Source organism: Malaclemys terrapin, chromosome 4, assembly GCF_027887155.1.
Source record: "Malaclemys terrapin pileata isolate rMalTer1 chromosome 4, rMalTer1.hap1, whole genome shotgun sequence".
Taxonomy (NCBI): Eukaryota; Metazoa; Chordata; order Testudines; family Emydidae; genus Malaclemys; species Malaclemys terrapin.
Genome location: NC_071508.1, coordinates 8,213,730 through 8,325,186, shown reverse-complemented (window position 1 = coordinate 8,325,186; position 111,457 = coordinate 8,213,730). Strand labels below are relative to the sequence as shown.

Sequence of the window (111,457 nt, the reverse complement as noted above, 5' to 3'; positions counted from 1 at the left end):
AAAACCTCACTTCTTCAGATGCATGGAGTGAAAATTACAGATGCAGGCATTATATGACACATGAAGAGAAGGGAGTTACCTCACAAGTGGAGAAGGAGTGTTGACAGGGCCAATTCGATCAGGGTGGGTGTAGTCCACTCCCAATAATAGATGAGGAGGTGTCAATTCCAGGAGAGGCACCTCCTGGCTAAATGCTTACCTATAAAATGATGAGCTCCTCAGTAGTCAAGTTAGCACCAAACAGGTCTTAGAGCAAAAATGTTGTTCATATTCAGGTAGCAGAGAATTATCCTAATTTGGTCTCTGAATGTAAATAGATCCACAAATATCAAGGAAAATAAAAATCTTTGGATGAAACCTTGGCCCCATAGAAGTTAATTGCAAAACTCCCATTGACTTCACTGGGACCAGGATTTCACTCGTGTCTAGAAATTATTATTATTGGGTTTTTTTTGTTTGTATTATCATAGCACCTAGGATCATTAGTCATGAACTAGGACTCCATTGTGCCAGGCAGTGTGCAAACACAGAACAAAAAGATGGTCCCTGCTCCAAATAGTTTATAATCTAAGTATAAGATAAGAAATAGATGGAGAAAAGCAAACAAACAGGTGAGTACATGGTCAACATGATAGACGGTGGTCTCAGCACATCAGCAACCTAATTGTTGTCAGGGTTGTTTTTTTTTGCTTGTTTGGGGTTTTTTTTGTATTGCCTAAAAAAGGTGTTTAAGGAAGGCTTGAAAAGATAATTCAATAGTTTTGTGGATGTTTATGGGGAGTTCCTCCCCAACTGAGGAGCAGAATGGGAGAAAGCATAGAGGTGCTTGTTTGAAAATTTAACAAGTGGGTTATGGAGGCTGATATCATAGGTTGATCAGAGGCGGGAACCAACATCTCAATAGTGGATGAGAGATAAGTACATAAGAATCGCCATACTGGGTCACACCAATGGTCCATTTTAGCTCAGTCTTCTGTCTTCTGACAGTGGCCAGTGCCAGATGCTTCAGAGAGAATGAACAAGGCAGAGCAGTTTATTGAGTGATCCATCCCCTGTTGTCCAGTCCTAGCTTCTAGCAACTAAAGGTTTAGGGACACCCAGAGCATGGGGCTGAATTCCTGAACATCTTGGTTAATAACCATTGATGGACCTATCCCCCATGAATTTATCTAATTCTTTTTTGAACCCAGCTGTACTTTTGGCCTTCATAGCATCCCTTGGTAACAAGTTCCTCAGATTGACTCTGCATTGTGTGAAGAAGTACTTCCTTATGTTTGTTTTAAAAACAGTTGCCTGGTTCTTGTGTTGACCCTTGATTCTTGTGTTATGTGAAGAGGTAAATAACACTTCCTTATTCACTTTCTGCACACCATTCATGATTTTATAGACTTCTATCATATCCCCCCTTAATCATCTCTTTTACAAGCTGAACAGTCCCAGTCTTTTGAATCTCTTCTCAGATGGAAGCTGTTCCATATCCCTAATCATTTTTGTTGCCCTTCTTTGTACTTTTTCCAATTCTAATATATCTTCTTTGAGATGGGATGACCAGAACTGCATGCAGTATTTAAGGTATGGGTGTACCATGGATTGATAAAGTGGCATTATGATATTTTCTGTCTTACTATCTATCCCTTTCCTAATGACTCCTAACATTGTTAGCTTTTTTGACTGCTGCTGCTGCACATCAAGCAAATGGCTTCAGAAAACTATCCACAATGACTCCAAGATGTCTTTCTTGAGTGGTAACAGCTAGTTTAGAACCCATCATTTTTGTATGTATAGTTGGGATTATGTTTTCCAATGTGCATTTCTTTGCATTTATCAACACTGAATTTCATCTGCCATTTTGTTGCCCATGCACCCAGGTTTATGAGATCCCTTTGTAATTCTTTGCAGTCAGCTTTGGACTTCACTCTCTTGAGTAATTTTGTATCATCTGCAAACTTTGCCACTTCCCTTGTAGGGTGGTAATAGGCTGTGAAGTGTAGACAAGTAGCCTTTCTTTGATGCTTTAGAGAAGGAGGAGCCAATGGAGGCATGCAAAGAGAGAGTTGACATGGTGAAAGTGAAGGGTTAGGAAAATGATCTTTGTAGAAGCATTCTGAATGCATATGAGCAGGGCAAGGCTAGAGAGAAGGCTCTTGCAGTAATTGTGATGTAAGTTGATGAGAGCCGATTCAAGAGTTTTAGCTGTGAGGATGAATAGGAAAGGCTGTGTCTTAGGGCTTGTCTACACTGGCAATTTACAGCGCTCCACCTGTCTCGCTCAGGTCTCGTGGAGGTGGTTTTTTTAGAGCGCTGGGAGAGCTCTCTCCCAGTGCTGCGCCGCGACTGCACTTTAGTGTTACCAGTGTAGACTAGCTCTTAGAAATGTTATGCAGAAAGAATCTGCAAGTTTTAGACATAGCCTTGTTTTGAGGACCTAGAGCCAGGTTTGAATCAAATACAACACATGGGTTATGGGTCTGAGTGGCAGGCAAGATACTACTGATGTCTTCAGTTAATCAAAACTCCCATTGACTTCACTGGGATCATCATTTCACTCTGTGTCTAGAAATTAGGCTGCAAACTTTGGTCCTGATATATTGCCTATTGAGCAATGACGCTTATGTCATTATAACTGTTCCAGTGCATAAAGCTAAAGCAGATAAACATTTAACAGAAGAGGATTTAAAAGATGTACAGTATCTTCAGAATGTTGTGACTGGAAGGTAGGGAGTGTCCCAGTTTCTGAGTAGTTCATTTGCAGATGGGTTTTTTTTTTTTACAGGAACGTAGTGACTTGACACACAGAATATTGTGTTCTATTCTAATTTTTTTCAGTATGTATATTTTTAACAGATATATTAGAAGGCAATGCACAGACCCTCTTATAACACAGACAGCAGCTATTTCCTAGAGACTAATCTCTCTAAATACTGTAAAACTCTCTATTTTAACCTTTGCCAAATACATTAATTAATTATTTTTGTAGAGCCATGTATGTGGGCTGTGACTCAAAATGAACTATTCCCCTGCAATCAGTTAGTTTGTTGACAGTCAAAACCACCTATGGATATGGGTATTAGTATTGATACATCTGTAGTTGCTTTGCAACAAAAAATTAATTCCTCCCCCCCTTAAATATAAAATGTGAAATCCTGGCCCCATTAATTTTGCCATTGACTTTAATGCGGCCCAGATTTCACCCAGCGCTCCAAGTATCTGCTATTAATTACCATTTCATTTCAAAACAGACAATTGATAGTTTGGAGTGCTGCCATTTTTGATCTATTCAACAACAGAGGTACCTACATTCAGAGACCATTCTAAAATGTGAACCTTAATTACTCACTGAGCTTGCTAGGGAACTAAGAATAATGGTTGGCCTGTCTCTTTTATGACCCAGTTATAAATCCATGCATTTAATAATTTTGCAGCAGTAAGATTTAAAATCCATGTTTAACCTTTACTAATCATTTTATCAGGTTTCAGAGTAGCAGCCGTGTTAGTCTGTATCCGCAAAAAGAACAGGAGTACTTGTGGCACCTTAGAGACTAACATATTTATTAGAGCATAAGCTTTCGTGGGCTACAGCCCACTTCTTCGGATGCATAGAATGGAACATATATTGAGGAGATATATATACACACATACAGAGAGCATGAACAGGTGGGAGTTGTCTTACCAACTCTGAGAGGCCAATTAAGTAAGTGAAAAAAAACTTTTGAAGTGATAATCAAGCTAGCCCAGTACAGACAGTTTGATAAGAAGTGTGAGATAGATTCAATGTTTGTAATGGCTCAGCCATTCCCAGTCCTTATTCAATCCTAAATTGATTGTATCTAGTTTGCATATCAATTCCAGCTCAGCAGTCTCTCGTTGGAGTCTGGTTTTGAAGTTTTTCTGTTGTAAGATAGCCACCCGCAGGTCTGTCATTGAATGACCAGACAGGTTAAAGTGTTCTCCCACTGGTTTTTGAGTATTATGATTCCTGATGTCAGATTTGTGTCCATTAATTCTTTTGCGTAGAGACTGTCCGGTTTGGCCAATGTACATGGCAGAGGGGCATTGCTGGCACATGATGGCATATATCACATTGGTAGATGTGCAGGTGAATGAGCCCCTGATGGTATGGCTGATGTGATTAGGTCCTATGATGATGTCACTTGAATAGATATGTGGACAGAGTTGGCATCGGGCTTTGTTACAAGGATAGGTTCCTGGGTCAGTATTTTTGTTCAGTGATGTGTGGTTGCTGGTGAGTATTTGCTTTAGGTTGGGGAGTTGTCTGTAAGCGAGGACAGGTCTGTCTCCCAAGATCTGTGAGAGTAAGGGATCATCTTATCCTGAAAGATGCTCTATACTACTATCATTATTACTACATTATAAGTGTTATGGTGGTGACTGAAATCTATCAAAGGTTGGGGAAAGTCCTTTATAATTTTCCCCAGATAAAATTTCAAGTCTGAACTTCCCAGGTCTGGCGCCAAATGGTAAGTATTCAGCTTGAAGCTCATCATCGTCCAGTACAGTCATATTGGGGTTATAAACCCTTGGTGCATCATATAGTCCTCCTGATATCATCAGTGTGTCATCTGGAGTAGTGTATATGTCATCTGTAAAATATTGAAAACATTATTAAACATTATTAAAGTACTATGGGGAGAAATGTAGCATAGTCAAGCAAATCACAAGGTCTAAAATCTTCACTGGCAAAGATGTTGTCACGTTGTACTACTGTTTTGTGTATCTGTGGATTGACTGTATATGTTAAAGTAAAAATGGAAATATAAACAAGCATCATTGTTCCAGGCACTAATCCAAATCGCATAGGAGGCAAATGAAAAATGGCAAATGAAAAATTAGCGAATCTACTACTTTATAATCTATGTTTTGGTTTGTACATTCTTCAAGTAGTAAAGTGGTAGAAATTATCTGTTTCTAACAAATTGTGAAGCTGATCAGAGTATTAATAAAATAACCTTAAATAAAAGAATAGAAGTACCAGAAAACACTGAAAGAATGCCAGGTTGTTTTGGGTGAGTGGCATTGAAAAAGAGGGGGTATGATAAATGTAGAAGTACTTTGACAAATCTTCACATGTTTTAACAGGGAATATTTTCTCAGTCAAGACCTGAGTGAGAGACCACCAGATGTGTCATTTTAACACAGAATTTTATTAAATCCTTAATTGTCAGCCAGTTGCTCTTTCAATAGTCCATGAAAGATGTTATAGTAAGTACAAAAAATATTACTATTATTACATGGGAATATGGGTTTATTTGTATCCATTTAGTCAGGAAAATAGAATATTTTTAGAAGTTATAATTTATAATATTGAAGCATTTAACTATTGAAGCATTGATGCATTTACCTGTGCATTTTTATTTAAGTTTTTAGACTAAATTCTGCTTGGTTATCCCAGATCCATGTTATGTGTCCAGTCCCATTCAAATCAAGAAAATTGTGTTATTCTACCATTATCTGCAAGAAGTATAAGCTGCACAAGCATATCTCTAGCTGTCATTTTCTCAATGCTTGTATGTATTAGCTATACAAAGAACTATTTGGATGATTCTCTGTCAACTGCTTTTTAATTCAAATTTATATTAGTGATTCTGTTGACATCAATTTATTAGGCATATTTGTGATTCACCTCCTTTAACTCAGCTAATTTATACCTGAAGTACATACACATTATACATTTGTTATACTACATTTTATTTTGTGAACTTAATCCACCTAACCAGGTCTCGGGAGGATATAGCCTTTCAGCACCTGATCTCTAAAGCATCTCACCAACTAGAGATAGGCACAGTTTGAAAACTATAACCTCATTGTACCTGCAGATACTAAATAATTACTTGTTTTCAGTAAGTGACCCTAATTACCAATGAAAAATTCTGATAAAATGAATTATCAAATTTATTATCCAAAAATAAGTTGCTGGTGTTGAAAGTGTAGTCTCATTTGCATTTGTCACCACTGCTATAGTCAGTAGAAGACAAAACAATGATACAAAACAAGGACTAGAGATAAAAAGAGCACTGAGAGGGAAATCTTTCTTAATTGTTCTGGGGACTTTCTCACTAATGTGTCCCTATTGTAAGCTAAACAAATAAATATATTGGAAGATTTCCAGATTTATTTGTAGGATAGTGTGCCCGTACAAAGGATTCTTTGGCTTGTTACAATGTCATCAGCAGCTCTGAAGATTCTTTCGAATTATACACTGTGGCAAGATTAACAAGCAGATTTTTGCCAAAACAGTCACTGGCTGTCTTTTCAGTTACCACTTCATTTAAAGTTATGGAACTATAAAACTTCCATTAATGAAATATGCTCCAGTGGATGTAAGCCAAGATTCTGGAACAAAAAGCCCCTCGTACCCATATACTTTCTTGCTTTCATAAATGGCAAATATTATTTGCTGCTGTTCCTACTGCTGTGGAAGCACTGGTGCTAATGTTGACACTGGGTGAGGTGTGCATGAGGTCGAAGCAATTGGAGCCCCTTGCGCCTGATGGTACACCCACGGGGTCCAAAACGACCAGTGAGATGGGCCATGAGAATGGTCCTCTGCCATCTCCTGCCAATGGCCCAAGTCCTGTTCCTCGGCTTGCCCCTGAGGGGGGTATGCCGATCTCGAGAGGTCCTCCGAGGAGTGGGACTCCGATCTCGATGGCCACGGCGGTGCCGAGAGCGTCGAGATGATTCCGATTGGCTGCGGTGCCGCACGGTGCCGGTCCGGAGATGATCTATCTCTACACGGTGCCGGCGATCGGTGCCGGGACCGCGACCGGTGCCGATGACCTCGTCGGTGCCGGGAGTCGGATCTGGACCTCGACGAGGACCTGGAGTATGCCCGGTGCCGGGAGCGGCCTCTCGACGTCGAGCGTCGACCGTAGCGGTGCCGAGAACTACGTCTCGACGTTGATCGGTGCCGACGATCATAGCGGTGCCGAGACGTAGAGCGGTGCCGCGAAGAAGATCTTGGCCGCGAGTACGACCGGTGCCGAGGCGATATTCGGTGCCGGGACTGCGAGCGGCGTGGGGACCTGCTTCGGGACCTGGATCGGTGCTGAGGTTCCAGCCCTTGCGATGGAGGGCGCATCAAGGCAGGTTTCCCCCTCGACTGGACCGGGCGAGTCAACGGTGCAGTCGGTGCCGGTGGTTGAGGCGGTGCCGGCTCCGTGAGAGCTATTAAGTCTCTCGCCGCCGCGAAGGTCTCTGGAGTCGACGGGAGGCACTGTATCACCGCCGGTCTCGGTGGAGACGCTATCTGCACCGGACTCAACGGCCTCGGCGCCGGAGTCGACGGTGCTGGAGGCACCTGTTTCCGGTGCTCCACCGGCGGACGCGGCTCTACCCCCGGCACTGGGGGAGCCGGCGTCTTCGGCACGGATGTCCCCGTCTTATGGGCTTTTTTATGCCCCGGGGATAATGACCGGCGCCGAGGCACTGCTTGCGGTGCCGACGAGGTCCGGTGCCGGGGAGGCTTGTCTGACGCCACTCGCGTGGTCGTCATAGCCGGTGCCGCCGGGGCACTGCGCACCGAGGTGCTAGGTGCCGGGGCCTGACTTGTAGATGGAGCGTCCGGACTAAGTGCCGCCTCCATCAGGAGTTGCCGGAGCCGAAAGTCCCGCTCCTTCTTGGTCCTTGGTCTGAAGGCCTTACAGATCTTGCACTTGTCTGTTTGATGGGACTCTCCCAGGCACTTCAGACAGGAGTCGTGCGGGTCGCTCGTGGGCATAGGCTTAGCGCAGGAGGCGCACTGCTTGAAGCCGGGAGCGTTGGGCATGAGCCCGGCCCCGCGGCCGGGGGAGAAAGGGGGAGACGACCCCCTTAATCCCCTGAACTACTTAGAACAACTAGAACAACTTTTAAACTATTTAACTATTTAACTATAAACACTAGAACTATAACTATAACTGTGATACAACAAACTAAGCTAGGGAGAGTGGAGAACAGCTAAGCAGCGCTCCACAGTTCCAACGACCGTCAGGGGCGGTAAGAAGGAACTGAGGGGGCGCCGGGTCGGCTGGGGTATATATTCAGCGCCATGAAGGCGCCACTCTAGGGGGCTCTACAGCCGACCCGCCGGTGTTGCTAGGGTAGAAAATCTTCCGACGATCGTGCACGCGGCGCGCACACACCTAATGGAATGGATATGAGCAACACATCTCGAAGAACAACAGTTACAACGGTGAGTAACCGTCTTTTTTACCTTGGGGTAACTAATAGGGTGACCAGACATCCCAATTTTATCGGGACTGTCCCGATATTTCCTTGTTTGTCCCGCGTCCCGACCAATGTTAGGTCAGGACACTGGACAAACAAGCAAATACTCCGGAGCCCAGAAGTGCTTGCACCCCCCCGCCCGACTCTGCCCCCCTCTTTCCCCCATTGGTTCCCTCCCCGAATCCCCGCTTCTTCTCCAGGCTCGCCATTCCTCCTCCCTCCAGCGCTTGTGGAGGGAGGCCTGGGAGACGCTGGGGAAGCGCGGGGCCAGGGTGAGTGAGAGTCTGGCCTGGCCCCAAGCGCAGGCAGGACTCAGTCGGGCGGTAGGGAGAGTAGGGGGGCGGCCTGCGGGACCCGAGCGGGACGGGGGGTCTGGGGCCTGCTGCCCCCACTCCGGGGCTGCCCGCGGGACTGCACCAGCTGGGCAGCCAGCTCAGATGCGACTGGCCAGGGGCTGGGCACGCGCAGCGTGCGTGCTGCTGGGTCCCCGCAGCAGGCCCAGGCTCGGGGGGTTCGGGCCTGGGCACCAGAGCCGCAGCCGCCAAGCTTAGCCATTGGCTGCTTCCTCCCCCCACGGCAGTGGGAGCTGCAGCAGCGGCTGCTCCTGAGTCCCGCTGCCCAGGGGGGGAGAACAGCCGCCGCCTGGCCCCGTGGGCCGCCCCCCTACTCTCCCTAACGCCCTACTGAGTCCTGCCTGCACTCGGGGCAAGACCGGACTCTCACTCACCCCAGCCCCGCGCTTCCCCTGTGTCTCCCGGGCCTCCCTCTGGCACTTGTGGAGGAAGGGGGGTGTGTGTTTGTTTGTTTTTTTGCCCTGCTCCCTCCTGCCACGCCCGCCCCCCCCCCCCCCACGTCCCGATATTTGACTTGGGTGATCTGGTCACCCTAGTAACTAAAGCTATCTTGATATAAACACAGTAAAAATGGGGCACTTTGGTTTTACTGCAAGGTAAACTAGGTGAGGTCAATGCCAGATTGGGGTATAATGCTAACCTCTCTAGTTTATCTTGCAGTAAAACTAAAGTGCTCATTTTTTATTGTTTCTCTAGTCTGAATTTGACTAGCTGTTTTAAGCATCTAAAGATGCAGATACTTGCCTAATGGTGTTTTTTTTTTAAAGCGCCTAGGCAGGTTAGATGTGTAAATACCTTTGAAAATCTGGCCCTACGTGTTTAAGGATTTTTCATTGTTGCTGTTTCATTTAACATAATTAATTTCATTTAAACATAATACACACACACAAATAAATATTAAGTATAATAATATACATTCTGGGTGAAATTCCAGTTTCAAAACCCACCTGCCTAATTGTCCACAACAGTTGTAATTGGAAAAGATGGTAAGTTCTCACTTCCTGCCCAAAAGTCACATCTTCAGCAGGTGTAAATTGGTGTATTTCCACTGAAATAATTGGAATGATACTGCTTTACAACCACTGAAGATCTGGCACTTAGACCATTGTGTAGCATTACTTTACCCAGTGGTTCTCAACCCATGGCCCACAGGCTGCTTGCAGCCCAGTCAGCACACAGCTGCAGCCCGTGTGACACCCTCAGGGCTATACAGGTAGTATATATATCAGGGGTCAACAGCCTTTCAGCAGTGGTGTGCCGAGTCTTCATTTATTCACTCTAATTTAAGGTTTCGCATGCCAGTAATACATTTTAACGTTTTTAGAAGGTCTCTTTCTATAAGTCTATAATATATAATTAAACTATTGTTGTATGTAAAGTAAATAAGGGTTTTTAAAATGTTTAAGAAGCTTCATTTAAAATGAAATTAAAATGCAGAGCCTGCCGGACCGGTGGCCGGGACCCAGGCAGTGTGAGTGCCACTGAAAATCAGCTCACGTGCCACCTTTGGCATGCATGCCATAGGTTGCCTACCCCCGATATATATTGTGTGGATGCAGTCCACATAAGACATAGAGAGCTGCAAATGTGGCCCACAGTGGTAAATAGGTTGAGAACCACTGCTTTACACTGTTAAAAAGTTACCACCTTCTTCCTCAGGGGTTGCTGCATTTCATTACTGGGGGAAGTGGTTGTCTTGAATAAACAATTTGTAATGTGCACATGTAGAATGCATGTTTGTTATATGATACAGCTTATTAAAAATATGCCAACCTGTTTCAGAAGAGGTGTCATATAGTGGGTGATGGGAATACTGAGCTCTTCTCTTCCTGTACTTATCAAGACTGCATATGACAATTGCTAGAACAGCAAATGTGAGGATGCTGCTGAAAATAATGATCAGAATGGCTTCTGAATTCGTTAGATGAATTCCTCCTGTTTCAATAAAATAATGTAGAAAGTTGTTCTTATTTCACAGCTACAAAAACAACAAATCTCAATCTTTAGGTTTCAATATGGCAATACAGAAGGTTTTCATGTGCTAAGTATTAAAGAGACAGATTCAAATTCTAACCTCTCCCTTAAAAAACCTCCCTAAAATAGACTTGAATTGCCTTAACCTCCAAGTTGCCATGGGACAACCCAACAGCAACACACCCAAGATGCTATGTTTATTCAAATGAGTCTTGTAGTAAAGTCTGGTTATTTTATTATTATTATGGTGAATTTTCAAAGTAAATGTTTCAGTTTGGGTTTGACCCTTCCAGGTTTACTGTAAATATATAAAAGCAAATCAAAGATATAGCACATGGTCAAAATTTATAAAATCAGGGTATCTAAAGTTAGTCAACTAAATCCATACTTAGGTGCCTAAATTAAATTGACCGGATTTTCACAGCGGCTGAGGACCTGCGGCTTGCATTGAAGGCAATAGGAATTGTGGGTGGTGAGCCCTCTAAAAATCAGGTCATTTTGACGAAAGGGCCTAAATAAGGATATAGTTATCTAAGGTTAAACCACCACACTTTAAAATGTTGGCTTACGTGATTATTTGTCTTTGTTATGTTGCTAGCATAGATCCCCAATACCTGTTCCATCAACCTGTGTCTACTTTTCAGGAGGCATGGGTGGCCCTCTTTCTCATACTCCTTGACACCTTGGCTCAGTATGTCTCTTCGTTTCTGTCCTTTCCTGTCTCTGTTTTCCACCTTCTCATCTTGAATTTTTTCTTTTCTGTGTAATTTTCAATCTTTGGTTTTCCACTAAATTTTTTTTCCCCGTCCCCTCCCAGGAAGACTCCTTCTCCTCAAGTCCTCCACTCAACAGAAGTCACATACTTTTGGGTGTCCAATGGCAGCTCTTGCAGCTGAGCTGAGTTCATGGGAACAGAGAAGAGAAACTTGAGCTGATGGTCTGTTCCCAGGACCTGAGGCCCTGAACACGTAAGCTGGGAGGGAATGGTGGTGCCCGGAAAGCAGCTAACGCTGGATACTTGTTGACACATTCGTTGTGTGTACATGATGAACCCCAATGCCTGATGCAATTGCTTCTTTCCAACAACTGGGTGCACACAGTGAACTAGTCTGACACCACAGGTTAGGAAATGCTGCCATAGAATCTAATGACACCTACCTGAAGCGTGTGTTATAGAAACTGAATCCAAAGCTTTGCTAGTATTTAGTTGTGTGGCTGTAGAAGACTGAGCTGTTGGTTTCAATGTGATTGCAGACGTTCTGGGATTAGAATCTTTATCAGTTGCTCGATTAAAGGTTGAAACTGTAGGTGATGTCACAACAGTGTTGAATCTAATAGTAATATCTGAAGGGCTGCTAGTGTCTGTGTTGAGGGGATGTAGAGTGCTTCGTGCAAAATGTGACAAAGTTGTTAAAGCTAATGAACTAGTTATCTTTGCTGTCATGGCAATTGTATTCCCACTGGAACTTATATTCTGCACTGTGGTTGTATTAACTGCTTCTTTATCTGAAATGGTGGTCATTACAGTACTTCTAGATATGGTTGTATTTCCAGATTCATTGGATGCTGCTTCTGTTTGCATGTCTTCATTCACGGGGGGAGTCTGATCTGAAGCCTGAACAGAAAACATCACTACTGTATGACAAATCAAAAGGAGCTTGACACACACACGTTGTGTTCCATCCATTATGGCTTCTCACTCTTCCTGCTCAGCTGAAGATTTACCCTTCTCTGTGCAAATATACAAACAAACAAAGCCATGAAGATAAGCAAAATAGATTAACTTAGTATCAGTGGGCTAGTTCCTGCAGGAATTTTGGGTGATGGCTGTGACAGTAGCTGGGCTTTATTACTTGGGATTTGAGGGCTTGCTTGTCTACGCAGGGACACTCAGGAAAGTAAAGATGAATTAAGTTAGTAAAGTTAAAATTAATTAAGGTGTGAAGTTAAAGCAAATATTCTGCAATATTCACTTAAAATTAACTTGTTTCTGCAAATTTTCTTGTCAGTAATATTCACTGTTACCACTGAACTTATTTTCTAGATTTGCAGAAAACAAGGGTGGGCGGGGTGGGGTGAGGGAGAAGGGAGGGGAGGGTTGAAGGAAGACAAAGTTGAAGGAAATTTTGTTACAAGTGTGAACGAATATTAATGCAAAATTGTTTGCAATACTCAGCTAGTTTCTGTGTTTACCATGGGTTCCTGTTAAAATATTTAACTGTCAATCACTGTAGTTTCTATTATTATCACCTACAAGCCTTTTTTTAAGCATGGAAAATTGGAACATTACCTATTATTGCAAAATTATTAGCTTGCTTTTATTGCTTTAGCCCAGAATGCCAGTATTTTGGGATTTAGATATCAGGGTTTTTTTTGTTTGTTTATTTGTTAAACAATAGAATAAACTAGAGTTGATCTAGTACCTACACAACACTACACACTGTAAGTCAAACCAGCAAGTTGTCTTAATAACTGCAAAGAAACCCCAAATTTACAAACTCCAAGTGAAATATCAAACACTTTTGGAACTTAAAACTAAAGTGCAAACCAAGCATGTCCAAGTACTTCCGGGAGACTCGTAGCTGTGAGCCGACATTAATGACGCAGTTACATTCCACACACTTTGTATTCTCTGCCTTAGTGTTCAAAATAAGTGGAATTTTTAATTGCCATATGTAAATATCAAATCAGAACAAATTTTATCAAAATAATACTTTCGGAACTCACCTAGCCTATGAAACACGGTGGCACTTGTACCTGCAGGTAGTTCTGAGTAACAGATACACTGTCTTAGCATGTTCCTGTTTATTCAGACTCTGGAATACACTCCGTGGAGGGCAGGGTGAAACACTGAGGTGTCTCTATGGTAACCAATGGAGTTGCAGTGGAGTTTCGAGATTAGTCAGGGATAACTGCACTAGGGTTGGGTTCACCTGTCTATGAATCTATCCAGGTCACATTACAGGGAGGTGTGTGTGTCACGCTAGCAGTTACCAATAACTTAATTTCACAATAGTTTTAAAAAGCAGCTTTTGCAGACCTAGAGACAATTTTAGACTCTTGTAAAGAATATATGTAGCAATCCCTTCAAATGTTTTCCCTCAGAAGTGGTGTAGGTGTTTAAATCTTCTTGCTAATAGCAATACCATTCTCTGATCAGAAGCAGTGAGTTTTAGAAAACCTATCCGACATGCATGATAATTACAATAAAGGACAAATTAAACCCAGAACAAAGATAATACTCAATGCAACTTCTAAATACAAAAGGACTAAAAAAAATTAAGGTACAGGAAATAAATGAAAGTAATAAAACAAGACCCAGGAAAAATGAAGCTCCATTATCACTAAACTCCAGGGGCTCTTTCCTTCTTGTGGGTGTCGGTATTATACCCAATTCTTGACTGCCCATTTCTTCAGCTAAAGCAGATTTCTCGGCTTTCTCTTTGTCTCTAATTGCCTGTGTTTTTGGAGTCGCATTTCTTGGAGATCAACAGTAAAAATTCAGAATTGGGGAAGGATGTGAATTTGATGATCTGCAATGTCTTTTCCATCTATGTTACTCCGAAGAAGGTGCAGAGATGAAAATCCAGATTCTCATTTACACTAAGATCACTTTATATCATTGATAGCACAAAGGGGCTTTAAGATGGGAATAAATTATAGTTAGTATAAAAGAAAATGAGTCTCAGAATCTTTAGGTGAGCTGGTGCTTGTAGGTTGGAAGTAAAAAGCAAATCTGACTGCATGTTCTCTTATTTAATGTGACACATTGGGGTACATGGAAAGATAATAGGCTAAGTTCTGCTCTCACTGATCCTGAAGCCAAAGGAACAACTCTGGGTTTAGGACAGTGTCAGTGGTAGTAGGTTTTTGCCCAGTGTGAGTGTCCTGTTTTCAAGGCCAGGTTTCTTCTCTTTATCCATCTCATATGCTAGCTCTCTGGGAGAAACACAAGTTTATCACAGAGCATGAAGCCTTTTGGGGGGCAGGTTTCATCCATATATCTACCTTGGATTCGGACACTAAATCAGCCCTTTTCATTCTGAAAAACCCTCCTGCAAAAAGGCCACTGCTCTTGGCTCATTCTCTCAGAGTAGCGCTATTTATATCTTGGATGCGAAAGAAAAGGAAAAATGAACTTACCAGTAGAATCCCCTTCCTGATTTAAGAGAACATCCCTTACCTGTGCTAGAATAAAGTACTAAATATCCTCAAGCCTATTAACTGACTGAACATAATAATTGTTTTGGCAACACTCACAGGTAGGTAAATCATTAACATGCCATTGTGCGTTCATAGTACAAGTGGGAAAGAGGACCTTTCGTTTTCCCAGGTAGTTCAGGTCAAACTGCGGCACCTGAAAAGCAGTGGGTAAAAAAATCATATTTGGATAGATAAAGGGCTGACATACAGCTCTACCCCGATATAACGTGACTCAATATAACACGAATTCGGATATAACCCGGCAAAGCAGTGCTCGGGGGAGGGGAGGGGCTGCGCACTCCGGTTGATCAAAGCAAGTTCGATATAATGCGGTTTCACCTATAACACGGTAAGATTTTTTGGCTCCCAAGGACAGCGTTATATCGAGGTAGAGATGTACTACAAAATGACTGTCAAATTTTCACTGTCACCATGTCACTTGACAACTTACATATCAGATTGTAATTAAAAGTTGTGAACAGCAGTCCAGTTGAAATAAACACATGAAATCCAGAATGGCCAAAGCAGAAAATATTTTGCCATGTTTGTTAACAACTACATTTAGCAAGGCAGGTTGAAGATAAGTTTGGAAAGTTACTTAATTTATAATAAAACCCAATTTGAATAAAAGTTGGTATTTTTATTTTACAGAGACAGTAATATAAGTTTCCTACCATTGTATTAATTTTTAGACAGAGTTTTTCAAATAAATGTTGGTATTTGCATTTCAGTTCAGAATAGTTTATGGGGCATAGATAACCTAAAAATGGAGCATACCTAAATTGTCACAGAGGGAAATGCATAGAGTGCTTCCAAAGCTCTAAGACACCCACTTTCCATTGTCCAACAGCTTGTTTTTTAGTTTGTTAAAAGGCAACAAAATTAAAGGGAAATTTGTTTACACATTGTGCTACTAATTTGTAGAACTTAATGCCACAATATGTCATTGAAACCAAGATCTTAGCAGCATAAAAAAGGATTAGACATTTATATGGCTACAGAGCACATCCACAGTTGCATTACATGGGTTAAGAACAACCATACCGGGTCAGACCAATGGTCCATCTAGCCCAGTATCCTGTCTTCTTACAGTGGCCAATGCCAGGTACTTCAAAGGGAATGAATAGAACAGGTAATCGTCAAGTGATCCATCCTGTATCGCACATTCCCAGCTTCTGGCAAACAGAAGTTAGGGACACTTCAGAGCATGATTTTGCATCCTCGCCCATCTTGGCTAATGGCCATTGATGGACTTAACCTCCATGACGTTCTTTTTTGAACCCTGTTCTAGTCTTGGCCTTCACAACATCCTCTGGCAAAGAGTTCCACAGGTTGACTGTGCATTAGATATACTTCCTTTTGACTTACTAATGTGGATTAGGAAGAAACTTCACGTATGGGCAGGTTTCTCCCTAATTACCTGCTAAGTGGTTTCTTGCACATTCCTCTGTAACATTTGGCGTTGGTCACTGTCAGAGATGGGACTGGACTATATGGACCCCAGTCTGATCCAGTCTGGAAAATCTTGTGTTTTCTAATCCATTGAAACATGTAATTGCCCTTTTTTAACCGATATTATTCTATTCCCTTTGTAAGGAATCAGCATAAATAATAAGGCTGAGTAGTGTGAGTATGAGATACTGACTAGACAGAGAGTGTGTGCAGACAGAGAGTTGGAAATTAATGGAAGTATCACTCAGGGACATCACAGATTAACAATTCTACAATAAAGAAATGTTGTAATCTTAGGAGTCAAGAAGCCTCTCTGAGGGGAATTTTGCTCTTTTTCACATTGTGATGTGATGTATGCCCCCCCACAGTTAGTGAAATGGTTAACGTGGGTCTGCAAGGCTAATCAATCCATGTTGTTGCAACTGAAGGGTGAGCCAGACCCAATTACAGATGAGTCCCAACTTCAGAATGAGTTAGGTGGTTAATATAAAGAGAGGAAGCACAGACTAGAAGGAGGCTTCAGGGATAAATTCTGCAGTGTTTCTTTGCAAGATTCCCAGTTGTATCTCAAGGCAAGACAGCAGATAGAAGGGTAAGAGGCAATCCTGGCTTCCAATACCTGTATCTGCCTCTGATTTCTAGTTCTGAAGGAGAGATGAACATTCATTGGTACTTCCAGCTTGTCCTTCAGAAAGGGGTGTAGTGTCCTCTCCTTCCCAAATACATGTGCACACAAAATACCCAAAGATAGGACACATTCCACTGAAGTTCAATGGCTTTTATGAAAAGAGGGGGTCAAACTGCAAGTACCTTGAGATTGGTGCATAAGAGCAATAGAACTTCACAAGCTCAGCCTTCTCTCTGGACAGATTAATGTGCAGCAAGAATGTTTTATTGATAGCAGATCTAAATACATACTAAAATTACAGTTGTGATCAGTGATGAAAAGTTGGGTAGACAAGGCTAAAACCTCAGTTCCAGTCATTCTGGCTGCACACTGTGCTGTTCTGTATAAACAACAATATTTTCAATATCTAAATGGAGATAGTTATCATATGCTATGCAACGAAGAGAGAGTATTAGTGTTGAAATCCTTGGTTGGTAAGGAAATACTGCAGCTAATCCTGGAAGCGGAGGAGCAGAACTGTGATCTGTGAATCTTTGATTACAAAAGATTAGAGCTAGAAGGAAACATTAGAAGAGATTACTCTGAGAGCCTGCGATGGACAAATGGACTTTGAAAATTCATCAGCCACAAACATTTTAAATGTGAAAGCTAATGTGTCTGTCTCTTTGCTAGGATCTTATTTCCCTTTGTCACTGGAGCTCTGCATTGGGATGGTACTGGCAACGATTCCCCCACCATAACTGTGATCCTGTTCCTGACATTTTTCTTCTGCTCAACCACCTAAACTATCCCAATACTTTGGGATCTAGCTGCCTTGTTGCTAAATGTTGGCTTTGTCTCCAATTCCAGTATTATCTGCAAACATGGATATTTTTTAAATTCCAAAACCCAGAATTTTACCTATAATAGTAAGAACAGATTTCTGTCATTGCTTCCTCTTGTTAAGCTAGCTTTCCATCTGCCTCCTTCCTCCCACTTGATATTCTCTTTCCCGACTCTATCTTGACATTAGGCATTGGTCTCCGTTGTAGATCCTTGTCAAATGATTCAGTGAATGCCAATGTATGTATAGAATGTCTCTGGCCTACCAGAATCTCACTGACAATCCTGCATACGAAACCAAATCTTTTTATCCCTTATTTGGTTCCTTCCATTGTGATCACCCATAACATTTCTTGTGTAGCAGCAGCACAGAGGCTTTCACTTCATGAAAGTGTAGATTACTGATGTCAGAGAACTAATTGTTTTGGTTAGCAGAAAGGCTAGAGATAAATAATTCACAGTGTGACTGACTGTCACTGAATGCAGCTGAGAGCTCGAGGGCTGCAGTGGCACATTGAGAATCTGTATAACTGAGCAGGCACCAGGTCAACAGTGGGTCAGCAGGCAAAATGGATCTACAGGAGTCTTAAGAGTAAACTCTGGACTTTATTGGACTATTCAGGGAGATGCTTGCAAAAGCAGCCTTGTGAACTTACGGAAATGCTCTTAGACCAGCAGGAATCAGAGAGGCAGTCAGCCAGGGACCTAGCTGCAGTGAGAGGAGCCCCAAGTTTAGAGAGAGGCCCAGGGTGAAAGGGAACTACACAGTCCAGTGCACAAGGGAAGGCTGCACACCATCAGTTTAATGGCTCGTGTAAGTCACTGGAGAAAACAGCAGACTTATATCCTGTCTGATGAGGCCTCAGGTACTTCAATGGTACAGGCAGAGAATTGAGCCCAATGGTAGCAAGGGTGAAAAAGTCACTAGTCGGGACATTGAGTTGCAATGAACAAATGTACCACAGAAATACCACCAGGCACAGTGATGAATTATGCTCCACTGCTCTTCATACACCATGGCCGGCTCTGTGCAATGGCGTCCTGTAGCACTGAATTTATTCATGGAGTTCAAGGTCATCTAGTTTGTCCTGTATAACACAGGGCAAAGAATTTCACCAAATTATCCCTGTATGGAGACCAATAACGTGTTTGGCATCCATTCTTGATACAAAGACATCAAGAGATGAAGAATCCATCACTTTCCTTGGTAGTTTGTTCCAATGGTTAATCATTCTCCCCTTTAAAAATGTATGCCTATTTTTAATTTGAATTGTTCTGGCTTTAGCTTTGAGCCATCAAATCACCTCCATACTCCTACTCATTGCTCCCATTTCTACATCCAAGGGTCACGTTAGACTTTTTTGCCACAGTGTCAAACTGACAGCTTAGGTTGCATTGTTTGCCCACTGTCTCCTTTTCAGAGTCATTGCTTTCCAGGAACAGTCCCCCATTCTGTAGGAGACATTTGCTCCTAGATTTCTGACCTTGCATCTGGCTATATTAAAACACATTTGTTTGCAAGGGACCAACTTTCCAAATGATCCAGATCATGCTGTATGACTGCCCTGTCTTCATCGTTATTTGCCATTCCACCAATTTTTGTGTAATCTGCAAATTTTATCAGTAATGGTTCTTTTTACTTTTACTTCCAAATCATTGATGAAACTGTTGAAAGCAGTAGCCTTAGAACAAATCCATTTGTAACCTCTCTAGAAACACCCTCCATTTGATGGCGATACTCAACTGATAACTGTTGTTAGTGTTGCTAGTGCTGCTGTTCTTGGAGCATCTGTGTATTCTGCACTAGCGTAGACTGTTGATTCAGCACACCTCAATGTTACTCCTAAAGAACGCCTGTAGGCTCGGTTCAATGGCGAAGGCTCAGCAAAGGTTTATTGTCAACAAAGCACGGTATCAGAGCCCCACATACCAAGCTGCAGGTTCACTAATGCATTTTCTGCACTTTATTACTTCCAATTTAAACTGATTGCTACTTGATTTCCCTTTTTCCATTTGTTTATATATTTCTAATTGCTGCCTTTATTTCCCCTCTTAACCAGGATGGGCTTTTAACCCAAGTTTTCCTCTTTTGTGATTGTAGAATTGTGGCTCTTTTGGGCATGTAATGAACTCTTCTTAAGCAACTACCAATTTTCATTCATATTTTTGTGTCTAAAGGTTTTCTCCCAGTCAGTTTCACTCATAATATTCTTCAGCTTTGGAAAATTATCCCTTTTGAAGTACTTAGCATATACCGTTTTGGTTGGGTCTGTCCTCTGTTTGCTCATACTAAATGTAAACAGCATGTAATATGGTGAGGGCACATTCATTTCTTATCCTTAAGGGTTCCTTATGTCAGGACCAGCAGATACAAGCACAACCCCAACAGCCTGGGGTCCTATATGTAAAGGACATTGAGATCTGTGGGTAAAAGGCACTAGTTGCTCCCCAACTGCACCCTTTGCAGGTATGCTGTGAAGGTGACAGGTGTCAGATGCCAGTGTTTTGACTTGTGCAGGACTGGAAGAGGGACTCTAGATAGGACAGGTGTCTATGAAGTTTTTGCATCTCACTGGATTTTATCTCCGCCTTACCACATTTTGGAGGAAATACGTTTTCTCTTGCATTGACCTTTTCTATCCTTTCTGGATCTCAGTAGAAACTCCAGTGTCCTTGTGCATGCTTATAAATATTAGATTTTCTCAGGCAGGAACTTATTCCCTGAGACTAAAGTTTTATGCACATACACTCACATGTATAAAATATATGTACCCACACAAACAGTATATCTAGTTACATTTTAATTATATCAGGATAAGAAAGAGTTAAATAGTAATAGGAGTAAAATATTATAATTTTACTGCTGAGGCAGCATGGACAGATGTTACTGAGAGTACAATTAATACTACACTCATACCCTTAAGCCAGAAAGAGTCATACCTAATTCCTGGCAGGTTATATAAAGAAACCCATTATTAGAGACCCCTGGGAAATGAAGGGGGAGGAGTAAAAAGTGTTTTTTCTGACACTATGGTATAACTGAAGGACTACCCCAGGACAAAGAGACATGTGCTGCAGTCTGAAGTCATGGCAGTGAGGTAACCTAATGTGCCAGTGAGTGGAGTAGCGTGGCACTAGTCTGGGCTAACTGGATCCCTCCTGCCCAACTCACCATGTGCTCACCAAAGTCAAGTTAATCTTAATTGTATTGTATTTCTCATGTCCATGTAAATGGAGAACTGGGCTGTTGCTATGTGATATGTTATGGATCAGATTCATGAAAACTTAACGGCTGCTAGTGGTTACTGAGGATGTGTCTGGGATGCTAACAGTGGAGTAAGAACCAGCAAAGCTCTAAGGACAAACTAAATGAGATGGGAAGGCAGGTTGGCTACTGACGAAGCAGGAGAGCGCAACATCCCTACTAGAAGTGAGAATGCACACGTCTCATCGAGGCCAAGTCACGTGCAGCCACGCAACCCCCTTAGCCACCCAGACTGCTTCCCCAGGATCTGTCCAGTCTCCACTGGGACCTGAGCACTCCCATTTCTAGACATTCTTCAGACATAGTTATTCTGTATGGTGCTTCTAGCTATGCTGCATAGAGCTGTTTATAGAGACTTGATTCCCATTGGATATGACTCACTTCTGAGTCATTTATTGCCATCAATCTTTTGCAAAATAGGTTCAATGCCCAAATAATGTCTGTATCTACTTGTGTGGGTAGATTAAAACTCCTCCTCCCATGTGAAATGGTGGAGTGATGGAGGGAATTTTTTCAAATTAACTACAGTTTGAATCTTACTAATTTTGGACTAGATTCACAAAAGGACTTAGGCATCTAACTGCCATTTTAGGCAACTATATTCCAGAATGAAGCCCTACTGGGATTCACAAACCCCATGATCTGCCACTGAAGCCAGTAAATGTCAAAACTTGCTTGGCACCTAAATTTTTGCAGTAAGCATTCTCTATGTGCCTACATTTCTGCATGTGCACTGCAGCCCCACCCCAGGCCTCTGGATACCTCAGCCCCAGAATGATTCATGAGCTGGGGGAATATAGGCATTCCTCTGCCAAAGTTGCCTGTGGGGATTGATCCATTAAGTGTGGTCATAGCTCATCTACTAAGTTGGACCTCTATAGGGGAGCTTACGTAAAATGGCTGGGTGGCAGAGAGGGACCTCCCTTCTAACTTTCAGCTTGCTGATTAGAGTACTCAACTGAGATGTTGTGAGATGCCCCCCGCCCCCCAGTTCAAGTGCCCTCTCTACCTGAGAGGGAGAAGAGATTTAAACAGGGTTGTACTACCATTCAGGTGAGTGCCTACACACAAGGCAAGGGGATATTCTGATGTGCGTCTCCATCAGTCTCTGCTGTTGAAGCTGTTCCATTGTGAATAAATAATTTTAAAAAGTCATTGGAACAGAGAGACTAGATCCTGGGTCTCCCAAGTAGAGCTCTAACCATCAGGATAGAGAGTCATTCTCATGCTTGAGATCTTTCTTGCTCTGGCCAAGTGACTCATTATTTATTTATAGTAGAACAGGTTCAACAGGACAGACTGAAGGAGCCCCCCATATCAGAATATCCCATATATAGCAGGTGAGTGGGACACTCAACTGAGAGATGGCAGATCCTTTCTCACCTCAGGTGGAGATAGGGCTTGAGCTGAAAATCTTTCATATCCCAGGTGAATACCCTAACCACTTGCTAAAAGTTATGAAGGAAGGTCTCCTTGCAAAAATGTTGTAGTCACCTAACCACAAGAGAGAATTTGCAGCTGAAAATCCCAAGCAAAGCAAGGTGCTGAACTTCCTGAGTGGAGCAGAGCTTAGGACACCTCCCTCTTCTTGGAATCCCCCATTGGCTAATTGAGATGGGGAACTGTTTAGCATGCTAGCTTTTGCGAATCCCATTCTGGGATGCCTGTCTCTCCCCATTCATTGTACAGGGAGCCCCAGTGCCTGACTTAGACTTCATTAATCCCAGTGATTTTTTAGGCACCTGAAAGTTAGATGTGGTGAGGCTGAGTGGCACCATGCCTAAGTTGCTTCGTGAATCTAGCCCTTTCTGTGCATGCTACTGCCTTTCTTTGTTATGTCTGTCTGGTTTCTGGTCACACTGCAGCCAGTGGGAGCCAGAATTAAGTCCTTCTCCAAAATAAACAATTAGGGAAAAATAACCATCTGTAATTCCTATAGCAGCCCTCAGTTCTAAGCATCCAGGCTGGCTATATGTCCATGGTAGTCTTTTTGTTGTGATATTATTGTCCTGTGTAGTCACTAAACTCATCAATAAAAATCTTTTTTAAAGCAACATTTGGTTTAAAAGGCTGAGAGGAAAATGAGTGTTAAAGTAATTAGATTTCCAGTCCCAGTTTCCATGTGAGGATATAATTGGAACATTTGTTCCAATTACATTTGCTTTATAGTTCAGTATGAATTTTCAATAGATAGGTTTGAGATAAGAAAGCAGCAATTCAAATGCAATTATATAAACAGTACGCTCAGCCTGGTATTAGCTTGGAGAGTATAAAGCACGGTGAGAGCTTGTGCTAGGTTACAGCCTCTCCAACTCCACAATGCAGACTCAGGCTCCTGTATTGAGGAAAGATTCAGCTGCCAACAGGTTGGTCTTTGCAGGTTCAGCATTGTTGCCGCTACTGGGTGTTGTAAACTGGACAACATAATGGCTTTGGCTGGAGAAACTATACGCTGAGAGAATTCAGAGGGTGATGTCCATAAATTTGTAGACACTGTCAGTTCAACTTTGTACTTTGGAGGCTGTTGAGCAGACCTTGGAGCTAATAAGAGCTTCATTCTAGGGATCCCTCAGCATGTATGGGAAAGGTCAGCAGCTCTGGTAGATGGTTGATTGAGTTGAACTCTTTACTGATCTGTCATTTGTTGTCATTTACAAGAAAGTTACTTAATTACTGGCAGTGTGCATATCTCACCAGTTCCAGTCAGTGGGCCTCTAATTAAAACAGCCAATTGGAGTGTCAGAAATGTGATGATGTAGTCTGTCTACACAGCCATTTCTTTTCATTCTTTCACCATTTTATAGGACTCGCTTTCTTTAAAGCCAATGGGATTATTTTAGGTTTTGTGTTTGAACTCTAGAGCTCATTGTTTCTTTCATGGGTCACATTTCTTAGATCCTTTAGTAGGGAGGGTTGGGGAAACTTCCTGCTATTTTATTGTATTAGCATTTTAGGACTCATTAACAGAAAGCTCCATGTAATGGGATTTAATAGGAAGAAGTGAACATGAGATTTGCCTCATTGTTCCATGTTTTGGCACCCTGCCTCTGGCATCAGTCAGTACTATTTCAAATAAAGGACTGAGGGTAGTGGAACTTTGTCAGGTTCTTGTTAGATATAATTTCATTGTCTTTCCCTTTTGTGAATAATATAACTGGTTCCCCAGTGGCTTTTCAGAACATGGCAGAAGGTCACATCTAATGCTTTCTCCTTTGATATTTTGTCTTTTCATCTAGCATGAGTCCCATCTTTCTGATGTCCCTTCTCTTTGGCCTGACTTTTGGGCAGGCAATGTCTTTTTGTGTGCCCACTGAGTATATCATCCACGTGGAGAAGAGAGAATGTGCCTACTGCCTGGCCATCAACACAACCATCTGTGCTGGATTCTGCATGACACGGGTACCAGGCGCTATTCTGTTCTAGGCGGGTGCTTCTATGGTGCCCACTTCTGTGGTATGAACATCTGAGGTCACTCATTACTTCCTCTAGAAAATCAGCGGGACAAACCATTCATCTCTTACGTTATTTACAATAGATAGAAAATCACACACTTGCCACATTTGGCAAATCATTCAGACACAGAGGCGATGGGGGGAGGGAGGAGAAGCATTCTGATGGATCTGGTGCCTATAGCAAAAATGTTGTAGTAGAAGATTGGCGGCTGCTGCTCTCGTTGCAATGGCTTCTTCTCCTATGAATTTGGGGGTTAGGATGGAAAAGAGGTTCTTCTCCCACTTAATGAGGGACAGAATTTTTTTTAAATTACTAAGCGAATTGTTTCAGTAACTTCTGCCTCATCATGTGTGCAGCTGGTAAGTCAATGCACTGATCACAGTGATGGCAGTACAGTGTGGGGAGAGAGGTGTCTCTTACATAGGCAGGTCTCATGCTACCCTTAGAGCCAGCACCTAAAATTCCACCCTTAAACCACTAGGCAGTCAGTGCAGGTCACGGAGCTCTGGTGTCACTTGTGGGTTTACCTCTGAGCCAGGCAGCAGGTGCAGCATAATGTGGAAATCTTCATAGAGATGTGGAGACTATTCACATGCAGATTTTCAGTGAGGGATCTCAGTAGAACTACACTAGAAATGCAGCCATTAGTCTGCAGGGAAAGATAACTGCCTTCTGAACACAATCAGAATGACTCAGGGAGGTCTTGAGTCACTGGGTCACTTGTGTATCCTTCAGTAAAACAGAATAACATCTCTCTTTTTTTTTTGTAGGACAGCAATGGTAAGAAGTTGCTCCTCAAAAGCGCCCTGTCCCAGGATGTGTGCACGTATAAAGACCTGGTGTACAGAACAGTGGTACTCCCTGGCTGCCCACGACACATCGTCCCCTATTACTCTTACCCAGTGGCGACGAACTGCAAGTGTGGTAAATGTAACACTGATTACAGTGACTGCATTCATGAGACAGTCAGGACAGACTATTGCACTAAACCACAGAAGTCCTATAATGTGTGAGCTTATTACTGAATGAGGTAGAAATGTACCTTCTGCCCCACAGTTAGCTAGTGGTTATCTATAACTGAATCATGAATAAAATTGTATTTCACAACAGATCTGCAAGTTGGTCTGTAGCATTTTTTAATCTAAAGGAATCCTAGCAAATTTACTGTTGTATCACCTTGATAGGACAAAGCAACTGCAACACTGGAGGGCACTGGTGGAAGTGAAGGGAGGCAAAAAGGATAACAATAATTGGTGTGCAGGGAGGAGTTAGGCATTGCTAGGGGGATGCGCCCTGGCCTATTGGATGATGTTCTAAGATGTGGCGATGCTGCTGTGTCATCTCCAGGCTCAACACTTGATTGTGATTATTTATTTTTGATCTGTTCCATGCCCTTTCGTGCCTTCTACACTGGGTCACTGCAGTGTGCTCATTTCCACTTTGCTCTCAGGTGCTGACATCCATGTATACAGCTTAATACTGTCTGTCTGAGAGATGCCTCTCCCCATGTGTAGTGTCCTTGGGTGCGCAAGCTCTATGTCCATGGCTTTAAACATCTGGGGCTGGGAATTCCAGAATCAAGGACTTTGCATTGAAAAACCCTCTTCCCCACTTGATTGAAGGAGCCTGAGTTTGTTGAGCTTTATGGCTTATCTGTAATTTATGTTGAAGGGTAAAGGGCGTGGGGGCAAGTTGAACCCTCTGTTTGAGTTTTGTTTGTAAAGATTATATGAAATGTGGTTCAGACATATTGGGCTTGGTCACTTTAAAAAAATAAATAAAATAGGTGGCACATGGTCCTCTCCCAATGTACGTTAAGTGGAATTACACATGCCCTGCTCCTCAATTTGGAGTCTACACCCACTCTGTGCACAGTAAGTGGCAGCCTTCTTTTAGGTGCTGAGCAGGCATGGGTGAAGAGTCTGTGCCCACTCGTAGGGAAGTAAGAGTAGGTGAATGAATGAATTTTTGCCTCACTATGAACCCCTGCAGATGTGAAACTGCAACAGGTGGCTCAATGGTAAGCTATAAATAAAACAGACCAAACACGCCATGAAAGGGCTAGGTGGTTTCTAGCAGGTGGTTCACAGCAGGGGAAAAAAGCTGCAGAACCCACTTATGGAATTTTACATCCCTAGCATTCACACATCTATTTTATTATCAGAATTGGAGAAGTCAGAGCTGGAAGAGGGCCATTCAGTCCCTTCTCTCCTCTGCCCAAGCCAATCTCACTCCTTTCACTTATCCAAGGACTGTGCGGGGGCCACGCAGGGCTGCAGCAAAGAAAAAATATGCCTCATTAATACAGAAGGATCACTAGCTTTTACTGCAAGGTGGTATGGCAGGCACAGGGTATGGATGGCTTCTACAAAGTTGCCATTAATGTCATAGAGGGCTTCAAGCTTTCCTTGCACCATATACATTTAAATTGCAGACTGCACACAGTGGATTTGGGGAAGGGGCCAAAGATACTGACCAGTTTATTCCTCTGCAAACAACAAAGAAAAAACTGGGATCAGCCATTACATGAGCTCACTGCCAAGGAAAAGAACTGGCTAAATATAATCAAAGGTAATATTTTAACATGGTTAAAAACTTTTGATCCAGTTTTATCCTCAGGTGCAGCTCCTAGCAAATTCAGTGGTTGCACTGTATGTTTGTTTGAGGGAAGAACTGGTCTTTTATTGCTGAGAAGTTCAAGTATGGAGTGAGTTATGCTAACAAGTTCAAGTAGCACCTATGTCTGCTGAACAATTAGGGTTTATGAGCATACAAAATCCATTCGGGGCTCACTCTAGAACCCATATTGTAAGTGATAAGTAGGCCTTGTACAGGATGTGCCTATCTAGGGTAGTTTGCCTACTATGCATGTATGGTCTGAAATGGCTTCTGTTTTTAGCAGTCACCAAAGCAACCACCTTCTTTACAAGGAAATGCTCCAAGTTGTAAACTATGACTTTTTATAAGCCATAGCCTTCTGTTCCCAATTAATTGTAAAGAGTGAATTAATGAAACAGCATTGATGGAACAGAGAACAAAGAGAAATACCAAGACAGACCTTTCTAGTCCAGTAGCTGGATAATCAAGTGCAGCTAATAGAGAAAGACTTGGCTCCAAACCCATTAGAAAATGTGTTGTTCATGTTCCCTTCATTAAATATATATATATCTATGCCTTCAACAGCATGTCCTTAACCTCCATGTAAGACTGAAGTCTTTAACCTGCCCCATTAAATTCCACCACCTACTGAAGTTCCAAATCAACTACCCCTAATGTCTGATCACGCTACCCTCTGAAAAGTACACAAAATTCAGTAAAGCAGCAATGGTCGTTTCACATATAGAGATTTATATCTCTTAGAACCTTTAGCACTGGGAGACATTCTCATACACTAACAATATGCAGACTCCTGTACTGCACTGGTTGTTGGTGTCACAAGTCTGACTCTTGGTGCAAAAGGATAATAGAAAATGCCATGAAAAGGAGACGTACAGCATCCCCAAGCTGGGGTGCAACACTGAGCAGCAGCCCAGGGGATACGTTGTCCCAACTTTCCATTAACTTTAGTTGATTAGTAACAGTATATTCAGGGAACCCCAAATTCACTAAGAATGTAAGTAAATCAATCTGAGTTGCCATTTGTTTCTTGGGTCCTCTCTATATCGATGATTCTTGCAGGTTCTGTTCCAACATGTCCATGGCATGAGGAGTTAGGATGAAAATCTGCCATATTGGGAAAGCTCAACAAGGAACTCCCCTACTCCAATAAAGTAAATGACTTGGGATACCAAAGAGAGGAGCAGTGACTAATGTTCTGCAGCCAGCCCCTCTCAGGAAGGCAGAGGGACCCTCCTTCCATCAAATTTTCCTGAAAATAGAAGACAATATATATTGGTTTTGTTACCAGGCTCTCAAACACGGCATTTACCACAGAACGGTTTTCCCTATACACATTCAGCTTTCATGACAGAGAGCGAAAAAACACAAATGTAAACTTGTGGCAGCAGCATGTCTATCTAATTCAGAACTAATGCTTCACAATCTATTAAAAGCTAAGAATATATTCTAATGGTCGGAGTCCTTAGATCACTGGCAAGACAGACTTCCAGCCCCATGCCACTGCACTGAAATCAGTGGAATTTAGAAACCTAAATGCCTTTGATCTAGGTGAAAGTGTATTGACATTTATATCATGGCAGTGAGCTAAGAATGGCTCCCACTTGTATAGCTCACCAGTGCCATTTCCCTCATGGGTGCACACAGCTGTCGATACCTAGGTGGCAACAATACAATGATGAAGGATATCACCACATTTTTGTTGGTGATATGATGTTTGAGCCGAGGCAGTTCATATACAGGCAGTGGCTGATTCTCAGTCCTTCTGCAATGAGGGACAAGACTGTTATTACTTGTGTTTTATCAAATAAGAAAAATGAATTCACATACAGCAAAAAATATCCCATTTATAAATGAATTGGAATATTAACTCCCGGGCTGTCTGCCTGGTGCTACAAAACTAGTTCACCATTAAGAACTCACTGATCTCCACAATTACACAAAATGACTCAAAGCCACAAAGAGTACAATTTTCAAGGCTGCCCAAGTCATACAAACCCCTAATTAGTCACTTTTGAAAAATATTGCCCATCATCATTCTTCATTTGTTACCTTACACAGTCAACTAGTCCACTGTAGCTGTCCTCACTTGTTCCTTTGGTTAGTGACTGGAGCCGTGTCTTTATTATTGGAAAATCAAAATGTTCCATGGTAAAGCATAGTGTTGGCTTGAACAGATTTATACAGGCAGGGCCAGGAAAGGACCCCTGAATGCTCTTTGAAGACACACATCTTGTCAGTTATCCATACTAAGACTTTTCTTGCTTTATTTTAGTAGACAGCAGAGACCAGAATGATCTCCTCTGCCCCATACCCAGAAGGATGAAGGCAAGTGTGTTAAATGCTGTTTGACTCCCCTTCTAGCCTAAAAAAAGTGCCACGTATTTCCACTGACCTGGTTGAACACTGAACAGTTATTTGTACTGTACGAGAACATACGGACTGCAACACTGATCAGACCATTGGTCTGTCCAGTCTTGCCTTCTGCAATAGCCAACACTTAATGCTTCAAAAAAGGCAAAAAGACTATAATACACCTACCAAGATATTCCTCCTCCTTTCCAAATCAATAGGAAGTTTCATTCATGTCTGTGTGAAGTAGCATATATTGACCTTTAATTTCCATTGAGTTTTCCTGGCGCCATCAGCATTCTTTGTTGGGACATCCTAACAGCACTCAAGGACTGTTTTTAAGGTCCCATTGATACAGCCACCCTCCTCAAAAACACCTCTTCACTACTCTATGGTACAGCTGTTGAGGTGCCTATCTCAAAGCACAGACACGAAGGGGATTGTTCTTCAAGTGACAGTCCCTATGTGGATTCCAAACGTGTTATAAAAAGCCTCTTACCATCACACGGATTGACACAGACTGCTGCCACAGAGCCAGCCACATAACCAGCTAGAAATAACTGATAAAATGGGGCTCTGTCATCCAGAGACTCCTGTCCTCCTCTGTTCAAATGTGCAAATAATGGAAAGTAGATGATGGAGAAGGAAACATCCCTGAGAAAAGAAGACACCATGTTTACATAACACCCCTTGATCAGCAGTTCTCACCAATGAAAGGAGAAAATGAGAAATGTACCATTACCACCTCAATAAAATGGCTCCAAGACTCCTGTAGAGTCCCTTAATGCCTTGCGTATGCAGAAGTGCATCTGCTATGTGTGTAGCAGATAATCTGTTTGTAAGTGCAGCAGGTCCAATGTCGTATGCTCTAGTCAGGGGAGAGCTGACAGCTACAAGTTTGCAGTCAGAACTTGAACAGTGGATTCCACTCACAAGCTGTTGAGATGCTGAAACGAAGCCAGAAATGTCAAGCTTACTTATTTCCTGGCACTCTTCCTGAAGTTTCAGATCTAGTTCTTCATCCTCAGTTCAGATGAGGCTGGAGAATCTGGTCATGGCCACCACCCAAATCACCTTCTTACAGGAACTGGCCTGCACTCAAGAAGTCTCATACCAAAGCTGCTACTTCTCGATGATCTTTCCCAACCACTGAACGGTGCTCCGACCTGACAAGACATTGCCAATTCTGTATTACCACACCCAATCAGCCACAACAGACTGACAGAAGATCAGTACAAGATTCCTCTTTGTCCTCCATTCCCCTGGGGCCAAAGTGTTGTACAGTACAAAGATTGATCTGCACTGATTGTTGCTCTCAGGCAGTGAGAACTAAAACCTGAAATAATATTAACAGCTCCATCATTCATGACTTCAGAGATCTGTGTGTAAATGAAAATGTGGCTCTTTAGCACAGACACATTAGCACCCAGAAATGACACTCAAAGCCAAGCACATTGTAAATGCTCAATTACCTACTCTCCCTGATTCCTGTAGTTGGATTTTCAGCATCTCCATGGGAGTGGTGATGATGACCTGGCATGTTCCAGCACCACAGCCTGCCACCATCTCTCTGGATATGGCCAGTCCCGTTCTAAAATGGAGACAAAAAGATTATGGGATAGCAATCTCTGTTTAGACCACAAATCATACAGGAGCAACAGAATACCTCACTGCCAATCTGATCATCTGTAACCTTATTCCAATCCAGAGTCTAAAAGGTAGTAACTTCTTCCAATCAACAAGTTAATTACCTGGCACTATGCCCAACACTGTGCTGCATCTGCTACTTAACATCTTGGGCAGCATAAGGTGCTGTATATAACTAGCAGTTTTGTTAAACAGCTGAGTTACTTTCAGTTCTGTTCAAAGCAAGGGGGGAAAGTTAAGATTAATAAAACTGGCAGAAAAAGCCATGTCTACCCTATGAGAAGAAGTTTTCTTCATTTTCCTCCACCATACATGTTTTATGCTTCTAGCTGCTGTGTAATGATGGCCAAACATTACAAGTGTGTTTGCAACCTAACAGGCTATTGTAATATTACATTGTTATGAACATATTAGTTCAGTTTTTAAAACTTTACTAATTTTGTGCCCTTCTGTACACATGTTCAGAGTTCGAGAGAAGCTGGCCTCCATTTATTTCAGCGGGACTACCTGATGTGGGACTGCCTTGGTCTTACCTCTGGAAGCCGTTCCACTTTAATTAACTAATAACAGCCAAAGCAGAAGTCAAGTGTAAGAAGCCCTCAATGATACGGGGATTTGGGTACTAACCTGGGCAGTTGGAACCTGTGGGTCAATTCCTCCAGCTCTGGGGTGGGGAGTTGAGTGAGCTTTTTCTCTTGAAATTGTTGTAATTAACTATTAACTGGGCCAAACATAATTTGAGAAACCCTGTGTGGTACAGTGGTTAGAGTACCCTCCTAGGGTGTAGAAGATCCAGGTTCAATTCCACTATGTGAGAAATACCCTTTTCTTTTGATGCTCTTCCACTGTAATTAACTATGAATTGGGCCAAAGGACACTTCCCAAAAGAGATGCCTTCTGTGGTGTAGTGGTTGGGGCGCTTGTATGGGCTGTTAGAGTACCTGCTTCAACCCTTGCTGTGAACAAGGGGTTTACAATGTGTATCAGCTGCCTGCAGGGCTGTTTTATTTAAATATTCCTTGAGTTACATTAAAAAAGAAATCACTCTTTTGTCCCCTGTGGCTAGGCTACCCACCCAGGCAGTGGGAGACCCCAGGTCCATTCTTAACAGGCTGAGAGAGATGTTGGAATAAGCTCTTGCACTTTTGAGGTCAGCAGCCTATCAAGCAATTCTGAGCCTTTCACTGGCCCAATTCATAGTTCATTAAACCAGAACAGCTTCAAGCAGCTGGGCATTCCCTGTCGAAAGCCCTTCTCCTTGGCAAGCAGAGGTGGCAATTGAACCAGGGTGTTTGACTGCCCAGCAGAGCTCCCCTAACTACCGTTCTGTAGCAGGCTTCTTGTGCTTTGCTATTGCTTCACACAAGTCATACAATTGAAGTGGAACAGCGTCAAAAAGAGCAGCCCACACCAGCCTATCCTTTAGCTCAGCAATTAAGGCACTCGCTTGAGAGATGCCAGACCCCCTTTTACAGACTTTCTGCTCATCAAGCAGATGGGGGAAGTGACCCATGGTCTCCCACATCAGGTCCCTAATCACTAGGATGGGGGCAGTCAGCAGGCTTCTGCTGCCTTCCCCCCACTGGTTTTGTATGGCGTTGAGGTGTCTATGGGTGTGTGAGAGGCACTGTGGAGCTCCCTTTCCTCTGCACACCTGCAGGGATGGGTGTGGAGAGAAGAGCTCTAAACTCCGTCTCCACCCACTTCTCTGGGTGCTCAGCTGCTGTGTTCAGCCATCTTTTCCCATGCCACTGAAAGCTGAAGTGGATTCACATCCTCTGGCTGCATAAGGCACAATGTCTATTCCCAGTTCCAAGAACAGAGCAATATTTTGGGCACATCAATGCAACCTGAGTCCAAGCTCCACCGTAGCATCCTGTTTGCTTTGCATGAGCAACATACAAGAACATGAGTGACTCTGTTTGCTTGTGATGTGCTTTGAATTCTGGTATTGCAGCATGGGTGCCAGGCCCTACTCTCACTGCTCGTGCAATGTCATGAAACTCACCAGCAAGGTGACAGGCTCTGCTTACACATCACAGTCCAGTCATCAAGGAGACTGTTTGCAATGTTAGATTTATTCTTTGACTTTGAATGCTTTGGATTAAACCCAGCCCCTATGTAGACATACCCTATCACAGTGGGTCTCAAACTTTTTTACTGGCAACCCCTTTCACATCACAAGCCTCTGAGTGTGACCCCCCCCCAATAAATTAAACACACTTTTTAATATATTTAACACCATTATAAATGCTGGATGCAAGTGGGGTTTGGGGTGGAGGTTGACAGCTTGTAACTCCCCCATGGTCACCTTGTGACCCCGAGGGGTCCTGACCCCCCAGTTTGAGAACCCCTGCCCTATCATTTCAGTTACATCAGCTGGCTCCAGTACCAACACACTGTATCAAAGGCAAAGCCACTGGGCCAAAGTATTGTGTCTTCTCGCCAGGCTCTGCCCAGTCCCCTCCCACACTGTTGCCTGGAGTTTATTGGCAAAGGCTTAGGCCTGCTCTGCTCTAGAGAAGGTATCCAGGGCTGTAATTATTTTACCCCTGTAGCTACACTGGATTGAGCCCTAGTGTGGATGCAAGTTTATCAGTCCCAAGGTGTTGGCTAGCCACACAGCTCGTTTTGCTTCCTAAACCAGACTAAACGTTCGTGCTGATATCGCTGCAGCCACACTGAGCTTGGGGGAAGAGCTTATGGAGCCGGGTGTTGCTTCGTTAACTGCACTGGACTAGTTAACGTGGCCCTGCTTTTGAGTGTAGACAAGCCCTTAACTGAGCTGGTTTTCACCATGGTGCCCATCACATCAGGAATCAGAAGTCTTGTGATTTGTTTTCTGCAGTGATGGTTTGCACCTCATTACAGTGGGGCAATAACCCAAACAATGGAATTTTGTACAGCCCTTTTCCCCCGGTGAAGAAGGAAAGCTTGGTGCAGGCTTATCTGTGGTGCCACACCAGGGTTGGGGGATGAGCTAGCAGTGCGTGTTGTGGTCAAGTGTTCCTCACCTACGGCCCTCCAATAAGGAGTAGAGATTAATAAGCAAAGTCCGCTAAAATCCACCCATCTAGGGAGTGTGGCTTGAAACCTGCGCTGGCATAACAAGGAACCAAGTAGAGTGTAGAGGCTCCGGAGCTGGGGGGCCACCCACGCCCAGCCACTTTGAAGCATGTGTTGGGGTTGCCACCTAGTCGTGGCTGGGCTGGTTTTTCTACTGCCTTGCTGGTTGCAATATATCCCTTGTTAAACACTGGCACATTGCAACTGTAAGCTGCAGGTGTGCACGGCTGCAATGGGAGTCGTACAGCAATCTCCCTACTCGGGCACACAGGCCACGTGGCCAGGAGCATGGGCAGCATGGCACCCGGGGCCCACTTTAAGTGCTGGGCCCTCAAGGTGCCAAAACTGCAGCAGCTGAGGTTCGTGCTCCTCTTGGCACCGGGATCTTGGCAGCAGGCTGGCCGGGCCCAAGGCTCAGCAGCAGGGGGGTGAGGAGTGGGATGGGGGTGGGAGGCAGGGGCAGTGGGGGGCTGAGGCTCCTGGGAGTGCATGGGTCATGGGGGGAAGGCAGGGGCTCCTGTTTCTAGGGGACCGCAGGGAGCTTCTCCTCTCTCAAGTGCTGAGGAAGGCTCCTGGGAGCGGGTGGGTGTAGGGGCTCATGGGAAGGCAAAGAGCCTTGAACCCAGCTCCCTGCCTGCAATGCGCCTGTGAGAGAGAGGGGGGTCAGGCTGCTAAGAAGGGAAGAGGTGGGTCTTAAATAGCATCTTTAGCCAATCCATTGTGAAGCAGACAGTGTAGTATTTCAGTCTGTTTATATGGTATATGGGAGTTAGGTGAGGAGCCATTTCAGCAAATGTATAACTTATTAAAAGACAAATTTTAAGTAGAACTGTATCCTAAACTGCATTACAGTATTGTACTCAATCATTGCATTTCAATGGGAGATTCAACTTCCTTTCTAGGAACAGAACAAACACCTGAAACTCTTACCACAAAAGTGGTCCATAGTCATGCAAGTAGTCCCATTTGTCTTCAATGGGATTGATCAAATGATTAAGGGCTTACAGGATTAGGTTCCAAGTTTGTAAATTGTTCTGGATGAAACTGACAATGCCTGAGCTCTCAGATCAAGAGCGTCATTCGAATAAAGGTGGGCAGATGTGTGATAAGTCAGCTCCGTTGCTAAGATGAGGAACATATTTTCAGCAAAGTTCTTGGCAGATTCCTGAGGCAGCTGGTTGAAGCCTGTCAGTTTCCAGCATTATAATCTTCACTTATTGTTCTCTCACCCACAAAGCCGGAAAATGAGGAATTTATTTTCTTTGTTTTATTGCTCCAGTTCCAGTTAACAAAAGGCATGTTAGACTAGTTTGGCTGCAAAGAAGAATTTTATGTACACTGGGGACAACACCTGATTCCTGTCAAGCTGCAGAACTGGGCTGACATCAGAATCCAAACATCCCCTGGTCAGTGCAAGCAGAGGCATTCCTCTAATGATTTGGACTTCATGTGATGCAGTTTGGATGTCTTGGATAATTCAGACTAATGGGGAGAAACAGAATCAAAAACACAGTTTAAACACCTTCCCTCCCCTGCACCCCTCCTGAGGACTAGCAGGGGCTGCACCCCACCCACCCTGCGGCCCCAGCCTGCCCCTAGTCCCAGGCTGCTGAGACCCAGACCTAGCCTGTCCAGCACGTGCGGCTGGGTGTGAAGAGGGGGCGGGGCAATAACAGCACCACGGCCCCCTGGGATTCGGTCACGCGCCCAACAGAAACTCGCTTTCGCCTTCACTGCCAGCCCCACCCAGATACTGTGCACATGCGCAGTACGGCCGATGGATGGCGCTGCCGGAGTGAACGAGACTAGGGAGAGATAGGGGTATGAGTGACAGGCGCAGTAGCCAATAACATGCGGGAGGGTAGGCGCCATCTCCTCCGGTCCTAACATACTAGAAACAGCGTCCTGCTCTCGAGCTCACTCACTCCCTTCGGCGTCGTCCGGTCCCGTCCTCGCTGGCGCCGCCGGCTGAGAGCATCGCGCCCTGCTGACAGGGGCCGGACCTGCCGCAGGGGTGCGCGGTGATTGGCCACAGCCGCCACTAGAGCTGGCCAATGCGGACCGGGCGCCGCTTTTTGCCCCACCCATTGCCCATGGTAACGGCTGGGGCTAGTTCCCCGCGTATGGCGGCTGAGAGCCGCGCGTCCTTCCTGTGGTCCGTATCCGTGACTCTGTCTGGCGCCAGGCGCTAAAGAGGGAGCGAGCAGAGAGAGCCCGTAGCCACGCCCCCAGCGCCGGGCAGAGAGACCCCGCCCATAACTCCCCTTTCCCTCCACGTCGGGCCGAGATAGCCCGTAAGGCCCCCACGTCCCGTCAGCGCAGAGTAGAGACCCCGTAACGCCCCGCCCTTCCGTGCGGGGCAGCGAGCCCGTAAAGCCCCTCCGTGCGGGGCACAGAGACCCCGTAACCAACTGCCGGCCCCTCAGCGCCGGACAGAGAGACCCCGAACCCCCCCTCCGTGCGGGGCACAGAGACCCCGTAACCAACTGCCGGCCCCTCAGCGCCGGACAGAGAGACCCCGAACCCCCCTCCGTGCGGGGCACAGAGACCCCGTAACCAACTGCCGGCCCCTCAGCGCCGGACAGAGAGACCCCGAACCCCCCTCCGTGCGGGGCACAGAGACCCCGTAACCAACTGCCGGCCCCTCAGCGCCGGACAGAGAGACCCCGAACCCCCTCCGTGCGGGGCACAGAGACCCCGTAACCAACTGCCGGCCCCTCAGCGCCGGACAGAGAGACCCCGAACCCCCTCCATGCGGGGCACAGAGACCCCATAACCAACTGCCGGCCCCTCAGCGCCGGACAGAGAGACCCCGAACCCCCTCCGTGCGGGGCACAGAGACCCCATAACCAACTGCCCGGCCCCTCAGCGCCGGACAGAGAGACCCCGAACCCCCTCCATGCGGGGCACAGAGACCCCGTAACCAACTGCCGGCCCCTCAGCGCCGGACAGAGAGACCCCGAACCCCCTCCGTGCGGGGCACAGAGACCCCGTAACCAACTGCCCGGCCTCTCAGCGCAGAGTAGAGAGACCCCGAACCGCCATAATGCCCGCCCCCCTCCTGGCCGACTGAGAGACCCCGTGGCTCCCCTTACCTCAGTGTGCCCAGCAGCATGGCCCCATAGCCCCCACACTGCGCCCAATGCCAGGCCGGGCTCGCCCCAGCTCACTTTCCCACCGTCTGTAGGGTGACCAGACGTCCTGATAAAATTGGGACCGTCCTGCTATTTAGGTGTTTGTCCCGCGTCCCGACCGATGTTGGGTCGGGACGCAATTTGTCCCAATATTTCGCTTCGCTGGTGTTTTTTTTTTTCTCCACTGGCAGCACTCGGCTTTTTTTTTTCTGCTCTGCCGGCGGACCCCCATGTGTCCTGATATTTACTTCCTCTCATTCTGGTCCCCCTAACAGTCTGTCACCAACCTGGCTCTCTCGTTCCCAGCACTCAGTCAGGCATTCTCACAGGGAAAAGGCTGGGCTTGTTACCTCAGGCTGGGGATGGGTAAGAGGGGACACGGTAACTATACACACAGAAATGTGGTCTAGCACAGCAGTTCTCAAACTGGGTTGTGACCCCATTTCACCAGGGCTGGTGTTAGGCTGGCTGGGGCCTGGGCCAAAGCTGAAGCCTGAGCCCCACTGCCCAGGGCTGAAGCCTGAGAACTACCACCTCAGGTTACAGGCCCTCTGCCCCAGGATGAAGCCCTTGGGCTTTGGTCCCTCCTGCCTGGAACAGTGGGACATGGGTGGGCTCAGGCTTCAGTCCCCCTCTCCTGGGGTCATGTAGTAATTTTCGTTGTCAGAAGGGGGTCGTGGTGCAATGAAGTTTGAGAACCCCTGGTCTACAGAAAGCAGCTGAGGAACTTGTTCTCTAATATAAGAACAAGGGGACAGTCAAACAGAAACGAGACAAATCAAAATGGATGAAATAACTTTTCACCCAGCGCATACTTAAACTGGAACTCCTTGTCAAAGGAAGTTATCAAGGCCAGAAACCAACTGAGATTCAAAGAGATTGGACATTTATATGGATAACATATATCCAGAGTTACAGTAGTTGATGCTAACCAATTTTGGAAGGGGTGTTCACCCTCATGCTTCAAGGCTTAAGCCAATCTCTAACTATTAGAGGACACCTAACATAGGGGACTGAATATCCCAAATTTGTAGAATGCAGAGTATCTATTGTATCTTCCTCTGAAACTATCGTAGTTTAGTGTCAGAGACAAAATACTACACTAGATGGCCCATAGGTCTGACCCAGTCTGACAATTCCTGTGTTCCTATGACTCATTCACACACTCAAGAAAGATCTTGGAGTTATTGTGGCTAGTTCTCTGAAAACATCCACTCAGTCAAAAAAGCAAATGGAATGTTGGGAATCATTAAGAAAGGGATAGAAAATAAAACAGAAAATATATTGCCACTATATAAATCCATGGTATGCCCACATCTTGAATACTGTGTACCAGGGACATGGAACAGCTGCCATATGAGGAGAGATTAATAAGACTGGGATTTTTCAACTTGGAAAAGAGACGACTAAGGGGGGATATGATAGAGGTCTATAAAATCATGACTGGTGTGGAGAAATAAATAAAGAAGTGTTCTTTACTCCTCATAACACAAGAACTAGGGATCAGCAAATGAAATTAATAGGCAGCAGGTTTAAAACAAAAGGAAGTATTTTTTCACACAACACACGGTCAATCTGTGGAACTCCTTACCAGAGGATGATGTGAAGGCCAAGACTAGAACAGGGTTCAAAAAAGAACTAGATAAGTTCATGGAGGATAGGCCCATCAATGGCTATTAGCCAGGATGGGCAGGGATGGTGTCCCTAGTCTCTGTTTGCCAGAAGCTGGGAATAAGCGATGGGATGGATCACTCGACGAACACCTGTTCTGTTCATTCCCTCTGGGGCACCTAGCATTGGCCACTGTTGGAAGACAGGATACTGGGCTAGATGGACCTTTGGTCTGACCCAGTATGGCTGTTCTTATGTTCATTCTCTCCCCCTCTGACTAGTTGTTCATTTGCACACTTGTTTCTGATTCACTCATGCAGCTGAACACTGATTCTCTGATTCACCCAGGCATTTGTTTAGACATTAATTCTTTCCAGTTTGCACCCATTTCTGCTTTTTGCGCGACCACTTGGTAGCAGTTCATTGTGAAGCCAGCAGCTGCTGAGGCTATGCTCTGCCATGCTGTCTTGGCTGAGGATTCACTGAATGCACTCCATGTCCTGCATGGCACTGACTGCAACTGCTCCTGTGGCAAGGGTGCTATCCAGGGTCGGCTCCAGGCACCAGCGCAGCAAGCAGATGCTTGGGGTGGCCAACGGACAGGGACGGCACGCCCTGCTCTTCGGCGGCAGGTCCCTCTGTCTCTCTCGGAAGGAAGGACCTGCTGCCGAAGAATGAAGCGGTGGCGGTAGAGCTGCTGCCAAAGTGCCACTGATCGCGGCTTTTTTTTTTTTTTGGCTGCTTGGGGCGGCAAAAACACTTAAGCCGGCCCTTGTGCTACCCTATGCAGGCTCTGGGCTACTGTCATATGCACACATGGTACATGGATCATCTAGGAAACAGGCTCAATTTAGCTCATTGGGGCAGGGAATGTCTTCTATGTAAAAGACCACTGCTCATCCCTGTGCAAAGAGATCAGTCCTTATCCTAGCACCAGTTCCCACCTTCTTTTCAGATCCTTCTGAAAACACAGTTCTTTCCCAAGGCTCCCAAATGTCACAATCTCATGCCATTGCTACATCACCTCACCGCATTTCTGAGGTTATCTCTATGTTTAGAGTCCTAGTATCTGTGTGCTCTTGGCAGCTCAGGCAGGGGAACCAGGTCTTTGTATATTGTACAGGGCCAAGCATATTCTCAACAACTAACAAACAGTAAGGGTGCTATCTACATCATTAATAGTAATCTGGAGCCAATGGGGCTGCTGGTAAAAATTGTTATTTTTACAATGATTTATTACTTATAACAAATACATTTGCCATTAACCGGGTCAAATCTACCAAAATGTCCTAAAACTCACTCTTTTATTCCATACCCAATTCACTCTGTCGCAGGACAGTATCTTGAACCTGAAGTGGCACAGACAGGCTGATCTAGTAGATCGTGTCTATGTCTAAATTCATTCCATAGTCAACAGTTACAAACTACTCCTGAGGTTTTCCATGACAAAGTTACTCTGCAGTCATGGATGAGTGGCAAGTCTCCATCTCTTGATTTTCCAGGCTAAAGGAAGTATTCTATTGTTTTTGTAGGGTGATGTTGATGTTAAAATACTATAAATACTTGGGCCTGAATGGGCAGAGATTGGTTGAGCCACCAGAAAGGGAGGAAGCAACTAATCTCAAGGTATGATGGGAGAATGATAGCATAAATGGTCCTGCAATTCCTAGCAGGGTTGGAAATGGAGTAGTTTTTGTGAGTGTTGCTCATTTAGTTAGGTCAAATAGGGACTATATTTTTCACCCTAAGTAAATGAAGTGTTTTGTTCAGGCAGAAATGGGTTGTGGTGAAGTGTGGAGGTTTATCTGTTTGATGTTTATGGCGCCCCTGTAGATTGGTGTGGGGCATGTAGAAATAGTCTTGGAAGAATTCGTGTTTTTAATAATTTTGATAGACATTGATTTTATTTTAAGCAGTTTTAAAATTTATATCTATTTAAATTTTCATAGTTATGCAAAAGTATAAATTTTAAGCATTTTTTATTGATTTAAATTTTTACACGTGGGAAATTATGGGAGGGATCACACAAATATTTAATGACAGGATAGGGGTTGAGAATCAAAAAGTTAAAGCTTTATAACTGTGAAAACACAAACTGCTAGTAACAGAAAGTGACTTTAAGGCATTTGACCCAAATAGTCAGTTTCTGGTATTATAAAATGAGGCTAAAAAAAATATGACAGAGAGGTCAGTTATCTTAACAGTGGCAATTTATGATGCCAAAGGACTGATGCATGTTAGCAGCACAGATGCTGGGGGAGTAATGGGAGACTTAGTTCTGGGACACTGGATTGCAGAGCAGAGACATAAAGTGCTGCAGGTCCTCCACGTACTGCTTAGATAGTCCAGTGATAGTCCAAAATCAGTTTGGGGAATGTGACATATTAAAAACTCATTAACCATGCAAATTTTTCTTTACTGTTATCCCATACTGTTAGGAGAGTAGATGTTTTAAAACAGTCTCAAACTCCCTGCAACCTCACCACACTGTCCCAGGCCTGGTCTTGGGAGAGGGAAGCATATTTATGAAGCCATTTCATTTCCCTTTAATGTACTTTATCCTGATGAATTTCAACATATTTCAGAAAGAAAATGACCCGATTTGCCAATTAACAGTATTTTGTGTGTGTGTGCAGGGCCGGCTCCAGGCACCAGTACAGGAAGCAGGTGCTTGGGGCAGCCAAAGGAAAGGGGTGGCATGCCCGGGTCTTCGGGGGCAATTCAGCGGCGGGTCCCTCAGTCCCTTTCGGAGCGGCGCAATACAGCTGCCGCCAAAGTGCTGCCGATCATGGCTTTATCTTTTTTCTCCTTTTCTTCTTTTCCTTCGCCGCTTGGGGCAGCAAAAAAGCTGGAGGCAGCCCTGTGTGCGTGTTGTTCTTTTGAAGCTTGTTTGTGATTAAAAGGGGGCAGAACAAGTTGGCGTTAAGAAGTGGGCATTTTACAGCAGAAAGTGTTATTGGGAAGTGTGTACGACAGTGTGTTGCATGTTTGGATCTGTGAACTCTGAGAAACCTCTACAGGGAACTGAGGGTGAGGAGGAATAATAGCATTGTTGCCTATGATTGCTTGGCTTTCCAGCAGAATCATTTTCAGAAATGGTCACACAACAGAGCAGTTCAGAAAAAAGGAAAAAGCGTTGGGAACAAGGATGAAGGGGAGTGGAAGGAGGATAGAACAGTGCACTTCCAACAGTGTTTTCATATGCGTGCATGTGTCACAGATGAATATTCTTTGTGTTACGTGAATGTTTTTAGATTATGATTTCAGAAAAGCAAATTGTGGGGAGTTAAGACATCAAATCTAGCATGTAAGGTGCAGTAGTAGGCAGGATTAAAAACCACCATGATGGGATCAGGCTTAGGACACCATAATTAAGGTATACCAGACTATGGTACAAATCCTCTGAAAAAGAAACATTCAAGGAACAAGAAGTGGCCAGTTTGGCTTCATGAAAGATTGATTCTAAGAACCAAATTTTTTAAATAGTGAGTCAAGGCTGCAGGGAAAAAATAAGTGCTGCAAAAAAATGGTACCTTTTTAATTATAAGGGGAATAAGAACAGCTTCTACAAATATTAAAGAGAATGAAGCTCAATTAGTAAAGGGGGAGGATGAAATTATTGGAAACCTCAATAATGGCTGATACTGAAACACAACTTAAAAAGGAGCAGTTAACAATACACAAAATATAAAGAAGTTTGAAAAATTAGTAGGGCAGGTCCAGTAAAAATAACTATAAAGAGAAGAAAAGGGAATACTTGGTAAAATTACAGTTGTAAAAATCTGCCTGTCCAGATTATGTATGTCCTAGGATAGCAAGGGGAATAGCCAGCGAATTTATTGCACCCTTGGTTGCTTTTGAAAAATCATGAACAACTGATGAGACACTGGAAGACTTAGAGCAAACGCTCTAAAGTAAGGGTAAATGGATACAGAAGTTAGAGGAAGTGGGAACAACTAGTAAGGAGACCAGGTTATGATTGTCCATGTCCTGATAACACAAACTTTAATGAGACTAGTTAGTTTCTATAATGATTTATACACATATATGCACATGTTCTGAAACTATATAGCCAAACCATTGTAGCACTTGAAATCACCAGGGTGGGGAGGAGAGGGGGCTCAGAAGGCATTTGAATGAGGGGAGAATGGTGGTCTCGCAGACTAGCTGAGGAAAGGTGTTCCATGTGTAGGGGTGACATGGAATACAGTACAGAGAGTTGTTTGGTGGGGAAGCAGCCATATGACATGTTAAGCAATAAATAGCATGGTGTGTGTGTTGGTGGGGGATGTTCTAAAAATTAAACCTTAGCATAAAATTGAATAGTAAAGCATTTGATACTGTCTCTTAAAATATAATTTCAAATGAATTTAGACTGGTTTGGCTAAGAACACTCAGGGGAATGAAAACTTATTTAAAAGGAAAAAAGGTAATGTGAAATGACAAAGGTCAGTATTGAACTGTGTGTTGGGGTACCACAAGGACTAACGTTAGGCCTATTCCTATATAATATCTTCAGTAAGGATTTGGAGAAGGAATTAAACAGCATGCTAATGAAATTCACAGATAATCCCGAACTGGGACAAGTTACAAATATTAATGAGGACAGTAAAAATATAAGTAGAGCATGAGGACAGAAAATTTTAGGAGGTTCTGTCCTATCCAGACCAGTGAGGAGCTAGGTGCCTTCAATGCTCTCCTGCTGTGACTCACAGCCTGGACACCGATAGCCATTAGACAAGCGACTACTAAGAGTCTGTGTGCTAAGCAGGCTGCTAGACTCAGGGAGCTGTTGTTACATCCCAGCCATACTGGTATCCACCAGCCTCGGTTACTACTATCCAAGTAACTTCAAACACACTTCCAGTCCTGAATTTTCCCCAAACCATGTGCCCTGAAATGTCCAATCCTTTCCTGGACCATTCAGAAGCATAATAAGGTTTGTTTGCACCTTTAAAAAGTCAGTACCCAACAGCTTGCCACATTAACTGGTGTTAACAATCACTTCAATTCATATACAGCATATTAATAAGTTTATTAATAACAGGACATAGGGCAAGTCATGTCAAGTAAAAGAAATAAAGGTAGAGAAGATTACAAGCAAATAAAAGCAAAAAACATGCTTCTAAAAGTCTAAAACAATCTAGCAAAGTACAGCCTTTGTTTAAGATGGTTTCATTCACCAATCACTCTTGGTCCAGCATGGTTGACTGTCTCTCAGTCAGGGTCTTCCACAGATGCACAGGGTGCTGGTTCCCCTTATCTTCATAGGTGAAAGATAACTTGGGTTCTTTGCTCCTTTCTTTTATAGTTCCGTGAACTTTTGAAATTAATTCTTCTGAAAGTTGCCCCCCCAAAATAAAGTTTATTCAAGTTCAACATGGAGTTTGGTGGTGAAGGAAGTTCCATGCTGGTTTCTTCCTCTGCTGGTATTTGCTAAAATGCAAATTGATCTGTTCCTATCCTCTCTGATGCAAATAAATGGTCACTTGACATGTCATTGCTAATCAACTGTGGTTACATCTGCTGGAGGTGTCAGCTTGTCCTTTGACTGAGAGGAACCTGTTTACCCTGCCTGACTTGTCTGCTAAACATAGTTTCACATTTCTTTCATATTTGTATGTCCCTTGGGCATTTACCATACATATACCACACAAGACTATTAATAATCAGTATGCTATTAGTTTTCCAATGATACCTTACATGATATGTATCAGATTCAGTTTATGACAATCAATTGGAACAACTGAAACTCGCTAACAGCAGTGATCCCCTGGCCCTCTTGCATGGGGATACATACAGATAGGGTCACAGGCTCCCCTTGGATGAATGCAGCTAAGACAGTGGATGGGGGGGGGGAAATGATTCAAAATACATATTTCAATGAGAGGGAAAAACATGGAAAGCAATACTGATGAGGAGCTAGGGGAGATAGTGACAGATAATTAGATCTGAGTTTGCAATGTGATATGGTTGCAAAAAAGCCCCAAACAATTTTGGACCATATACATAATCATCCTGTCATGAAGCAGGGAGGTGACCTTCTTTATACAGGTCTAGTGTGACCGACCACACCTGGTATACTGCATTCAGATCTGGTCACCACATGATCGAATACTCCACGAACTGCAGGGAGTTCAGAGAAGAGCAAGCTTCCTGAGGCATGAAAGAAGGCTGACTCCCACTTCCAACTGGCCAATATTGCCAATCCCCATTATCCATTTCTTATCTTTTCAAACAAGCATCTTCATGCTTTCTCCCGTTCTGCCCCTCACGCTTGGGAGGAGCTACCTGTAAACACTGCAAAGCTACCACATTATCCCCCTCCAAATCCCTCAAAACTTCTGTTTGTCATGCTGGCTACAAAAACACTTGACAATGAATACTCCTGCCTAGCATGTTAACCAATATTGTCTCACTGTTTCCTTGTACTCCTACATCTGTCTGTATCCTTCTGTTTTATACTTAGATTGTAAACTCTCTGGGCCAAGGCCTATCTTTTTGTTCTGTTTGTACTGCACCTAGCATAATGGGGGTCCTGCTACATCACTAAGGCATGGTGGTAATACAAATAAATAATGTGTGAAAAGAATGAGCCCAATTCAGATGGACCTCAATTCCAGGATTTATTTAATACATATCCCTTCCCTATACAACTTTGTTCCTTGTGTTCATCTACAATACTGAAAAGCCATTGAGCATGGTTCAAACTATGAGAGCTTTATTGGGCTGTGGTTTGATTGAGAGAGGACGGGGATCACAGAGTAAATGGGAATGTTTAGCAACCAATGTGAGTGTGGAAAGACTTGGAGAATGGGGCCAGGATATGAAAGGGAAGGGAAAGAACTAGGAAAAAGTGTATAAAGACAAAGAGAGAGTTTATCACAGCAGTTTTTTCCCCCCAGAGATCTTTGTGCCCTTCAGTTACTATGATGCTGGGTTACAGCAGAAAAACATGCTTTGCAGTTAGACGGACACCCCACCACTGTAAATACAGAGCTGGCGCTTAGTGTCTTGGGTTCTGGGCTGGTGTATTGCTGTCTGATTTGTTACCGAGAAACAAGGCATAGGATGTTCTGGCTTGCAAGGTGCATGGAATGAGGGCAAAGGGGCTCAGTGTGGTGGCGAGGGCTATTTCCAGTGCATCACTGGCAGCAGTGTTTGGAATTTTGTTCTTCACACAAGAACTGTGGGGGTCCCACAGCTGGAAGTTTCCCAAGCAGGGTGAAATATATATTGTGTGTATGTGAATGACAGGCCCAGTTAGCACTCCTCTGAGGCCACAAAAACTTGGACTTCAAAGACTTGTTTCCTCCACTTCTCTTTTATTTCAGGTTATTTTTTATTAGACTCTTTAAATTCAATACAGAAAAGTCGATAAAGCCAGTTCAGAACATGTCAAATGAAAACTAGTTTCAGCAACAGCACAATCACCTGACCAACATTTACAACTCAGGGAAACTCTCATATAGACAAATGCTCTTGCCCTCATAGGCTCTACAACAATAACATGATGTTCCAGTCCTGCCTAATGTTAGCATTTGGAATACAGGAAGAAGCATTCGATATTGGAAATGGGTGACTCAGACAATCCTGGTCTAGTAGGGAGGAGCATTGTAATGCACCAACACAGAAGGGGAAAGGATTTGACGGTGAGCTGTGTTTATAATGTACATTTAATAAGAATAAAATTTAAAGGAGTTAGTCTCCCAAAGGCCACAAAAAGTGGGTTTAAAAGGGTTCAGATAACAGTTCTGTTTCTTTTTCAGTACGGATAGAATAGATTTTGCCATGAAACAATTCCACTTGTTTCCAGTGGGACGACTGGAAATGAAACACAGCTCTTTATTGCGTGGATATTCCAGGGATCTACTCCACTCAGGTCCTGCTTGGCCCCAGAAGGCTACCAAAACTATTCAAATTCTGCCCTCAAATATGCATATGTGGCTCCTACAGAGGTCAATGAGAATTTCAGGATCTCAGTACAATTAAAAAAAATGTTAGACAATTATATGAATAATGAGAATAATAAGCCAATTGATGGGAATAGGAAGAAACTTCCCCTACTGGCTGCTGCTTGCTACAGATGTTTCTGGCCCCTTCCTCTGAAGTAGCTGGTACTGGCCACTGTCAGAGACAGGATATTGGTCTAGTGGGAGCCCTGATCTTATCAGCGCCTTGGATGTTCTCATGCATGTATGTATCGGAGGACAGAATTGGGTTGAGTGAATTCAATCCTTATGTGCTGATTTTCTAGCACAGACTATATTTTTTGGTGGTTTTGATTCAGATGCCATAGAAAGTTTCCTTCTCACAGCCAGATGGAGCATGTTGGGAAGAGTGCTGGGCCATCTGGCAGAAGTGCAGAGTTTGGGAATAAAATGAGAGTGTCAGATTTAAACCAAAGGGGAAGCAGCACAATGAATGGGGAATATTTCCACAGAAACTGTGGGTACTTTTCTTCCCAGATGTCAGGGTTGGATTTATAGCTCAACCACAACTGAATTATAAACAGGATTGCTCAGTCCAGCCACAGAAATGCCAAGGAAGGGCCTAATGAGTTATTGCTTGTAAAGCACTACAGAAGAATCCTAATAACTATTATAAGGGGCAGAGAGAATAGTAATTTCACCTTCTGTTGCTAGTAACCACTCGATAAGAGTAAAATGTCCTTCAAATGCTAATACAGGATAGAGGAAACTGTTACTAATGCAGTAATATACTGTCTACAAAACAACAGCATGAAATGGCGAGATGGGAAGGCCACACTGTTAAAGGCACTGATAGACATTTTAAATATGCTGCTTCCTGGCCTGATGCACAATCATAATCCAGAGAATTAAACCAATAACTGGTATCATTATGTTCCTGATCTTCAGTACAAAGTGCATCCAATATTCCTGGATAGCACTGGAACCCAGAGTACACATAACTGTTACGTATATAAATATGAACACAGTGCATAGAAAAAAAACCCTATTTCATTAGAAAGCAAGATGATTCAAGTCTGAATTTATTGAAATATATTTTCTTACTGGCACTCTTCTCTGTTTCTAAAAGGCACTTAGAAGTAAACAAGCAAGAAAGGTTTCTGCAAGCACCAGTCCTTGTACTGGTGCATCTCAAAAGTAGAAGTGGGCATCTCCAGACTGACTCCATGTTGCCGTAAGTGAAAAAGGAAGCAAACTCTGGCTATTTATTACTGTTCTGGTGCCAAACAAGATTCAGTGATTTTTTTTTTTAAATGGCAAGGGTGTTTGTGTGTGTTTAAAAAAAATACTCATTCCAGAGTGTGCGTGAGAGAGATGGATCTGCCTGTACAGTAAATGCCCTCCCGCATGGGATGCAATGAGCATTACAGTTATCTGTACTATCCAGACCATGAGACCCGATAGGATAGTACAGACTGGCCTTTCACAAAGGAACAGTGCCAATAAGGTTAGGTCTTAGTTAATAAAAGATCAATAATGCCATCATGTCTGTCTAATGGGTTATTTACAGCCTGCTGGTCTGCAAAGACCTTTTCATTTGACTGGCAAAGGCTAAGACAACTGCTTCTGTATAGCTATGTCTATTTTTTGCCAGCCTTCTCTTGATAGGGTATTTCCCAGCTCCACATAACTGCCACAGGGCTCTATGCCTTGTCTAGAGACTCATACTCTCTCCTAAAAGTGAACTATTTTGTCAGGCCCTGAAGTTCTGGCCATAGGCTCGTGCAGTACCCTCCTCAGTCCCTACCTTTATACAAGGTGTTTCCATAGGACTCTCCTCCAGTGAGGTCACTGCAGAAGGATGCAAACCTAGCTCTCTTCCTTGGAGCCAGCTACACTGTCTCCGTGTTGGCTTGGGGAGCCTGAGGCTAAGCCCAGAAATTCCTGGTATGGCAGTGTGTTGCATGCCCAGCTGCTTTACTTTTAGTGGAACACAGCTGCCTTAGGAGATCAATGGCCATTCAAATGCTGCCCATGAGAAATCACAAATGGCAAATGTAAAGGACAGGCAGGTCTGACACTCAAATATTATTAAATGAATTGCAGAAAAGGTATAACACTAGAATGATTTCCACCACCAAAATAAGCTTGAGGTTCCTTGGGACTGTGAGGGCAGCACACTCTGGGGTACATGTATTACATACGAACACATGCACTTAGGTTCATGTAGTGCTTGAATTAATGCTCTGATATAGCAAATATTTCTTGAAGTCCTATATCCTTCCAGTATGTTTCAATGGAACAAAGACTCTATTATAGTGAATGCACCATATTGTTGGAGAGCAGGGATCATTTCATTCAGATATCAGTTGAAACGAGCCTTTCTCCATTATACTTACTCTCTAATTTGGAACCCAGGAAAACCAAATCACAATTGCATTAGAAAGCTGGATAGGATAGACAGAGAGGCAGGGTTGCTACATGAGTTCATGCACATCTCTAGCACAGCCCCCTTTCTGAAACATTTGGGGGGGGGGGGGAAAGGGGGAAGAGACTGCTTTCCCAAATGAAATGAGCCAAAAATATAAAACTCTTAGGGCACGTCTTCACTACCCGCCGGATCGGCGGGTAGCAATCGATCTATTGGGGATCGACTTATCGCGTCTAGTGAAGGCGCAATATAATCGATCCCCGATGGCTCTGCCGTCGACTCCGGAAATCCACCGCGGCAAGAGGAGGAAGCGGAGTTGATGGCGGCGCGGCAGCGGCTGACTCGCCGCCGTCCTCACAGCCAGGTAAGTCGACCTAAAATACGCAACTTCAGCTACGTGAATAGCGTAGCTGAAGTTGCGTATCTTAGGTCGACCCCTCCATCCCCCGTAGTGTAGACCTAGCCTTAGTCTCGCATGTACTTTATTTTCCCGTTATGGAGAGAATACTTCCAGGCTGTTGAATGTTTTAAAAGGAACATTCTATTGTGAATAAATAAGAAAAATAAAAATATGGAAGCAAGCTATGTAAACTCAAGCCATGAGGTATTTCAAGGATACAGTGTAATTCTTACATCTCTTACCCGCAAAGCATAATTGCGAATAAGAAAATGACTCTTTATGACTGTAAAAATGTCCTGCCTTTACTTCCTGCCCTTATACCCAAAGGAGAGGGCGAGAGATTTGAGGTAAAAGCCCTGCTGAAGTGGTGATAGTCGCAGTAGTTCAGAGCAGAGGCAGAAATTAAGGTATTAAAGTGCCACTTTTGTTTCTCTCTAACAGTCTTCATGATTTATGTGTCTCCTACAGCACAGCTTGCCAAAGCCTTTGGCCACAAGATCTCCCACAACTTTGCTGCTTTTCTGGATAAAGGCTCCAATCCTGCACTATCCTCTGTGCTGTGTGGAGTTCTGGGGTCAATCGGCCTTTGTACAGGTATATGTCCATGCTAGCTGCTCCCAGCGTGGGACTGTCAGCTTCAGCTCTCTTCCGCCCTTTCTTTCGAAATCTCTGCTTTAAAAATTAATCGGATTTTAGAGACCTTTCAAACTCATAACTGTGATTTTGTCACACAGACTGGGTTGGGAAGCCAAGGCACAATTTATCCTGGTATAACTGACTCTGCATTACCCATCAGCCTCCCATCTCTCTCTTAACCCTCCAATTTTTGCCTGGTCCTAGGACTCCCCAAGAAGCCTTCTTTGTTCAGATGTAGGGCCCAATCCTACCAACACTCCTGCATGTGACACTGAAGTCAACAGGACTACTCACATGGAGTACATACTTCCAGGAACAGGCCCTTAGATATCAGCTCATTTGAATAAATCCAATTTATTAATTGTATTTCCTTTTAGTTTTGGGGAGATTGGATAAAACTACATTAAAAGTTTTATTTTAAAAATGGCAGTTGCTCCTACACTGATTATTAGCCAACAGGGTTCACTATGAAAGGGTTTCAACCTGGATATATGCCAGGGCTGTATGCACACTCTCACAGAGTGGGGAAAGTGCAGGAATGTGCATGCAAACATGTGCCCGCACAACATATGTCATATGCATGCATTCACCCACACAATATACTATAGATACACAGATATCTGTACTTGTGCACTCTTGCAGATCCGTATGTGGAGACAGGCAGGTGCTTACCCAATGTATATAGATACACAGGCACTCAGCCGTATATATGCAAAAATATTTAAAAACAATTTAATTTTAGGTACCACCTTTGCCTTTTCATTTTAAGAAAGTACATTTTAAACCCTCATTTTACTCATTTCAGTTTTCTGACTTAAAAGTTTGAACACAATTAATGCAAGTCACACTCACCAAATGGGGCCTTTTCCTCCCAGTTGGTTAAAACACTAATCAAAAATATATTACAATTATTAAACTCAGAGAATGCATCTTGTAAAGTTTAGTCTGGAAGTCCCGGAGCATAGAAATTGTGCAGTGAGTTCTAGAGCATGTCTCTTGTATTGCGGATAGCACAGCAGAGAACCATGCTGAATATCATGCCAAAGATCTAAAAGAGAAGGAATGTGATTTAGAGATTTCCATGAGATGCCCCTCTTACAAAAGTAGGCATAGTTATAAAACTGTCATTTCAGAACAATCTAATGATCTTCACAGAGGGGTAGTGGGCACAGATGACTGTTCCTCTCTACAAGTCTCAGGAAAGAAGACAGTTAACATGCAAGAGACATCACCATTACTCAGAGCTAAGATGATACGACCATAGCAGTGTCATAGATGTTTTAAATGCTCTGTAAGCATAATCCCCTTCCCAAATATCACTGGGGAGATCATTAATACTATTAATGACACGTCATCTGCACTGAAACAAGATCAGCACTATCACTGGTATCAAATCCAGCACTGCAACAGAAGACTTCAATTTCAGTCTAGCACAGAAACGTGGTTATAGGAGGTCTCTGTTCATGGAGTATCATGTGTACTTCTGAATAAGAGCAGAGCTGAGCTCTGGGTGTAAAGACAGGCTAACGTATGGGATTGCTGCAGGATACTGTGGGTTTACAGAGAAACCTAAACTCTTAATAATTACTGTACATGAGGCAAGTTTATAAATTGCATGCAAGTAGAATCCATAGTCTTAAAGCACAGGAAACTGCAGGGGAAGGTTAAAATGGAATCCAATGGAGGGTGCTAGAGTCTCTAGTAATTCCTCCTAGTCACAGTTTTTACCTCCAGAACAGAGTTTACAGGCAATAAGCAAAGACTTCATCCATGGTCATGAGAAACAGGCAAGCGATACCATTGAATCCCTCCCCCAGGAACAAAGGGCGACAGCTGGCCAGTCTTACCACATGGGAGGAACGGACTAGCACTTGCTTCTCCTTCCAGCCCAGATACCTGAGAGTTGTCAAGTTAATGCAGGACCCCAAGTGCGTGGCATCTGACATCCTCTCTTACCGTATATGTGCCCATCTCAATGGGAAGTTATGAAGATTAGATCCCTGTATGCAGTGTACACACACTCTTAGGCACTGAACAGCCTGGTTATTGAGACCCTGTCCCATCTGGATTGCTTTGCCATATTTTCCATGTATGCCATTATATTTTAGAAAAGTCACATTTCACGTTGCCTGTGGCTAACTGAATGTTATGACCACCCCATATTTCTGAGAATGTTTAAACCCCCCTGCCTCTCTCCATCCCCACAGGTCAGGTGTAGTGACCATATTATTATGCTCTTTAGTTTGAAATATATGAACCCTCCCTCCACATCTGAACTCAGTGAGCTTTGGAAAGTCCAGGTAACTCCATTAACTTCCTCCTCCAGAGAGCAGGTGGGAGTGTAATTCCTCAGAAATCTGGTTTCATCCTATGTCTTCAGGCGGCCATTGGCTGCTGAATCTGGAGCAGATCGCAGCAGATGCAGGCTGGAAAATGCTTTAATCTCCAAGCCTGTCAGTTTGATGGGTCTTCCTGCTGGATTCATGCACTAGTGTGACATCTAGTGGCCACACAGCTCAATTATGAACTTGCAGATTTTTGGAAATGGCAAAGCAGACTTTGCAAGTGAAGTGAGAAGCTTTGGGGATACGATTAGATGAATCAGTCACTGACAACATGGTGTTGTTTAATCTGGATACCTAACAGTTAGAAGAGGGATATATCCTGAAGCCACCTGCCTAGTTTAAATTCAGTTCTGTTAAAGCAATGGGCATAGGAATGAGGATGTGCTGATTTCTAGCTTCCAGGTAAGCCATGAACATCTATCACAATATCACAGGTTTTCCTTCACCAGATTGTTAGTGTGCGTGACCTGGGAAAATCAGTTCCTTACAAGCAACTGGTTAAACCACACATCTTCCTTCATGTTCAGATCCATTATGAGTGTACAGCTTGGATCCAAATGTTTAGGGACAAACACCACCAGTGCCGACAATGGGTTGGAATGGGTGAAATCTTAGGATAGCTGGTTGCTTTTCAGTACACTCAGCCTTTTTGGCTGAAGTTATTAATTTATATTTATTTACAACAGTAACAAAGTGGAATTTCTCCTAGATAGTCTGTATTCACTCTATGGGGATGAAAAATAAACTGGTAAAACTGGGACTCTCCAAAATGTATGTGGAGAGTAGAGTGACTCTCAGAGAAAAGACTCATCAAAAGTGTCAGGGAAAGTTGGTATCATATGGAAATCTCCCCGGCAGCTACTGCAGAGCATCTCCCAGGAAATATGGACTCAGGGGAGGGTGCAGGGATTTCATATAGACAGAAAAGACAATGATATGATGTATTTACTCACTGTGATGCCAGCAATTCCAATTCCAACGATTCCAACTAACTGCAGATTAGAGTTAATTAAATTCTGGATTTCATCCAGGCAGTTCTATTAAAAACAGAATGAAAGTTCCACTTAGCTCCTAGATAAATATTTCTAGATAATTTCCCTGAACCTCTGCCTTCATGTACATGGAGAAAGGCTAACACAGTGACCTGTCTGCTAACCTGCCTCTCTATGCCTTGTGCCCTCCTGGACATTTCTTGCTACTAGGTAGCTTACTCTCCCCTCATCTGAGCCATCAATAGGCTTTACACTGCCAGGAATCATCTCCTTTGTTGTCCTCACCATACTCCTTTGTATACCCAGGTGCCATCTCAACGGCATTCACATGTGGGTTTTTCATTAATAGCTTCCCCAGAAGTTAAAGCCAGCTATGTGTCTGGATACACTAAATCAGGGGAATATGGCCTTTTGGGATAATGATGCAACTGCAGGCAGGTGCCACAAAAAACTAGAAATGAGAGTGTTTCCCTCATTTTAATTGGCCACATTCCTAGCCAGGGTCCTCTGAGCATGGTGAAGACAGGCACACGCCATAATTCAACCTTCATCAGGCCTTTCATTCAGACTCCTAGACACCAACATCTAAGTGCCCCTGCTCTTCAGACTCTGTGACATTACTGCCACAGCAACCTGGGGAGGTGGTAGGGAGGCTGCAGACAACAAGAGCAGGAGGTGTTCACATTTCTGACCCCTCACTCTCCTCTGCCTCCATGCTGTTCAGCTGCACAGAGCTTCCCATGGCTGAGAGGGTGCTGGAGCCTATTCAAGGCAGATAGCAGCTCTGACTTTCCTGAAATATGATTCTACTTGTACATTTCTTCAATTTCTTCTTAAATAACTCTGATATGGACAAAGGATATTTAAATCATCTGAAGCCGGCTGATCTGACTGTGGACATTGTCTTTCCCCAGCTAGGTCCTCTGGGCTATAAACCTCAGTCAGTCCCAGTGTCATCATTAGTGCTATTTTTGCTCCTTGTGTGTCAGAGAAACTTCTGTTTCAAACTGACATATCTGTGGTGAGAGGTAATTAAAACAATCAGCGCAGAAGACACTTACCTTGGGCATCTGGATGCCCTCTGGACAGGTGGGCTTCACCTGAATCTCACTTTCTTTACCACAGCACTGAAGCTACACAGTTGAGAGAGAGAGAAAGTCAAAAAAGGGAGAAACTACAGGCTAGTTTCCTACTGAGACTCTGCATTCAATGGCAGCAAGTGGGCCAGTAACTAAAAGGAAAGACTAGAGACAGGGGCACAAATTTATCCCTCGTTGGTAACTCCACTCCCTTGAGTAGATTTTCATGTACATTGAATGTGGCCCAAATTCTCAAAATTCCCTTAATTTCAAATGTCTCAATTCTCAATGGAGAAGTAAATACCAACATCCAGAACACGTACATAAAAAAAGGCTCCCGGAAGGGACTTTATGGCCCAGTTCAGATAGTCTGACAAACAGACCAGACTGTTCAAGGCAATACAAATCTCTGCCATGGAGGGCCTAGCAGTTTCTAAATCCCTTTATCCAGGAAAACACAAATAGTTCAAGCGGCACGTGTAGAAATGTGGGCACCATGCTGAAGCTGCAGCAGAATACGCTAGAATCTTTATTACAGACAGAATATGCTGTTGGGTTTGTGGCCAGTGATAAATCAGCAGAATGTTTCAGTGGGTTTGTTTTTCCCGTTGACACATCTCTGAGAAAATGCTTGGAATTCTTCTTTGAGTCATAATTAACAGGCATGGGAGAAGGACAAGAGGTTCAGAGGTTGTGAAATGTTAGTTATGAAGAATGCTGGAATGATATAACAGTGACAAAAGAAAGGGTTTGATCTCTATGGGAGGCAGCATGGCTTGACGAAATGAACACAGACTTGGACACAAGTAGGACTCTAAGTTCTGATCTTGGCTTGGTTGCTGACTTGCTGTGTGGCCTGGGACAAGTCTCTCATTCTGTGCTTCAGGTTCCCTGGCTGTACAATGGGAATGATGACAGGACCTACTGTTTACATCACAGTAGGGTGTGGGGGCCCTGGGCAGGACGTTGTGCTAGGCACTATACAGACAGAGGTGAACTCAGTCCCCACCATGACGGGTTTACGAGCTCTCACAAGGGAGTAATTAGTTAGTGTCTGTACAGCTACTGTTCAGCTAAGTTTCAGGGACACTCACAAACTCATCCAGTTCTTGAGCAAGGGACATGAGGGCTAACTGTCCCAGGTGTCTGACAGAGAGAGGTGACGATGCATTGCGCGGGAAAAAGGCCTCTTTGTTGAGCTGGAGTGGACCCTGCTGGAGAAGCCAAAGCTGGTTGTTGTAGATTCTTTTGCGGATTGTTTTCTAGTTGGGCAAATGACACCTCGAGTGCACTGGGGACCAGATTTGCCCAGGACTCAGGCGAATGGAGTCCACTGCCCTCAGATTATTCTTAAGCCTGTGCCCTGTTGTGTGTTACTGGAGTTACTCAGCACTATGGCTATGAGGAACAGGATGGATGGGGAAGGGCATGTGTAATGTTGTGCTGGAGGAAACACACTGATAAACTGAAGTACAAGAGAAATCATTGGCACTGCACACCTGGTTGTGGCCTCTTCATTTCTATGGTAACAAATGTCATCGTCCAGATCCCTGGTGATGACATTATTAATTCACCATTAGTTTCTCTAGGGAGAACTTGGCCCAAACACAGCTTCAGAAACCGACGGGGAACATTCCTTGCTTTGGGGGGCAGGAGGCCACAGTATTGTCACGACAGGGTATTCTTTCCTCAAGTATGTGAATGAGGCATGGGGCCAGTTTGGCCTTAAGGCTTGTCCACGCATGACAGTTAGCAACAGTTAATCCTAATTAACTCCCCACGTAGAAAATCCCTTTGATAGCTGGTGCTGAAGAGAGCCCTTTGGGGCTGATGCAGCCCTTTAAATGCAGTTTGATTCAGAAATTTCCTGCCCATTCTGATTTTTTCATATTTATATTTGCATATTTATAGATTTTAAAGCCACAAGGGATCATTATGGTCATCTAGTCTGACCTCCTGTATAAAGCAGCCCACAGAATTTCACTCAGAAATTGAAGGTCTAGCAGTTTTCACTTCCAGGGTTAGTACTTACCTGCGATTTGAGCCCAGGACTTCTGGCACCTAAAGCAAGCAGCATACACTTGAGCCACCAGGTCACCTTTAAACAAACCCCTCAATTCTACTCCCTTAGGGCGCAGACAGTGGGAAGCAGTCACCCTTCTGCAAACCCTGGCATTCGATTTTTGAAGGACGCCACCACGGTGAGCACTGTTTAAGCTCACATGGGTTACTCACAACTGTGTGGAACTGAATGAGAGTTTTGTTGCTCTTCCCCATGTCCATCACATAGTCATCATAAGCTTCTTTATAGATGGTCTGGACCTCCTGTACTGCCTGCAGAAATCAGACAAGTCCAGTGAGATACTGAATTGGAGACAACTGGGAGCCTAACAGATCCTACTCCAAATCCAATATAGATCCCTGGCTTCCCTCTCCAGCCCCTAGAGTCATGAGCGACTCCTCTACATTATTTTATCCCTAGCGATCTGGTGGATTGAAATAGTAATAGAGATGCTCTGGGAGAGCAGGCTCTTGGGGGCTGAGAACTTGGGCAGAACCCTACAGCACTTGTTTACTATATGTCTGCCAGGCACTCAGAACCCAGGAGACGTTCACTAACAAGAGATGTTCATTGTTTTGATTATGTACAACTCCCCAGAGTGTCACCCACTCCCCTACAGCTCTCCAGGCAGTTCTGAAGTCGATGTTACTCTCACATACAGGGATTATTTATACATTTGGATTTTCTGTTCATATGTGGGAGTGGAGACTGTCCCATTCTGAAGCACAGCTTCTCAGGCTCATGACAACATGAGCTCTCTGTGTCTAGAGGGTCACAGAGTCCTCCTGTTTCTGTGGAATCCTTCCCTAAAATGTGGTCTTTCCCTGACCTCTTCAGATCAGTCAGCAGCAGGAATCCAAACCCAGTCCATAACATCAGAATCACCTTGCTACTCACCGCTTTTTTGCCTATAAATGCAAACACTCCAGCAGTGACTTCAGCAGCAAATATCACCAGCAAGCAGGCAAAAAACTGCAGAGAAGAAACAGAATTGGTACTAGTTTATTTTACATAAGGCCCTTTATACAAACTATGCATCCCAAATCATTCCACAAGGCTCAATAACACACAGCAGCAGAGGGAGGAAGGTGTTAGCAGGCAGAGGCAAGGGGGAAGGCGTGGTCTTTTCAGATTAGATTTTCAATGAGATAAAGGGCAGATGAGGTAGAAATAGACCCCAGGAGGTGGCTCCAGATGGTGGAAGTGACAGAGGAGGCAGTCCCAGGAGGCAGCAACTGAGTCAAGCTAGCAAGGGGATAATTTCACACATGGAAGCTCTTGAATGGGACCTGCTGGAGATGTTGGGTTAATAAAGTAGCTGCTCATTATGAGGAGTAAAATCAAGTTACTGATCTCTGACCCACGAGCTGTTCCCACCAGTGGTGAAACGGTGCACCTCTGAAGGAGATTTCTATCAGAATAACCTCCAGCAGAGAGATGGTCCATCAAGCCTGTTACTTACCGCTCCAAGCAGGCACTGAGATTCCCGCACTGCTCCACAGCACCCAAAAAATCCAACTGTCATCATCAACGCCCCTGCTCCCACGAGCACATACAGCCCTGTGGGGAAACCAGAACCAGTCAGTCTCAGAAGAGTTCAACCAGAACAGCCTTTCAGGCATTACATCACTTTTCTTGGCAGGAAGAAGCCTGTCATCCATTCTCAGTCCTGTGTTTGTGCCCCAGGGGACAGTCCCCTCTATCTCTACAGCTCCTCAGCAGGGCTGCTGTGTCCCCCAAAGGGAACCAGTCACCTCCTTAGATCTCCTAAGGAAGCTCCACAAAGGCCAGCATGAAAAGAGTTCCATCTGTCAGGTCTCCTGTATGGAAACCTGCGAAGTCCAGCAAGAATTCTACTGCCCACCAATAGGGACCATGTTTTATACATCACATCATATAGAATTGTCTTATAGCTAGTCACCACAGAACAAGGAGCAGGAAATACAATCCTCTAAAGTCAGCACTGCTCAGGATCACGTCTCCCTGGAGTGTACGTTCTCTGTGGAGGAGAAAGCCTTTGCCACACGGAATTCCTGTGACACTGAAGCACCTGTCCTGGCCTCTAATGGGACCCATCTCATAGAAACCTCCATAGCTTTTCTAAAGCTTATGGGCTTGGTTTTGCCAGCTGGCCCAGTGGGTGGTTGGGAAACACACTGGATTGCTGTGCAGGGGGTGAGTTTGGGAAGCCCCACGGAACCATGCTGCTGGGATGGCTGGGCACCGTGCTAACGACACTCCGTCTCCTCCAGAAGGGAAGGCACAGGCTCTACTGCATGGTGCTGTCCATGGCAGCAGTATTTCAGCTTTGGAGGATACTGCTGGCTACTGGAAACGAGGTGTGGGGCCTATTGGAAAACTGATGCCTCAGGAGAAATGGAATGAGACCATCACATTACAACGCCTGGGGACAAAGACTGGCAATAAAAAGTCAACGTTCCCTAAGGAGCTGCTAAGGGTCAGCCACTGTGAATCCCAATGGTGAGCTCTACTTTCACAGAGACGGGGCATCTCTCAGTAGGTCACTGGATACATGAGATGCTTCTCTATTTGGATCGTGGCTTCTTTCCTGTGGAATAAGTAGCCGGGACACTTAGGCACACTCCAGATCCATTAACTAATCATACGAAGCACAACACGTGCCCTTATAGCATACTGATACAGATGCCAAAATGTCAGACACCAAGAGCTGAGAGGGGCTCATGTTATCAGCATAAGGCCAGGGACTTTCTTCCACAGAAGCTGCCAGCACAAGCAGCATGTGTTATACTAGGCAGTGTCAAAGAAAGAGAGACAAACCATGGTCAGATGGTCTGGTAAAGTGGTTATGTATGAAAGGGGCAAGCAGCCTAAAACTCACAGTCCAAGATTCTCATATGAGCTGCAGGCAGCACCTCCTGCAGGGTCTGCTGCCTCCAGCCAGATTTCATATTGCCCTCGATTTCATCAGACATGGTCCGAGTGACCCTGCAGTAGCTGGTGGGAACACTGTGAATTGCCTCCATAGTCTGGCTGGCTGTTCACAGCTAAGTGCTTCAGAGATAACTTGGGAGTGGTGGGTACTGTCCAGAAACTCTGGCTAACCTCTCTCTTGGACTTGTTCCCAGAAGAGCTTGGGGCCATCTGGCCAAAGGAGGTTTGCCTGTACAGAATTTGTATGGCATGAAGACTGGTCAGAAACAGTGACAATCATAAAATATAATGTATTAGTGGATACTGCAAGGTGTCTCAGGAGCAGGCTGGGGTGAGCCTGATCAGGTGGGAGAGGAGAAGAGAGGGGAGACTACAGAAAGGCCCCTAGCACTGAGGGACACAGGCTTGGCACCTCCATACATTTAAAACTAGACTGGCCAAAGTACAGTACTATAGAAAATATTGTAGTGATCATTTCTGACCCACTCTGAGAGCTATTCAGCTTTTGCCATCTCCAGCATCTCTGTGCACTTCTAAGTGACATGAGGTCACTTGCATGGTTTTGTGTTCTAGACTTTATCTGGGGGAGAGGAGACAGGTGGGGCTGCCTCTTCCAGACAGAGATCACATCTTATTTATATTTGTAAATTGTTTAATGATGAATGGATAATAATTCAGCCTGGCTGCAGGCTTTCAGTCAGAGCACAAGGAGGGTGCGCATTACTCAATGGAATCTATGATGCCTTGTCTTCAGGTACAGCACTGACCACAAACAGGCCTGCTGTCCGGCACAGCACCCTACTACTCCAGCCTTTGCCATCTTTGCATGGGGGCTGGGAACTCAGACATACTTAATGCACATCAAATGCTAAAATGAGCCTGCAGCACTTTCCATCCCACTAGCATGTGGGGGATGGGGATGCTAAGGTCGGTTGTCCCACTAGAGGGCACAGTCAGCCCTGCTTTCAGAGTCAACTGTACACTCTGCGTTTTCATACTTTTACTATTTTCTAATGTTAAACATTTTATTTTTTAAAATTGACCTGAATCTTTATCATTCATATAGCTGCCAGCATTGAATACGCACTAGGCCCTGCAGCATCCAAATCTGCACAGAGACCCCACAGAAGGGTGTAGGAATAATTGAGAGGGAAATAATTAAAACCTCTGCATTCCCCAGTGCATCGTGGCATCTCTCTTTTGGAGGACAAGTTCTTTGGGGCTCTCTCTGCATTTGTGCACAATATATTCAGCACACAGGGATGCTAGGCAAAATAGCAGAGCTAGTCGAGAAACAGAAAATATTTCTTCAAAAATTCTACAGAAAATAGTTATAGGTTAACAAAAACTTTCATCCAGTCCCATAAGATATCATCATAATCTTATTACAATACTGACAGCCTCAGAACTGCAGTTTACTCAAACTATGGCAGAGTTCCCGCACGCTTGTCCAGTAGCAAGGGACGATCTCACTGCCATGCCTCTGCTGTCATTAAAGTGCCACACTGGAGGGTCCAAAATCCCAATGGCTTTTCTGTCTCTCTCCCTCTGTAATACACCTCTACCCCGATATAACGCAGTCCTCGGGAACCAAAAAAATCTCACCGTGTTATAGGTGAGATCGCATTACATCCGGGTAGAGAGAGGAACCGCTTTTACTGCTCCCCGCCCCAGCTTCCCACCTCCCAGCTTGCCATGCCAATCAGCTGTTTGGCCTGGCAAGCCTGGAAGGGGGGGGAGGAAGTGGAGCAGCGGCGGTGTGCTCAGGGGAGGAGGCGGAGATGAGCTGGAGCGGGGAATGGTTCCTCTGCACACCCCCATTACTTGCTGCGGCCCTCCCCTGCCCCAGCTTACCTCCGTTCCGTCTCCTCCCACGAGTGCGCCGCAGCTCCGCTTCCCCCCGTCCCTCCAAGGCTTGCCACGCCAATCAGCTCTTTTGCGCAGCAAGCGTGGAGGGGAGGAGAAGCGGAGCTGAGCGACGCACTCGTGGGAGGAGGCGGTGGAGCAGCGGAGGTGAGCTGGGGCGGGGAGCGGTTCCTCTGCCCCCCCCCACTTGCTGTGGCCCCCCTGCCCAAGCTTACCTCTGCCTCCTCTCACAAGCGTGCCGCTCCGCTTCTCCTCCCCTCCAGGCTTGCTGCGCAAAACAGCTGATTGGCGTGGCAAGCCTTGGAGGGAGGGGGGAAGCGGAGCTGTGGCGCACTCGTGGGAGGAGACGGAACGGAGGTAAGCTGGGGCAGGGGGGCTGGGGAGGGCCACAGCAAGTAACGGGGGGGCGCAGAGGAACTGCTTGCAGTAACATGAATTCGGATATAACGAGGTAAAGCAGCCCGGTCCTCCGGAGCTCTGCTTTACCGCATTATATCCGAATTCGCATTATATCAGGGTAGAGGTGTATCAATACCAAGAATTGGTGCAATATAAATCCTGCTAAAAGCTAGTAACCACGTTATTTTTGTGGTAATGACTGAAATGTTAATGGAAGAGCAGCTGCACCAGCTGTTACACCAGAGAAGTTGGATTTCCTGAATGTGCTTGCGGTTCAAAGAAACTGAATTTACCAGCATCTTAGCACCATGCAGCTTAGTATTTACCTAGAGTCTTAGCATAATTCATGCCATTGTAAATGCACGTTGCAAGAGGTTTTTGACTGGGTTTAAGGTGGGGATGTACATGGGTCTGAATCAGAGTTCATCTCCATGCATAGGATGAGGAGGGTAAATCATATTATCTGACATGCCTCAAGAACATCTTTCATCATGTCGCCCAATGTCACGTCTGCCATTTTCTGAGGGGGCACTCAGCTCCCATGGTGATGAGTGCAGTGTAAATAGTGATGCAAATTTCCTGGACTTTGCTCTGTATGTTACCTTCTGCCTCCTCCTTCATCAGTTATTGAATATCTTGGCTAGAGTCTTTCCTATTTCCCTTCATGTTGCTTCTAGCTAGATCAGATGAGGTTCTTTGGGGCCTGCGGCTCTGACCACTTTGAAGAGTCCTAATTGCATTTGGATTTGCTCTTGCTTCAGTGGCAAAGGCTTTTAGCATTTTACTCACATGACTCATAGCTAAACTGCTACCTCTCATCGAAGCGTCCCTTTTAAGGCGTGTTATAGGAAGTGCCTCTCACTGCACTCGCTAAATAAATCTGTTAGCTCCCAGATTGGGCTGCCTGGTCTGGTGGCTGCAAGGGGCTGTGCCAATCAAGAAAAGCCACCTTCATACATCTCCCATTCAAGAGATCTCATCCCAGAACCCATCCCTGCTCTTTCAGGGATTGCTGATGCCTGACATACACTGCTGCCTCTAGCTGGAAAATATGAATAAGAGAGATTTTTAAAAAGCCAAAACTGAAATAGATTTTAAATGTCTTCTTCAAACTCACATGCGCACAGACACCAAATCTTTCATTACAGGATGGCGGAGTGGGTGGGGGGAGGTTCTGTGGCCTGCGATATGCAGGCAGGCAGAGTAGATGATCACAATGGTCCTTTCTGGCCTTAAAGTCTATGAGTCTAAAAACTGCCTGAAAACAAACTCATTACCTGGTCCTTTCCTCTGAACAGGATGTGCCTTCCATCACCTATGACTAAGTGATGGAAATGGAGACAGAGATATGTCCCTGCACCAAACACAAAGAAGTATGAGGGCGAGGCCGCCTCAAGCTCAGAAATAGATTTCCACTAAAAAGCAAGGCAGAAGAACTCTGTGTGAAGTAGAAGGACAGCCGGAGAGTGTGGGAATGTGATAGCTGCTGCCACTGAATCAACTGGCAGTATGGGAAATAGCATTGTACAGACCCCATCCCCCTCACAACCCTGCGTAGAGAGACAGGTTCTGACTCAGATCTTCTTTGATATAACCAGGAGTATCCCCTCTGAACTCAATGGAGTTAGGCCCATACAAGATCAATGAGGGATCCGTTCCAGTCATCCTAATACAATCACTAACATGGAGCCCTGGGTCATCAGTAACCTAAACTCCAGAGTCAGAGGCCTGTGTTAGGCTCATTCCCTTCAAAGAGTCTGGGAGGCATGGGGAACCACCTCCATCTTCAGCTCTTACTGCCAGGGCCGGATTAGGGTTAGAAGGGGCCTAAAGCTAATGGGAGGGAAGGGCCTAAGTATGAACTACATATTGCAAAAAAAAAAAAAATTACGTAGTCATCAAACATTTATCTCCATACATATTTACATATTATTTATGTAAAATTAACAAGTTTATTCTACTCTCACTACACTCAATTCTTCAAAACAACCAATTTTTTTTTCTAGCTTTAACTGAGGTAAAGTAATGAATGATGTCATCGTAATTCAAAGACCTGACGATTTCATTCTCAATGCTCAAGAGGGACAAAGCACTGAGATGCTCTTGAATCATGGTGGATCGGAGGTCACTTTTGACCCTTGTTAGAAGAGAGAAGGAACATTCTCCACTACAGTTAGTAATCATTAGTGACAAATACAGCCGTAAAGCAGTTTCAACATTTGGGAAACATTCTGTCACATTGGATTCAGTGATAACTTGGTACATCCAAATAGATTTGCTTTTGCCATCTTTTCTCTCTATATCTGACGGTGATGTGAATTCAACAAATTGAAGAAATTCTTTAGTAAAATCTACTGGGAGATCATCTGGGTAATTCTGACACAGACGTTTGATTCCTTCACTGATTTCAGAACTTAAAATGTTAGGCGAAAAAATGGTCAGTACACTAAAGGTTTTGTCAATATTTTTGTAAGCCTCGAGCCTCTAATGAACTCTTCAGTTTGTTGATGATTGTGATGAAGGTATTAACTCTGAAGGCCTCCTTGTCGCTGAATGAGTGGGCAGTTGCATCGTCACATGTCTTGTCTTTTGTGGTGTTTGACTGACTTATACTCATGGTTAGCAGTCCTTGCAGCCCCCTGAATTTCATACTCATCAAAACTATCCCGCATTTGTTGAAGAACAGCTCCAAGACTCCTCATTAGGTTTACAGCAGTGGAAAGATCAATCTGAGCACTTTGCAAGCTTAGAAAGGCACCTGCTGAATGGCTGAAGTATATCATTCCAGAGCTCACAAAAAATACCAGTTTCCAACGTGCGCATTGCATCACTCAGGATCTTCGCATCTTTTCTTGTTGCTGATTTTTGAGGCTCATCATCCTTGATGCTCTCTAGCGCTTCAAGGATGTTGGGGTATCCCAGAACAACTGCATTCACAGCTTCAGCGCTGGCACTCCACCATGTCCCTGAGAACGATTTGGGCACTGGGCATCCCTTTGGTACTGAATCTCTAAGAATCATCCGACAACTGGTTGATGCAGAGAAAAAAAAAAAAAACTGTACAATTCTTGGACAAATCCAAAAAAAAAAAAAAAAAAAAAAGAAACTGTTTCAACACAACAATCCATAGCAGACTGGCCAGCAAGGTTGAGTGAGTGTGCAGCACATGGTATGTAATCAACCAAAGCACTGCGCTCTTTATCTTTGCCTGCATCCCTGAATATTTGCCACTCATATTCCTTGCATTGTCAGAGCTTTGCCCATGACAAAGGCTGATGTCAATCCCGATTTCCTCACCGAAAATGAGTAGGTATGAGGGAAGTTTCTCCCCTGTGTGGCTGGTGATGTTTATGAAGATCATGACATGCTCAACTGGTCCACTGGGTAGCACATAACGCAAGAGGACAGTCAGCTGACCTACGTGACACATCTGGTGTTGAATCAACAGACACTGAAAGATATCCCGCATCTTTAATCTCATCTACAATGGCGGATAGTGTCTTCTTTGCTAGCAGTGCAATAAATTCATCACAAATAGTCTTTGATAGATACAATGTATGGCCTTTTCCACGATTTGCATGTTCATTGATGTGCTGAGCTAAGAAAGGGTCGAACTTAGTGATTAGCTCTAGAACACCAAGGTAATTGCCATTGTGTTTCGATCAAAAGGTCTCATCTGAGCCACGGAATGGCAGACCATGCTCAGCAAGAAAAACTATGGTTTCAACTACGTGTCTGAGAACGTTCTTCCAATAAGCACGAGCTTCCAAAAACTGATTTTCCATGTGGGTATCAATTCTGCCACTAACTTTCTTTTGGGCATGGTAGCTGCTAACTGACAATGTATACTGCTCACTCGTTGCATGATTGGTAATGTATGCAGTATTCTTCCAATCACTGAAGCCTTCACAGAACATTCCCCACTTTTTGGTATCAGAAAACAGGCAGCAATAAAAACAGTACACTTTCTTCTTAGAAGGCAAATAGATGAGCCATTCCTGCTTGCCAATCTGTTTGCTAGGCTTCACATATTCAAACATTGATTTGATCAGATAAGGATTCTGATTGGTGTACTCTCGCTTTGTCAATGAAAAATCAGCATCTAGATTCTGTCATTTCTGTGGGTCCTTCTCAGTCCAATATGCAATGAGATCTTGAGAAGTCATGTCCCACTCGCCTGGATCATTGGAGAAGGATATTTTTGTATTACTATCACTGGGAAAGGGTTCAGAGGAGTGGGGTGAGACTGCAGTTAGAGAAGTCAAAGGAGGTTGCTCCTTTTCATCAGGTGCAGGCACAGCAGGTTCACTTGGGCTGGTATTCGCCAAGACTTCCTCACCACCAGACTTAGCAGGAGGAAAAAACGTTAGGAGAGAAGGAGTACCTTCTAGCACTACATCTTGTCTTTTCCGTCTTTCTTTGGCCTCCTTCAATTTCTGCCAGCCTCCTTTTTTCGAGATGGTTTCTATTGTCCAGTGCAAGCCTACCGTGTATGAAGTTCAATATTGCTTGGACCCACAAACACTTACTTAGCCCGCAAAGACAAAATCACAACCACCATAAATTGAATTCACAATCTTGATGGATTAATTTGTACAAAGCAGTATCTAATGAGACAAAAAAATTCTTAATGCCCCACTACCGTTGCTCAACTGTTACTTCAATATGGAATGGAGGGCCGACAGTAGTGCCTAAAATAGGAGGCCCTAAGTCTATAGCCTTATTAGCCTATGGGTTAATCTGGCCCTGTTTTCTGCCTCTGAGCTGTTTCCCTTGTGAGCCACAAAACTCTGGAGGTCACTAATTTGGCACCCACATCAGAGCAGGAGGTAGAGCAAAAACCATGAGCATGTGTGCATGGGGTGGGTGTTTGATTACCACAGACACTGAGGCAAAGAGCCTCTTAATAATAATCTGGTGCAAGTGAAAAGAGAGTGGCAGATCAAGGCAAAAGGGGCCAGTTTCAGTCTGACAAGTTTTAGCTACTTCTCTTCCCACAAATACCTTTTGTTTGCAGCTGAGTACGGTCTCTACAGGTTAGGGTGACCATATCTCCTGTTTTAAGCCCTGTCAGGACAGCCAGGACTTTTTTTGACAAAAGTGGGCAGCCTCGCATGGGGGAAGGGGTGAGGGCTCGGACTAATCCCACAAAGTGTCCCGTTTTCCCTTTGGAAAATATGGTTACCCTACTGCAGGTGGAAAGGAACCCAGCATTGTTTGGGTTCTGTAAGCGAGAGCTTTTGTTTGGACTTACGGGACTGTCCCTTTAAAAACGGGACATCTGGTCACCCTTTTTGGGACTTTTTCTTATATAGGCGCCTATTACCCCCTACCCCCTGTCCTGTTTTTTTCACAGTTGCTATCTGCTCACCCTATTTGGACTCCAAGGACAGGCTGTTCACACCACCTCCTCTTGCAACTACACATATTCTGGTTCCCTAATCTCAATCAGTGCTTTGGGGACAGAAAGGTCAGATCTGTCCAAATGCTGGTTTGAGTCCCTTGCTGTTTGTTCAGTGCAATGGTACACTTCAGTGCTTTACCTTGGATGCTGGGGGCAGATGCATGCATGAAGAGAAAGTACTGAATATGGCCATGTTAATGTGACATTGAGTGTGAAGGCCAAATCTAGGTCCTCATTACAGACTTGGAGAAAATTTCCATTTGAATGGCCCAGCCTGCAGCTCCTCACAGCTTAGGAGTTCACCACATCAAACTCCTCATGCATTCCAATTTAGCAAAGCAACCCACCATGTACACTCGGCCCATACATTGTGGACAGGATGATGAGGCACCTCCCATGTAACTGAACCCAATATGGACAATCCTAACAGACAAACTACTTAGTATGATTTTATGGCAAAAAGGACATTCATAGATTTTTAGATTTTAAGCCCAGAAGGGACCACTGTGATCTTCTAGTTTGACCTCCTGTATAACACAGGCCACAGAACTTCCCCAAAATAATTCCTAGAAAATTGTCCTTTTAGAAAAACATCTAATCTTGATTTAAACATGGTCACTGATGGAAAATCCACCATGACACTTGGTAAATTGGTCCAATGGTTAATTAATTACAAATATACACCTTATTTCCACTCTGAATTTGTCTAGCTTCAGCTATTGGATTGTGTGATACCATTCTCTGCTAGGTACTCTGTGGGTACTTATAGACTGTGATCAAGTCACCCTTAACCAGGGTGGATAAAAATCAAGGATTTAAAAATAAAAAAAAATAAAAATCTAAAAAATTGGATTTTTTTGATAAAATGCTTTTTGAGGGGAAAAAACCTATCTAAAGATAGTTTTAATTAAAACTACATTATAGCTCAAAGATATCACCTCATGGAATAGGGATTATAAATTCTAATTCTATAGTATGAGACAATATATTCATGTAATGTTTAAGAAAATTTTGTAAATGAGATCCAATAGTTCATGGATTAGGGACCAATCTCATAGGGTTCCAGGGGCTTCTGTATAGATTATTTAGGTTAATCTTTCTATCTACCCAATGGGACTCAGTGCTCAGTCTAGAAGATACCATCAGAGATGCTTAGTTTTGCAGTTCTAAAACTGTGGATTTGTGTCTCCAGAGATAACATGCTTGTTAACAGCAAAAATATTTTTAAATAAATAATTTATAGAGGTGAGATATAACAGACCTCAACCCTATTGTCCCTCTGCAAATTTGGGTACACAGTCAATCCCTTACCTCTCTCTAAAAGTGCAAAGTTTCAAAAAATTCAATGAACAGAAGATTGTTGGGGGCAAAATAGATCTGGACAAGGAGAAGTCTGGAGATAATTGTGAGAAGGGAGGGATAGGCAATAGAAACAAAAGTGAAACTGTTTGAGCAGCATATTCCAGAAGTCTTGAGGTCTTTCTGAGTGTAGTCTTCATCGATTTGAGATCTACCATACCATTATCTCACTAGAAGAAAAATCCTATAATGGCAGCAGGCCGTAAAAGAGACCAAGTTTGGGAATATTTTAATGAAGTTCCTCTACCTGTAGGTAAGACAGGCATGCATGCAAAATGCAAACAGTGCAACAAAGAAATGCAAGGCCTGGTTGCCCAAATGAAACAACATCATGAGAAGTTTTCCTTTTCAGGAGGAAGCTGCGTTGAAGATGATGAAAGGAACATGTCTGAACATGCAGGATCTTCAGGTTGGTAAACTTTTTTATTTCATACTTCTTTGTCAAGGACTGCCTGTTTTCCTTCTGGACTATTTTTGAATTCCCATGTTTGAGCAAAAATATATATAGTTGTTACTCTATGGTACTATCATTTTAGATGCAGTTATGATAAAAAAAAAAACTGAAATAGGCAGATCTTCCTTTTACAATTTCACCTTTAAAGTAGTACTGAGTGACAGTGAATGCAATGAGTAATACTAAATAAGCAGTATGGTAATAATAATTAAATAACTGCACTGCCTTATTTTATTTAGGAGAATCCACCCTCAACCTACAGGATTCTGAAGACTATCCACCTTCAAGATCACCATAATTTTCTATAGTTTCAGAGTTATCTGCCAATAATAGTGTTTCAGTCACATCATGTATGTCACATAGCCACAGTATATCACCTGTAGCAAAAAGAAAAACGAATCTCCATCATCCAGAAACAACCATAGATAAGTTTGTGATAAGAACCAGATTACAAAAACAGGTAATTGATGAAAAAAACTGCCCCCTTTGTTTATGCAACAAACTCTCCTTTCCATATGATTGAGAACCCACATTTCATTAACATGGATCAGTCATTAAGACCAGGATACTGTCCACCCAACAGAGCAGATGTCACAGGCAAATTGCTGGACAAAGCGTATGAAAGAGAAATTGAGCAATGTGCAAAAGGTCTAGAGGGTGAAATTGTTAACCTGAGTCTTGATGGGTGGAGCAATGTCCACAACGATCCTGTTGTATGTGCTTGTGTGACAACAGAAGAAGGGAATGTCTTCCTTATAGAAACAATGGATACATCAGGAAATGCACACACTGCAGAATACTTACAAGAAGTAGCAGTAAAAGCTATAACAAATTGAAAAAAATTTCAAATGTCTAGTATGCAGCTTTGTCACAGACAATGTTGCAAATGTATGCAAGGTGAGAAGAAATTATTTAGAAGAGAGTGAAGAGAATTCCAAGCTAATAACATACGGCTGCAGTGCTCAGTCGATGCACCTCCTAGCCAAAGATTTCAGTGTTCCAGAAGTAAAGGCTAATGTTGTTGAAATTGCAAAATACTTCCGTAACAACCACTTTGCAGCAGCTGCTCTGTAAAAAGTGGGAAGAACCAAGCTCATTCTCCCACAAGATGTGCAGTGGAACTCAGGAGTGGACTGTTTTGAGCACTATATCAAAAACTGTCCTAATATGATGACAGTTTGTGAACGAAATAGTGAAAAAATAGATAGCCCTGTCACAGCCAAAGTTCTCAACACTGGGCTTAAGAGAAATGTTGAACACCTGTAGAGTGCCCTAAAGCCTATTTCTGTAGCCTTGAACAAAATGCAGGGAAATAGCTGTTTTATTGCTGATGTTGTTGAAATTTGGAAGGAACTGAGTGAGATCTTAAAAAGAGAAATAAGCAATGAAAATTTAAATTACAAGCATTAAAAAAAAAATGAATGGGACAAGCACTATCTCCAGCTCATTTTCTTGCAAATATTCTCAATACTCGGTACCAGAGTCAAACCTTAACTGATGAAGAAGAGGAGTTGGCTATGACATGAACATCCAGCAATCATCCCTCCATAATGCCAACTATAATAAACTTCAGAGCTAAGGGTGAACCATTCAAGAAATATATGTTTGCTGTTATGTTTTAAAGAAAGTCACACCAGTGAACTGGTGGAAGTGACTTAAGCACTTGGATTCAGAGACTGTTGAAGTGATAATCTCACTTTTAACAGCAGTAACTTCTTCTTTCAGTGTAGAAAGAATATTTTCTTCCTTGGGACTAATTCATTCCAAACTGAGAAATCGTTTGGGACCTGAAAAAGCAGGAAAGCTTGTTTTTCTTTTCCACATTATGAACAAACAGGAAAATTAAGGTGAAGACAACTGAGTTAGCTACAGAAGCCAATATTTAAAGTTTCTCATGTTGACCTGGCTGATATAGTTGATTTAATTTTTGTTTTTTTTAAATAAATATTTCATTTAACTATTTTAGTTAAAAACAAAACAAAAAAAACCCCTGATATAAAAAACTTGAATGTTTAACTATATGCTTAACTATATTCATATGCTTGTTTTGTTAAAATATTATATGTTTGCTGTTGAAGAAAAAATCCAGAATACATAATGTTGTTGTTTTAGTTAAATAAAATAATTTAAATGTCTGTCTGGTGATGTTCTCCTCCTAATACAGCACGTCAAGAAAATCCTCCAAATATTAATGATCAACCTGTTGAATTGGAGATATTTTTGAAGTCAGTGGGAGGTGAACTATCTGCTTCAATTACCTTTGGTAAATGAAATAACCAAACAATCAATCATTGTCTGATATAGCTGTAAAACTAATCTGAAAAGTTTTCAAAATAAATCATGTGACAAAGTTCTGTCCTTGACTCCATGGGTCCTGCATTTCCTGACGGATTTTTCTAGCCTCAGAGGCTCACTGTGACCCTCCACATAGCCCTTCTCTCTCTAGAGACAAGGGTCACAGTCTACTGAGCCATTTTCATCATAAGCCAGCAGGGGAGGTGAGGAGAAACAACCCTCCCTCACACAGTCTCTGTTGTCTCCCGGTATCAGTGATTAATCAGGGAGGGGAGGGGGGAGCCCGGGCCTGCCCTCTACCCCGGGCTCCAGCCCAGGGACCCTAAACTTAGCAGCTATGGAAGCTGACTTTTTGGAAATACGGCATGTACAATTCCCTGGGCTACTTCCCCACAGCAGCCCCCACTCAATATCTTCTTCACAATTACCTCAGGGCCTCCTTTCTTTCACCTGATATGGCTTCGTAGTACTTCGTTCCTCCAACAGCACAGCTCCCTCATATAGCTCCTGACACCCACACCGCACTGACTAACCGAGAGGCTTTTAACTAATTCCAGCCAGTCCTTACTTGGCTTCAGGTGTCTCAATCAATCTAGCTGTCTCTCCTGCCTTCTGGAAGGATCTTAATTGGCCCCAGGTGTCTTGATTAACCTGGAGCAACTGCCAGTTAGTTACCATGGTGCCAAGGAGTTGTTTAGCCTGGGGCTAACATACCTGTTCCTCACTACTTTACTGTAGCCATCTGGCCTTGCCCCATCACAATCACTTAAAAAATGTATAGTGTGTACCTTCTAAAAATGAAACCTACATCTTTCTCTGAGTTGTGAAGAATATGTATTAAGATTATAACAACCAACAAGAATGCACTTTTATGTAGAAATCCATGATTAAATCGAGTCTTCCTGACTAGTGATTTAAATCAAATCCACTCTGCCCTTAACCTTCTCTTTGTTAAGCCAGACAAAGTGAGCTCCTTGAGTCTATCACTATTAGGTAGAGAGCTGGCTGTGAAGGATCTGGGGAGAAGTGTCACTTTGCAATAGAGCTGGTAAAAAATGGGGTCTCATCTAAGACAATTATTTTTGTGAAAAAATCTAATTTTTGACTACATTTTTAAACAACTTTTTTTGGGGGGGGAACCCTTCAAGTTTTTCAATATTTTTGGAGATTTTTCAGTTTGAAATTGTGGGGAAATGCTCACCTCACTGTTTTGTGTTCTCTCCCTTAAAAAAAAGTGGGTAAAAATGTTAAAGTTAAAAACAGGAAGTAACACTTTCATTTTTAGCAATAACATTCTTCCTCTTTAAGTGAGAAAATAACACAACACTTCGACTTCTTTGTCAGTTAGAAAAGAGAAGGTGGGAGAAAATGGAAAAGAAGACACTTTTTAGACTTTTCCAACTGGCAAAAGCTGCAAAACTGAAAAGAAGTGGGGAGAAGTAGTTTGGACCCCACTTCCTTAACTGTACAAATTTTCATATAGGAAAACCATTATTTCCCAATGGGAAGATTTCAAATGGGGATTTTTCCAATGACAATTCCCACTTAATGAGGGCAACTGACAATGAGCCAATGGCAATCTCAGACAGAGAGGCCTACAGCCACCAGCAGGGAAGGAGGGCAAATGCAGATGTAAGGTTTAGATCCCCACATGTTCACAGCATGGAGCTCCACAATATTGTGTGGCCTGAGGAAAAACCCCACACAAGACAGAATCACTTTAATTTGCACTTTCTAGCTTTCCTCACTAGTGCATGTGTCCTGCTCAGGCATGGGAATGGGCAAATTAGTCTTCCCTGGCTACTGATATAAAGCTCTGGGACAGGATGCTATTTCTTTTTCTTTCCCTTGGCTATAAGGATACACACTCTATTTTGGAATGGGTAGGAGGCAACAGCTACCCAGCCTGAAACAGCATCTAGTAACAAGGATAAAGGGCATTTTGTGCAGCACCCGTAGCTGAATGGAACATTTGTCCTAAGCACTGACTGCAGAATTCTATCACCCTGAATTGTTTAGGAAAAGGGAAAAGGACAGAACTTTACAGCTGCAAACTGGGGCATGTTTGAGCATGTGTTGGGGGCAAGAGACGGCCCCCGTTTCTGAGACAGAATGAAAGGCTCTGTGAGAGATCTGCTCCTTTGCTGCCTCTGAGCCCTTATACACCCATGCAAATCTACAAACAACACCACTTCACACTAATTAACCTCAATGGAAGATTGCTTGTGTGTGTGACCAGTTCTTAATGTCAGAAATCCCACAGTACCAGAAACATCCCAGCTGTTGTTGGAAATCATGGGCCAGATTCTCAGCTGGTGTAAACTGGCAAAGTGCCATTGTCTCCAAAAGAGCTACACCGATTTACAACAGCTGAGGATCTGGCCCCATTATTCGGTGTGCACAGATTTTTACTATAAATATTCCTATCCAGTTTACAAAACTGGAGAGCAACCAACTGCTGTTAGCAACTGGAGAGAAATGAAATTATGGATTTACAAACAGAGGGAGATGGAACTCACAACTTCCTATCAGCACAGCACAGCAGATAACCATAACCACACCCTGTAACTCCTGTGAAGTTAATAGTTACTCTGTGGTTATGAGGTTTGCTTTCAACCGACAAAGTGATATGACAGATTTGACGACTTCTTTGTAATATTTGCCTAATTTACATTTTTTCCTTCCTGCAACTTTTTAAAATGTAACTGTCAAATATGTTATATTTAGACAGCTATTTAAAGCAAATGAAGCTTTTTGTGATATTGTTGAGAGTAACTGACAAGAGATTATATCACACTCCAAATGGTGATTTCAAGTTGCACTGTAGAGCTGCTGATTTCAGAATCACTTGAGTGTTCCAAATAGCAACCAGTACATGTACTTCTGTTGATATTTTAGGATTAAATTCAGAAATTATAATGTAAGCACCACTACAATGTAACCGCCCATCCTGCATTTCCGCCCCCTTAGTTAGGATATTTCCATGAAAACAGAATCTTTGTTTCTTTTATTTGCATCAGAGTCTAGAGGCCCATTAGCTAGGCATTATACAACACACGCTCAGAGTAGAATTCGCCTACTACTGTTGTTTATTCCCCCATCTTAAATCACTTTCACAACCCTAAATAATTATGTTGCAAGAATGTACAAACTAACATAGTGCAGCCATTGTCCATGCCAGAACATGGAGGTAGCATGCAGGGAGCATGTGCTATAAAACACTGGCTAATATCTAAATAAAGTACCAGTGTATGCTAGTCTATTAGACCTGATAGACAATTTTTAATGGAGCTTCAACAGTCCCAGTAGACTTCAAGATTACATGCGGCTTGATTAGTGACAGAAAAGTTATATTCCCTAGCGCTGTGTAAATCTCTTCAAAGGTTTATCTCCCAACACCTGTAGTTATGTGAGCACTACGAAGTGTACTGCCCTTGTGATGTTTGAATGCAAACATGGAGAATTTCTGGGTGCAAGTGCACAACAGTGAAGAGAATAATGAGGACCATCCCTTCAAGGTTGTTTAAATCAACTGCCTCAACCTTGGCTTTTGGAGCACGTGTAAAACTGTTGATATATACAGTCCATTAATAAACTTGGCAGTACAGCTCATACTGGGCAGATGAGAAATTATAAGATTTTGGCATAAATTGCTAGTTTAATATCTGCAGCCGTAACATGTCTCTGCTCCAAATCTGTCTTATCATCTGTGCTCAGCAGGGCCGGCGCTTCCACTAGGTGACCATAGGCGGTCCTAGGCAGGATTTGGGGGACGGCATTTTGCCGTCCTCGGCGGAAATTTGGCGGCGGGGGGTCCTTCCGCTCCAGGTCTTCAGCGGAAATTCGGCGGCGGGTCCTTCACTCGCTCCGAGACCCGCCGCCAAAGTGCCCTGAAGACACGGAGCAGAAGGACCCTCGCCGCCGAATGCTCAGAGGAGTGCTGCCGCCTAGGGCGGCAAAAACTCTGGCGCCGCTCCTGGTGCTCAGAGTCATTTGAGATGGGGCAGAAGCTAGAGAGGATCCTGGCTTCTTTATAGTGTCCATTAAAATCTCCTCTTGATACTCCCAGTGGATAGTCCCATTGTGAGTGTTTCCAGCTCTGTTAGAATGTAACACACGGTAGGACACTTTCCACATGATAGCACAAAAAAACTGATTGTGTTCCTTTTTCTATAAGCCATTTTCTATCCCTTTTTAGAGAGCTGATTCTAAAACTGGGATATTCTAAATAGAAGAGGGTGTGTGAAGTATAAGGGATCTAATTTAAGAAACCTATATGTGCCTGGGCTTTAGGTATTATCATGCAATGTCACAGCAAAATGTTCATTTGTTAATAGCCAACCAGGAATTTATTATCCCCAGTCAACTGAATTACGTGCTTTAGGGTGTCTGCTTCTAGAATTAAGGCAAGTATTGTCTTGATGACAGGGTCTGGACTAGGAACAACCGTACAGCTAGGAGTCTAACTTATGGTAGTCTGACTAGATCCTGACCCCAGAATCAGTTTTCAATCAGCTCAGTGAATCACAGAGGGGTAGGGCAGTTGGGACCCAGACAGCCTGTTGCTAAATGGTGTTGTCATAGGGGAGAGCAACAAACACAATGGCAGGTGCCAAGGTGATCTGTAAGTGCTTTATATAAAAGAATCATAGGCCTGGGGAGGGGAATGTGTCATTCATAGTTACAGAGTTAAAGAGCAGGTGCATTAATGAAACTAAGTTAAACAGCTGCTGCTGCTGCAGGGGAGAGACCTACAAGAAATGGCAACTCCACGCAAGGAAAGAGAAGAAAAGTGAAGGCAGATTCATCACCCAGCATCTCTTCAAGAGACAAAAGAAATCAGTTTTAAAATGTATTTTCTTGGTTAAAGGGCTCATTATACTCATTAAATGCCTCCTGATTCGGAGTATATGGAAAATGTAAAACCCAAGAAGAAACAGCACTGTCAAGCTTGGGGGTGTATCTACGTGGGGTCACACATGGTCAGTTCTGGGTCTGGTACTTTTCAATATTTTCCTTAATGACTTGGATAATGGAGTGGAGAGTATGCTTATAAAATTGGCAGATGATACCGAACTGGAAGTGGTTGCAAGCACTTTGGAGAACAGGATTAGAATTCAAAATGACCTTGACAAATTGGAGAATAGGTCTGAAATCAACAAGACAAAATTCAATAAAAGGTAAGTGCAAAGTACGACACTTAGAAGGAAAAAATCAAATGCACAACTACAAAATAGGGAATAACTGTCTAGCAGTATTGGTGAAAAGGACCTGGGGATTAGAGTGGATCATAAATTGAATGAGTCGAGTAGGTGATGCAGTTGCAAAAAAAGGACTATCATCATTCTGGGATGTATTAACTGGAATATCCCATGTAAGACAGAGGAGGTAATTGTCTCACTCCCCTTGGCACTGGGGAAGCCTCAGCTGGAGTACTGCATACAATTCCTGGCAAAAAGGTGGATAAATTGATACAGTCCAGAGGAGAGCAACAAAAATGATCCAAGGTTTAGAAAACCTGACCTCTGAAGAAAGGTTAAAAAGATTGGACATGTTTAGCCTTGAGAACAGAAGGCTGAGGGGGGATCTGAGAACAGTCTTCAAATATGATAAGGGCTGTTATAAAAAGGATGGGGATCAATTGTTCTCCAGGTCTACTGGAGGAAGGATATGAAGTAATGGGGCTTAATCTGCAGCAAGGGAGATTTAAATTAGAGATTAGGAAGAAATTTCCAACTATAAAGGTATTAAGCTCTAGAATAGGTTCCAAGGGTGGTTGCAAAATCCTCATCACAGGAGGTTTTTAAGAACACATTAGACAAACATTGGTCAGCGATGGTCTAGGTTTACTTGGTCCTGCCCCATCACAGGGGGGGTGGACTTGATGATCTTCCAGCCCTACAGTTCCATGATTCTATGATCAGTGTATTTAAACAGCTTTTTGTTGTCTGAACTCTTATTTCATGGTTACCTGACCTCCCCATGCCAGCACAGGAAGGTCCTGGCTCTCAGGAGCTCTCGGAAGGTGATAAAAGCCAGTGCAAGGTGAGGAGCTTCTAACAGTTTCAGTTTTGAATCAGTTTTTCCTTTAATGGCTTTCAGTACAGTAGCTTTCATTTTCCACTCAGGGTCCTTTCTATACAAACCTTCCTCTGACTGCAGGAGAAGAGAGAGTCGACTTTACCACCTGAATCTAAGGTGGGGGTTAAAAGTATATGCAAGGTAAGGGTTGATGTGCAATGGCATGATTGCCACCAGCAATTCCCAGTCCCTGGGCAGAAGGTGTCAGGTGTGGATTTGTGCCTTTCTGTGCAGACGCTGCTTTTACCTCCAGTTCTAATTTTAAAGGCCTGCTGGAATTTGATGGGCTTGTGGATTCGGAAGAGACTGAACAGGACTTTTTAAAGTGCTGACTCAGGATATGGTGCCTGACCCAAAACACACATCTAGGTGGCACTGAAAATGGTCTGAGCACAGGAGTAGACAGCTGCAGTTCATATGGTGTCATACTGCTGGGCTGCTCCTGTTTGCGTGGGCACCCACCACTATGGAGAAAAGCTGCTAATATCCTTCTGCTGCAGACATGACTTCATATCCTAAAGCATGCACTGTCTCGTTATAGCCACTCAAAGCTAGCAGGATCATTCAGCCTCCTCAGTGATCTGAAAGGAGAGCCCCAGCCTTCACTGTATTTCCAACCACAACCACTCTAGCCCCCACAAACCATCAGATTATATAACTGGGGTGGAGAAAGTACAACGTAATAAAGTGGTGAAGAACTTGTAATGTGAAGGGAGTGCTGCGCTTCTGAGCCAAGTGTGCTGCAGGGAGCTATCATCCAGGCTGATTCATTCACACAGATCAGTTTTCCTAGTACATTTCAAGGCAACATGGACTGGCTACATACAGTAAAATATAAACTGAAACTGACAATGCTGTGGTTTAATATTTTACTTGCTAGGAGATATACAGTGAGTGCCCTTCAGCCTGCTCTGTGGGGCCAGAACACAGACCTTCCCCTTCTGCCCAGCCAACGCTGGAGGAAAGGGCTGGGTCTTGAACTGTCCCATAAACACCAACAGACTCAAGTTCTAACAGACAAGTGGAGAAGTGACGTCCAGAGCCTAGGAGAAGGCTCTGTTCCCAGCCCCCACCTGGGAAAGTCTAGGACCCGTGAGGCTGAACACCCCAACTGCCACAGGGAAGAGAGATTCCTCAGAGCGCCACACAGGGAATTCTAACTTGCCTCTGCGGGCGGATGAGAGGGCTGGTCTGGGAGCCCTTGTGCTGGAGTGTCACATATTGTTGCTTTAACTCCCTGCTATAGAAGCTTCCCCATGTCAGTTCTCACATCACAAACTTAACGTCCTGTTTGACAGGATCATATTGTCTTCATTTTGGACTTTAGCATTTTAAATTTAAAAGCAGCGGCCCCACAGGTAACATCCCTACCAGCATGAGAAGTTCATTCAGGAATGGGAAATTACCAAACAGAGACAATGAAATGCACTCAACTAAAATCTTGGGTTCACCCAGGTGTCACTATCCCCTTTAGAGTGTGGCACATGAACCAGGCTCACTTTCCTTCCCAAAGAAAGCAAGCCACTTAATTTCAGATTTCTTGGCATGATGGTCTCAGGAAAGAAACAATCAAAAGGAGTTCCCTCTTCCTGCAGATCTTTGTTCCCTTCGACCAGTGCAGACATCACAAACGAGATGTGTCTACATAGTAGCAGCCCAGCACTGTAACCATATCCCAGAAAGAAGATAATTAAAGGAAAGAGACTTTGAAGATTCATCATGAAATCTAATGGGAAAAAAATCACTGTTTGAGAGCATAATCACAGCTGGAGCAAATGCTGCCATTATATCTCACTGCTTACAGCAGAGACATAAAACACATGCTGTTAAATGGTGTAAAACAGAGGCACTGGCATTTCTGCTATCAGGTGTGAGAACCTCAGTTAAGGCAGTGTGTGCAGTTCGCTAAGGCTTAGGATGGCTGCCTCCTCTTGCTCTGTGTATACATTTATAAACAGTTGGAACCTTAACCTCAATTTCAGCATGTGTCACACCCACTGATATGGGGTGAGAGACTGCAGGGGTCAAAGGATTTGATTACTATGGTGCTAAAATATACCCTTCCTGCCAATCCTGCTCTTGTGAACTGTAATGAGGAACCTGAAACACCAACAAAAAGCCAAACCAGAGATGGCCCTGAGCCTCTGACACAGAAATCGGCCTATGTCAAAATTCCCAGTCGGTCTCCAACCAAGAGGAATATTTCAGTGAGTGGAAAAGTTGGCTGGACTGCTTGGCAAGGGCAGCCAGAACTAAATCCAGGTGGCAAAGAAGATGCCTGATTGCTGGTGAGGGACAAAGCTATTGGGGTGGTTCATGCCAGCCAAATGGAAAATACAGGGGTATAATTATATAATTATCAATCATGTTAAAGTAAAAAAATATTTCAGATGCAGGAAAAAAACCCACCATAAATAAGTGTGAGAGGGAAACCAGTTCAAATCAGGTACCATATGAGCAGAATGTGTCTCCCTTTAGCACATGAAGAGAAGGGAGTTACCTCACAAGTGGAGAGCCAATGTTGAAGGCCAGTCTGAGTGGCCTTAGAACCCACCACAGCACAGTCCATTCGGCCTGTTAACTACATCCCATCTGCCCAGTTTTAACCGCGTCCTTCAATCCATGCTCCTCCAGAAGGAGATTACAGCCAGTGCCCTAAAACTAAGTGTATCACTCCCTCTGCACAACCCTTCTCTTCTGTGGCAGATATCTCCTCAGAGAACAAGCCTCACGCAGCCAAGTTCAACATGAATCCCATGACCAAGTTTGTGAGCTGGTCTACACCCCATTTTTTTACTTCTATAAACTGGTTTGGAAATGGTTGAAAGCAGTGTAGCTCCCTAGTGTGGATGCAGTTATACAAGTGTAAAGGTCCTTTTATCAGTATAGTTCATTTTGAAGCACCTTTATGCCAGTATGACTGTCCACACTAGCGAGTTACACCGCTTTAGCCATCCCTCTTTCTAAACTGATATGGTTTTAGTGGTACAAACAAGGAGTGTAGAACAGTCCTATGCTGATCAGACTGGGGTCCCCAGGAGCTCTCCCAGGATGTCCCACAGCATATGTTATACTCACTGCTCTAATGCTTTCCTCTTGGTCTTCTTATCCTTTTCAGTAGAATAGATTGTTTTCTCTTCCTGGTTCTCTAGAGTCTCCCCTATGTCAAGTGTGCATATTGCTAAGCTGTTCCTTGCTGCTCACCTTTCCCAACCACGTGGAGCATGCCAAAAGGACAGAATGGTGCAAAAGCTATCTCCAACATAGCTACAAAGCAGACTCTGAAAGCAGCTCTAATGCAGGCCCCAGCACTGCCTCTGAGTGGATATGATTACACGTGAGAATCTGGATCCTCAGGCTTGGAGAAAGTGGCTGCAGAGCTGCCATTATAAACAGGCTGGAGGAAAGATTTTTAATATAACCAAACATATTTATATCTCCCTGTCACATTGATGACAGCAGTGCCCTTGAGCGGCAGTCCCTTCCATAGCACAAACACACACTGCACTAGGACTCGGTGCTGTAAAATCCTGGCTGTCAGCCCGAAGGGGCCAGTTTGTCTGGAACAGAAGATACATATACAGCTCCTGTGCACTCCCTGGAAAAATGAGATTCCTGGAATCTCTCTGAATAGGCCCCAGTGGACAAAATGGGCGCGGTGACTCATACCTGACAGTTATGAGAGTCAAGTGCTTGGGGCACCCTCAGCAATGGGTGAGGTTCAAGCACCTGAACAGAACAACCTGCTGCACAGAGAAACACTGACTCTCTTCCTAGCTCTTCATGATGTAGAAGGTGCTAACATCTTTGCTAATAGCACAGTCCTGCCAAACTGCCCAAAGGCCACAGTACTATTCAGCTGGGATTTGACTGGACACTGTGTAGTCAACAATGTAGGTTCAAAGGGTTTCCCAGTACATTTCTGTCCTGTTCCTCAACTTCCCCTCTTAGCAGATAGGTTCTGCAGTGTAAGGGTTCTACAGATACCCAGACAAAGAAAATTAGCATGGCAGAAATTAAATCCAGTTTTGGATCAGGAGATACGGCTGAACTTTTACAAGGACATTCTCAAAGCCTCTGTTCAAAAGATCAAAATCTAAACACTCGGCATTTCCATTTAAGGCTACAGCAGCAGCTTAAACTTTTCAGAGATCCCACTAGGCATTCGCCAGAGGAAACGACTTTTTGCATAGCAAGGATGATGGAATCTACATTAAGAGGTTTATTTTGGCACATGAAGGGAAGGGAGTTACCTTACAAGTGGAGAACCAATGTTGAAGGCCAATTTAGTCAGGGTGGATGTGGTTCACTCCCAATAATTGATGAGGAAGTGTCAATACCAAGAGAGGGAAAATTGCCTTTGTAGTGAGCCAGGCACTCTACTTCATGTGTCAATATATATTTATGCCTGTATCTGTAATTTTCACTCCACGCATCTGAAGTGGGTTTTTAACCCAAGGGAGCTTATGCCCAAATAAATCTGTTAGTCTTTCAGGTGCCACTGGACTCCTCGTTGTTTTTGTGGATACAGACTAACACGGCTACCCCTCTGATATTAAGAGGTTGTGAACATCACTGCATCCCTTAATGCATATCACAGGCTGTTTGTCAGGGTTTAGCCATCTATCCATTTCATACTGGCTATAAATGAACCAGCAGTAATTGATTGTGATGAACAGAATAACTTTGTCTCTCCTCAGGTCTCTTAGGCCTTTCAGAAACACATAGGGAGGGGAAGACCTCCAGGACATGGTGTGGGCATTTCACCAGGTATCATTTCACAACGGGCTCAGAATGATGCCCCAGCATGCTGCAAAGAGTATGTTCTGCTGGAGGTAACATCTTTTGTAGGAGAGATCAATTCATTAAAATCCTGTGGGACATTTTGCAGTGAAGGGGTGTTGACCTGGTGTCCTGGCCAAATTCCAATCTGAATAATTGCAGTCTGCCTCCTTAAATGTCCACTTTGGTTTTAACAGGACACAGTATTCCTCCCTTCCTGTTTCTAAACTATTGCATAGTGAGCTGTGATCCTCCGGCTGCATTGTTTAAGACAGAATTGCTATGGATCAGAACTGAGATGAATGGGGCCCAGGACTGGAGTAGCAAGAGTTCTACAGGCCAGGATGGATGTGCATTAGGAGAGTTGAGCAAGTGAAGTTTGCAAGATGCCAGGCTGTAGGCAAAACCTTGAGGCCCTCACTTGCAGGAGCACTACGGTCAAGTAACTTCTAAATGACAGATATAGTGTCATTTGACCCACCAAGAGACTGGGGTTAGGGTCAATTCTTATCTGTACAATGGACATTTAACAGTAACTGGAGAAAGAGTTAAACTTGGACTAAGATTCCAGGGTAGAAATAACTGGTGCCGTGCACTGCCTCTGGGTCAGCTTTCACTTCTGGCAGGCATTCAACCCCTCCAGTGATACATATTTAATACTCTTACACTAGCAGCCAGGATTTTCTCTCTCTCTGGAGCTCCTCAGCTGCTGTTCTGCACTTGGCATTGGACAAGGATGAAATGACTGTGAAAATCAGATTACATTGAATGAACCCGCTTAAAGCTTAAAATAGACTGAATCTGACTTCTCCTAACGTGATCAGAGAGGAAAGGGGAAACAAATCAAGGGCATGGGAGACGTCTCACAATTGACAATGGATGGATGAAGAAATGGGAAGTATGAAACCACAGGCAGCCAATGCACAATAACCAATTAGGCACATAATATACATGTAACATCTGGAGCCCCCAGAACACCCCAACAGTGCTTGAAAAGCACATCTGGAACTCTGGAAAAATTACATCTTCCCAGTTTCTGTTTCATAAGCACCAGCATTACAGAAAAATTCAACTATGAAATCATATTTAGGAATTAATTCAGGTCTGCAAAATTTGTTGCCTAGGAGAGAATTGAGAGAGGCTGTCACTTGATGTGGCATGGAAGGGCAGGAGACAAGGTTTGTGCCATTCACCTGTCAGACCTTTTAAGCACCATTTTTGTATGTATCATGTAAAGTAGTGTTTGGGATCGTACCTGCTGGTGAAACTGAGGTTGGAGATACAGCCAAAGTCTAAGCGCCTTAACTTACCCATGTAGAAGTACTCTGGGGATTTTTCCTCCGAAGTTAAGTCTCCCAGGACCCCACCAAATCGCAGCCATAGTCCAAAGGCAATGACAGCCAACCCTGCCAGCTGGAAAGCAAACAGGCCAGTTAATAACTGAACTGCAAAGGACCGGAAAGAGCTGGAACATGCCAAAGAGTTGCAACGGGTGACTCCTTGTGCTTCCTGGAAACTCCAAAACTGCAGGATTATAAAGTCGCAGAACTCAGCAGGCCCCTCCCAATATTGGATACCAATGAATTTCTGTTACAGAACAACTGGCCTTATCCTCTCCTCTGACTCTTTAACACCACAGTGCTTTTCAACCCATTTCAAACATGACTTTCAAACATTATAAAGAACCAACCTCATCCATTCATCAAAATGGCCCCAAACAGCCTTGTAGGTTCTGAGTGCCACACAAAATGACAGGGCCCAAACAGAGGCATAGGGGAAGGTCGCCAGTGCTCAGGCTGCCACAGCTAGTTCCCGCAAGTCCAAACAGGCAGAATTTGGAGAATTCACCCAATGTGCTGTTACTTGGGTGTATCCTGGTGGTGTACAAACACCGATTGGAAAGTTCCCTAATGGGAAAATCTCATTTTCCTCTCTTCTGTCTTCATTCCCTCCTAGCCCCACAGCCACTCCCCATTCTGCTCCTGACCACCACAGTTACCTAACCGACGGAATTTGAAGGCAGGCCAACCCAGCTTACTCTAAGCCCAGAACATAAGTCTGAGGTCTCTGGAATTGGTGCATGTCCAGGAGCTGAGATGGTGGTGCCGGCCCACGCTGGCATCACACAGACAGAGCTACTGGGAGAGGAATAACTTCACTGACTGTTTTTCAACCAAAATCTTGTGGCCGTTGTGAAGCTGAATAAACAGACACTAGAGCCGGGCGAGTCCCCCTGCCAGTGTGTCGCTGGCCCTGCTGCATGGTCAGGCGGAGCACGGATACAATGGGCCCAGCCTGTGGTTGCTCTGAATCTCTGAGGAAGATGAGGTCAGGGCACACACTCCTCCCGCACCTCGGTTATAAACGACAGTCTCTCTGTTTCAGGAGGTCCAGCTGCTAAATGGCATTGTCCACATGAGACACGCCAGATTCTGATTAGGGGCACGTTCAAACCAGGAAAAAAAGATTCAGAAAAAGGATTATACTTCACTGGGGGGAATGTGCTGAAGTTAAGCAGGGCTAGGCTTGAGCAGCCCTTGGAGGGGAGGCCACCAAGGACAATCCTAGTGCTGCAGGGAGTAATAGTGGCCTTTTAGTACAGGACAGTCTTCACTACTGAACTGAGAGCCCCAGCAGGGAGTTAGGGGCACTGTCCCAATGAGGGACACGCTGACCATACGCGTGTCTAGCAAAGAAGGTATCAGTTTTTTCAAACATCAAGAAGAATCCCATTTGATATAAATACAAACCCAGTGCAATGGGATGTCAGCTCAGGAGAAATGTTTAGATAATGAGCCCAGTTCTGCAAAGTGCTAAGCCTCTTCTGGGAGCTGAGGAGTCCCCCGGCTCCCACTAATGTTATTGGGGTAGAGGTGTTCAGCACTTTGCAGAATCAGACCCAATCCTCCCCTAGAGGAACTGAGTGCAGAGCATTTAAGTGCACTGTCAATGCAGAAATGGCCGATTTCCTGGTGCTCTGCAAAGGACACTCCTATGGTAGATAGGGGCAAAAATACCTTCTAGGTTATCCGTCTGAACTGGTCACATCAGCATGGATCAAATCCAGACACTTCAAAGAGGACCATGAAAACCATAGACATCAGCCTGGCTGTTAAGGGAAACTCTGCCAGGGCTCCACCAATGTGGGGACTGGAGGCTGCTTCAGAATGACCCTGCAAACCAGAGCTCAGGGCCAATACCAACAGCTTTCATCCCACAAAGCTAATTTAGGTAAAGATGAAGCCAACACAGAACAGAACAAACGCTGTTGACAGAGTCCAGAGCCAAAATCTGCAGCCGCTGCCCAACCTGGAGGAGGGTGGGGGAGCCCACTGCTTCATCGCATCTTTGGCATCTGACAGTAGATGCCAAAGATGGGTCTGTCTGGGTCTCTCTCGTCCTACTGGGCACCTGTTCAGTACTGGTGCAAGTGAATTCAGCACAGACTGGAAGCAGCACTTGAGGGGATGGGCTGAAAGGGAGCAACAGGGCAAGAAAGCAAACTGTTGGCCTGGCTCTGGGGCCTGGCTTAACTCTACCTACACAGTGACAGCCTTCCCTAAACAAATGGACTGGAGTGAACTTCATCACTGTACACAAGCCAAGCATCCCCCAGTGCTGCGATCATACTGCTAGAGACTCTTGAGCCAGACTCATGGGCTAGCCTTAGGATTATTAGGGTCACCAGTAGGCGTTATTGGGAAATTCAGGTTTACTTGGGCTACATGTGCCTTCTAGGTTCAGCCAAGTTTTGATAGTGTCAGAGCTGTGTGCATGTAAAGCAACTTCCCAGCCAATCAGGAACAGAGAGATTGAAACCTGTCTTCTTTCTCAATACATTAAACAAGTCACAATAGCCATTATTTTCATGAAATCACATAACACAAAGCTTTGTACTGGTCCTGTTGGATTCACAGCTGCAGCCGGGTAACAGCACTCCCAGTGCACTGTGCACATTGGAACTGTGGCACTTAAACAAAAAAGGAGCTGTGTTCAGTTTAACCTTATTCAAAACCTACAAGGTAAAGGGGAAAATACCCCACCTACATTTGCCTAAAAGAAAAGGCTGAAACTGTCAGCTTCTGACAGAGTATGCAAAAGAAGGGGGAAAGAGTGAAAAGCTATTTAAAAAGTACATGTGTCCTTTTAAATAATTCTATTAAGATGTTAATGTATTGCCCTGGAAATGTGTGTTTTCGGTGTCATTTATGCCATGAATTGGGCCTGCTAGACTTTCAGTAGTTAAACATACTTCAGGAAAACTGCAGAGTAGGAAACTGCAAATGGCATATATGGTAGAAATGTCTCTATGGAATCAACTTTTCCTAAATGACCCATAGCTGGCTGAAGGGACCCCAGACTTGCCTAGGAAACATTCATCCAGTCAGACTGGGTTGCATGTCTTTCATTGAGTACGACTGTAAAGGCTCTTAACTGAGAAGCAATTTCAACAGGAGAGCTACTACAGGCAAACTCAGATATTCCCTTTAAGCGTGCCTGCCAGCCAAAGCCATATCATTTAGTTGCCAGTGTGGCTCCATCAGTCACAACAGATTTCTTCTTTCCTTCCTTTATGGGAAACCTCACCAAAGGGGGACTGTTAGGTGTGAGACGTAAATACAGTGATAGCAAGACTGCCCCCCAAAAAGCGATACTATGAAAGAAAATGCCTTTATTATCCTTTAGTTGTTTAACAAGCTTGGGTTGCATAGTCTGCACCCTTCTGACCATATTTAGTCTGAATCTCCCTGCTCAGGATACAAAGCAGCGATCAGAGCAAGTCTGTGTTTCCAGAAGGCTCTTAAGCAGTACCAGAGGAGAAGGTACAAGGATACATACCGATCAGCTGACTAACAGGTTACAGCCCTTCTGTCAGAATAACCTAGGAGGGGTTATTTACAACATAAATTCATGGGGAAAATTACAAGTATTCTGAATCCAAAGTATTATATATACACATTGTCTACTAGGTACTGATGGAGGTAGCTCTGGGCAAGCCCCACTGAACTGCTAAAGAGGCAGAAGGCTGTTTGAAGGAGATCAAATATTTTCTGTACCGACAATGGCATGTTTCATACTGGCTAGAACTTCAGTCACAAGGAAGCTCTGCAGACTTGGAGAGTTAGCAGTAGGCGAGAACATAGAGAACTGTGCCCTATTTAGCATTCTCTCCCCTAGTGTACAGAGACAGGGAACTATGAATGGGTTTTATATAGGGTCAGTGTTACAATATCACATACTTTCTGCTGAGAATGAAACTTTGGTTTAATTATTCAAAGTGCGATTGACGTGTCCTGTGTCCGAGGTTCCCAAACTTGGGTCCACAGAGAGCTGCCGGGTGACCTGGTGCTGGTTCTCCTTCTTGTTTCCAGCTGAGAAACATAGTGGATGTGAGGAGAGATGAAATGCGGAGCTGGAACAGCCTCTGTGACTATTTTTTTTTTTAAATGGACAAACACTTCTCACATTAAAGGCTACAAATATACAACGGCTTCCTAAAATCACTTCTCTAGGTACCCAATGGCCCTGCCCTGTCGTACTGAACACTTTTACAACATGCAGGTCACGCTAATGGTATAATTCTAGGAAATCATCTGCCTACAAGAGACAGAAATTGCTGATGGCAAAGAAATCCTTTTATATGATCACTAATCAAACTGGAAAATAAATATTACCTCAGGCAATTTTATCCAGAGCAGCTCTCCCTGAGAGCTTGGATATCTGGCAAAGAGCTGTAACTACACTGTGGATAACAACTAGGGATGTAAAATGTTAACATTAGTCTTACCAGTTAATGCGCCTTAACCGTTAACCCCCAGGCCGGCTGGCTGGCCCCAGCAGCCCCGCGCCAGCCGGAGCGGCCCCAACCCCAGCGACCGGATCAGGCCCAGCCACCGCTGCTTTAATTGGTTAACCGTTAAACGGCTAAAAATATTTTGTTTAAACGGTTAGCTTTTTAAATGGTAGTTACATCCCTATTAACACCACCATTAAACCCTGCTGTATTGTTTTGCAATTATGGGAGCTGAGGTCCTGTGTGTATAGCCAACATCTCCAGAGGCTGTCAGAAGTTGTTAAGCCATGGTGTTGGTTAGCAGACTTTGATTCCTCTCCCTGCTTTCCAGCAGTGGAAAATCTAAGCCATCTTGTGTTTGTAAATATCAAAGCAATCCTAGCACTAACTAACATTATAACCTCCTTCTGCTCAAGTGGCAGCTCCAAGGAGGATTAGCACAGAGAAAGGAAATGGGTTACTGGCTCCCTGCACAACCAACAGGCCAGGATGTACCTAGGATAAGTGACAGGTGCAGCCCCCAAGCAGGGCAGGACCTGGGCACTGGGGGAGTGAGCGAGAGGTGTGGCCCCTGGGCTATTGGACACTGTGGCAATGAGCAACAGGTGTGATTCTGGCTGAGAGGTCAAAGGGTACCCTGGGAAAGGGCCTTTCAGCCTAATACTATCGCTAATAGCTGTATTATTACAGAGTTTCCTTTAGCTCGTATTGAACTAGACATCACCAGAACTGGCCCTGTTGTTAAAACGATGATAGATACCACACTGTGTGTCTTAAATTGTGCGCTGGCACCCTGCACAAACTCCTGCTAAGAAAATTATATTAAAGGCAAAAACTAGGCTGATGCAATAAGGATAAGATATTAAACACACTAAAGGCAGGGATTCAAGGTGACGGCTCCCACAGCAACAATAACTAAGCCCCCTCGCAGCTAAAGTACATTTGTGGGAACCAGCTCCTTGTATTTCCCGACTTCTGCGCAAATAAAACCTCAGCCTTGGAAGCGGCACTAACAGCAAGCCCCAACATGCATTGTTACATTGCACGTTTGCTTCAGAGTCCCACTCCATGACCTCTATAGCACTGACATCCAGAAAGACTCCAAACCCAACCGTGCTCCTTACACGGCCATCTCAAAGACAGGGGAACTCTTGCCACGTCTGGTGTATGCAAAGACTCTCGAGGACCCTGTACATACCCAGCCTGAAAAGACCACTCCAGTGACTGACAATGATCTGTTGCTGAACAGAAGGTCTTAGTAATACATGGGGAGCAGAATTTTATTAGTATGTTTGGCAGTACTTTGGGGTACTTCAAGTCTCTTGCAATGTTTGACTGTATGTGGAAAACTGCCCTGCCTTTTCTGGTAGGCAAATGACATAGCATCCCTCATGTACCAGTGGGTGGCGTTTTCACCTGTTTGTAACTTCTTTATCTTTGAAGCTGTTTTTGTTTTTTTGCAGACTTAGCAAACCCACACCCCTCTCTATCTAATCTATGTATCTATTGCATCTCTAGAACATCTGCACTTGTGCTATGTGGGTGCACAGGATGACATAGATGGCAACTTTTATCCAAACTGGCTTTGAGTTATCCAGGCAGAGAAAGGCATGAGTAGGATTTTATCTTTAAAAGAGCAGAAATCCTCCTCACTCCATTCCAAAATACCTGCATAATAATTTTAAAAGAACCACTGAAAAGAAAAATGAGAAAATTCAGCCCAAAAGATAATTTTGCTAGAAACTTACAAGCCACTGAATAAAGCACTTAAAAAGCCAGTGATGTTTAAAGTACACACAAGTGCTAAGGGAACATATTTATCTTCTATAACTTTAGATGAACCATCTGATGTTTTGATTACTATCGGAAGTGACCAAAACTCAACTGGCAGCATATGGTGTGAACTGAGTGTGCATCTGAAGAGCATCAGGTTGCTCTCATGCAGATGTGCTGAGACCACTGCCTGTCATACTGACCAATACTGTCTCATTGTTTCCTTTTATTCACATCTGTCTGTATCCACCTGTTGTCTCCTGTCTTTTACTTAGGCAGTAAGCTCCTTGGGGCAGGGACCTTTTTTTGTTCTGTGTTTGTACAGCACCTAGCTCGATGGGGTCCTGGTCCATGCCGGGGGCTCCTGGGCTCTGCCCTGACACACATTATTATTATTTATTCTTTGTGCTGTGTGATGGGGAGATGGAATGAAGCACAGATGACAGATACTAGTCTCACCATCTAATGCATTACTGGAAGGCACTCACATACTATGGTGATGAGGGCACTAAAAAGTACCTATATGAAATGGAATGTATGTATGGGAAGCCCAGTTACTCTCATTGATGATACACGGAGCGTGTTTGTGTGTGCATGTAGAGAAGTCCCTGAATGCCTAGTCACCCCTAATAAATTTGTTAGTCTCTAAGGTGCCACAAGTACTCCTGTTCTTCTAGTCACCCCTAGTGAGCAAACACGGTAGGTATGTACACATATCTGTACACTGAAGGAGCCTGCTCATAGCTGGGCCTTCTAATTTTGAGCAGGCCCCGAGAATACAGACTGTGCTATTCTTTCCTTCCAGTGATCATTAGAGGGTCTCAAGTTTTGAGGGCTGGTGCAACATCATCCCATATCAGTATGGTGCTGCAATGGAATGATGTTTCATCACCATATCAGGATGTTGTTCAATGAACTGACCACACTGTGATGGAAAGCATTTGTCTCATAAGGTCAGTGGTGAGCTGGAGCCGGTTCGCAAGAACCGGTTGTTAAATTTAGAAGCCGGTGTAGAACCAGTTGTAAAGGGGCCAGTGGGTGGGCAAACTCCGGCCCGTGGGACCGTCCTGTCCGGCCCGCCTGAGATCCCAACTGTGGAGGCTCCCCCGGCCCCTCCCCTCCCCCCTCGCAGAGCCCCAGCACGCTGCACCTCTGGCGCCAGCGCTCTGGGCAGCTCTGCAGCTCCTGCAGCTTTGAGCAGCATGGTAAGGGGTCTGGGGCTAGGAGGAGGGGTTGGATAAGGGGCAGGGAGCAGTTGGAGAATGTGGAGGTTCTGGGGGGGCGGTCAGGGGATGGGGAACGGGGGGGTTGGGTAGGCGTGGGAGTTCCGGGGGGCTGTCGAGGTGGTGGTGGATGGGGTCGGGGCAGTCAGGGGACAGGGAGCAGGGCAAGTTGGGTAGGGGGTGGGGTCCTGGGGGACAGTTAGGGTGGGGGGTCTCGGGAGGGGGTGGTCAGGGGACAAGGAGCGGGGGGGGGTTGATGGGTGGCAGGTTCTGAGGGGGGCAGTCAGGGGCAGGAAGTGGGTTGGGGTCGGATGGGGGTTGGGGGGGAGAGACAGGCACGTGGGGCTTGTACTCACCGCGCGGCTCCCTACCGGATCTTCGGCGGCGGGGTGTGTGTGTGTGTGTCTTCACTCACTCTGGGTGAAGGACCCGCCGCTGAATTGCCGCCGAGGACCCGGTAGGGAACCGGTTATTAGGATTTTGGGAGCTCATCACTGCATAAGGTGAACTTGAAAAAGCAGCAGATGACAGGTTCATAGGCTCAGATCACGAGAGCTTGGTGCTGGAATGCGTGTGATGTCTTGGCTTGTGGATTTACTCTTTGACTGGGAGGAACTGGGCACCTCTGAAAGTTAACTATGTCCATTTTATATTTTTAAAGAAAGATGCTATCTCAGCTGAGTTCTGCCTCTCTTTGTATCAAGAATTTTTTGTTCCGTGATGAGGCGTTTCCTAAGGTTTATAAAAAACAAAACAACAACAACAAAAAAGAAGAAGAAGCCCAGAGCACTGGATAGGCGTACTGTATTTTAAAAGTTAAATTTGAAGTAATACATAAATTATATAGCTTTCTTTTGATATATATGTGCACTGCCAAGAAGTTTGCTTCCCACAATGTTACAGCAAAGTCACAGTGCTGAAACAAACATATCCTGTGACTGTTGCAACTGAGTGAGATACTTATCCTTCTTTCCTGTCTTGGTTATGTGTAAAACAAGAGCATCTCCTATTACCACATCACCAAGACAAGGTGTATCAGCTGGAAGGCCACAGGTCCACGCTCTCACAGTCTAACATGGAGGCTTAATAAAGCTCCACATGAGAACTACACTGGACAAAACATCCAAATAAGCAATTTTACATAATTGTGGAAATATTTCCAGATTTAGAACCATGGTTTCCAACAATGGATGGTTTTGTTTCCCTTTCGATTCATGATTATCAGCACTGCCCAAGCCCAGATACCAGCACAGTACTGGGAAAATACCAATGTCCAGATGCCAAGGAATAAACAGCTCCTATGATTTTTGTTAAACCAATATGGACAGTAACTCCTCACTTAAAGTCGTCCCGGTTAATGTTGTTTCATTGTTACGTTGCTGATCAATTAGGGAACATGCTTGTTTAAGGTTGTGCAATGCTCCCTTATAACGTCGCCGCCGCCTGCTTTGTCCACTGCTTGCAGGGAGAGCAGCCCTTTGCAACTAGCTGGTGGGGGCTTGGAACCAGGGTGGATCGGCAGCCCCCCTATCAGCTCCCCGCTCCCCTAAGTTCCCTGTGCAGCAGTCACCCAGCAGGGTACCAGTTGTCCAGCAGTTCAGCTGTCCCTCCCCCCACTGCCCCGTGCTGCTCCTGGGAGCCCCCTGCTTGCTACGGGGGGGGAGGAAAGGAGGGGAGCTAATGTCAGGGTGTCCCACTCTCCACTGCTCCTGCACCCCGCTTATCCCATCTCCGGGGTGGGGGGGGACACGACAGGGCTCAGGATGGAGGGAGCTTCCTGGGAGCAGCTGCTGTCTCAACTTGCTGATCTACTTAACAAGGCAATGTACTTAGAGTGCGGCCAGCGTACTTAAAGGAGCAATGCCCATCTCTCTCTCTCTCACACACAGGGTGTGTGTCTCTGTCTGCCATGCTGTCTCCCCCCCCCCTCCATTCCTGCTGCCTTGTAGAGTGTGAGGCTACATTAACAACAATGGGTTAACCCCTGAGAGCTCAGCCAAAAGCTAGTTCATCATTTAGCAGTGAGGCATTCCCTGGGAAATATCCCACCCTCTGACTTCACCACCTCAACCAAGCTTCATAATCATCATCGCTGTGTACAGTATTAAATTGTTCAAAACTTATACTGTGTGTGTATGTATATATGTATGTCTTTTGTCTGGTGAAAAAAATTTCCCTGGAACCTAACCCCCCCCGCATTTACATTAATTCTTATGGGGAAATTGGATTTGCTTAACATCCTTTTGCTTAAAGTCGCATTTTCAGGAACATAACTACAACGTTAAGCGAGGAGTTACTGTATAGATGAAGTTATTTATTTCTATTGCTGTATGGTTGGGCAAAACCCCACATATACTCTTTCACTTCAGATCACTAGATATTTTGTTCTAGCTGCTGGTAACACTGGTAGGTATTTAGAACTGGGGGAGCAGAGTGTGTGTGCTTTATGTCAAAAGCAAAGAGTATCAGAAATTAATTTGGCTTTTTTTTTTTGGGAGTTCAGCGATTGACATCACTCCCGAAGAAATATTCTTGCTAATGAGCCTCACAGAACAGAATGTTTACAAGATCAAGAGCAGAGTTTGAGAAGCTTAAGCCAAACTGCCAAAGACACTATGCAAGCCTATTAGGCAACTTGTGTACCCAAAACTGCACCTCGGGCTTGGTGACTACTCCCTCAGCATGTGATTGTGGGGATGCTGAAATTCAGGGTTGTTTCTATGAAGGAAGACTGCATTCTAAAAGACAATATTTTAGCATCCCCCAATGAACATACCTACAAATATTGTTACTGTGCAGGTGCATGCTTTAAATAGAATGGGCAAGATTTCCTCCTGATCTGTAGACGCCTAAATACCTGTAAACAGCATCCATAATTATTTGTGCCTGCAAAATTGCAAGCACCAAACCAAAATCCAGGGTAAGGCCAAGCTGAAACGTGTCCCAATGGGTGCACAGCTGTGGCATCTGCTCCTGGGGACTGGGGCATGTGAAAACCATGTGAAGGGTGGAGGAAAGGGATCCCCCCCCCAAACCAAGTAAAACATATAACAGTCAAATGTACATTCCCTTTTCATTCTGATTAACTACCTGGAGGTCAGCGATCCAGCAGGCTCCAGCGGGCGCCCCCCAGCGACCCCCTCCCCGCCTGGCTGATGACTTGTAGGAGTCCCTGGAGAAGCGGGTGTTGGGGGGGGGGAGCAGCTCGGGAAGGGGTTCCCCGGGTCAGGGGGTTTGTGAGAAGCAGACGAGCTGAAGTGGGTGCCAGTCCTGCCCGCAGGGTGAGCAGCACGAGCCCCGCAGCAGCCTCCCAGCCCCCCCCCCCCAGCTCCGCAGAGACCCCCCACCCCAACCTGCTGTGGCCATCAGGGGAGCGCGGAGCTGCCCCAGGCTCTGGCGGCAGCGCGGCCCCCGGCCCGGCCCCACTGACCCAGAAGACGAAGTTGAAGGCGAAGAGCAGGAACTTGATGCAGCGCATCCCGCCCCGCAGGTGGCCCATGGTGGGCTCCGGCTCCGCGCCCCGGGAGCTGCCGGCGAGTCGGGGCGCGGCGGGAGGCAGGTGCAGGGGAAGGAGGAGGGGACCTGGCCCGGCGGGGGCGGGCAGGAGCAGACCCCGCCCCTGGTGCCGTGCAGCCGGCGGCGGTGCTGGGGCTGGTTAGGGCTTTGCCGCGACTCCCCCCTGCCGGTGCGCGGCGGCTGCAGCCAGCCTGGCCCGCAGCCGGGGCCGCCCTGGGCCGGATTGCAAAGAAAAGACTCTAGCTTCCCATCGGCATCCTCTCAGCCACTGGCCTGTCCGGGCGGGCAGCTGGGGGACGCTCCCAGGGACTCCCTGAGCAGCCCCCTTCCTTCTCCCCGGTTCTCTCTAGGCTGCTGCCCCTCCCTCCTTCACTGCAGGCTCCCAGCGCCTCCCTGACATATCCTGGCGGCGGCCGGAGCTTGTGCATGTCCTTAATGCCGTCTGACCTCCGGGAGAGCAGTGTGTGCGCCCCAGATGGTGGTTAGGCAGGGAGGGCGTTTTGTTTTTAAGACATACGCTGCTCTGTGTTCCTAGCAGAGAGGGCACGCGGAGATAGGGTGACCAGACAGCAAGTGTGAAAAATCTAGACGGGGCTGGGGGGTAATAGAAGGCTATAAAAGAAAAAGACTCAGAAAGTGGGATTGTCCCTATAAAATTGGGACATCTGGTCACCCTACGCGGAGAAGGGTGCCCCGCACTTGGAGCAGAGATGGTGAGGGGGGTGGTTGTGCTTTGTTGTTGCTGGAGTTCACTCCATGAAACTCAAGAACAGAACATTTCTAAAGGGGGAAATGTTAAAGATACTTTCCCAGTCCTAGCTGCTCAGACTTTTGCTTTCTGGGATTTGCATGAAAATGCAACGTTCAGTGTCAAGGATCCAGGAGTTGTACACATAGTAAGGGGGAAAGAAGAGGCTTATATAGGGATGGAGCCTTAATGGGCCATGACATAGAGTCATAGAAATGTAGGACTGGAAGGGACCTCAGTAGGTCATCTAGTCCAGTCTCAAACTATTATCTAGACCAGGCGTCGGCAACCTTTCAGAAGTGATGTGCCGAGTTTTCATTTATTCACTCTGATTTAAGGTTTCGCGTGCCAGTCATACATTGTAACGTTTTTAGAAGGTCTCTTTCTATAAGTCTATAATATATAACTACACTATTGTTGTATGTAAAGTAAATAAGGTTTTTAAAATGTTTAAGAAGCTTCATTTAAAATTAAATTAAAATGCAGAGTCCCCCGGACCGGTGGCCAGGACCCAGGTAGTGTGAGTGTCACTGAAAATCAGCGGCACGCGTGCCATAAGTTGCCTACCCCGATCTAGACCAATGGTTCTCACGCTTCCTTCTTTGCAACTGTAGGAGTTAATGCCCCCACCTGCCACATAAGTATATTTTAAAAAAATCAACATGCAGCTGTTACTAAATATTAAAAACAATAAGGCATTGATTCAAACGGAGCCAATTATCAATTGTAATAAGAACAGAAGCAAAACTGCGATTGTGGTCGATGCTTACAAGTAAATTTGCACACTTCGTCATAGCAACTGCATCAAAATATAGATGGCAACAACTTTGAATAATGCTACACAAGCTTAGCAGAAATCCATCAAAATGCACAGCGCTGAGGACCTGAGCTACGTCCGGAGGAATCCACTTTGCTAGTTATTCATTGCTGTGGGTAAAAAGGGAGAATTAAGTTTTTTTCCCCTAAAGCGTCTTATACCCTCCCAGAATACATTCCGTGCCCCCCCAGGGGGGCCTACCCCTGGTTTGAGAACTTCTGATCATGACTATCCTTGACAGGTGTTTGTCTAACCTAGTCTTAAAAACTTCCAATGATGGAGATTCCACAACCTTCTTAGTTAATTTGTTCCACTGTTTAACTACCCTGACAGGAAATTTTTCCTAATGTCTGTCCTCAATCTCCCTTGCTGCAATTTAAATCCATTACTTCTTGCCCTGGCCTCATTGGATAAGGAGAACAATTTATCACCCTTCCCTTTATATACTTGAAGACTGTTATTGTGTCTACCCTCAGTCTTCTCTTCTCCAGACTAAACAAACCCATTTTTTTCAATCTTTTCTCATGAGTCACGTTTTCTAGAACGTCCATCATTTTTGTTGCTCTCTTCTGGACTTTCTCCAGTTTGTCCACATCTTTCCCACAGTGTGGTGCACAGAACTGGACACAGTATTCTAGTTGAGGCCTTATCAGTGAGTAGAGTAGAATAATTACTTCTGATTAGCTTTCAACACTCCTGCTAATACATCCCAGAACGAAGTGCTTTTTTTGAGCAGTATTACATTCTTGATGCTGTTTGTGATGATCCATTATAATTCCAGATCCTTTTCTGCAGTATTTCTTCCAAGGCAATCATTTCCCATTTTTGTATTTTTGTGCAATTGTTTAGTCCTTCCTAAGTGTAATACATGTGTGGTTCTCCTCTGATTACAGTGCATGTATGGTATATTCAAGTCTCTTCCATGTGGCTCTGACAGGCTTTTCAGCAGCCCTTCCATCACCCACAGCAGCTTTGAGAAGGAACATGTCAGAGACTGAGACTGCTTTGTGGACCTCTGCAGAGGCCACAAGGTGAGGCAGACGTTTTTGAGAATAGGATCCTTAATATTAAACATTTTATCCAAACATTTAATGTGTCAAGTGTTTATTTTCCATTTCATGTTGTAATAAAATAGTTTTATAGGGAGACTTCACCCATCTAGTTTGCTTTTGCATTTAGTGCCTCCATTTCTGAGATGCCTCCCTGCTGAGATCCCTGGAGAGGTTAATGTAGTGTAGCTTCTCAAGACAGAGAGATATGGAACTTATGTACAAATGAGAGATAAAGGGGGAAACAAGGGCCTGTTTACTTGTGTGTGTACTGAATGCAATAAACCTATTTTGTGACATGACAACCTAGGGATGGATTCTGGGGTTTGGTTTCTGTTTTTACTATTTTTCAGTGTTTATTTTTGGCTACTTTAGACCCTGGCAACTATCTAGGGAAACCCTTCCTCCGATTTGAATTGTGACTGCAGACATTTGATCAGGGATCTGCTGTTTCATTAGCAATGAAGCAGACACAGAATTAAAACAAAATCTCATTAAAACATCCAATATAGTTTGTGACACAAAAAGAAAAAAAGCACATGACCTCCCTCTGCTGCTCTAAGTGACCAAGAAGTGACCCATGGCAGGGTTGGTCCAGGAGAGTTTCTGTCACTATTAAAAACAAGGCAATTAAGGAGGAAGTTTCAGTCTTACTCACAACTTTCCTTCTTTTTGATTGAGTCTGACCCTAGACATATCTTATGACCTGATCCAGCAAAGCACTTCAGCATGGGCTTAATTTTGAGCATGTGAATAGCCCCATTGAAGCCTACGGGACTACTCGTGCTCAAAATTAAGCATGTGCTTAAGTGATTTGCTGCCTTAATTCAGCTTGTCATCTTTCATTTCCTTTAAGATTCTGATGTAGAGAAGCAGAAGCCTTTCAGATAATAAAAAAGACTCAGTTATACAGGATGATTCTGTCTGCTTAAGCAATGCATACATGAAAACATAAATATAAAATCATTCTGGTGATAAATGCTCCATGTTTCAGCTTCGTGAAAGAATTAAGTCGTGCACAGCAAAAAGACTAATACTTGTTTCTCTCAAAAAATATTGTGAAAGAAGGTTGTGCTGAAAACTTTCCATGAACTAAGTCAGTTACACTTTACCTTAATAGGCATCAAGAGTAAAGCTATCACGGCAGCTGCCAGCTAATAACACAGTTCTCACTGTGTGCTGCATGCAGTCTTGTGTGGTGATTGTAATGTTGATGCTTAGAACTCAATGTCCACTTTCCTACCCAGAAGTTTCCCACTGGGGCTTGGATTTTCTCCTTGAAGCGCAGGCTGGGTGAGAGGATTAATAAAATAGCATCTGAAGTATGAATAAAAGCTTAATTTATTTTGTGCAATATCTGCAAATTTAATGGAACAATACTGAAAAATTGAACACATTAAAGAGGGGCTCTGTGATATAGGAGAAGGACCTGGATTAAAGAGTCAGTGCCTTTAAATCAAAGCCTCTGTAGTTTACACTTTACTACAGCTATCAGGCAAGCATTGGGTGTTACTGCCAGTGGGGGAGGGTCCTGCAGCTGTCATACGGCTCCTTTTGGAGTTTTTCTTGAATTTTTATTTGGGATGAATCTTGTATTTTCATCTCCTCTCCCTTTGCAAAAAGAAAAGATACTTGTCCCATTCCATATAAATCCTTTACGCCAATCCTTGTATCCCCCCACAGCTTTGCCATCACACGTAGATCCTGACCTGCAGTCCCCCTTTCGTATTTCAGTTCTGGAACCCAATCTACCCTGCACTGCTTTTCCCATGCATCGACCCTCCAGCTGTTTCTGTCCTGGCCTTCTGCCAGATGCACCACATTGTCTGATGGTTTTCTGATGCGCACAGGTAGGGATAGGATGAGAGCCAGCAAACTCATTTAACTTGTGACCAAGACAGTGGTGAAAGGCTTATGTGGTAAATATATTGCAACAAAGGCAGGTCTCATTCCAGCCAGCTCTTCAGCACAGTTCTGAAACAGTAACATACGAGCTACTGCCTGTGCTAGCACCTCTGCATCATGCTATGTAATACAAATAGTAAAATGTTCCCAGCTCCATAGACTCCCGAATCCCTCAGTTATTAGCTCACCCGCGGTCCAGGAACATCCCTCTGGCACTGATATTGGGCTGAGAGAAGTAATGGCTAAAATAAAATTCTCTCCTCAGGTTAAAGCTTGTGGCCGAGGGCTAGATCCCCAAATGTGCCTCTGGAGCCAGAGGTATCTTTACGATGCATGCTGGAGAGGGGACCATAGGTGGCTCTGTGGTGCATGCCTTGTGCGGGAGGCACGAGTGCTTCACACCATCTTTTGGACTTCCCAATCCTGGAGGCTGTACCCGCCCTTGGCACAAGTTCGCGTAGCTTCGTAACTTGTGTCAGCAAATATCAGCTAACAAGAGGCTATTGTGCTGTCAAGGGTCACTGGAGCACATTACATTGCAACCTGCCCCCCCTCACTTCTGACAAGACCCCAGCCTAACCCAGAACACCAGAGGAAGGGGATAGGAGAGGCTATGCCAGCCCTACCCCAACTCAGGGTTCTCAACTCTGGAAGAATACTCAGCTGCTGCCTCAAGGAGTGGCACAAACAGCACATATGAGTAGGGCCCTACTCAATTCATGGTCCATTTTGGTCAATTTCATGGTCATAGGATTTTAAAAATCGTAAATTCATGATTTCAGCTATTGAAATCTGAAATTTCACAGTGTTGAAATTGTAGGGGTCCTGACCCAAAAAAGAGTTGTGTGTGTGGGGTTGCAACTTGCAAGGTTATTGTAGGGGGGGTTGTGGTACTGCTACCCTTACTTCTGTCCTGCTGCTGGAGGCGGCACTGCCTTCAGAGCTGGGCAGCTGGAGAGTGGTGGCTAATATATAGCGGCCTAAAATAACCTTGTGACCCACCCCTGCAATTTCCTTTTGGGTCAGGACCCCCAATTTGAGAAATGCTGGTCTCCCCTGTGAAATCTGTATAGTATAAGGTAAAAGCACACAAAAGACCAGTTTTCACAGGGGAAGACCAGATTTCATGGTCCATGACATGTTTTTCATGACCATGAATTTGGTAGGGCCCTATATATGAGCAAGGAAGGACCTGAGCAGACGGGAGCTTCTGCTGGGTAAAACCAGTGTCTCCTTTGTACTACCAGTCCTGGTGGGAACTAATGGAAATGTCACGTCTTTCTTGTTTAGACCTAGGCCTTGTCTACACTAAAGGGAAAAGTCGATCTAAGCTATGCAATTTGAGTTATGTGAACAGCGTAACTCATATCAACATAGGTTATATCTACTTACCACAGGGTCCACACTACGTGACGTCGACAGGAGACGCTCTCCCATCAACTGCCCTTATTCTTCTCAATCAGATGGAGTACGGAAGTCGACGGGAGAGCAATCAGCAGTTGATTTAGCAGGTCTTCACTAGACTCACTAAATCGACTGCTGATGCACCAATCGCCGCAACGTTGATCCTCTGGCAAGTGTAGACAAACCCAAAGATTCAGCACCTAGTAACACTGCTGCACGCTATACAAGATGGAAAGGTGGGGCCACATTCAGCTCTGATTTTGTGGGCCCAATTCCATTGCCCTGGAGAATTTTAATCCTGTGCAGTCAGTTTTTGCTGCTGCAAGATGAGTGGTAATTCTGTTCTGATGCAGGGCTCATACCCATCTCACTAATGAAAAGGACACTACCAACAACTGGCTCTGTTTTCATTTTCTTCCTTGTTCCATTGTTTGCCAAAGGTTTGCTTGGGCTAGTTTCCTGTATTCTGAGAGAGAGATCATACCCATCCCACTCAAACACAGGCTGAGAAAGAGAAACATCCAGATGAAATGATAAGGTTCATGATTTCCTCGAGGAGGAAAGCCTCATTTTCCTCTGGCTGTAGATTGTTTACAGTTAACACATGCGTTCAACAAGTTCCTTTATCTGATATTTATAGAACAGATTCCATTGCAGTCTGATTGACAGCACTAAATTTAAACATACCCAGAGTGCTTTGTGTCTTTATTCATTGTTACAAATAAGGGATGAACTTTTTGAGTCATAATAGGAAACTCCTTTTCAGTGTCTATAACTAAGTCTTTGGCTTTGATACTTTGGATGTTAGCAATTACACCACACTTCTCATCTGAGTTGTATTTACTTGGCTTGAGCAGAGAGGTGCCTCTAAGCTATGAATATGCTGAGAAGAAGCCGATGTTGGAAAACAGTCCTAGGGCCCAGTGTTTCATAGCAACCCACCTGGTGAATTGCTCAGGCAAGCAATGAAAAAAAGCTAATGTCTCTATCTTACAGTCTGAACTCACAGCAGCTCTGTTCTTTATTGTGTTTGCTGCTACAATAACTGCCTTTCTTTCTCTAATTTTCCCAAGTTTTTCCTTGCAGAAGGAAGACTAGACACCTGTCTCCTGAAAGGTCTAATAGAGCAAGAGGGAGCATGTCCTGCCACTAGAAAGATGCAGTCTGTACAAAGGACATTATTGTTCGTACTTATTTATTTGTTAAGCTCTGATACTGTGCACCCTAGAGAGGCACCTCCCAGCACTGCAGTATGTCTGTCTTCTGTAAGGGCTTCTTTCGAATGTCAAATTTTTCCAACTTGATAAGTGGATGCACAAAGGTTGATTTTAGAGGCATGTTTTAAGTGGATGCACAAGGTTGAGCTTAGAGGCATGTTTTTAGATCAAGTTTATGTTGTTATAATTTAGGACATATATATAATTTAGGATGCCCCAATCAGGACAAACAGGAAGACACAGCCCCAGCCCCCAAGAACTTACAGTCTAACATCCTGATCTAGTGGCCACTGAAGTCAAGAGAAAGACTCTCATTGACTACAGTGAGCTTCGGATCAGGACCTAATTTAAGACAAGCCGTGACGAGTGAGTGATACAACCAACAGTAGGGAAGGAGGAGGGAGGATGAGAGTAACACACAGCTATACAGGCTAGCTTTGTGCACAACTTGATGGCTCTGAATCATAATAAATATAAGCGATTGTGGATTGCCTCTTACCCTAGCCATAGTTAGCAGAGTTCCCATAAGCATCAAGGCAGAAATGGGTCTTGAGGAAAAATTTGAGGGAACGAGTAGTGGCCATGTAGATTAATTCAGGAAAGGCGTTCCATATGTAAAGGATGGCATGGGAAGAAACTATGAAGACACTTTTGGGAAAAGCAGACAATGGGCCAATGAGGCTGACACCGCTGGTAGAGAGGAGAGGGTGTGGGGTTAATGTAACAAGACAAGAATGGATAACTAAGGAGAGGCAAAGTTATGAAGGACTTTGAGAACAAGAAGTTTGAATGTGATGCAATGGAAAAAAAGGTCAGTGAATGTACGTGATACAATCACTCTGACTGATCTTCGCAGGATTAAGGATATTTATTGCATACGGACTCATTTCATCTCCAGATCAGGCACTTCTGAAGATGTGTGTGACTGAGTCCAAAACTGTTTATTAATGAGCTCCTCATCACAGCTTTGCATCATGAAGAGCAGTGTTTTGGTGTTGAAGAATGTATGCTTTCAGTATCACTGTAGAGAACAACATTGCCTTCCTCTTTGCTAAATTCTTTTGGCCTACCAGGTCCATTGTGTTATGTAAGAACATAAGAATGGCAGTACTGTGTCAGACCAAAGGTCCATCTAGCCCAATATCCTGTCTACCGACAATGGCCAATGCCAGGTGCCCCAGAGGGAGTGAATCTAACAGGTAATGATCAAGTGATCTCTCTCCTGCCGTCCATCTCCACCCTCTGACAAACAGAGTCTAGGGACACCATTCCTTACCCCTCCTGGCTAATAGTGTCCACAGAAATGGCATTTAGCCCAATAATGTATCATGTAAAAAATAATCATTTGTTTAGAAAGCCTCAATATATGCTTATCATGATTCTGCCAAATAGGCATTTAATTTATAAAAGGTAAATTAGTTTGAATATTAAGAAAATCTTCCTGACAGTTAGATGGATTAGGCAGTAGAATAAGCCCTTCAAGGGAACCGAATGCCCCTTTGGACACCTAAACCAGCAGCAAATCTTGGAACAATCCTGTATTGGCTGAAAGAGGACAGAATGGATATTCCTTAATGAGAATTTTACACCTCTAGCTTCTGTCACATTGTGTGAACTCTTGTCCTTTCCCTCTAATGCTTTAGGACCTGGGCTTTCAGTCCTAATTACAAAAATAACCCTTCTTGTTACATAATTCTAACAGTCGCTGAAATCTGGCTGAACGGGTTTTAAATATAACATGAAAGTTGTGCTCTGTTATTAACATTCCAATTAACTACTCCAAATAAGTGTGGCCAACATGCTGCTTCAGTTTAATACTCTTCTCTTCTGTGTGCCAGCTTTTCTCAATCGTTTATTGCAAATTATTTTATGTCAATACTCTTATTGCGTCCAGAAGGATCAGTAACATACTTGGCCACAAGAGCTACAATATCTTTGATATTTGGCCTTTAGAAAATATTAGCAAAGTTTGTTAGAGATGATTTGATGTGGATTTAGTGCAATCCTCTTACAATTATTTTTCTTCCAAGTCATTTCATGAAATGTGATGATTAAGCCATTTTTGCAGCATTCTCGGGCTAAACCATATTCAAAGTAGCCCAGCAGGAAGTCACCGAACATCCTACTTCAGCAACGCTTAACCTAAAAACTTCAACATGAAACACATTAATGTAGTCCCATTACTCTACTCCTTATAGCTGCAATTGTACTGTGTCTTGGAACAGAGGCTCTGAACTGAGGTAGGGATACTTGCCATGAACAGAACAAAGCTCAGGGAATACTAAAGTAGACTATTTTGTTGAATTTCCAGAATTAACTATTTGAATCAATAACATCAAAGCATCACCTCCCACATGTAACAGACACAAATATGCTGGAATTTACTATCATGGTTCAAATACAAATATTGCATTCTGCTTCCACAGCAGAGTTCACAATTTTTTAGGTTTTATTTAAGCAGCTATTTATACAAGAATGTTTGATAGTTGCCCGCGTTTACAGTCCTGGAGTTTCCATACACCGTGCACTAGCATAGCCAGGAGCAAACCCTGCAGCATCCTGGGCGCCAAACAAATCGAAATCCTGCTTGGGGATTCATCAGCCACATTCTTGGCATCAGCTCTGATGTTCATTGCAACACAGTGCTGATAAAAGGAAACGCAGGTCCAGAAGCAGACTCTGTGGTGCAGGTGTGACATTCCCATTGGAAAGCAGAGGAGTGAGGTAACTGCCCCACATATCTGATCCCTGATAATTGTGTCCTGCAGTGAAGATCCTGCTGTGGGAGATGTTAGTGTACATGCTATGTAAAGCTAAACAAAACTGCAACCCCCAGCGACCAATGCATCCATCACATGAAAGATCCTCCACCCTGCAGCACCTTTAGTGCATCCTTGGCTGAAATCTACCTTGGGCTTTAGGAGGAGCTGCAGTCTTTTATGGTTGGTGCTGTTTTCTAATCTTGTGAGTCCCTTACGGCAGAAAGGGATCGAGGGGTTATAGTGGACCACAAGCTAAATATGAGTCAACAGTGTGATGCTGTTGCAAAAAAAGCAAACATGATTCTGGGATGTATTAACAGGTGTGTTGTGAGCAAGACACGAGAAGCCATTCTTCCGCTCTACTCTGCTCTGGTTAGGCCTCAGCTGGAGTATTGTGTCCAGTTCTGGGCACTGCATTTTAAAAAAGATATGGAGAAATTGGAAAGGGTCCAGAGAAGAGCAACAAGAATGATTAAAGGTCTTGAGAACATGACCTATGAAGGAAGGCTGAAAGAATTGGGTTTGTTTAGTTTGGAAAAGAGAAGACTGAGAGGGGACATGATAGCAGTTTTCAGGTATTTAAAAGGGTGTCATAAGGAGGAGGGAGAAAACTTGTTCACCTTAGCCTCTAAGGATAGAACAAGAAGCAATGGGTTTAAACTGCAGCAAGGGAGGTCTAGGTTGGACATTAGGAAAAAGTTCCTAACTGTCAGGGTGGTTAAACACTGGAATAAATTGCCTAGGGAGGTTGTGGAATCTCCATCTCTGGAGATATTTAAGAGTAGGTTAGATAAATGTCTATCAGGGATGGTCTAGACCGTATTTGGTCCTGCCATGCGGGCAGGGGACTGGACTCGATGACCTCTCAAGGTCCCTTCCAGTCCTAGAATTTATGAATCTATGAATCTATGAATGCAGGGAGCAGTGAACTCTGGGGTATTTCTGCCCAGTATGCAGTTGACCAAAGCTAAGCAGAGAAAGTCCCAGACTTGTGATACAGTTTCAGTCTAAATCAATTTTATTGGTCTGACAAGATATGTGACTGTTGCCAAAGGGAAATGTGGTAATTATGGGGCCTGTGTTATGTGGGGGGAGGAGGGAGGGAATTAAGTGGTCAGGGAGTTGTGAGCCCTGCTGAGGATCTGGGGATGAGAAAGGAGACCAGAAAAGGCTTCGAGGGGCAAGTCTACATTTAAAATGCTGCATCAGTGCAGCTGCCCCTCTGTAGCACTTTAAAGAAGATGCTGTAAACCAACGGGAGGGAGTTCTCCCATTGGTGTAGATAATACACCTCCCTGAGAGGAGTAGCTGTGTGAGGAGAAGCTCTCCTGTCAACATAGCGCTGTCTACACAGGGGGTTAGGTCCTATAACTATGTCACTCAGAAATGGATTTTTCACACCCCTGAGCGACGTACTTATACCGATATAGGTCTGTAGTGGAGACCTGGCCTAGGAATCAGACTTTTAGGATTAATCTAAGCAAATCTCAGAAACTGATGGGCTTGTGCAGCTCTCCTGCCTGGTGTTCTATCACACGAATCTGGGTCTGCACCAGCCAGTGTGAATCACAGGAAGCAGGCCAGTCCAGTGCCCTTATCTGCCCACTGGCCAGTGCCTACGGAAGGGAGCCTCTGGTCCAGGGCACAATGAATCACACTCCCCATCTGGTCGGCATAGAGGGTGGGACGGAAACCGGCACTGAAATGAAACAAGAAAAGGGAAATGTGAGGGAGTAGGGCTGTTTTCTCTTTTCTTGCTGCAGTCTCCTATTTGGGGCTGATGTTAATGACCAAGCAGAAATCATTGCTAAGGATACCGGGGAACAATCCACTACATTCACTCAGCCCTCAGTCAGCCTTCAGTTTGGGTGAGTTATGTTTATTTATGAGTTATGAGAATGTATATAAATAGTGACAGAATTTGATTGGCATCTAAACTGATTCAAAAGCCATGGCCTTTGTGTCACATACATTTCATGTGTCATTGGCGCCCTCTGGTGCCAGCAGTCATCAATCTCATGACAGAAAGCTTAAAAAACAAGCAATACTACACAATTTTATCTTGTGTAGACATAACTGCATCATCCCAAACACATTGCAGAGCAAAGAATAAACAAGGGCAGAGGCAGAGAGAAATTAAGAGGCTTAGACGAGAGAGAAGAAGCATTTTTGGCGCTGACTGGAAATACTTTTGCTAAGGAGTTCTGGGTGTGGCAACTTTGTAAATAAAAGAAGGAATAACATTATAACACAATAGTGATGATGTATGTGTACAGCCACCTCTCACCAGCTATTCAGATTTCTGCCAAGCTGTCTGGCCAAAACACAGCGTATATACTTGCTGTAAAGATACCAGCAAGAATCATGCTTTTTTGTGTCCTGTGTTTTACCCTACTGAAGATGTAATTTGTTATGCAATGTTGATCATTCCACATCAGGAGAGCTTTCTAATTTCCCCTGCTTTAATTGTCACTTTAATATGTGATTTCCAGGATTTCTATCCTTGAAGGAGGCTGGGGGGAGGGGGTTGTGAAAACATTACAATGGTGATTAATGTTTTTTCTTCATACAAATGAGGTAGTTACGGTATTTACTGCCTTAAAATAGATTAACAGAATTTAAGGCCAGAAAGGACCATTCTGATCCCTCTAGGCTGACCTCCTTCATATCACAGGAAGTAGAATTTCATCCAGTCTTAATTTTAATACTTTGGTTGGTGGAGAATCCATCAGATCCTTCAGTAAACTGTACCAATGGTTAGTTACCCACACTGTAAAAACTGTCACTTTATTTCCAGTCTGAATTTGTCCGGCTTCAGTTTCCAGTCATTGGATCTTGTTCTGCCTTCGTTTGCTAAAAAGCTCTGTGCTTTGGTGTCTTCTCACCATGTAGGTACTTAACACCATGATCAAGTCGTGTCTGACCTTTCTCTTGGATAAAGTAAACAGACTGGTCTTATAATATCTAACCACTAATTTGAAAATCCCTTTACAGGCAGAGTTACAATTGTCAGGTTCTTGGAGCAATGACTGCATCTTCTTTTTCACCTGCCTATCACAATGCACACCAATAGACTGCATATACAGCAATTACACATTTATATTGCAATATTATATTATATGCTATAGTATTGCAATATATACAGATTATTGGTGTGCTTGGTAATGAGAAGATAAGATACTGTCCTTGCTCCTAGACTCTTACAACTACATATAAATACCATGTGCTGCCAATAAATTTTAGTTTAACTCTGCCTACAAAACAAACAAGGGGAAAATCTGAACTCTTATCCTGGAATTAATGTTCCTAAACTGGCTCCAAAATAAACCTTTACATTTATCCCTATTATTCCTCAGGCCTGGAGAACAGGATTTTCTGACTTCTTGTCCAGTACTGAAATACTGTTTGTTTGGTTTTGGTTATCCTCAAAACTGTTGAATTCTCTGATAATCCACTGACCCAGGAGAGATTAGGAGAAAGGCCACAATATCCTTGTTTCATCCTAGTGATGAACTGGTTGTTAAGTGTTTGCAGGCGGATACCTACAGTTGTTCTGGTTTTTGTCCCTTTATGAACAACAGAACTTTTGTGTGCTCTGTTCTCAGCTATGCACAAAATTGTGCAGGTTTCCTGTTTTTCTGCTTTTGCTATGCACACTAAGCTCAAATTCCCTTTTCTTAGGTCCAAAATAGCCCCTCAGAGAAGCTCAAGCCAAAAAGTGAGAAGGCGCTATGTGAAAAAAAAAAGTCTTATTTCCTGACTCAAGTGAGTGATTTACATGGAATTACAATTTACTTTACATTCCAACAGAATAGTTCAGGAAACTTCAAGGGCTCCCATTTTGACAGTGATATTTAACTTATGGATCACCTAATTGGCACCTATATTCCTGTTTCCAGTTCCATTGAGTAAAGTGTCTGAGTGCGGCGGGACCTAGCAGTGTGACCAAGTCTGTCCCGGCTGTTGTGCAGGGATTGCCCACTGGATTATAAAGATTAGAAATGTGCTTCTTTTACTGTGTCCAAGGAAACAGCCTGGCTCCTCTCCTGCTCTCAACCTACCTTTAACCGATCCCTTCATGCTCTCTCTTGGCTCTGCCCTTTCCTCCCCAGCTCAGCAGTGGGACCACATCCCGTGAAATCTGAATCCGTGAAGCTTGTTCCAGGCTGAAGAGAACAACAGATGGACACCATGAAGACTGCACAGGCCCAGATTCCCACTTGCATTTCAGGCACAAGGCAGCTGGGAGAATGCTGATGCATTTTGCTGATTTCTCTGTCAGACAAAGCCAATCACATGCACAGTCTTTAGGCACAGTGATGGTGACTTTGGGCAACTATGAGCCTGCTGCTCTGTCCTGCTAGCGAAGGGCAGGCCTCTGGCCTATCAGACAGACCCTCTTCTCATTCAGATTACGCCTTCCCTGAGACAGGGAAGAGTACACATGGGCACGGCCTGTGCTATCCCAATGTTTAAGAGGAACTGTATTAGTGATACAAAAGAGTTGCATTCAGCTTGGCCACACTTTTATTCTCCCTCCTAAAAGGTGTGTATACATTGAGGGGACACTAGAGTTTAGCTACCCATTGTGCCATTGCACAGCCATGTTTAAAGCCCTGTCACCCATACCCCTCCTTTTCATTTATAGTAGCATACCACATTGTATCCAGCCATTCCAAAAACTTTTGGCCCATCCAATGTTTCTAGAGATGGGCAAACACTGGACTGATGAGATCTCCAGTGTGTGGCTGGGTGGTTCCAGTACTGGCTCCTCTATAAATGGTGCTTGTTCAGAAACAAATGCACGTTTGTGCAATCACAGAAATCTGCAAATGTCTCACGTGTGCAGGAAATGATTCCGCAAAGCAAAACCCAGAGGCTTCTTCCAACACCTCTGGGAACTGGTGGTAGTGGGGACGAGGGGGTGTCACTCAAAGAAACTCCGTAGGTCTGGAAATTCCCTGTTGGGCCACACTTTGGTCAAAACCAGACTTGTCTTGAGTGAGTGTAATCCTGATGTCAGTGAGAAGCTTTGTGAAGCTGCAGCAAACTCTGCTGGAACCTCCTCCTCCCTTGTCAGCATTAGCAGGTGACAGACAAAGTGTCAGAGTCAGAAATGCACCTTAGGCAAAACTACAGACACTCCAGCAAGATTTAGAGACCACAATTCTAGCAGGAACAGGAACCTGTGGGGAATTCTTGGCAGCTTACAAGTTCATGGGCTGGGCTGGTCCTGAATTGCTACTTATTAAACTGGAGGACACACCAGTCTTTTCATTTTCAATTTAAAATTCCCCTTTCTGTGCTGTTATCTCTGGGTCACAGAGAGCTGTAGAGACTCATCTTCTGGATTCTTTGCACTTCTCTCCCAAGCAATGGGCACCCAGACCCATTTACGCTGCTGATCCCTCTCTCCCTTCCTTCAGAAAGACTGACTCTTCCCACCTCCCTATTCCTCCAGTTATGTCCATTAAAGGATCCCAGTTTGACACCCCAGTCTTCATGCTCTTTGGGTCTGATTCTCATTGCCCTGCACTTTGGACAGTCACCTCCATCAGTGCAAAGTGGGTGGGAAACATTGCCACCCTGGTCCTAACATTTGTGCCAAAGAAATGACAGAAACAAGATTTGCTCAGCAGCTGTAATATCTATTGTTATCTTTAACTCAGAGAAAACCCCTAAAAATGAAAAGAACATGGAAGATATTTGCAGGGAGTTGGAGAAGGGTTGCACATCCCTAAAAAACACCCTTTGTTCCATTTCATGCACCCATTTTTAGGTCTGCATGTGGCAGCTCCCAACTTCCCACCTGGGGAGAACATTCTGGGCTGTGCAATGAAACAAATCACTGCTCAGAAAGGAAGCTCTGGCACCAGCCATCTCCTGGGACATGAGGTGAGGACTTACAGGTAACAAGGCCAGGAGGGCTTGAAGCCTAGTTGTTACACCAGTCAGTCAACAGATGCACATTCCAAGTGCTTGATGTCATCCGATGGGCCAGTGAACAATGGATTATAAAATGTAATAATGGCCCATTAAAAGTTTTAATTTGGTTTAATTTATTGAAATAGAATTAAAAGAGCCCTGGAGATGTTTTGTTTCCAAGGAGGTCAGTGCCAGAGGGTAACAAAACTGCCTGCTGCAAATGGTGAAAAATGTACAGAAAAAATTCATTGTTTAAAGTTATTTAATCCCAAGGAAGTTCTGCGTGACATACAGGGGATGGGATATGCTTCTGCAGAGTGTGATGGAAGCTATAGTTAACATGGGACACCCTGTATAGGAAAATATGGGGCCACTCCTGGACAAGGGATAGGGAAGCTGGGGCAGGTGTTCAGAGGCTAGGCTTGAGGGACCTAGGCCTGTGAGATTCTGTTGTGCTGCTGTTGATTCCAGTCCTAGCCTATCCCTGGTTTTGCCACATTTAGACCACAGTAGGAGATGAATGTGGACTGAGCACAGTTTGATTTAGTACAGTTGGATAAAGGGTTAGGACGAAATATAGTGTTTTCTTTCTTTCTTTCTTTCTTTCTTTCTTTCTTTCTTTCTTTCTTTCTTTCTTTCTTTCTTTCTAGCCTGACTATGCTCATAAAAACAATGCTTCAGGCTCTCAATCAGCTTAAAAAGCATACAAGCGCTTATAAAAAATAACAAAGCTTTACAGAGATCGTTCCCTCAATGGCCTTCCCAGCCCTAGAAACAGTCTCCCCCAACACTCCCAGGACCCATTCCATAACCCCTCTTACGTTGCACTGCAAACTTAAAAGTTAACACACCACCGAAAAGGCTTTTAATAGCATATCCATAGGCTGCATTTTTAAAAGGCTTAGCGAGGCCTGATGTGCTCCCTGGGGTACTGTACAACATTAGGCAGTAAGAAACTCTGGGCCATGCCCATCTGCATTTCTTCTCATGACCCGCCAGCTCTCATTTCTGCACAGCCCCTTGATTCCCCACATTGCCCTCTGGTATCGTCAGGGCTGTCTTGGGACACTGTGTGCTCCTCTATGATACAGCT

The 111,457-nt window shown here is 44.2% G+C and overlaps 4 protein-coding genes across 10 annotated transcripts; 1 reads left to right on the top strand and 3 right to left on the bottom strand.

The window, feature by feature from the left end:
- Positions 1 to 3,528: 3,528 nt before the first annotated feature.
- LOC128836333 (uncharacterized) lies at positions 3,529 to 14,716 on the bottom strand. The gene is made up of 4 exons (XM_054026526.1): positions 14,697 to 14,716; positions 11,712 to 12,168; positions 10,353 to 10,514; positions 3,529 to 4,601 (listed from the first exon to the last, which is right to left on the bottom strand). The coding sequence occupies exons 2-4, from the start codon at positions 12,133 to 12,135 to the stop codon at positions 4,378 to 4,380; spliced, it is 810 nt and encodes a 269-aa protein (XP_053882501.1). The 5' UTR covers positions 12,136 to 12,168; positions 14,697 to 14,716; the 3' UTR covers positions 3,529 to 4,377.
- Positions 14,717 to 23,178: 8,462 nt separating this feature from the next.
- TSHB (thyroid stimulating hormone subunit beta) lies at positions 23,179 to 25,452 on the top strand. Its single transcript, XM_054027900.1, has 3 exons — positions 23,179 to 23,289; positions 24,160 to 24,322; positions 25,147 to 25,452. The coding sequence occupies exons 1-3, from the start codon at positions 23,243 to 23,245 to the stop codon at positions 25,387 to 25,389; spliced, it is 453 nt and encodes a 150-aa protein (XP_053883875.1). The 5' UTR covers positions 23,179 to 23,242; the 3' UTR covers positions 25,390 to 25,452.
- A 1,059-nt stretch (positions 25,453 to 26,511) lies between these two features.
- LOC128837505 (mitochondrial glutamate carrier 1-like) lies at positions 26,512 to 37,060 on the bottom strand. 6 transcript variants are annotated; one of them, XM_054028771.1, is made up of 7 exons: positions 35,950 to 37,060; positions 34,988 to 35,539; positions 30,821 to 30,935; positions 30,459 to 30,510; positions 30,090 to 30,291; positions 29,844 to 29,998; positions 26,512 to 28,757 (listed from the first exon to the last, which is right to left on the bottom strand). In XM_054028771.1, exons 3-7 carry the CDS (start codon positions 30,908 to 30,910, stop codon positions 28,681 to 28,683), a joined length of 576 nt encoding a protein of 191 aa, XP_053884746.1. In that variant the 5' UTR covers positions 30,911 to 30,935; positions 34,988 to 35,539; positions 35,950 to 37,060; the 3' UTR covers positions 26,512 to 28,680. The 6 variants fall into 6 exon arrangements, 4 of the variants coding, with proteins under 4 accessions (XP_053884746.1, XP_053884745.1, XP_053884747.1 ...); XM_054028770.1 differs by having other exon boundaries at positions 35,983 to 37,060; XM_054028772.1 differs by having other exon boundaries at positions 26,512 to 28,244; positions 35,983 to 37,060.
- A 6,758-nt stretch (positions 37,061 to 43,818) lies between these two features.
- TSPAN2 (tetraspanin 2) lies at positions 43,819 to 94,691 on the bottom strand. 2 transcript variants are annotated; one of them, XM_054026404.1, is made up of 8 exons: positions 94,452 to 94,691; positions 83,542 to 83,644; positions 58,141 to 58,238; positions 57,576 to 57,650; positions 56,852 to 56,950; positions 54,599 to 54,670; positions 53,499 to 53,582; positions 43,819 to 51,248 (listed from the first exon to the last, which is right to left on the bottom strand). In XM_054026404.1, the coding sequence occupies exons 1-8, from the start codon at positions 94,518 to 94,520 to the stop codon at positions 51,183 to 51,185; spliced, it is 666 nt and encodes a 221-aa protein (XP_053882379.1). In that variant the 5' UTR covers positions 94,521 to 94,691; the 3' UTR covers positions 43,819 to 51,182. The 2 variants fall into 2 exon arrangements, with proteins under 2 accessions (XP_053882379.1, XP_053882380.1); XM_054026405.1 differs by having other exon boundaries at positions 43,819 to 47,971; positions 53,505 to 53,582; positions 94,452 to 94,689.
- Positions 94,692 to 111,457: the final 16,766 nt, after the last annotated feature.

Bases quoted from the DNA above. Each gene is read 5' to 3' on its own strand.
- LOC128836333 (XM_054026526.1), bottom strand. From the start codon at position 12,135: ATGCAAACAGAAGCAGCATCCAATGAATCTGGAAATACAACCATATCT. The intron at 10,515-11,711 runs GTAGGTGTCATT...TTATTGAAACAG, and splicing joins TTCTATAACACACGCTTCAG to GAGGAATTCATCTAACGAAT. The intron at 4,602-10,352 runs GTTGGCATATTT...AATATTTTACAG, and splicing joins TGACACCTCTTCTGAAACAG to ATGACATATACACTACTCCA.
- TSHB (XM_054027900.1), top strand. From the start codon at position 23,243: ATGCAGACTCAGGCTCCTGTATTGAGGAAAGATTCAGCTGCCAACAG. The intron at 23,290-24,159 runs GTTGGTCTTTGC...CTTTTCATCTAG, and splicing joins AAAGATTCAGCTGCCAACAG to CATGAGTCCCATCTTTCTGA. The intron at 24,323-25,146 runs GTACCAGGCGCT...TTTTTTTTGTAG, and splicing joins CTGGATTCTGCATGACACGG to GACAGCAATGGTAAGAAGTT.
- LOC128837505 (XM_054028771.1), bottom strand. From the start codon at position 30,910: ATGGTGGCAGGCTGTGGTGCTGGAACATGCCAGGTCATCATCACCACT. The intron at 30,511-30,820 runs GTAGGTAATTGA...ATGTCTTGTCAG, and splicing joins AACTACAGGAATCAGGGAGA to GTCGGAGCACCGTTCAGTGG. The intron at 29,999-30,089 runs GTGGTAATGGTA...TTCTTTTCTCAG, and splicing joins CTTGGAGCCATTTTATTGAG to GGATGTTTCCTTCTCCATCA.
- TSPAN2 (XM_054026405.1), bottom strand. From the start codon at position 94,520: ATGGGCCACCTGCGGGGCGGGATGCGCTGCATCAAGTTCCTGCTCTTC. The intron at 83,645-94,451 runs GTCAGTGGGGCC...TTTGCTTTCCAG, and splicing joins CCTTCAACTTCGTCTTCTGG to CTGGCAGGGTTGGCTGTCAT. The intron at 56,951-57,575 runs GTGAGTAGCAAG...TGATTTCTGCAG, and splicing joins CATTTATAGGCAAAAAAGCG to GCAGTACAGGAGGTCCAGAC.